Raw genomic sequence first — 144,179 nt, forward strand, 5'->3', positions numbered from 1 at the left:
ACACGCTGACAGGCGGCTCTTTTAGCCGGTTAATCCGCAGACTGATGGGAGAGACACGGCAGGCGTCTGGGACCTCCGGACTGGAGGGGTGTGAGCTGAAGTCACTCTGCTTGACCGACCCCCACTAACTCCTAATAAACACATCCATTAGCACTGCAAGGACAGGACACATGCTGGGCCACAGCTAGCTCTATACACAAACTCAGATTTGATACCGGTGTTTTTTTTAGGTTTTTTTACACACAAGTTGTCTGTGAACATAATTGATGTGTGTGATGGAAGTACAAAGTGAACTTTCACATGTTGGAGATAGTATGAGTGGTTCTTGCTGGTGTAAAGAAACATTTATACAAGATTGTCAGTCAAATCATTTAGAAAAGTAACAGCACACCTCTTCTGAACAAGACACATTAAATAATAGTTAATAGTCAGGCCATGAGAGACTTGACTAAAACAGCTGATTCCAATCAAGTCTAGTGTTAAAATATCATTAACAGCATTCAGATGTTTGGGATTGGTAAGATTTGTTAATGTTTTTTGAAAGAAGTCTATGTTAACCATTTATTTATTGATAAATACAGTAAAAACACTAATATTGTGAGATATTATTACAATTTAAAGGTGAACTAAGTAACTTTTTTACCTTAACCGAACAGCTTCGGAGTCATTGGAATAGTTATATGACTTTTTTCGGGTTGAATGGTGGTCATCTCGCACCCCCCAAGCACATGTGAGCCGAAAAACCACCCTTGCAACTTTGAGCCGGCGAGCCGCCAGCCGCAGCGTCAGGAAGTATCGCTTGATATCAGGTATTCTGTCATTATTGCTCTCCCTCACGCTGTTCGAACCCGAATGAAGAAGACGTTTTAAAGAATGTCCCATCTGCTTTGATGTCGTTGATCTACTAGCCTCTGGTATCTGAGAGTCGCCAACGAGTTTTTCGACAGTGTTGTCAAATATCTATTCCGAAGCTGTAGGGGGAGCTCTATAGAGAAACCTGCAAGCAAAAAGCGAGAATACAGCGAAGAAATTTCCGAAACTGCATAGCCCTGCTTTAAAGTAACTTTTCTATTTGAATATATTTTGAAATGCAATTTATTCCTGCAATCAAAGCTTAATTTTTTGCATCATTACTCCAGTCTTCAGTGTCACATGATCCTTCAGAAATCATTTTAATAATGATTTGATGCTCCAGAAACTTTCGATGCCGAAATCAGTTGCTTCCTATTTTTATGGAAACTAAAAAAACAATGTCCAGAATATTTTTATGAATAGAAAGTTCAAAAGAACTGCATTTATTTGAAACAGAAATATTTAGTAACATTATAAATGCCCGTCGTCCGCCATATTTGTTTACTCTAAAGTCACGTTTGAACGCAAGAGATCTTGCGAGATTTCCCTTGTTCACGGTCGGGACTCTGGTTGTTTTGTGAATGGAATCTGTTAGTGTGTGGTGTGCTGTCTTGGTCGCATTGCAACACTCCACACACTATTGGAACAAAACTATGAAATCTATGATCACAGTTAAATCTGTCTCTCAACTCTGATAAGATTTAAAATATATATATATATATATATATATATATATATATATATATATATATATATATTTTAGTGTGGGCCAGCCTGTAGATGAATCTGTGAATCTCTATCAGTAACTAAGACTCAAGTGCTTGAAAAAGCTATTGGTGATTGACGTCAATGCACATATATTTTTAACACATTTTTACTCTGTTCAGCGTGCGGTAGAGCAAGACCTCAAGACAAGATGACGAATTACTCTCTTTAAATTAGGAATGTAAAGTTCAGATTTGGAATGTAAAGTTCTGAGTATGGAATCTATGTACAGTGGGAATGGTAGCCATCAAACACACTACATGTGTGGAAAATATTGAGAGATGGAGCAATAGAGACAAATCCAGCAATGAGTAATGAGAGGTGATGTTAGAACAGACACAACCAGGGCTTGACATTAACACCTGGATTTCAGCAGTGGCATGTAACGCATTCACTCCTTCTAGCCACTTTGGCGGGTTGAATTTTATGTATAATATATGCATTTTTCTATTTTTAAAAAGGCATCTGAAATAATAAACTATGTGCAATGTAGTGTTGTCAAAAATATAGATTTCGAGATACATAGATACTGAAATATCTGAAACACTTCCAATTCTCTGCAGAATAGGTACCACGATACCAGCTGCGCTTTCTCTCTCTCTCTCAACTCTCTGACAGCGAGTGACACACAAACCCGCCTCCACTCACTCACTCACTCGTTTCATTTGCTCCGGATGAATATTGTTGGTGTTACAGGGCTTGAATTTCGGCATGGGATTGCACATATTGTGCATAATTTTACTCATTCCCTCAGATTTTATGCTCACACCCAAAGTGCGGCACATAAAGCCATCTCTCAGTACTAAATTGAGTTATTTTTCGCTGATTATTGCGCTTAAACAGTCAAATACACACAAAATAATGTCAAAATTATGTATTTAAAAAAGTATTCACTTAAACACAATCAGTTATGTTTTAAGTGAACATAAACAATTGAGGAAGAAAACGCATGTGTAACAGTATAATGGATCCGCGCGTCAGGTCTTAAAGTGTCAGCAGACTAATATACCTGCTGCCAAATTATGAGATAATATTAAAAATATCTATATGGCAGTTTTTCCTCATGGTATGGATGTCAAAATTGTGGCCAGTGAAAATGCTGAATGGCTAGTAACTTTGGAAAACCACCAGCCACAGTGGCTGGTGAGCAAGCCCTGGACACAACACTAACTGTAAATCTATATCCTCATTGGTTCTACCAGAAAGACTCAGGAGGCAAGAGAAAGTATTAATACGATTTATTTAACTGTTTGTATGCAAATGAAACGTTAAAGTTCTTTGGCGTAGACCCCGTCCGTAATCCAAATCTGTAGGGTAGAAGACACTTGCAGAAGATGAAGGCAGGGGTGGAGCCTACCCCGATGGATGGACAGAGACCGACCTGGTGGTGGTGGGGAGGATGGGGGTGAATGCCGGCGTCATTTTCTGCGAACGTAGTAATGGGTGTTAACCAGGTTTAAATACTCAATATGTCGAGTAGTGATTGGCTAGAACTGTGGTTAATGAATGACATGATATAAGAGTATTCCCGGTAGGACTTGCGCTAGAGCCCTCATTTCTTTGCAACTCTTCAGTTTCATCATAGAAGCCTTTTTTTATCAAGAAGCTGCTGTACACATACTGTCTGTATAAATGTGACTGACAGTGACCAAAGAAATATCAAAGATGGCGACGTCTATAAAACTGAAAAGCCTCCAATGAGAAGAGAAGAGTCCAATCAAGCAGCAATTTCATCTGTCAAATCTTCATTAACCGACAGCAGCTTTTATATCTGGGTGGAGAGAGGAGTATTTGAGTCATGTGTAGAACACAAAACCTCTAAAACCTTCAGAATCAGATGACACACAGCTAATATTTCTGTCGCTGTAAATTACCAAAAGTGAAATCACAAATGAAAACCCGCAACAACACGGTAGACACGCATTTGTGCAGCGCAGAGCGGCTCTCGCACTGTATGATGTGACAGACAACAAGTTATCCAGTCCAGTTGCGTTCACACAGCGCAGGTTTTCCCAGAATGCGGTTGTGAGGCCTGAAAATTTGTGAGTTTGGTTATAGAACGCGTTTGTCACTCCCGTAAATAACTGTGAGTTAACATTACAGTATTAAGAACTCAAACACAGCACTGACAACTGTATTCTGTTGCTGTGTGAATATAGCCATAGAACTAGAGAATAAAAAGTTGTTTTTGGAACATCATTTTTTTTTTCTCCAATGACATCAGACAGCAAAGGCTCCTTCTAATTGGAGTCTGTCTGTACTGAGGGAAGAATGCATGTTTCAAACGCACTCTAATTCCAAATTGTGTGGAAACTGAGACACTGCAGTCCCCGAGGGGCACCTGCAAAGAATTTTCAGGCGAGAAACATTCCATTCATGCACGGTGACCTCACAGTTCACACAAGAGCATTCCAGGGGCGCTGAGGTGGAGAATCAGCCCGGAGAACAAGAACACATTCCACGAACACATGTGAAGCTTCTGATATCATACTGTTGCAAGGCAATCTCAGAAAGTTCAAACGTACTGTACTGTGTAAAAGTGTATGTATCTATTTATGGTTGACGGAGTGTATGTGTTGTGAAAATATTGGCCCAAGATAATGCTACATCTCAAGATCTCGACATCTGGATCTCAATTTACACATGGAATGCTAGAATCAGTGGGCTTGAAAATACTGTGCACCTACATAAAAAAAATTTAATAAAAAAAATTCAAAACTTGCATCATAGCACAATTTTGCATTGTCAAACAAAACTCAAACCCGCGAGTTTACTTGCATTTTTTTTTAATCACACACATGATGACGGCACCAACAGAACGATCCTCTCATTACACATCTTGTTTTGTTCTGGAGTAACAGATAGCATGCATCACTCATGTCTGGTGTTTGTGTATACTTCTTTGAGGAATCTGGGACATATGAAGGATCAGAGAGGATATTTGGGTGGGGAGCGTAATGTGATATTTATAGATTGAGATGTGTTGGCTGACCGCAGGGGGTCTCAATGCCCTGACAGGAAGAGCCACTCTGGAGAGCCGCCACCTGGAAGTACTTCTCAGAGGTCAGAGGTCAGATCTATTGAACATGAGTGACAACATCTACACATAAACATACCGACATGAGTCCGTGGATTAGAGAGACACTGGGATTTAGCCTCGAGGCTTTTGTTTAGATAGTGCCGCTGCCAAAACCAACTCAAAGTTGCTCATTAAAGGGATAAAATAAAAGTCATTCTTTACTTACCTTCATGTCGTTCCAAACCCGGATGACTTCATTTCTTCTGTGGGACACAAAGTCCACATTGCACTTTTCCGTATTACAAAAGTAATGTAGAAAATGACAAAAAGCACTTTAATAGTATCCTAAAATACTCCATATTACATCGTCCATAGAAAAAAGGGTGGGTAAATGAAATGACTGCATGATTAATATCACACATATGTGATGTGAAATTTATGTGATGTGATATTTATGCCATATGCGCTGCATGTTTCAGAGTAAAGTGTAGCTCAGTGTTCATTTACACATGTGCAGATAATGATCCAGTGTTTTCCGCAGCTCGGTTCACACTAAGGGGCCAACACTGTTTTCAATGTCTTTTTGGCAGTTCATTTGCAAGACAATGGCGTTTTGGGGGCCTGAAAATGCAAACTTTTGAAAACGGGATTTAAAGTGCACGTTTTTGAAAATTATACATTTATCGTCTTTATTTGTGAAAATGTTGACATCATTCACATGCATATTACATGTTCAGTCTATAGGCGATTAGTGTTTCTTTTCAAAGTGACATCGCCAACTACTGGCCTGGCATGAATAATACAGTGTTTTCAGCCGTTTTCGTGGATCCCTGTGAACGGGGATTGTTTTGACAACATTGTCATCTGTAAGCAAAAAAAAACTCTCGGTTTTTAGTACATCGTTGTCGTGTAAACGCATCCTTAATGCAAAAGTACTTTGGACCACTTAAACATGCACTTGGAAACACAACAACTGCCAATCACCTTCATAAATTTGCATAGAGAAGTGCTTGTAAACTGGCTGTCAACAAAAGAAAAGCTTTAATGGCTCCTTGATAAATAAAAGTAATTAAGATAGTCATAAATATTATTATTGTAATTTTGCTCATACTGTAAAATAAAATTATTATTATTATTATTATTATATAGTCATACTGATATATAATCACAAATTGTGCAGCCTAACAAACAAGCACAGTAAACCTCGATACATAAAATAAAAATAAATTAATTAAATAAAAATCTAAATCCCAATCACTTTTTTTTCCCTTTTTTTTTTATTCTCCAAAATGGTTTAATTGTCACAAAACATGCAACACATGCTGAAGAAAATTGAGTTGATCAAGATCTCCCCAATCATTTGTTAATGACAAACTCAAATGAGCCACATTTCCTTCTGGTGTCCTTGAAACTCCTGCAGTTGCTTCAACAAATGGAGTTGCTCACACAATGATAGGAAACATTAAAATGCGTTAATATCGTGCCGTGCATCTCCTGCAACAATGAGACTTGATAAGGAGCCAAAAATAAGAAAGGGCCAGTTAAATGTCAGTGCCTGAGGTTTAATTATAGGGGCTGTATTCACATGAACGGCCAGACGAGATTTGTTATGAAATTGAAGGTTTAAATTTAGGGCCTGTCAACTGGTTCTGTTAAATTTGTTATTGCACAAAAGTGAACTAAAATGTATTAATATAACATAATATAATATAATATAATATAATATAATATAATATAATATAATATAATATAATATAATATATAGTCAATAATCCACCAAGAATCAGCATTCAAAACATGGGGGCAGGGAACTACAAATGTTGCTAAAATCAATTATAGAAATCTATTAAAAATTATTATAAATAATAAAATAAATATACAAATCCTGCCAGTTAAAAATTATTTCTAAAGATGCGGGCTGGGAAGACCAAACTCAGAAAAGGGAGCGATAAAATTTGTCATACCAAGTAAAGAAAAACATTTCACAAGTTTCAACAAATGTGAGCGTATCACTAGTTTGTGCGTGTCGCAGACGATAAGAAGCATCCTTGTCTGAAGAATGCACTCCGTTTTTAAGTCAACAAGCAAACGTCCTGATCCATAACCACGCTGATAACCATTTGTTCAGATTAACTTAATCAGAAATGTGGGAAAGAAACCGACTTTACCGCGTTGACCTGAAACCCGACCCAGTAATGTGGGTGACATTAGCAAAGGCTGCAGGCTCGACCGAGGGACCCTTATTTAGTCTGTTCAGCCCTGTGACAGAAACAACACCACCGGGATAGTGTTCATCATGTCTCGACCGATGAAGGAATGCCAATACTGTGCTCTGCGAGCGCAGCCTGACCTGAGCGTAGTCACACCATAACATGGATTCACAGAAGAAAAATACTGAACACTTGTGACCCCTTAAGTAAAACAAGGGGGGCAACTTCCGGTTTTGCTCCTCTGCCTTCTTACCATTAACCCTTGCTTTGATCCACTGAATCATACAAAGGATGGAGAGTCAAAAAAGATCTTTAAAACAATGTAAATTATGTTTTAACTTCCTTTCAACCAGTATTTGGTCGTTTTTCCTTGTTAAGTCATTCACCAGCACTTGTGTAATTGACTTCACAAAGCTTAGTTACAAGATGCAGAACGAATAAATATTATCTGGAGCAAATGTAATTATAAATGGATGCATCACACAAAAATATGTCCAGGTCACACACCAAAATTAATCATGACAACTCTCGGAATAGTTTCAGCATGTTATTGAATATGACAATGTTAATGTATTATTTATGCATTGTTTTTTTTTATACATTTGATTACTTTATAGTAGTACCTCTCATGTCTAATGCTTGAAGGTTTTCAGGTAGGTCTATTTTTTGTGTCTTTGTTTATTGAAGTTTGCTTTCTTTGCTCTTTCTTTATCACTGTTTACTTGTCTTCAGTAAGCTTGAGAGTTTTGTAGGCTAGTATTAGTTTTTTTTTATTATATTGAAAATGGTGATACGAATTATGAAATTTGAATGGCATAAAAAAATAAATAATAAAAACCTTAAGGCAAAAAAAAAAACTATCATTTGTAGACTATATCGATCTCGTGAAATAGAATTAGTCATATCGTGACATAATATTTTGGTCATATCAGCCACCCCTAGCTGTGAGCATGTAAGATATGCTGCTGCTGCATAATAAGACATACATAAATCCCCGTAGCAAATCTAGGCAGGTGGAGCTGGGGGAGGTGGAGGGTTTCAGAGGAACTCTGATAGCGTGCTGCAGGACTAGATTACAGCAAACAATGAACCAGACTATTTAAATGTTGAGCAAGCAACCTCATTAGCTCATTGGATCAGCAGAGGCCAATCAGCTTGTACTATGTGGTAATGATGTGATTGCTTGCAGATTGCATGTGAAGGACCTATCAGCCCTGCGATCTCTAGAGTTTCATGACTATTTTTGCAAAATGAAAAATACAGCCCATTTAATTGTCCATAAAAAAAAAAAAAAAAGTTTGCATTGTGAAATTGCAATTCAAATTTTCATGTCAATTGAGTACATTTTCCCTCCACATTCTCATTACCATATAAATCTCAATGCTTCATGGGATTGTAGTTCTTTCCTAGCCTGGGTTTCCCCATGGTGCCTTGAGCGCAGCGCAATTTTATTCACGCTGCTAGGCAGCCTGGACACCATGGACCAGATTTTCCCCTCAAAAAGGGAACCAATCACAGAACGGGGAGGGAGCAGCAAGACGATGACGACGTCTATGCGACACACCGAAGCAGTTTGTTTATATCTATGGATCCAACATGGCATCAGACGCAAAGTTACCTTTCGATGCAGCCTTAGATAGTGTTCTAAGTAGTTTAGAACGCAAGTTTATTTTGTCTTCTTCCTCGTCGAATTTCTGTCACTCTACATACGTCATCTGGTATAATTGAAACGATTGGCTATGAGGTACGTACAGGCGCATTTGATAGACATTCGTAGCGTCCAATAAACGGCTCTGGGCATTCGTAAACCACGCCTCAAATACGAGAAAATGAACATGTGGTTCCCAGACCACGTCTCAATGAGACGAGGTCTGACGTTAGCCAGGCTAGTTCTTTCCCTCACTAAAGCCATTAAATAAGTACACAGTCTATTTCTTTGCCTTTTTGTCCTATTTTCAAATTATTATTAGCTTCAAATCAAAGTTTGTAATGTTGTGATTCACCTCGTAGCTGGTTGGCTTGGTTCATGGCTTATAACACTTTAACGAAGACTTTGTTCAAATCTCTATGGGAAAAATGAATGAAAGTCATACGACTGGAACTGCATAACTATCATCTTAATGGTTCCAAATTGTATTATTTTTCATAACACAATTTGAATTATATTTCTTTTGGAATAAAATATAACTGGGACATGTTTCGGTAATTTCACACAATTCTTTCCACAAAATGTCATGTGCTTTGTTTAGAAATGTTAATGATAAAAACAAAATCCCTCGAACACAACGGGCATGGCATCGGAAACAACCCATTTAAAAACAGTTAACATGCTTTGTCACATATTCTTCTAAAACATACAGATTAGTTTCTAATTGAACCCTCGACTATTAATATGAACAGCATATGGGCCTGCTTCTCAACACAATATAAACTCTCCAGCAACAGGAAAAACACACTGGACCCTGTTCAAGTTTTCCAGCAATCCGGGAAGACCAGCGCAGTGCGGAGTGGACAGGGTCTCCTTTTATTGCAAATGCGATTGTTCTTGAAAGTCAAAACAACGCGCGCTAGGCCTACCATGGGCTGGCATTGTAATAACAAACAATCTAAATTCCTTGCCGCGGTGCTTTGTACACAATCTGAATTGTTTGACGGTGAAAAAGCTGGTGGATCGTTGCACAGCCAGGCTGGGTGCACGGATCGGCCCCCGTGACATGAAACCGCAATAACAGGAACCACTAACCGGCCTCTGCAGCGGTGCAGATAAGAGCCGCGCTGAATGAAGCCCAGAACACACCGTTACTGTAATAATAACAACAGAATGGTGACTGGAATGCCAAAGATGCAGGTAATAAAACAAACATGGTCCGACTTCAAATAAAAGGTGGAGAACTGATGGAAAGTGATACAAACAAGCCGATAACAGCCCTCAGGCATCCCAGCACACGTTAAACTGACACTGGAATGCCATTAACTATAAGGATGTGTCACATGAAATGTGTTTCTTTTGACAAGCTGAGCAACCGCACAAAAGCCTGGGCGAGTGCTGGTAGTTTCCAGTGTAATGGAAAACTCATTTGAGAAACACTCCATAGTTTACTCAGACTGTTATGTCTGTTCAACCATGTGAGAACTTATAATTCCTATAAAAACAACTCGAGATGTATCAGATAGCATGAACATTGTCAATACAGCCTGGAATGCTGATTTATAGTCCGGCTCGTTACACTAATTGATGGAATTTAAGTGGTTTTTAAAACAGTGTGAAGTCGTTACTTGATTATGTTATCGTGCAACACAAACCACGTCAGTTATATAGAGAGCAACAGTCATGTTCCGGAAGTAAACACTCATTCATTTTCTCCATTGGGAAATTGATTTTTAACAATAACTTATAAACCTTTGAAATACAGACCTAATGTGAGCTCTGAGGTTAATCAATGATATATACTTTTGTTGAACCTCCTGCTTGCATTAATTCAACTTATTTTTAAAATAATTGTTTAACAGAATTTGTGCCAAAAAAAAAACTACATTACCCATGATGCTGTAAATTCCACCAATCAGAGAGTCACGAAAACACCAAAAAGGTTCTGCAGGGAACTCAATCGAGTCGATTTCCCTATGTTCTCAACATGCTTAAATATTTGTGTGTGTGTGTATATATATATATATAAATAATCTACAACTTGAAGTAGTTTTATAATGTATTTCTTCCTCATTTTTAATTCGACTATGCTTTTCTCAATGCTTCATGGGATTGTAGTTATTTTCCTCACTAAAGCCGTTAAGTACACAGTCTTTTAAGTACACTAATTTTCAAATAATTTTTAGCTTCAAATCAAAGTTTGTAATGTTGTGATTCACCTTGTAGCTGGTTGACTTGGTTCCTGCTTATAACACTTTAACGAAGACTTTGTTAAAATCCCTATGGGAAAAATGAATGGAAAACATACGACTGGAACCAATGCCATTGAAAAAGTGGATGGGCAATAATGCACTCTATTACAATCTTGAGCAACAGAGAGTAGGCTACCATTAAAGGGATAGTACACCCAAAAATGAACAATTTAAGCAGGTCTGCTGCTTCAAGGCCCTTTACACAATAATAAACAGCATTTTCCCGAATTAATGCAAAATCCAATATTTTTTCTTGTTTTCCTAGAAGCACGCACTGATTTGATTTTGATTTGGCCAAGATGAAATGTTATGGAAATTATAGCAAATATTTGGAAAGCCAAAATAATAGTTATCAGTTATGATGATCTGAATGGGAAAAGAGAGCAAAGGGTCATGCCTTCCGGTCATGCCTTACATAATCCTCTCATCGTGACCAGGCTGAACTATACGGCCACACTCTGTCTCACAAAAACGCAAAGATGTTGAGAGTGAAAACTGATTTCAGCGAAGCTAATGGAGCATCTGTAATGCGCCTGGTATAAACAAAACCGAAATATCGCCCAGACCTGCCTTCCAGAGTGCACGGCCTTGCCTTCATCACAAATATAGATTAATCATTACAAATACAGACACACAAGTAATCATCCTGTCTTTAGGCGTTGGACGCGTGCCAGTAGAGAAGCCAGGTATTAAGGTCAATGCCTGTATAGGGGCGTGGCGGGGCTTGTTTGTGTGAGTTTGGACAGTTCTGGCCCACCTCTTTATCTGCGTTCCCTGTACGCCCTCCTTTTTCACACGTTAGGCATGTTAGCAAACACATTCTAAAAGAACAACATTAAGGAGTGGTTAAAATGACAGTTGTGCTGGAACAAGATTTTAGACTGGGTGGACTGCACAATAAAATGCACAAAACAACTATAAATGATGATTGATCTAATCTATCTATCAATCATATAAACTATAAAATATTTACAATATGATGTCTGTCTGTCTGTCTGTCTGTCTATCAATTTTATAAACTATACAATGTTTACAATATGATGTCTATCTGTCCAAAAAACAACTATAAATATTATCTATCTCTATCTCTCTATCTCTATCTCTATCTCTATCTCTATCTCTATCTCAGCAGAGATGAAGCAGGATCTAAGTGCAGCTGTCTTTACTTTAATTATAACAAACTCAAATCTTTACAAAACAGAATCTCAGGAACAAGGATGACAAACAGAACAACCAACGTAACATAACTGACAATGAACTGAAAGACACACAGGAGCTGTTTCTCAATTCCAAGAATGTAAATAACAGACTTGCGTTCTCGTTGAGACCAGTCTTGCCAGGCGACCTTGAAAGAACAAACTCGGGAGGACGCGAGGACACAGAACGCATCTTTGTGAGAATTGAGATGTGCTGCGATCTTGCTGCTTAACTGACCATCTCAGCAAACAACGATTAATGACCAAAGCACAATAAATGCAACATAACATCACAAACAAATGTCACAACCTATTAAACATTTCTTTCATATTATTATAGACATTGTGGTCATATAAGTTTATATCTTTTTTATTTTACCATGTGTAGGCTATTTATGAGTAGCCTATGTGTTACCTATGCTTTGTCAATGTTAAGATTCTTTCTAAAATGCCAATAAAAATCCTGCTGCTTTCTTAAAGTCTTCATCACTTTATTAAAATTAAGCAAAAGAGACGGACACATGTTTACTTTCACAAGCTGTCATGTATTTCAAGCTTGCAGCGGGAATCTCTTAAGTGAGAACGAGAAGTTTACGTCAACCGCCCAAAGCGTCTTCTGGGACTTTTAATGGTTCGGTTCTCTCAAGTCTAAATTCAATGCATCCTTGATATCAGGAACACATCCGTGCACTTTCATGCGTCCTCTATACTTGTGTTCTTGAGTATTGGCATTGAACTTAGACAGTTGATGATGACAAGGACACAAGATCACTGAAGAATAGTGAGAAACAGCCATGGTTTAAATACATACTGTAGCATGCAGAGGAACTAATGAGACTAATTAACTAGACACACCTGAACTCAAACTTTAATCAATATATAACTATGGTGACAAACAGGCAGGGGAAACTGAGGATGACAGAACCAAATAACACACTGACAGAAGACTAGACTTACAGACGTGAATCAAAACACACACAACACGTGACATCTATCATATAAACTATACAATTTTAAAATATATATTTATTGAACTAATTTCCAATCTATCTATAAACAAATCTGTGTCAACACAATAAATCTGTGCTACCTTTTATGTAAGTGTCACAGCCATGAAACCGCTTCCAAAACTGCTGGAGCACAGCATGAGAAATAACAGGAAATCACCCTTCAAATCAGTGGCCTTTCAGAATTTATGCCTACTGTAAATGCGGGAAAACCAAAGGGTCTGACCAGACCAACACTGTGTTCTCCTCTGACAGAATAACAATACCCCTGCCTGACGCCCATGTTTGCCGCTCTGTTCTTAGCTGTGTGTGTGATCCATATTTGCCCAGGAAAGAAACTCACTCCATCTTTGATGCTTGTGACAGCTCATGCCGGCTTCATCTGGTGTGTATTTTTGGGATGTTATGTTGTTGAAAATAGTTTTTCCTGAAATAAGAGAAAGAGCAGACTGTGATTGTGATGTTCTATATGCATGTTAAGTATATTTCCAAAAAAGCTGATACAAGTTTAAAAGGATCAGCTGTCTACTCGACTGATCCCAGACAAACCACAGCTCATTTCTGACAGCTAGAGCTTGATCCATGTCTGACATCTGCATATATATTGTGACCTAATGTAGATTCTTGAGATTTCTGCCATTTTTGTTTGAATTGTTTAAAAACAAATTAGGACATCATCATCCTCATTATAGAGATTTGGCCAATTAAAACAAGCATATCAATACTTAAAGTCTTCAAGATCTTCAAGAATGCCAAATTAAAGAAATTAATTTTCTTTAAATGCATTTTGCTGTGAGCACGTTGTGCATTAGTGTGCCATTGTTGCCAGATTGTTAAATAAGTTAAAAATCCTTTCACCATATGTGCTACAGCAATCAAAACACCACCTTAAATGAAAGTCTTTATTAAGATGCCATGTCCAGTTAAACTTTAATAAACATCATAGTCTGTATGTGATGCACATGCCCCTAAATTTGTCTAATTATACAGAGCATCTTTAAGATGGACTATTCGTTTTTACCAACTAGTCAATTACTAAAATGTGTAAATATTCAATGTAGATAATGTCAGAGAGATCTTGCATAATGTTTCTCCTAGACTGATTCTGTTGAAGGCATGTGGAGGCAATGGTGTCTATGAAAACAAGACTGGTATGCCGAACACGTGCCAGTCAGAAGATCGACAGCTAGACAGAACAGAGCCAAGTACTAAAAACTCATCATGTAAATCTGAATGATCTATAACAGCACATCCATGTGAATAACGTGCCCGACGCAAACGACTTTGACTGGAAGTGGGTGGCGATGTGGTTTTGAAAACGAGCCCAGATTCCTAGAAACATCATCAGACCTTACACCCTCTTGTGACACCGTAGACGAACACGTCACTTTGCGTTTTTGGCAGAAACTGAGGCAAAGGTTACATTTTGCATCTCAGACCCTGGGGTGTGTAAATATTTGCTGAGCCCATGTCTGGTTGCATAGGGGATTAGGGAAGCCAATCTCTTTGCACGCTTCATTCCTGGACTCACGCCATTAAGACGGGATGGTGAGCTGCAATGTTCACAGTTATTGCACAGAGCAATACAGACGGTATGCGGGACGACTCTTACAAAGTGTGAAGTCACGAACACCCACATGGGATTACCGTACGAGAGCTGCCAATCAATTCACACCGGACTGGGCAAATGGGTCAATCAGGGTCTGCATGTGCTCATCAAAAATACCAGCATGCAATGCAGCTCATATTCACTAATCTGCTTACAGGGTTCACACAGGATGGAGCAAAGAAATGCAAAAGAAGTTTGAATGTTGCTATTTTGACAATTTAAACAAATATAATATAGTGAACATGATTTCACCAAGTAAAACTTGTTCCTATATCAACATCATTGTTGATCCTGGAACAACATTCCAATCAACCAATCAGATTTGAGGGACAAGTTTACAGTATGTCAAGTTAATGCCTGTTATACAGACGGTTTCAGCAATCCTACAAGATCATTACAGATCCCACTGTACAACATAGAACTAATCAACTTGGTTACGACATGTACATGACTGTACAATGATGACACCTATTGAATCGGAGGATACGACACAAGTTAGTATAGAAGAATAAAACATCATCAGCATGCGCTAGTGGTAAACAAATACAGCAAGATAAATCACACTTTGGCTATTGTGGTTTTTATGTGCGCTGAAAAAAAGAGGAAGCGAATTAGGAGAATATGGACGCGGTCATAGGTAGGGAAAAGTAGCCAGCTTGGCTTTGGAGCTTAAGGGAAGTAGTTTAAGCGCCATGTCGCGTTGATCAATACGCCATTTCATGTTGCATTTTTATTGGCTAGTCAGTAGGCGTAGGTCGTAGCAGCAAACACACTCTGAGATGATCATGCAAAATTTCTACAGCCCAAAATCGTACAATGTGTACCGGGCATTAGGCTTACGACCAGGGTTAGGTGCTTCTATCGGTGTTATTCACCTATCATTTCCCTCTGGTTTTAGGGATAAGTTAGGTTTAGAGGTAGGCTTAGGACAACATTTTCAGACATGTTGTTCCAGGATCAACAAAATATGTTGACCGAACATGTCTTGGAAAAATCACAGTGACCCATAGAATATACAACTCAGGCATAATAGTTATAAATATTATAAATTATACTTTAGCATCCACAAAAGGGTCTTTAGCGTTTTATTGCGCAAGTCTCTGAGTTTTTGCAGAACTATGCCCCCTCTGGCGGCAAGCGAAACTGCAGCCAGAAGTGTGCACGCTCACGGACAAAAGTTTTCTTTTTTTTATCTTACGTGGAGTTTGCGTTGGTGTTTGAAATGAACTACAAGCCGGTCTCTTAGAATCCATCTTCTACAGAGAATGGCGGCGAATACACAAACCTGCCAGACAGCCAGGTGAGCGTGCCGTGAACGCGCATGACGTCACGCCCAGTCTAAAATTCCGGCCCGAATCCCTCTTATTTATTTTACTGTACAGGATTATAGAGACAATCTCAGTGATCAGAGAAGGGCTCATTCAGCCCATCAGGCAATTGTTTAAGCATGTATGGGTTAGAAAACGGGTATTTTTAACATGAAAAGTTGCTTAATGCACCTTTAAACTCTAAGCTTTAAGCTCTTCACACTAAATAAAAAGTGTATTTTAACAACTGAAAGAAAGAAAGAAAGAAAGAAAGAAAGAAAGAAAGAAAGATTATTTGATTGTGCAAAACAGAAGTTGTTGAGCGTCAAGGCATAAACCAAGTGTGAATAGATAAACAAACAGGTGTAATCTTTATATGGCAGGTCAGATTTCTACCAGTTTGTTTACTGCATGGCTGTCCCTCATGGCTCACCATACACTGTGTTAGCTAATACAAGGAGAGGATGTTTTCCAAACCATTATCATCTGCTGAAACCAAGCTCCACCACGGCTGTCTGGGGACTTTTTCATCTCTTATTTTCATGAGGGCTTGAAACATTTCACCTCTGCTTACTAAATGTCAGCGGCGCTCTCAGAACTTGCTGTCCTGCATCCACATTGACATCAGTTTACAGATTTTTCACATACCATCACTGTTAATATGTTCATCAGACCAGCTAAGACCAATAAATAATCTCGGGATGGTTAAAGCCGGTTGGTTAAGGCTCTTTGCCCACATCACCCTGCCACTTCAGAAATAAATTTTGCACCAACAAGTGCCACTAACATGGATTACCCGTAGCAGATCTAGACAGGTGGAGCTGGGGAAGTATTTGAAGGTTGAGCAGCAAGCTTATTGGCTACTGATGCAGCAGCAACCAATCAGCTGTGCTCTATGAGAATGCTAGAGTTTCATGACAGAACTTTGTATTGTGCTGCTTAAGATTTTTGGCTGATTCAAATGTGTTTTCAGGACATTGACGATTGTCTTTAATTGTATAGTTTGCTTTCCCAAAAAACCCCAAAAAACTAAAAAAAAACCTGTGATGTGATACAGAAAGCACCTCAAATGAGAACCGCCAAGATGTTTTTCTCCATGTGGCACAGTGTTATCTTGTGGGCCATCAGCATGGTTTGGAGTGATGGCTTTAGTCCAGCGGAAGGAGGGTCTCCAAAATCCTGGCATGAGTTCAGCTCCAACATTGCATAATATCTGTAGGAATGTGCAAGAAGATAAGCAAGATCTGTAGAAACGATTCATAGTTACATGAAATATTATCTTGTGTTTGGAGGCTTGAATGGATTCTATACTCTAATGAAGTAGTGTTGAGGAACCAGAGAGATGAGCAGTTCAGTTCCAAAATGCAAATCACTGAACATGTTTTAGCACAGTTTGACGTACATATGCTGTAAGACCTTTGGCTGGAACGCAAAATCAGCTAGTGTGCATGTTCATACTGTGTGCAATCCACACACACACACACACACACACACACACACACACACACACACACACACACACACACACACACACACACACACACACACACACACACACACACACACACACACACACACACACACACACCAAATGCATATACGTGTGGCTTTTGGAAGCACATATAAATGCACATCAAACAAACACATTTACATAATCATTCCTGTGAATTTCTCTGGCGTACAGGATCTACAGAGAGTGAAGCCCAAGGCAAACTTCACAGTGATTTGTCAACAGTCTGATGTGCGCCAGTGCTATCAATCACTGTGTGTGTGTGTGTGTGTGTGTGTGTGTGAGAGAGAGAGAGAGAGAGAGAGAGAGAGAGAGAGAGAGAGAGTGTGTGTGTGTGTGTGTGTGTGTGTGTGTGTGTGTGTGTGTGTGTGTGTGTGTGTGTGTGTGTGTGTGTGTGTGTGTGTGTGTGTGTGTGTGTTTAAACCTTAGCCTGCAGGGAGGATTTAAAATGATCCTGAATCTTGAAGTTTCTTTTTATCAAATAATCATGAAAAAAATGTATCACAGTTTCCACATATAAAGCAGCACAACAGATTTAACATTGATAATAATATTAATCAGGAAATGTTTCTTGAGCAGCAAATCATCATATTAGAAGGATTTCTGAAGGATCATGTGTCACTGAAGACTGGAGTAATGATGCTGAAAATTCTACATAGTTAAATAACATTTAAAAATATCTTTAAAATAGAAAATTGCAATAATTGTTACTGTTTTTAAATGCAGGCTTGGTGAGCAGAACATTTTACTCACTACAAACTTCTGAACAGTAGTGTAAATCTGGAGTATGTCACCCTTATTGAAATCAAAATACAATGTAAATTAGTTAGTATTATAGAAGATGACGGTTTGTATACTAAATGAAGTCTTAATTCTCTTTATTCTGGAATGTCTTCTTCAAGAAAACATCCACTAACAGTGGCATCCTGATATATCATCCTGTTTAATGTAATCTGGGGCAACATGTCATGCACTGGATGTTTGCTTCAAGCCCGAACCCTGAAGCCACTGGAGATGTTTGCTCTTTACCATAGTAACAGAACCTGATCGAGCAGGAAGTGCTTCAGCAGGACAACAGGAAGTGCCCTGGCTCCGTCGGCCAGGCTTCGAAGAATTCCAGGAAGTTATTGTACTCTGTGGAATGAGCAGTGGAATGCAGCATGTCTGCGGAGCTGCGAAGTCCCGGGCCGTGTTGTGAGTCACCAGGCGACGGCTTTTGAAGATAACGGCTCTTTTTTCATGCATATGTGGCATAACGCTGGCAGAGGCCCGGGGCCTGTCTGGGTCCTCGCTCGCCCCGACTGCATTTCTCCTTCACACGATACAGGACAGGCTGAGACAGGGTCATTAGCATTGACTAAAACATATTTGTTTTAATAGGTTTTGTGTGTGTGTCCTGGTAAACTCTACATTATGTGGACAAAATATCCCCACAAAGATAGTAATAGCAGTCAATTTTGGCCTTGCAGAGACATTTTTTGGGAAAACATCTTATAAATCATCCTAAGGCCTTGTGTCCACCAAAGCGCCAGTGCTCTTCTGAAAACGCCTTGAGAGAGCTTCGGCGAATCAGCATAATTTTCCGTTGAGATGCTATATTTGCTGACACGGAAAATCCACGGGACTGTCACGAGTATCTGATATAAAAATGTTGTCACAATGTGACATACTTGCTCTGGCACTAGTTTTGAATGATGAGATGTGCTTGTTGTCTGAAATTGCTTGGCTTTATTATTCTAGAGGAATCATACGTTTCTTAGGAAATTCTTCTTGATTTTTATATAAAAAAGAAGTGAGAGTATAAATGCATCATCAGATCCGGTGTAAAAAACAGTATGGACTTGAATGGATCTGCAATTTTTCCTCTAACATCAGCATTAATAGGAACGGAAGGGCGTTTCAGTGTCTTTCCACTGATCTGCACCACTTATTTACTATATGCACACTTAGGCTAATTGGCGAATAAAATCCCTAAAAAGTACTAAGTTGAATTTACTTAGAAAACCTGTTGAAACTGATTGCCTCAAATGTATTATGCAAATTAGCTAATCATTTTTGAGTTGATAAAACTTACTACAACTTTGTATAGGTAACTTGTGTATTTGTAAAGGTTATGCTAGAAAACGTATGTGTTGGTAACTAAGTTCAGCTAACTTAAGAGTAAGTTTAGTTAAGTTTAGTTTAGTGCTCAGAACTCAAACAAAACAGTTCTCTTAACAAGTCTGCTTGCCTTGTTCACATTACTAGAAAAATGTGTGGAAACAGATTGCCTTAAATTTCTCAAGTACGTTCTACTCAAAACTTTAAGTTGTTAATACAGAGACAGACAACTGATTGTTGGCACAACAATAGGATGTTTATTTGTTCCATAAAACAATGTTACTTCAAGTCATTATTTTAAGGCATGATATCAAATCAACATTTTAACACAGTAAGACAAATTGCACATACTGCACTCAGTAAATAAAAAAATATTTTTTTTTTTTAAAAGTCTGTTTTTTGATAAATAAAGAAACCTGTGAGGAATTGCAATTTTCAGTGTTGAAATACAGAAACAGAGAATTCACAAAACTCTATAAACAAGTTTCTAAGTAGAGACCAGGTTTCCTAGTTCTCTTAAAAATGACAGTTCTCTTTAAAAAAAAACCTTCGAAGGATGCAGCCCTTGAATTGGGACACAGCTATTGACTTCGGTACGATGGAACCGGACGAGCTAAAATGCTAACTCGCTTCCGCATTTTGGCTTACAAAGTGATGTCATAACCTGCACCACTCTAGTCAAGTCAATTCAAGTCACCTTTATTATAGCGCTTTTTACAATACAGATTGTTTCAAAGCAGCTTTACAGTGATAACAGGAAAATAATGCAACAAAGTTTGTTTCTAGAAGAAATTAGCATCACAGTCCAGCTTAAGTAAGTTCAGTGATGGTTCATTTTTGTTGTGACAAATATACTATACAGCCGCTCTGGAGAAATCCATGATGTCATCGTCCAGCTCAGTTCAGTTCTCGGTTCAGTTCTTCTCTATAGAAGACTTTAATAATGGGATAGGGGAAATAAAAAAAATAAAAAAATTAAAAAAACAGTCGTATCCAAAAACTTGTATATGTTCACATTGCGCATACGCAGAAGAAAACCGCATGAAGAAAAATAACATTCAGAACTGTAAAAAAATAAAATGTAATTATTAACAACCTTTTAAAATTCGCTCTAAAATTGTATTCACAGTTTTTTGTGATGATTCTTTGCACCAGATAATTGCAACAGTGTGAGAGGGCTTTTAGTCCAACACACTGGATGCTCTTAAGTTCTACTGAAGTTATTTAGTTGAACTATTACATCCAGCTGAAAGTTCACAAAACACAGTCTAATTAAGTGAAATCAACAAATTTGTCATAATCAGTTAAGTTTGCATGCTTTTCTTCATGCATTTTTTACAATGAACCTTTGATGTGCAACTCAACCCGAGTCATAGAGACTAGAATACCATACAAACTGTATAGCAATGTAATAAAACCCACTCAGAACACATCATCAACCTTAACCCACAACACCTTAACCTAGTGATGGTGAGTTATGTTTGTGCTTCACTATAAATCTAGTTAGGGTCTTCTCTTTTCCTTCAGGCTAATCCGATTTCATTCCATCCCTCAGTTTTCCCTTCATTTGATCCTCCTCTAGTTCCACCGGCTCAACTGGCAACACTTCTAGCCAATCCGAGCGAGGATCTGGAGTGTTCCGGAAGGTTCCGCCTGACAGTCGATCTTCCTAACGCGTGGATGGAGGTGCGCAGGCTGGAGGGCAGGGGTGAAAGGTCAAAGGTCAGCCCTGGTGGATAAGCTTTAGCAAAAAACACGGCTTTGACAGTCTGAGCGACACACTTTCTTCTCGCTGACATGGAAAGCCTCAAAGCTCATCAAAACAAGCCGTTCCTCTGCTGGCTTTTACTGGATTAACATAAGAGTTCTGGAAGATAATAGTAAATTAATTAAACACATCCTTTCCAGATAACTTTCTAAATTATATCGTCTTCTATGCAAAATAAATGCTATTGTGAAATGACTTCAATTTTTAACTAAAGCACCTCAACAGAAGACTGTCATTATTCAGCTCAATTCAGTTCGATTTTGATTCAATTTAGTGTAATAAGTGTTAATTTTGCATAGTTCATCAATTAAGACGGCATGTCTAAGAGAACATTTTTGGATAAAAAAAATTTTTTCGCCCGAGAAAAAAGCAAATAACGAGAAATCCAAATGTAAACCAACAGCACATCATATTTCACACCCTTTTCTGATAAAATAGACAGAAGTGAAACACTTCATTGGGCAATATCAGACTCAAACTATAATGTGAATGTAATGCTGTGATGTAACATTTTTAGCACGTGACAAAGGGTTTTAGAAGCAGAACGACAGCAGATGAAATAAACTAATATGTTTGTCTAAAATGTTACAGAGAAAACTTCTGAAAGATGATTAAATTCAGACTAACAAACAGTGCAGATATAATATCTAGAGAGAATGGAGAAGCAGCAGGGGTGTGTGTGTGTGTGTGTGTGTGTGTGTGTGTGTGTGTGTGTGTGTGTGTGTGTGTGTGTGTGTGTGTGTGTGTGTGTGTGTGTGTGTGGTGTTGACAGAGTGTTTTGGTACGTGATCCTCTGGTGTCTTTGGTGTAGGGAATGCCGTGTTGGCTCACACTCCTGGTGTGTGTTTCAGCAGTCAGGTTAATGACTTTGACCTCTGTGATGAATCCCTCCTGTTTAGTGAAACTCAGGAGATAAAGATCAGGATCTGTGTACCTGTGTCCAAAATGACACACACTTTGATGCTAAACATGAGGACAGCAAAAACAAGTGACAAATTAAGTTGAACATGGTGAAAGTGATGTAATCTCACCGACGGTCAACGGCACCTTTGATAGACTATTTCAAAATGTGTATGTGGCAAGCACAATAAGGTTAGACTTTACAATGAAGAGCTGATTTGTTAACATTAGTTAATGCATTAGCTATAGCAATTTGTAAAAAATTTTAAAAAAAAATAAAAAAAAATAAAAAAAAATTCATTGTTGGTTATTTAATAAAAATGCAATTGTTCATTGTTTGTTTATGTTAGTTCACAGTGCACTGTATAATGTTAAAGTCACCATGAAACGACAATTGTTGTTTTTCATGCATATTGCAGTACTTATTATGATTTATCTGTACACATCATTATTTTTTTATTTCATGTGCCATCTTAATCTTTAATCAAAATCGGGGCGGGGCAACCTGTCACTCACATAAGATCCACCAATAGCAAACCACAACCATCCAATCATTTCCCCACGAACAAAATCAAGCCCTGTTCTACATTTTTTCTTGTTTTCGAGAAACTGTTTCACTCAGATATACGTCACAATAGGACAAAAAGACTATCGCAACTTCCGTTTCATGCCGACACTTCATTTTTAAAATGCATTGGTAAATGTTAAAATTTACATTACCAATGAATGTAAAAGAAGTTCTGTTCATTTTAAATTCAAATGTTAACAGTTGAAACCTTTTTTGTAAGTGCTACCCAAAATCATTACAGTGGCGTATGAAAGAAAAGGAATTTATATTTAAGATGTTGAAAACATACACTAATCCAATACAGATCCTAATCAAAACATCTCAAAGTCTGGACAAAAATAAACACACATTCTAATGTAAATATGTGTTGAACAATGTATCTTTGCCTATTTATATTTATTCACTCATCAGGATGCTTTTATTCAAAGTGTTTTACAAATATGAACCATTTAGTCTACTTTATTTTTAGCTCATCCTTTCAAAATGAGCACAATACACTATCTATTGTCTTTCGAAGTTTATTTATTACCTTGGACACATTTCTCTGGTTTTACACTCACAATTGCAAGTGTTTGGCGCCCTCGAGTGTTTATTCATGGAACAGCATTACCAGGTTAAGGTGTTGGTGTTTCTAAAGTGTATCCTGCTTTTGAAAGGATGTCAACGAAGAAATATACATTTAGCCTTTTACCAGCAGAAGCTAACTGACCTCATGCTAACCAAACACTTTTGATGTTGTATTAATTTATTCCTGTGATCAAAGCTGAATTTTCAGCATCATTACTCCAGTCTTCAGTGTCACATGATCCTTCAGAAGTCATTCTATGCTATTTAATATTACTATTATATTAATATTACTAATCTAATATTACCCTCTTTGTAATAACAGTTTGTATTAACAGTTTTTACTGCTTAATATTTATATGGAATCTGTGATATAGTTTGTTTGTTTTTTATAAACAACAGTAGTTGGTATAGAAATCGTTTGTAACATTATAAATGTCTTTACCGTTTTGATCAATTTAATACATCCTTGCTGGATAAAATTACTCTTTTTTTTTTAAATGCTTTTGAATAGTGTTTTTCACAAATAAAAAACAACACTGATAGTATCAGAAATGTTTCTTGAGCAGCAAATCATCATATTAGAATGATTTCTGAAGGATCATGTGACTCTGAAGACTGGAGTAATGATGCTGAAAATTCAGCTTTGATCACAGGAATAAATTACATTTTGAAATATATGAACATATAAAACAGTTGTTTTAAAGTGTACTATTTCAAAATATTACTATTTTCACTGAATGTTTTATCAAATAAATGCAGCCTTTGTGAGCAGAAGAGACTTCTTTCAAAATCACAAAAACAGCTTAAAGGGTTAGTTCACCCAAAAATGAAAATGATGTCATTAATGACTCACCCTCATGTCGTTCCAAGCCCGTAAGACCTCCGTTCATCTTCGGAACACAGTTTAAGATATTTTAGATTTAGTCCGAGAGCTTTCTGTCCCTCCATTGAAAATGTATGTACGGTATACTGTCCATGTCCAGAAAGGTAATAAAGACATCATCAAAGTAGTCCATGTGACATCAGTGGGTTAGTCAGAACTTTTTGAAGCATCGACAATACATTTTGGTCCAAAAATAACAAAAACTACGACTTTATTCAGCATTGTATTCTCTTCCGGGTCTGTTGTCAATCTGCGTTCACAACTCCGCAGTGACGCTGCTGACGTGTTATCTGGTGCGCCCGAGCTTCGTTTACAGTCTGAGGGATACGCACGCTGTATTCAAGCTATTCTACATTGTTTGTATTTTGGTATTGCTATATTTTTTTAAATGGTGCGTAAGTGTGCATGTCAGCAGCGTCTTACGTCAGCAGCGTCACTGCGGAGTCGTGAACGCAGATTGACAACAGACCGGAAGAGAATACAATGCTGAATAAAGTCGTAGTTTTTGTTATTTTTGGACCAAAATGTATTTTCGATGCTTCAAAAAGTTCTGACTAACCCACTGATGTCACATGGACTACTTTGATGATGTCTTTATTACCTTTCTGGACATGGACAGTATACCGTACATACATTTTCAATGGAGGGACAGAAAGCTCTCGGACTAAATCTAAAATATTTTAAACTGTGTTCCGAAGATGAACGGAGGTCTTACGGGCTTGCACGACATGAGGGTGAGTCATTAATGACATCATTTTCATTTTTGGGTGAACTAACCCTTTAATTATTTCAAAATGTTGATTGGTAGTGTATGTATTGTATAATTTACATATTAATAAAATATTTATTACAATTGTAAAATCTATTATTATATTTATTAATAATATTAGACTATTTTAACCTCTTTTGTGTGACTGTAATGTCTCGAGCAGCACCACGGACAGCTCCACACACCACAGACTGTCCAAAATGACCCGAAGGAAACCAGCCAGAACTCATCTGTAGGCTACTGACATATTTCTACAATATTTAATATACAGGGAAGATAGCTACCATTACGTCAGGCCCCAGGTCATAAGACATGTGGAAATTTCCATGTAGTTCTGACTTTACACATGAATCTGTAGGCCTAGATGTTTATAGTTTATATTCCTAATCATCCCCATATACAGTATATATATATATATATATATATATATATATATATATATATATATATATATATATATATATATATATATATATACTGATTGGCTTCATCACTGTCTCCTCTCCACCAGTAAGCTGGTGTGTGGTGGGCGTTCTGGCGCAATATGGCTGCCATCGCATCATCCAGGTGGGATGCTGCACACTGGTGGTGATTGAGGAGATTCCCCCTTCTATGTAAAGCGCTTTGAATACTGAGAAAAGCGCTATATAAATGTAATGAATTATTATTATTATTATTATAGGGTAATAACTGTAATGCCTAGAGTAGCCTGATAAGTTGGCATCATTGTTGGCATGTGTGCATAAGTCTACACACATTTCAAACCTCCTTTCCCAACATTCTATAGCATACTTTACTGTGGTTACTAAGTTTAAGCTAAATGATATTACAATATGTTTCTGTATATATAACGCCCAATGTAGGCTATAAAACAGCTTAAAATACCATTTAGTTTTCTAATCCCTACATGAACAAACTGCTTACTGTATGATAACCAAACAAGATTTGATTCAGTCATATTTTATTTGCAGAATGAACAAGACAAAAGGAACAGATAGCTTTCAAATTTGGCTATTATAATGGTGTTGTATGCAAACAGAAAATTTTGTTAGTGTGAAGTTTATTTGTTTAGCCTTTACCTCAGATTACATACAAATTATCATCTGAAAGTGTATGTTCTGCTCTTTCAATGGGTTGTCTCAGTTCATTTTTAGCACTAACGATCGCGGAGATATTCAAGCAGTTAGCTTCTAGTTCTAGTTTGTGCTCACCTTTTCTTAAAGAAGTCAGTTACCAATTGTTTCCCCTCATTTTGTTTTCTTTCCTTCTCCTGTCTGTCCTTTCTTTTTTTGGTGGCCTGATTTGGCTTTCTTTAAGAAAGGTATTTCTACAGCAGAAGTCCACCAAACAAAATGCGTGCAGATGGACTAAACCATTTGGCACATTAGCAAGGGGTGGGACCGATACCTTAGATAGTCTTTACTTTTTTGTATACAAAATGTATCAGTCAATCAACCAAGTTATTCAGCCAATATACTTACTTTATATTTCATCTGACATTCATTATGAAATTTAATTATGAAATTAAAATATCCAGGTAAAGTAAAACATATTCCAGACTTTTCAAGGGCCCTGGTAATCAGTACTAGTTTTACCCCCAGTCCGACGCCCCTAGATGTGTGAACATGAGTATGATGACAGATCATCATCTTTGCGACTAAACTATTTAAGTGTGCGAGAACAGAGACTGTTTGACTTGCGAGACTTGCTGTGGAGCTAGTCTAGTTAGTTATATAATCAGTTCGCCTTTAATTTTGGGTTTGTGATTAGTTCTGCATGAATATGCGTCTGTTTATCGTGAGCGTCCTCGCTGTGCTGCTGGCGTTGAGCATCCCATTCGCCATTTCTGAAGTTTTAGAAACTTTTACTAAATGTAAAGAGTTTTTCTTTAAAGAACAGCCTCCGGTGATTTCTGGCATCCTGGATTCACGCTCTAAAAATAATCATTACAAAATAATCTGTCAAAAATATCGTAATATGTACACATTTGCAACATTCTACAACGCAGAAAATAGGATTCCTGTTTTCTCAGCTTACAAATATACCGGGAAAATAAGTAAAAGACCACGGACTTCATGGATGGTTGAGCCTCAGGTGAGGAGTTTCAAAGCATTTTTTTTCTGTGATTCAGAGAACATAATTATGTTTCAGATGTATTTCCAGAGATTTATATTATATTTTTTTCTGCTAACTTGCTGATTATACTAAAAGTAATTTATTGTTGACTTAGTTTACATTTTTATGTACTGTATGTGTATTTTGACTGTCCTTTACCTGCTTGTTTAATCATTTGTTTTGTAGCAACAAAGTAGGCTAGATGTTTTTAGTTTCATGTCAGAATTTTCAGAATTTGCTATTCAGCACTGATTTCTATTCATTTAGGCTAATGTCTTAAATGAACAGTTCACCAAATTCTTTTTTAATTCTGTCATTATTTACTCACACTCAAACCTGCAATAAAAAATATTTATGGAAATTTCAGCTAATTTAATTTTAATTGCATCTTTTATTAATTGTATCTTGTTTCTCTTTCTTTTAAACATTTGTTCTTCAGCTTGATCCTGCTGTTGATGACATGACTGTGCCATATGCAAATCAGGCTATCAGTGAAGACTACTGGAATAACTCATATAAAATGAGTCGGGGTCACTTGTTTCCCAGCGGTCATGCATCTGATAATGTCACTGCCGAATCTACATTCACACTGACCAACGTAGTGCCACAGAAGTTAACCTTTAATAACGGCAGTTGGAATCGCATGGAAAGAGAAATTTCAGACATCATGAATAAGTCTTGCTATGACAATAATAAAGTTTTAGCCCATGTGCTGACCGGAGCAATACCTGGCAAAGATAAACTGAATGGGAAAGTGAACATTCCCTCTTACATGTGGACGGCCTTTTGCTGCTACAACAGTGCAGGGAATTCATTTGTCTCCCAAGCTTACTGGGCTCCAAATGTAGATGAACACATCAATAAAGGAAAAACTATCATTAAAAATAACCTGCAGAAATTACAGGAATTTCTGAGTCAACAACTGAGGACAAAAGTACAGCTGTTTAATAACAACTGTACAAAAAAAGTGTAAAGCCAACTAAAACTAGCAGAAGGATACATAATCACTGAACTATCATTTATTCTGTTTGATTAGAAGTGTCAAAATGCTTTTATTTACATGTAGCTCTTCCAAAGTCCTAATTTAGCATTCTATAATCCTGCTTTTAACTCTTTATCATGTCAGTTTTAGTGTCTACATTTTTTTTTTTAAATACAGTTATTGTAAGAAAAATATGTCTGTGTAAATTGTTCTCATAAAGCTTGTGCAAATATTGCCATTTCAGAGTCATTTCACTGTCTAAAGGGAAGTAGATTATAAGAGAATATAATCATCCAAACACTTGCAAAAAGTCATCAATTACTCTCATATAACTTTATATAATGAACAGATTTAATCCAGGCTTTTATTCACATATAAACATTGATCAGCGAACATTATTGGATGGTTTGGGTTTGTGAGTGAGAGGTTACATCATCAGAGAAAAGAGAAGAGAAGAGAAGAGAAGAGAAGAGAAGAGAAGAGAAGAGAAGAGAAGAGAAGAGAAGAGAAGAGAAGAGATGTCACTGCAAGGGGTGTGAAAGAAAACTTAACACTCAAAATGATGTGTGACACAGTTTCTCAAAGTATGCGCTACTTGAGTTCACAGAATTAGATGAGAACTCAAGTATTGTAGCAAATTATTCTTAGTAAATAAGTAAAACTTGCAGTTGTAAATGTTGGAGTATCAGAAATATCTCATGTGTAAAAATAGCTACATATTTAAAAAATATTTAAAATAAAATGGTGACCAATTATAGAACCTATACAATTTCCCTTAAACACAGGTGTGAAAGAAAACTTAACACTCAAGTTATGTGTGACTCAGCTTCTCAGAATTTGTGTGAAACTTGAGTTCACAGAATTAGGAGTGTGTGTGTGTGTGTGTGTGTGTGTGTGTGTATGTAGATTCAGAGTAAAACAACTTACGTGTCTTAGAGAAAGGGCATTTAAGTACAGATTGTGTTGCGGGACCTGAGTGCATTCTCCTTTCTACAACCACCTCAGCTTTACTTTCACAATTCAGTTCTGTTTAACACGGGTGAAGATGCGTCTGTTCATCGTGAGCGTCTCTGTACTGCTGGTGCTGTTTTTGTCATGCACCACGCCTAAAGTTGTTGACACATTCAGTAAATGCGATTACTTTTTTAAAAGAACGTCTCCGGTTATCCCCGGCATTCTAAAGAATTCAGTTGCACAGGATGGTTATAAAATAATCTGTCAACAATATAACAATCGTAACAGGTTTGCAACACTGTATGATGTAAAAAAGATGATCCCTGTTTTCTCGGCTTACAAATACACCAGAAGACAAGAATTCGAGAGACTAAGAAAGACTCCATGGATGATCGAATCGCAGGTAATGTACTTATAGCGGCTTGTTTTTATAGCTACAAAATAATTGTTTTACTTCCCTGTTACTTTAGTTCTTGTTTATTGTTTATTGTCCAGTTCTTTAAAAAAAATTAAATAATAATCTTTCAATTATTTATATTCGATAGCTTGAACCTTCAAGTTATGAAACCAATGTGCCATTCACCAAGCAGGCTTGCAAGGGAGACTATCATGATAACACACAAAATGTGCGTCCCGGTCAGCTATTTCCAGCCATTCATGCAGCTGATGGAGAAACTGCTAAATCTACATTCACACTCACCAACAGCGTCCCACAGAGGAACAACTTGAGGAATGGCAGCTGGACTCGCATGGAACAACAGACTCAAGAAATAATGGACAAATACTGTCGTGACCAAAACAACAAGACAATCTCAGCCTATGTGCTAACAGGAGCTTTACCTGGAAATAATATTTTGAATGAAAGAGTCAACATTCCCTCTCATATGTGGATGGCATTTTGCTGCTATAACAGTACGGGGGGATCATGGGTCTCCAAAACTTATTGGGCAGAAAATATAAATACAGATAATGGGGAAAATATTAGACTCAAGAGCCTGAATGAATTAGAAAAATTCCTGAATGAAATATGGAAGAAAGAAGTAAAGTTGTTTTACAAAGACTGTAATAATTAACATAAAACATATGAGAATGCAGAATCATAGTATCACATTATGCAGCATTAGAGTTTCCTGAAAAAGTGATTTTCATTAACTCTCATTTATCTTGATATCTAACAAGCTGTTCGTAAGTAAAGGTTGTGCTTCTTAGTGTGTAAATGCTTTTTCTTCTTTAATAAAGCTTGCAGTTGTAAATGTTGGAGTACCTGTGCATAATTGCATGTGTGAGTTATATAAAAAAAGTAGAACATATAGGCTACAAAAGGCAAACATGTGATTAAAAATGCCAGCAAATCAGATGGGAACTAATTGGTTTCCGCAACCACATATAAATTGTAAACTAAAATCTTGATTCTGAATTAAAATAGTTCATGCATGTTAAAAATGACAACTACATTTACTCCCACACAGTGTGAATGATGATTACGCCCCAGGAGGGGTTTTATTATTATTATTTTTATTATTATTATTATTATTTTTATTATTATCAAGCAAAAATAAATAAAATACAAAATAAAATGTCTATAACATGGTGACTGGGAAGGGACATGCTAGTTTTCCTTTGTTTTGTCATGGCCACGACATATTAACTCATGGGGTAACTCTTTAGAATACTGTATCTGTCATTAATGAATAACTACACAGGAACAAATGAGTAATGCAATATTATCACTCTAGTAACTACTATTAGCTAACAACAAACTCTGATTAAGGAATAAGTAAGTAATAGCGCTCAGGTGAATGTGGTAGTTCATTATTAGCTAATCAATAACTATTATCTTTTTCATATCTCACAGAGATCTAGAAGAATATACAGTTTCTTAATTAATGTCAAGTAATGCATAATGAATATTTAATTCTAAAGTGAAGGTAAAGGTAACCCACTAGTAATGACTCAAGTATTATACTGTACATCCTTTAGAAGGAACTACTAATTATTTGGATCTATTCTAAAGTGAAAAACATGATAACTCTCTAGTAATGACTGAAGTCATTGTAAACGTGAGGTTTCTGTAATTTTTAAAAAAAGGTTTTGGATAGTAATGACTTATGTATTACTACATCCTTTTGAAGGAACTATTAATTATTTGGATCTATTCTAAAGTGAAAAACACGATAACTCTAGTAATTACTGAAATCATTGTAAACTTGTGAGTTTTTTTGTAAGGGTTTGGATAGTAATTCCTTCGGATGGATTTAGTAACACAAATGCAGTATTCATGTTAATTATGAACCTGAAGCAGTTCTTACTAGTTTGGGAGGTAGGAAAAAAATAGTAATTAGTGATTAGCTAATTATGAACTACCACAGCGACATTCGACTAAGCGTTATTAGGCTACTTCCTAATTCATTAATCAGAGTTTCTTGTTAGTTAATAGTTAATGGAATGTCAATAGTGCATTACTCATTTGTTCCTGTGTAGTTATTCATTAATGATGGAACAGTATTCTACAGTGTTATCACTCATGGGAACGTGATATGCCATGGGAAAAACAAGATTATCCTGATTCCAGCAGAAGAATGGATTTCAAGAAAACAACTTGAATTATTTCAACGTTTGATGCGCATATAGAACAAAAACAGTTATAGATGTGGAAAAGAAAAATCTGTATTATATTAATTTTAATGACTACTTAATTAGAACATTTAGGATAGATGGTTTTGTGTCTTATGTCCAGGTATTCTTTCTGTTATCCACAAGAAAAAAAACATTTTGTGAAGTTTACATCTATACACCCCATTCAATTATTTTGGAAATGGTCCTCATGTCAGGAATGAAACTCAAGGTCCAATTGCGAGTGTAACAAGACAGTTTATTTATGCACAGGGAAATAAAGCAAGGCAAATGGACAGATTATGTCATGCAGATGAATAGCAGGCCCTAGTAGCACGGAGACTGCGACAGGCTGAAGTACATCCACACATGGGGTGCGTTTCCCGTACAATGAAGTAACTCGCTGCTACTACCATAGTACGATGCATCGTTGAAGAAATCAAGCAGCTAGTAACTGTTTCCCGAAACCGTATTGTCACAAATTGGTCGTTTAATCACGTTGGTTAATGATGTCACGTACATAGTGGAGTAATAACTTCTTTTAATGAATCTGTTTGAGATCGAATTAATGCTAGATGTTTGCTATAAATTACGGACATGGCATCTGAGGACTATTTCTCATTTTTTCTCAGTAATTTTGCTTTATTTAATCTAGGCTTGTTCTTATGTACTAGAGCATGCATGAACATGCGCACTCTTCAAAAACGGGCACTCTTTAAATCTTTCGGAAATCTAAAAGACGTAAATGACATTTGTATGTATTCTAAATAAAAGATACAGATTGTACTGAATGTCAGCTTGCTTATTTGTCTCAAAATAAGGATTTATTGAATTCACATGTCATGCAAACAAGAAACGTCTCGGTTACATATGGTAACCCTCGTTCCCTGAGGGAGGGAACGGAGACGTACGTCGTGGTGAACGACGAATAGGAATCTCGCTAGAGAGGCCAATCTACTTCGAGTGAAACTAAAACAAGCCAATACACATTGGCGTGCAATCATTTGCATCAGCTGCGCAGCCTCGCAGCGCGGGTATTTAACGAGCAGCTGGTGTGATTGCACTTCAGTTTTTTGCTGAGGAGCCAAGCCTGAAAAAGCTGGTCGCCCCGGCGGGTAGCCGCAGATGTGGCGACGGGACGTACGTCTCCGTTCCCTCCCTCAGGGAACGAGGGTTACCATATGTAACTGAGACGTTCCCTATCGTCCGGTCACTACGACGTACGTCGTGGTGAACGACGAATAGGAATCCCTAGCAAAGCGCCACAGCTGCTGCACCCCATCCAGCGCCCCGTGTAAGCCTCCTCACCTTCTTGCCTGGAAGGACGATAGGAGAGGGCTTACACCGAGAGTATCCGTCACTGTTGTTCCGTTATAACCCATACAGTGAGATTATTGGATAACACTGGGAAAGCGTGCCCGATCTGAGGGAGGGGAACGCTGCGGGAGCCACATTCTTAAGGAGAGTTATGTGGGAATAGACATATGGACTAACCCGAGGGTTGTACTGCATATGAGTAATGGGTGACTTAGCCCAAGGGAAAGACACGGGCTTCCATTAGGAGCAGCCGTGGAGAATATACACATATGGGATCCCCGTAGGGTCACACATATGGGACCCAGCCTAGACCCGGTTCTCAAGGATTCAGCGGACAAGGCCTGGCACCGGACACTCCGCCATGTCCGGGCCGAGGGTGTTTGGAGGACTCAACAGGTTTTGACTCTGGAGTAATAAGGTGCACAGTAGGATGCAGCAAGCCGACAGAGCCGGTACTCACAGTGCTTCTACCCGTTTAGGGTGAGAACACGGGAGGACACGGGCTCTACACGTAGGCTATAGAATCTAGCGAACGTGTTAGGTGTTGCCCAGCCCGCAGCTCTACAGATATCTGTTAGTGAGGAGCCACGTGCCAACGCCCAGGAGGATGCAACGCCTCTCGTGGAGTGTGCATGCAACCTGAGCGGGCAGGGCACGCCTTGAGCTTGGTAAGCCAAGGCGATGGCATCCACTATCCAGTGGGCCATCCTCTGCTTGGAGACAGCCTTTCCCTTCTGCTGGCCTCCGTAACAGACAAATAGCTGGTCTGAGGTCCTGATGCTTTGAGTTCTGTCCACGTACATACGCAGAGCGCGAACGGGACAGAGCAAAGCCAGGGCTGGGTCTGCCTCCTCCAGGGGCAGCGCTTGCAGGTTCACTACCTGATCTCTAAAGGGAGTGGTAGGAACCTTGGGCACATAGCCAGGCCGGGGTCTCAGTACAACATGGTTGTCACCCGGCCCGAACTCTAGGCACGATTCGTCGACCGAAAATGCTTGCAGGTCCCCTACCCTCTTGATCGAAGCCAGTGCAATCAGCAGCAAAGTCTTCAAGGAGAGAAGCTTTAAGTCTGCTGACTGCAAAGGCTCAAAGGGAGCATCCTGAAGTGCTCGGAGCACCAGGGAAAGGCCCCAAGAGGGTATGGAGGGGGGACGAGGAGGATTTAATCGCCCCTAAGGAACCTGACGACCAGGTCGTGCTTCCCAACTGTTTTGCCATCTATGTGGTCATGATATGCTGAAATAGCAGCAGCATGTACTTTAAGGGTGGAGGGAGACAGCCTTCGCTCCAACCCTTGCTGCAAGAAGGAAAGCACTGACCCTATCGAACATCTTCGGGGGTCCTCTCTACGGGAGGAACACCAATCGACGAACAGGTTCCACTTCAAGGCGTACACACGTCTCGTAGACTGCGCTCGCGCAGAAGTGATGGTGTTAAGTACCTCTGGGGGTAAGTCACCTAGAACCTCCGCGTCCCGTCCAGGGACCAGACATGGAGTTTCCAGAGGTCCGGACGCGGGTGCCATAGGGTGCCCCGTCTCTGAGTCAGAAGATCCTTCCTCAGAGGAATGGGCCAGGGAGGGACTGTCACGAGGAGCATGAGTTCTGGGAACCAAGTCCGGGTGGGCCAATAGGGAGCCACCAGAAGGACCTGCTCCTCATCCTCCCTGACTTTGCACAGGGTCTGTGCAAGTAGGCTCACTGGGGGAAATGCATATTTGCGGAGGCCCCGGGGCCAGCTGTGTGCCAGTGCATCCGTGCCGAGTGTTCCCTCGGTCAGGGAGTAAAACAACTGGCAGTGGGAGGTCTCTGAGGAGGCAAACAGGTCTACCTGAGCCTCTCCGAACTCTCTCCAGATCAGCTGAACCGCCTGGGGGTGGAGTCGCCATTCTCCCGGGAGCACAGCTCGTGATAGCTCGTCGGCCACACGGTTGAGCACACCGGGGACATACATGGCTCGAAGCGACCTCAGATGCTTCTGACTCCAAAGGAGGAGATGGCGGGCGAGTTGCGACATGCGACGGGAGCGTAGACCACCTTGTCGGTTGATGTACGCAACGGTCGCAGTGTTGTCCGTACGGACCAGCACGTCTCTGCCCTGTAGCGGCCTTTTTAGGCGGCTCAGAGCGAGACGAACTGCTAGCAACTCGAGGCAGTTGATGTGCCAGTGCAGTTGGGGGCCCGTCCACACCCCTGATACTGCATGCCCGTTGTACGTGGCACCCCAGCCGGTGGCAGAGGCATCTGTGAACACCACAGCATGCCTGGACACCTGTTCCAAGGGGACTCCTGCCCGAAGGAACGAGGGATCTGACCACGGACTGAAGGTCTGGCGGCACTCCGGTGTGATTGCCACTCGGTGAGTGCCGTGATGCCATGCCCATCTCGGGACTCGGCCGTGAAGCCAGTGCTGAAGCGGTCTCATATGAAGCAGCCCGAGCGGAGTTACCGCTGCTGCCGCTGCCATATGCCCCAGGAGCCTCTGAAAGAATTTCAGTGGGACCGCCGTCCTGCCTTTGAACGTGTTCAAGCAGTTCAGCACCGACTGAGCGCGTTGCTCTGTGAGACGCGCTGTCTGAGCGACCGAATCCAACTCCATACCGAGATAAGAGATCCTCTGCACGGGGGCGAGTTTGCTCTTCTCCCAGTTGACCTGAAGGCTCAGCTGGCTGAGGTGCCTGAGCACGAGGTCCCTGTGTTCGCATAACTGATCTCGAGAGTGTGCCAGTATGAGCCAGTCGTCGAGATAGTTGAGAATGCGAACGCCCTGTTCTCTCATGGGAACAAGGGCCCCCTCTGTGACTTTCGTGAAGACACGGGGAGACAGGGCCAGCCCGAAGGGCAGGACCTTGTACTGATATGCTCGACCCTCGAACGCAAAGCGCAGAAACGGCCTGTGTCGAGGAAGAATCGAGACATGAAAGTACGCGTCCTTCAGGTCGATCGCTGCAAACCAATCTTGGGGACGGATGCATTCGAAAATGCGTTTCTGCGTAAGCATTTTGAACGGTAGCTTGTGAAGGCTCCGATTCAAAACTCGCAGGTCCAAGATCGGTCGTAACCCACCACCTTTCTTGGGTACAATGAAGTAGGGACTGTAGTGCCCTGACCTCATATCGGCTGGAGGGACCGGCTCTATCGCGTCCTTCGCCAGTAGGACTGCGATCTCCGCGCGCAAGACATGGGCATCGGCTGCTCTCACTGTAGTGGAGTGGATGGCCCGAAACTTGGGGGGACGCCGGGCGAACTGAATCGCATAGCCGAGCCTGATGGTCCGAATGAGCCAGCGAGACGGACTGGGGAGCGCTAGCCAGGCTCGCAGAGACCGTACAAGCGGGACCAAAGGGACCGTAGGCGTACCCGGAGTGGGGCAGCGAGGTGGAACACAGGGGCTCGGCTCGGGAGGCTCTCTCTGGGAGGCGGCCCGTAGCGGAGTCTGAGTGTGCTGTGCAACACTTACCTGGTTCCACGAGGCCGGAGGTGCAGGAGGCGGCTTGGTTGCGTTCTCGAACTGCACACTGCTGCCTGCTGGCGATAGAAGAGGCGGATGAGAGTGGTGAGGATTCTCTCCCCCCACTGCTCTCCGGGCCCTCTTCGGACCCAGAGACGGAAGAAACTGCTCTTTTATTGAAAATTTGGGTACCGCTGGTTTTGAGGCCAGCGTCGGAACAAAAACAAAAGGAAACAAAGGATTTTCCAGGCGGTGGGGTGGGAGCAGCAGCTTGCCGCCGCGGCAGGATGTGTCTGATGGCCTCAGTCTGCTTTTGTACAGCCGAGAACTGCTGGGCGAAGTTCTTGACCGCGTCGCCGAAGAGGCCGGTCTGGGACACGGGGGAGTTAAGGAACCGGAGCTTGTCGGTCTCCCTCATGTCGGCCAGACACAGCCAGAGATGGCGTTCCTGGACCACCAAGGTGGACATCGCACGACCCACCGACCGCGCGGTCACCTTCGTCGCACGAAGCGCGAGGTCCGTCGCGATACGAAGTTCCTGAAGAACTTGGGGATCGTGACCACCCTCGTGCAGGTCCTTCAGTGCCTTGGCCTGATGGACCTGCAGCAACGCCATAGCGTGCATGGCAGAGGCGGCTTCCCCACAGGCCTTGTAAGCCTTGCCGGTTAAATCCGACGATTGCATCGCAACGGCCCGTTCCACTGGCGGGATACGCGTGTATCCCTTAGCCGCCCCGCCATCAAGGGTGGTGAGGGAGGAGGAACCACTGGGACGGTTTCTGGCAGTGAAAGGTGCCGTCCATGTCCCCGTAAGCTCCTCATGCACTTCCGGGAAGAAAGGCACTGGGGTGGGTTGCTGACAACCAGCACGCGCCACCCCGAGATACATATCGTCCAACCTCGAGGGTTCGGGACACGGTGGAGGATTCCACACGAGCCCGACCCCTTTGGCGGCCCGGGAAAGCATGGCCATCATCTCCGGGTCCGTCTCAGGCACCGCTGGCACACCCGAAGGAGGCAGCGGTGCCGAGTCGTCGTCCGCAGAGAGGTCTGACCCACCCTCCGATGCAGCGATTGACATCTGGTCTTCAGGGGGAGCCCCAAAGGAGACAACCGGTACACACCGCAAGGATGGTCCAGCTTTCTCCAATGGGGGCTCCCCAGGCTGCGGAGCGTGAGGGGGTTGGTTCCCCGAAGGAGACGCGCTCACCGTAATCCTCAGGTCACCCGTGTCACTGCCCGAAGCAACCCTCTGAGGAGGATTGGATCGAGGCAGAGGCACGGGGACTCCGCCCCTTTGCAGGAACGTGAGTCTCGACCGCAGCTCCGTGATGGTCATCTTCCCACAATGGGTACATGACTCATCCACCAACGCTGCCTCAGCGTGTTTAATGCCCAGACACACGAGGCAGCGTTGGTGACCATCCCGTGAACCCAGGTAACGACCGCATCCAGAAACACACAGATAGAAAGTCATTTTTTCTCTTTTTGAAAAAAACGCTCTCTATCTGTGCAAGCTCTTTTAGGGACTGCTCTCACTGGTGCTGAAATACACAGGGGGAACAGACACTGCGAACACAGACGGGAATGTGCACCCGTCTGTGCGCTCTCTCTCTTCTCGCTGTCTTACCAGCTGTGACAACAGCCTTTGAGCGCTCAACGGCGCACCTTACCAGCTGTAAGAACAGCTTTTTGTTTGCTCAGTTTTTTGGACAAAACACAGAAAAACAAACACAAAGAGAAGACTGTCCCCGCTGCCGTGTTCTAACACCCGCACCGAAAGAGAGATCCAACGGCTCGTCTGATTCCACTCTCAGAAGACGCATCGAAGTGCTTGGCTCCGAAGCAAAAAGCTGAAGTGCAATCACACCAGCTGCTCGTTAAATACCCGCGCTGCGAGGCTGCGCAGCTGATGCAAATGATTGCACGCCAATGTGTATTGGCTTGTTTTAGTTTCACTCGAAGTAGATTGGCCTCTCTAGCGAGATTCCTATTCGTCGTTCACCACGACGTACGTCGTAGTGACCGGACTATAGGGAACTATGCTTCTAACAACAGGTCGAGAGCTGTTGTTCCAACTACACAACGTTGCAATGCTCTTTGCGAATATGGTTAGAACTATGGTTTCGGGTAACAACGACTTGTTGAACTGTGATGATAACGATGGAACTTGTGATGGAGTACTGCAAGGCTTAGTACTAGGACCGTTGCTTTTCACCCTGCACATATCATTAGAAAGCATGGCATTAGTTTTCACTGTTACGCTGATGATACTCAGCTCTGTATTTCTTTGCGCCCTGACAAAAAAATACAAATTCACAAAATTAACTGAATGCAGAGTTGATATAAAATATTGGAGGACTAGTAATTTCCTACTACTTAATTCTGAAAAAAACAGAAATTTTAATAATTGGAGCAAAAACCTCCACTTGTAGTAACCTACTGTCTAACACTTGATGGCTGCTCTGTCAAGTCTTTGTTGTCAGTTAGGGTGTGCTCTTTGATACCAATCTTTCATTTAAATACACACTTTTCTAGCATCTGTAAAACTGTAAAACATTAAAACATTTTACATCTTAAATATATATATATAAATTACAATAAATCCTATCAATGAAAAATGCAGAAAAGTTAGTTCATACGTTCATTACCTCAAGGCTAGATTATTGTAATGCTCTTATGGGTGGTTGCCCTGCACGCTTAATAAACAAACTCCAAATGGTCCAAAACGCAGCAGCTCGAGTTCTTACTAGAACCAGGAAGTATGACCATATCAGCCCGGTTCTGTCAACACTGCATTGGCTCCCTATTAAACAAATCACAAACATTTTAAAATCTAGCTAATTATTTACAAAGCACTAAATGGTTTAGCTCAGTACTTGAGCGAGCTCTTGACGCATTATAGTCCTTTACGTCTATTGCAATTTCAAAATTCTGGCCAGTTAATACCTAGAATATCAAAATCAACTGCAGGCTGCACTTTATCCTTTGGTTGCACTTTATTTTACAGTATGTGCACTTTCAATGTACTTCAAGTGTACTTTATTACCCACAAAAGTACTCAGTAATAAAAGGTAAGTACATGGGTTAAGTTAAGGTTTGGGTGTAGGTTCAGGGTTAGTACCTACAGCAGGGGCGCAGATGGCACTAGGGACGGGGGGGACATGACCCCCCCAGATTCATAGTGACCCGATCCGTCCCCCGCCCTCACTATCCCTACGAAAGGCGACAAAAATCGGTAAAACAGAGGATTAACCAGTGTTTTCGATATGTACATTAGCCAAAGTAGTGTCCCGGCCCGCGCTGCTTCAGAATTGGGTCGGGGCAGACGCAGGCTGACACACAATAATAATCTACACCGGTCACCATTACTTTGTACCCACGTTCTCACTACACGCTGTTCTGTTGTCAATAAACACACGATGCCACCGACGTTTACACTCTCTCTCTGTGTGTGTGCTACGACTCCTGAGTGACGCCGGGGTCCTATGAGGAGCTGGTAGCTGCCTCAATCGTGCCTGTAGGAGCGGTAACCATAGTGATCATATACCATCTATGACTGAGCTGAGTGTGTGATTTTCTAAACTGAAAAAAAAATCGACTGTATAAATGCCACATAAAGGCAATGAAGAGACAAAAAACAATCACCTCGTTTTTTCAAAAACCAAACAATGTAAGTATCCTATGCCTGTTGACTTTCCCAGATGTGGCAGATTAGATTTGTTAAGGGGAATAGCTAGTCTGACAATAATGGCAAGAAGGCTTTTGCACTTAGCAAACACAGCAAAATATGGAGACCATAACTATGCATTTAGGTGAGTGGACAGAGGCAAATAATGAATGAACACAAAAAGAATGGTTGGATAAATCAAACAATTTATCGTCGTCAGGAAATAATGTTTTATCTTATCATTTAACCCATTGTACTGTATAAATTGACTGAGGTATGTTCACTGTCGTGTAAGCAACTATAAAAGTAATTAGAATAAGTAAATTTGTGTGGTGCAAGGTATATGCAAACAACAAATAAAGGCCTACATAAACTTTTGACATCATCTTATAGCAGGAGCAACAGAGGATATAGATTCTTAAATTATGGGCTATGAAAAACATTTCTTAATATGTCATACATCATTTGAAAGATATTTCTAATCTATAAATTGCAAAAAAACTTGTAATTAACACTTACATTTTAAATTTTGAGTTTTTCTTAGACATTTGAAATAGTAGTTTTAGCCATTAATTCTCAGGAATATGTTGTATTTCACATTGTTGTGAAATTCTATAGAGGTATAGAGGGTTAACTGAAATAAGATTTAAAATGTTGTCCTCCTGGCCTGCAGGCAATTTCTGATGACAGTAAGGCAGGCCTTAGTCAGTCAAGTGAGGATCTGCAGGAAGGCAGCCACAGTAGAAAAAGACAGCATGAGGAAGGGGAGACAGTAGAATTCCTAATGATAGACTTTGTATGCTGAGATAAGCAAATGTTTAAATAAAACATACTTTGCTGAAGACATGAAATTTTGGTGGGTGATTGGCATACTAGTCAAATAACAGTCTGATCATGCATTGCTAGTGGTGATCAGGTAGGCCTTTGTTTACCTTTGTTCATTGTTGTTTATCCATGATTTCAAATAAGAATCCCCCAATGGCTTTTTAGTGCAAATCATTAGCCCAAATTACGCAAAGTAACTACTTGAGCACTAGTTAAAGCCCAAATTACGCAAAATAACGAATTGAGTTTAAATCATTTTCTGACAGCTTGGTCCCCCCCAGTTAAAAAATCCTATCTGCGCCACTGACCTACAGTATATATTACCCAGTTAGTGTCATTACTACAATCAGTACATAGTATGTTCATGTGAAACAGGGCTGTAAAATAAAGTGCTACCAATCATTTTCCCATTTAGCACCGAACTATAGAAAAGTCTTCCAAGGGGAAGTGTCATGTTTTTTTTTTTTGGTTTGTTTGTTCACGTTTTTATCTGTTCTGTTCATGTCTGTGTTTCAAGGTTGGTTTTCAGGTTGTTTATTATTATATAAACTTTTTTATTTCTTGTCTAACACTTGGCATATTACTCCATTATTATAAATCCAGCAATGTAATGACACATCAGAAACTAATTTTAACAGAAACTAATTTCAAAAATTACAATTAGTTTGGTTTTTAGCTTTTAATGTCATTAATTTGTTTACAATAACCTAGGTTGATGCCAATTACCTTATGTGCAGTTAACACAGGGCTGTGAGTTTTCTCTCAGTTTCGATCAAAGAAAACAGTTAACCAGTTTATTGTAATCACAAAATAAAAATGTGCTCATGCTCCTTATACACTGACATAAAGTTGCCATTTGTTGCCAATTAAAAATACAAATTGTTTTAAAAATAAACTTCCAAACACTGTAAATTACAAATGTTAGTTTAGTGTTGATCGTTTGACAGGAGCTGGAAAACCTGATGTTTAACAGTATGTCATGTCAATAAACATCTCTGGGGAAAAAAGGCTCCAGAATAATACTGTCACATAAGGCTGCAAGGAAGTGCATGACGATATGAGAAACAGTCTTTAATAATTACACAGTCTTTAATAATTAATCAAATAACAAACCAAAGTGAATCGAATCGAACCAGGTCAAACACAAACATTGCCAGACCATGAAACAAAGCAAGGGCGTAGGTTTGATTTTGAGATTGGTGGGGACATCCCCGGAAGCTGAGGATTCATGAAATTAATAGGATAATGTATTAATGTTTTTAATCTCTATTGACCGTAACAATATGTTAATGAATACATTTTGTAATGTTACAGGTAACTAATAATGACAATGAGGCAGTTTAACAGAGACTTAACTTTACTTCATTCATAGTGCAATACAATAGTCAATGTGTCTTGTTCTTGTTATTTGAAAAAGCCAAACATGTCTATGTCTATCATTAACAGAATTGAATTGTTGGCATATTTGTATCACATCACTATTATCGAGTTCGTCCTGGTGGACATGGCACACCGCAAAACTGTTAAGTCTCACTTGTGCCATTGTTGTTCTGATCCATGTTTTCAGTCTCCTAAGAGCACTGAAACTTCTTTCAGCCTCAGCTGATGAGACAACTTGATCGAACAGGCCTCTCACTTCAACAAGAGCAAGCCTTATATTTATATGCCTTTTTAACTAGTGAGCACACATAAAATAGCCTGTTGTCATGATCTTACACTATAAGTGCACCTCACAAAGAAGTGCGCGCACACACACACGGCTTTGGAGGAGCTTTGCTATTTTTAAATAAAATAAGTAATACTTAGAATAGAATTGGGAAAACAGAATCAAAACACGATGAAACTAAACCAAAACAGAACATATAGTACTTCCTATCAGCCATTTTGTCAAGGGGAGGATATCATATAAAGTCAATTATTACTTTGCATGGGACCAGGAGGATTCAATCAGCACAGATTAGCAGCATGTTGTTTAAGTTCTGCTATATTGATTGATTTTATCATTTAATTGTGCAATTAAACACTCTTTCCCCACATTGGCAAGATTTTCCATCATTTAATAGTGACACTACGCTTCCCAGCCATTGACGTAAATTTTCGGCAATCCATGTTTTCACTGTTATATAGTAGGGGGCGCTATTATGCTTCTTTTGAAAGAGTATAGAATCTCTGGTTCAAAACACCGCCAAAGAAGCAGCAGACACAAGCAATAAAGGCCCTGTCCCAAATGGACCCCATAAGCACTCGTGGTCTTCCTACAAGTCTTCACTTTCGTGACGTAACGCCGCTTTGACTGTTGGGTAGAACTCTGCTGCGGAGATCGCACCAGTGCAGGCTCGGCAAAAGTGCGCATCGAGTGCGCATATTGACCGAAAAGAGGGCACTCGCAAGCATCCTTCTGAAACCTAAAATGACAAATGGGACACCCTATAGTCTCATGAACTTAAAGTCCACAAGAGCGAAAGTGCATATGAAGTGTGCTATATGGGACAGGGTCTTCATGTTCACTTGCAGTCTTGTGGACTTACAATGTCCATTAAGTCCACAAGACCAGAGTGTCATTTGTCATTTTAGGTTTCAGAGGGGTGTTTGTGAGTTCCCCCAATTTGCGCCCTCAATGCACACTTTTTCAGAACCTGCAAACCTGCGAGCTCAGCAGCAGACTTCTACCCAACAGTCAAAACGGCATTACACCATGAAAGTGTGGTCTCTGAGGAGTATCGCGAGGGCTTAGGCTTCCATCTGGGACAGGGCCATAAGCATTGCTTACGCACATGTAAAATAACGCGATCATCAGACATATGAATATGATATGCCAGGATATGAATCATGAATTGATTCATAGAATGAATTGTTGTTGATTTTTTGTTTGTTTGATTTTTTAAAGCAGAGGCTCTGTTCTTTTTTTATACTTTGCATGTTCAGATATTCATACAACAGCATTTTCTGAGGGCCATGAAAATTTAGTGAAAATTATATATATATATTATTTTATTTTATTTTTTATAGCTGCCACTGACTGGCAAGTTATGAATCATAATATTTTCTTAATATTTGGCATAAAAAAGTTTTTTCTTTACGTTTTTGTATAGTTCTGTCACTGTGAAGTTGTGAAGATTGTTAATTTTGGTGCACCAATTTATGTTTGAATTCTTTATTTTTATTTTGCCAGCAGCTGCCAGTGTGTGGTATCTATGTCTATTTCTTATTAACTCAGTGGGAGTTAAGTTCATAGTAATGAGTGTATGTAGGCGTTGTCTCTGTTGCTGCACTATTTAAATGTGAACAGGGAATTTAAGTCCATTCAGACCTTTCTGTGGAACTGCATCAGCATTTGTACAATCAAATCAGCTTTATTTTTTTGGTTTGTGATTCAGTATTCCGTTTCACTTGGAAATACGTCACAACACTGGAGAAAAGTCGTTTGCAACTTCCGGTTCACGCAGACTTTAATGTTCTGCTTCAGAAATCACAGCTTTGTCTCATAAACCCTGTGAGGGCGGTTGGAGAGCATGGAAAGTGCTACTTCTTCTCTTCTTAAAGGTCCCATGACATGCTACTTTTTGTAGGCTTTAATATAGGCCTTAGTGGTCCCTAGTACTGTATCTGAAATCTCTTTCCAAAAATTCAGCCTTGGTGCAGAATTATAGCCACTACAAGCCAGTCCCAGAATGAGCTTCCTTCAGACAGGCTGTTTCGGTGTCTGTAGCTTTAAATGCTAATGAGGGGGAAAAAGGCGGCGCAAGGTGGAGGGTGGGTGTGGCCTTGACCATCTTGCACAACGGTACCATGCATGTTTACGTTGGATATTGCAATGGCACGAAGACACGCAGTCTTTCAAGCATTTCAGTTTGACCCAGAATCTGATCCAGATAGAGAAGCAACGGATGAAGAAGTTGCAACTCAGCGGCTCCAGCAGGACGTTTCCGAATGGTTAGTTTAAAATATTATGTCTGGATACGGTACTTTATTCGGATGGTTTACAGTTATTATCATGTAGCTAACGCTAACCTACTGTTGCCTTTTCATGAGAGATCTGTAACGTCTGTAATTTATCTTATTACAATTACATCAAGCTCTGCGATCTTGAAATGCGGATATCGCGCGCGCCATATAACCAACAGGAAAACGGTTATCCAAATAACAAAGAAGTGTACAACACTCGCGTTACAGTGTGTGTATTCACACACATACTTGATGCTGTCTACCTTTACATTAGCGCGAGTAACTGCATAGCTAATGTGACAGCCACATTCTACGTGTAAGAAGCTAGGTAACCATAAACAGTAAAGCAACACACTTATATATAATAGTTGACTTACTTGTCCGAGGTGTGTAGCTGAGCCAAAGAGAGTTGTTACTGATCCAGACTTCAGTTTCAGACGTTCAGCAAGCCCAGCTCTGTATTGACCCTTCGGTGTTCATTTGTACATCCAGTTATTGAGCAATTATTATGCTTCGCACAAGCCATGATATCTCTCTCGTGGACAAACTAAAATCGCGCGCGCGCGTTCCTACATCCTCGTTACAAATTTTCTCATGGGCGGAAAATATTCTCTGGGCGGGCAAAGCAGAGAAAGGGGAGGTAACATTTCTCCTTATGACGTCATAAGGAGGAGATTCAAGATCAGCGCGTATGAGCCTCCATTTTCTCAAAGGCAGAGAAAGATAGCAAAAGCTCTATTTACACCGATTAAAATTTCTAGAAACTTGGGGACCATATACAGAGTAGGGGAACTCATATTAATGTTAAAAAACCTCAGAAATTGAACATTTCATGTCATGGGACCTTTAAATACAGGCATGCAGTTATGATTAGCATCAGAAGCTCATCTGGTCATAATAAACAGCAGACAAGATCAGGTGAGTCTGATATCAATAGAAGTGTTTTTATGAATATCTTTACATAAAGAAATATTCAGACTTAAGATGCAAGACTTTTTGGGTATATAAAAAAAACAACGTGGTCTATAATTGTCACCCATGAATGCATTTTTCATTTTTAACTTTTGTTTTAAGACTTATGACAGAGTCTTGATTTTCTAGTCTCTAAAATTAAAGGGGTGGTTGATTATGATTTCACTTTTCTAACTTTAGTTAGCGAGTAATGTTGCTGTTTGAGCATAAACAACATCTGCAAAGTTACATCGCTCAAAGTTATTTATGCGTCTCTCACGGCATAGCCTACTCACTCTGCTGGGGTCTGTATTTTAAAATACGCGTGCGCTCCGATGACGTCACCTCTCGAGGCTATAATTTCCAGGTCAATTTCACTTACATGTTGCACACATATTCACTGCTGGGCACGTTAAAGACGTTCTCAATGCGCTGACCAGCACAGCATCGATTGTAGCTTTTGAAAGGGAACTTATTAATTAGGCTACATGTCTTATTAAAGCGGAACAACAAACCAATGTTTGGTTGCATTTGTTGCAACTAGCTTGTTGCATTAGCTTGTGCAATTTTGGACCTTTTTGGTGGAGAATTTTTGGGAATTTTGGTGGAGAATTTTATGTTACATTAGCTTGTGTTTCAATGTGATTCGTTTAACTTATACTTAATATCTGTGAAAAAAATAAATAGTGAATATTTTTAGAGAACTGCATCTGTACATCTGATTGAAAATCTGCTACTGCTGTTTCCTGCTTCTGAAGGTTCTGGTTCAAAAAGAAATCTGGGGAATATGAACCTGATAACTGGAGTGGAGATGATGCTTCTGGAGAAGACGGTGCTTGTCTGGGATATGTGTTTTATTATTTAAATTCTTGGTTTGATGCTTCTTGTGAATACAAGAAAAAGTATATCTGTGAAAATATCTGAGGCCGATCATTACAGCTTTTCTCAATAGCTCAGACACATTTCTCAAAACTATTAACACAATCTCAGTGGCCTAGAGACTAAGACACAAACTCTTATGACAAAATCAAGCTCTCTAGTCCAATTTATTAAATCCTCAAAGCCACAAAGAACACGGATGTGCTGAAAACGGACCGTTTTCACTGCTTTCCTCTCTCGCCTCCACCTTTTTGTACTTCTCTTCCTCTGATTTGAGCACTTTCTGTTTGGATCCAAATCCAAAAAAACCTACAGTGTTTTTTATTGTTAAAATGTCTGGGCTCAGGTTTGTAGTGGTTTGCAGGAATAGTGTTTATAGTTTTGTGAAACTCTTTGTTTTGAAAAATTGTATCATGGTTTATGATGTTTGGCAAATAAAACATATTTTAGTGTCCAAGAAATTGCGGAAAAATATTGCTACAATAATAATAACTAATGCTATTTCCATAGTATAACAGCACCAGACTATAGAGTCTATTAAATGTTTAGACTCATTGTATTCAATGTTATATTCCAATAAATTACTTATTAACTAACAAGAACATTTAAGATCATGATACATAAACTCATTAGGTCCGTTGTCACATGGTAATTCTTCCTGTTTTCCACAAGAGGGCACTATTACAACACCAATACAACTTACAAACTGCAGGAAACTTTTGTGAATTCAGAATACCAGAAATTTGATTTATGTATGTCAGAGTAATTATATACAGTTATTGTAATGACCACGAGTTTAATGCATTAACAAGCCTGTCTGACCTTAGCAGCCAGAAATGGATATTAATAAATATATAATTTATTTTGAATTGGAATTCGTGTGGAATTAAGAAATTATTATATTAACCTATATTATACTATTATATTAGGCCTATGTAATACTGAAGTTTATACCTATATAATACATCAACTTCATGATGCATCATTTGAATGAAGTTCATATGAAGAATATGAACATAAAATAATATAGGCTTACAAGAAAAAGTTTTTATCCTCTTATCCCACATTTTTTAAACCCATCCATGATCATCTCTTTTTATTTAATATATATATATATATATATATATATATATATATATATATATATATATTGTTTAACTTAAAGGCCCGTTCACACCAAGAACAATAACTATAAAGATAACTAAATTAGGGTCCACACCATTAGGCGATTTATTAATTAGGGCGATATCTGATATCGTTCTGTTTATTCTATTAAAACTGGTCTTGCAGGAACCGTTAACTCGGCTTATTCACCATGGTAAAATGAATAATTTTGATGAATGTAATGCATGTATGAATATATCCACACAAAACACATGACCCTCAATACAGTACATCTAAAATAAAAACAGTGTATTTTATAGAGCTAATCAACATAAATATTTATTAATTATACAATAATTATTTCTGCCATAATTATTCATTAATAAAAGCCATTTTACAGAAATAGTTTTTACAGAATAACATTACAGTGTTAAAATATTGGTCATTCTTGTTTTGCGCTCATAGTTTTGATTAGAATACATCACATCCGGTCGGCCAGTCTAGATGCAGAAATTCAAATATTTAAACGCATCCAAAGCTCAAATCGGATTCGAAATTTCTCCACTACTCTTCTCCATTGGAAAAGAATGACTTCCGGTACAACGGCTGTCGTTTGTCGTGTGCAGTGGAAAGGCGACAGAAATGTAATCTAGCGGATCATCTGGCTGGAATGAGAGGTAGACTTATGTGTCATCAGTATAGCAGTGATAGGAAAAAATGTCCATAGATCCTAGTGATGACATGTACAGAAGATGGAGAGGAGAAGTGGTCCAAGCACAGAGCCCTGAGGTACCCCAGTAGGTAAATGTTGTGACTTAGACATCTCACCCCTCCACGACACCCTGAAGGACCTATAGAGTCAAGACTTGAACCACTGGATTGAGGTTCCTGAGATGCTGTTCGTCTTGAGGGTTGACAGGAGGATCTGGAGATTAACTGCAGCAGACAGATCCAGCTAGATGAGTAGGCCTACTGATGATTTGTAAGCTGCTCTTGTCAGTCTCAGAGCTGTCAGCAGGGTAGTCTCACTTGAGTGATATATTCATAACGGCAATCATTTTACAATAAGATCTCATGTGCAGTCCACAAAGTGTGTTCATTTCCATAAAGCTAACAGAACACTGACCAGTCATTTATATTTCCATAAACTAATCTGAGGGCGTGAATTTGTATTGGACTGGTCATGTGCACACACTGACATCAATGACTGAAGTTAAATGAACGATTTACATGTTCATGGAAATTAAACACGTTCCACTTGAACATAATGGATTCCTCTGTGACCTCAGGTCAGCCTCGGGACACTGATACTAAAGACAATGAGCAAGAATCATGGCCGTCCTTAATCAAATTGTTTCCAGCATAATTTTGGACCTGGTTATGCAGCTAAATGTTCCTTAAAGTCATGAACAATTGAGCTTTTCTAAATGTGAAGGTGGTATGATAGAATAAACATATGATCTCTGCCCTTGTTATTTCGTTGACCACTATGTAACATAAAAAAAAAAAAAAAAAAAATGCTTTTAAATCATGCAAAATTATGCTAGCCTTGGTAGCCTTATTTGACTGTTGTACATGACACATTATCAACCCTCTGGGGGCTCGAGCCCATGACCTTTTTCAAAATTAATCAAAAGTGCCCCTCTCAAACAAATATCAATGATAATATTGTGGTCAATAAATCAAATGCATTTTTTTATAATTAACATGACAATGTGTACATAACTAAAGTATCCTAAATTCATGTTTATTTTGTTTATTTATGTATCTGTCATTCTGAGGTGTCGTTGCCAAAGCGTTGCTATGGGATAGCTAGCTCACTTGCTGGTGTCTTGTTTTGGATTTGACTGAAGGGGTCAGTTTCCATTTTCGAGGGTCTAAAACTCCGGAGTAGTGTGTGGACGACAGGCGTAACCGTTGCAAAAGTTATGCGTTTTATAACGAAAATGTACATGTGTAAACGTGGGTATTCCAGTCTGTTCGGGAACCGATGCTCTCGAGCCAAATATGGTTCTTTCAGTGATATGGCTCGACAGCAGGAAAAAAAGAAAACTCCTTTTTTTTTTCTTTTTCTTTTTTTTTTTAAGTTGTGATATTGTGACATGTGATATTTTTTTTCAGGATTCATTGATGAATAAAAAGTAAAAGTAAGTCTTTACTATCACATTTTATCAATTTAACACATCCTTGCTGAATAAAAGTATTAATTTAAAAAAGAAGAAAAAATAAAATTACTGACCCCAAACTTTTGAACAGTTTTGTATATTTGTACAAAAAAAAAGTCTATTTTAAATAAATGCTGTTTTTTTGTTGTTGTATTTTTATTTTATTTTTTACTTTTTAAACTCAGAATCCTGAAAAAGTATCAAAGGTTATAAGTAGTATTTTAACATAGAAAATCATTATTTTAAATTGTAGTAATATTAATATTTATTATTATAAAAATAAAAATGAATCAGCAAATTTGATCAACAAAATAAATGCATGAACAAAATTTTAACTACTGCCCATGTTTTTGCTGTATAGTGTTCCAACCCATCCCACCTGAGGCATTTTGTACACTTAATGTCAATAAGTAGATTTCAATACAACTTGAATTTGTACTGTAGCAGTTAAATGTGGGGAAATTGCATTACAATTTGATACATACACACATACAACACCCCACCACCAGACTTAAGAGTCTCTTAAATTTAACGCATTGTGTTGAGTGTTTGATTCAATTAAAATGCTAATTAATTAATCAGGACAATTAAGCTTATGATGCTTTAGATGCTGGAGTAACTTTGCATTTAGTCTTCCAGAACACCCCAAGAGTTGTGCATTTATTTAAGTGAAATACTCATTACATAGTTCATTTTACAATAAGATATCAACCCCCTGTGTAGCACCCTGTATACGGCACAACATCCAAAACCTTAAATAAACACCCAAAACCTTAAATAAACATCCAGAACTCTGCTGCTCGTCTGCTCACCCTCACCCGCACCCGTGACCACATCACCCCTGTCCTCAGGAACCTCCACTGGCTCCCACAACGAATTCAATTCAAAATCCTTCTCCTCACACACAGAGCCCTCCATAACCAGGCCCCTTCCTACCTCAGTGACCTGTTCCACCGCCACAACCCATCTCGTAGCCTCCGCTCATCTGATACCAACCTCCTGACTCTACCTCCCAGGACCAAGCACCGAACCTGGGGTGACAGAGCCTTCTCTGTTCTGCTGCCCCCTCCCTCTGGAACTCTCTCCCCAAACAAATCCGTGACTGCACTGACCTTCCAACATTCAAATCACTGACAAAAACTCACCTTTTTAAAATTGCTTTTAATGTTTAGCTTAGTCCAGTGTTTTTTTTTTTTTTTTTTTTTTGCATTTATTTTATATATATAAAAAAAAAGATCTATTTTATGTTGTTCATGCTGCTTTTGTGATTTTTTTCTATGTAAAGTGTCTTTGAGTACTCAGAAAAGCGCTTTCAAATAAAATGTATTATTATTATTATTATAATTATTATTATATACAGTACAGTTAATGGCCCCACTTGGCAAAACATGTGCAATACACAACACTTTATACATAAATTTAACACACCATACTTCTTATTTACATTTCCTTGCATTTGTACATACAGATGTCTATTGTCTATTTTTGTATATTGAGAATTTTATAAATATTTGTATGTACTATTTACTTATTCTATTTTTATTCTTTTTGTGTCTTGTCGCTGTCATTCTGGTTGTGCTGAGCTTTTGTCTCCAAAACGAATTCCTCGTATGTGTAAACACACCTGGCAGTAAAGCTCTTTCTGATGAAGTATTATGTCCATAAGGCTTACAGGACACAAGTAAAAGTTTAAAGGAACACTCCACCGTTTTTTGAAATAGGGTTTATTCACCTTTCCTACATTTAGATAGGTGGGCAAATGCATTTTTGTCTCAGTGCATGCATTGTTTTAGTTTGACAGGGTCGGCACTAGCTTAGCTTAACACAATGAATGGAATCCTTTGTTGCCAGCTAGCATGTCCTGAGTAAAAGTGATAAAAAATAAATAAATAAATAAACCCACCTAATTACTTCTTGTGGCCTGCGTATTCACAACGAGTACAAATAGCGATGCAGATTAACACTAGGTGATTTCCTATGTAGATATTGACTTGGGACTATATTAGGGGGAAGCACAGGCGAAGCACTGCTACTTGGGCGCAGAGATATCACGCAACACAGGAAATCCCACGACTTCCGTCGGATAGTAGTTAATAATAGTTTCTTAATGTGTAAAGTGGATTGTACCATGTATACACAGGTAGGCTATACATTCCATTTTTAAACATAAGCAATATGTTTTTCTACCTTACAAGGAAGTTGCAAGTCTCTCTGTGATGTACCACCTCAGAGAAACATAAAGGCATGAGGGTGTGAGAGGAAGGAGGAAACATAGAGATGATGGGGTAAGGAAGGAGAAACCCAGAGAAACCATTTACAGCTAGCATGATGGTTTGAGAAGATAGAGAAATAGTGAACAGAGAAATCTAGAATGAAGACCACCTCTCATGTAGCCTTATTCTTACATATGCCTGTTTCTCTCTGTCTGACACATGTATAAATAATAAATCTCTTGGCAAAAGTAACTGGTGTAGCTTCCGTGATTCAACAATAATGGGGGAAGCAGGATTTTCAAATCTACACTTATACACTGCCCATCATTTTAATCCCATATCAAACACAGTATGTTATGTCTATTTTAATTTATTTATTTTATTTCACGTTTTTAAGTACAATATTATGTTAGTCCACAGCCCCCCACCAGGGGGTGCTGATGCTATGACGAGGGGGGCTGCAGCCCCCGCAACACCCCCCTTCCCTCGCAACTGGATAGCATGTCTATAAAACAGAGGGTTTCTTTCTAGAAGTTGCACATCCTGAATAACCTTCGTGTTCTTCACATCCTGAATAACCTTCGTGTTCTTCACATCCTGAGTTACCTTCGTGTTCTTCACATCCTGAATAACCTTCGTGTTCTTCACATCCTGAATAACCTTCGTGTTCTTCACATCCTGAATAACCTTCGTGTTCTTCACATCCTGAATAACCTTCGTGTTCTTCACATCCTGAATAACCTTCGTGTTCTTCACATCCTGAATAACCTTTGTGTTCTTCACATCCTGAATAACCTTCACAGCTGAAGATGCGTCTGTTTCTCGTCTCGATGCTGCTGGTGTTTGGCTTTCCGTTCATCATGACTGATGTTGTAGAGTCATTCAAAACATGCAGTCAGTTTTTTTTTAAAGATAAGCCTCCAATGATTCCTGGCATACTGGAGAATTCAGTCTCAATGGATCAGAATCGGTACAGAATAATCTGTCAAAAATATATCAGAGATGACAAAGATTTGCAGATTTACAGATTTGCAACTCTCTACGACACAACAAATAAGATCCCGATATTCTCAGCTTACAAATATACTGGGCATGCAGGGAAACGACCTAAATGTCCTAAATGGAGGACAGAGCCACAGGTAAAGTTGCAATTTCCTATTTTTTTTTTCTTTTCTTTTTTTCAGTTATGTTTTAGAAAAAATCCATTATTGTCTCTTTTTTTCTTTGTCAATTATCTGTTCTGTAGCTTGACGATTCAGAACAGGCCGTGGACAGAGACTATCTGAACAACGAAATGAATGTGAATCGTGGACACTTGTTTCCCTGCTGTCATGCAGCTGATCAAGACACTGTCGAAGCTACATTCACACTGACCAATGTTGTGCCGCAGTACAAAAACTTTAACAGTGGGAGCTGGAGAGACATGGAGCTAACAGTTAGAAAGATCATGAATTGCCGTGATGAAAATATTCCTGGGGATATCTTGGCCTATGTGTTGACAGGAGCTGTGCCGAACACTAAAACACCACCACATATATTGAACAACAGAGTCAACATTCCCTCACACATGTGGACAGTGTTCTGCTGCTATAACAGTAAGAGCAAAGAATGGTTGTCTCAAGCTCACTGGGCTGAAAACATAGATGAGAGCAAAGAGGAAGACAAAAAGATCAGTGTAAAGACCCTGAAGGAATTACAGGACTTTCTGAAGAGCAAATATAATAAAGAAATCTCACTGTTTAACGGTGACTGTTTGGATCTTTTAAAAGCAGATGCAAGTCCACCTCCAGAAGCAGAGGCTTGTGATGATGAGCCAGACGTTGAGGAATAATCATAGTGGTCCATCATAAAAAATTTACCAGCAGCATTTTGGGCCTGGTTGCTATTATTGAGCTTTTCTAAATGTAGAGTTGTCATGAAATAATTGTAACAAATTTCTGTTATTACTGCAATTCTGACACTACTTTCTTTGACTACAACAAAGCCATTCAAATAAATGCTTTCAAATCATGCAAAATAAAACTTGTCTCTATGGGTTATTTATGTGTTGAACATGTCACATCAACCGTCTCAGTGATTTTGGCATAACTCAAGAAGTGAACCAAAGATACTAGAATGCTATATGAATACTGCCAATATTAGTTGTAAAACACACAGACCAGGTCACAAAAGACAAGTCAAATGGAATCTAAGAAGTGACTCCAAATGCAGTGTAAATATGACACTGTTGCAGGGCTTGTAGTGGAGCATAATGTGTGAAAGACTCACACTCACACTCCAGTCTGTGGATTCACAGGTTTAGATATGTGAACTTGAGTATTAAAGATCATCATTTTTGCTGCTCAACTATTTAAGTGTGCAAGAAGAGGCTGACTGAACTGCAAGACTGTTTGTGGAACTAAAGTTTGCTTTAAAAAAACATTAACCTTTCTAACCACTTTTACTTTCTACAACAATTTTACTTTCTACAACATTTATTTTTGTTTGTTATTTAGCTCTGCTTGAATATGCGTTTATCGTGAGCGTCCTCGCTGTGCTGCTGGTGTTCAGCTGTTCATTCGTCATGTCTGAAGTTCTAGATGAATTTGCACACATTACAGTAATCTATCATTTACTTTTCTTCTGTAAGTACACCTCTTTTCCTTTAACCATTGATTCTGTAGTTTTAGTATACATCTGCTATTAAGTGCGGAATACATTTTACATCTAGTCTCAATTTATTGTCTTAAAAGGATAGTTCACACAAAATGAAAAATCTGTCGAATTTCAATGAATAACTCACATAAAAGTAGTTAGTCGTATATGCTGATTTCACGCAGCCGCCATTTTGAAATCGAAAGTGAGGCTCCGGTGGGAAGAACCCCGGAAGTAAAGATAAACAACAATGCCTTGGACTACCAACCTGAAGCTGCTGCCGCGATTTACACTATTGGATGTTAATATCCAATATAGGATATGTATATAGTTCATTCCTGCTTCTTTTTTTACATTCTGAATTATATATATAAAAAAATATTTTATTTATAAATGAATTTCACTGTATATAGTCTAAAGTATGAAATAAATGTTTGTACATTTTTAGAATTGACACAACATCATTAAACACGACAATACGCCATCGCATTCACGACTCTCCTGTGATTAAAGGCGTTTTCTTCCCACCGGAGCCTCGCTTTCGATTTCAAAATAACGGCTGCGTGAAATCAGCGTATAGTAGTCGAATCAGACAAAATCCTATAAGAGCTTGACAGATGAATGGTTGTTCCATGGAACAAAAAACTAAATTTAGATTCTTCTAAATTCCAATTTTGTGTTTTACATGAAAATTAGGAGATGTAAATGAAAATGGCAAAAAATAAAATAAAATAAAATAATAATAATAATAATTTTGAGTCGATTTTGAACTCACTGCCGAATCTACATTCACACTGACCAACGTAGTGCCACAGAAGATCAGCTTTAATGCCGGCAGTTGGAATCGCATGGAAAGAGAAATTTCAGACATCATGAATAACTCTTGCTATGACAATAATAATAAAGTTTTAGCCCATGTGCTGACCGGAGCTATACCTGGAAACAATAAACTAAATGAGAAAGTGAAAATTCCCTCTTACATGTGGATGGCATTCTGCTGTTACAACAGTGCAGATAGATCATGGGTCTCTCAAACTTATTGGGCCCTAAACAAAGAAGAAAGAAAAGATGAAGAGAAAACGATCAGTAAAAAGAGTCTGAAGGAATTACAGGAATTTCTGAGTCAAAAATGGGTGAACAATGTACAGTTGTTTGAGAGCAAATGTGCAAAAAAAAAATAAAAAAAAAATACAACAAACACACCAAAAGCAACATAATGATTCAAAATCATTGAATTATCAGTTATTACGTTTGTAGGATTAGAAGCCTGTCAAAGGCCATTTTTAGCATTTACATTTTTGATACATATGTCTGAAGTCCAGAGCCTGTTATAAATGGGACTGTGTGTAAACTGTTCTTTCTCTAATAAAGCTTGTGCAAAAGTTGGCATATCAGAGTTATTTTACTTTCTACAGGGAAATGAGGACTAGTTCACGAGTTCACACTTAATTAGAGGGAGTAAAGTTTAATGCGTATTTGGCGTGCTGTCGGGGGGGAGGGCTCCGACCTCGGAGTTCGGCCCGAACCCAGAGTACTCTACACCCTGGGTGAAGAAGGGGTGGTGGAGGGATGCTGCTAAACTGTCAACGAATTGAGGTGAGACTGCTGAATATATATACACCTCTTATCGCTGATTGCTGAGTGCTCTCCACTTGTGTTAATTATCTGAACGTGCATCTATTGGTGGGGTGTAGAGTGGAAAATACAGGTCCAGTAAAATCTCTCATCATAATCTCAAGAGTTGACACAAACAAACACCATCCATTTTGTGTAGTCTGGAACAGTTCAAAGATTCTGATTTGTTGACTATCACCAAGGGATAGATGAACTATACATGATACTGTATGTATGCCATAACAATTATGACAACAATTAAATGAACAGAGCTTTCCATAGCATTCACATTCATCATCGACACATGTTGCTCAGATCTTAAGTCGTTTACTAGTGACTATATGTCAAGACAGCAAAAATTAGAGAATGTCCATTTCATGCTTTTAAGAGCCAGAAACATCTATAATCTACTACAACATTTGCAAATTATGTTTTTTGCAACAACAAAAAAAGTAAAGTATTAAGTCATAATACATGGCTACATTTGAATGAATAATTTATTAGATGCACACTGGTCTGTTATCATAGGGACATTGACTTTACATATTTCATGCCCCTAAACATGACGTGGAACAAAACGAACTGTGATTGGTTGCGTTACATGTCAGTCAGACGGCCTCTTGGGTGGTTTTTGGCCAATGAAAGCTGTGATATAGTCCAGACTGTGTGGACTCTATCACAACTTACAGTAGTAAGGTAAATAAATTGTATACTGTATATGCACTGCTATATTATTGTACTGAATATTGTATAGTAGGCCTGTTGAACGTATATTCACCACTTGCATACAGTGAAAATACAGTGACACAACTGCAAAAGCCAAAAAGGTTAAACAACTCTAAATGAAAAGCATGTTACAGTACACAGAAGAGTTGTGCAACTGAAAATCAAGGTCAGTGAGAGATTCATTCTGCTTCAGCATCATGTCTTCATGTTGGGTCCGGCCTGAGGACTTTGTCACATCACAAGCAATGTCATCTCTGCAGGCAAAGAGAAAAACCCTAAAGCAGATCTAGCCTTGACAACATTCTCCACACCTGCTCTTCCTCGTCCTCTTCCTCCTTGTTCACTCTTATACACATACTCTTCCTCCTCTCCTTCTTATATTGTTTCCATCCATTGTTGGTATCAACATTCAGTGCAACAGAGTTCATGAGATTTGTAAATTGTGTCTTAACTACCTGAACTTGTTTAATGTTTTACTGAAAGAGTGATTTATTCGACAAATTGGTTCAGAAAATGGAGTTGTTTTAACAATTCAGAAAACAATTAAAACTGCATGGCAAGAAGATTCCAGCATGCTGTAAAGAGGCCTCGAGTGCTGAGAAGAGCACCCTAGTGCAAGATACGAAAACACAAGAGCAATTGTGGATATTTATTGTCGTTTCGCATGTCAGAGGGTGTGAAAGAAACTTAACGCTGATATTACCTGTGATACCATGACTCTGTTTCTCAGAAACTGTATGAGACTTGAGTTCACAGAATTAGATGTGTGTGTGTGTGTGTGTGTGTGGTATCATTGCTACTGCTTTTGATCTTCAAGTCAAGTCAAGTGCATTTTTGTGCATGTCTTTAATCAGATATCAGTGTTTCAGTGAAACTGTCTGCCCAACAAACGATTGGTACAAGTGAGTAAAATATATTTAATAATGCACCAGTAAAGCAACATTAACTGTGCACAAAGATTCATGAATATGAGAGTGACTTTGTCTGTTTTCTATTCTCCACCATTATCTTCATAACTGTTTCTGTACCAGCCATGGCGAGAGAGCTTGAGGAACTTACAGCCAACTACACCAGTAGGTTAAGTAACGTTCAGATTCATACATATCAACATGTATCACAGTTCTTTTTGTTCAGTGAATATAAGTCAGGCCTTTCAAACACATTTCAACCATTAGTTTTCTTCCTTTTTCATAACTGTTTCTGTACCAGTCATGGCTCACAGACAACTACGCCAGACTGCGTTTCTCTTTCACACCCATGACACAGGCTTAAACAAAGTGTTTGACAAAATTTCTGCACATTAAACCGAGATCACTGTGTGAGTCGAGGAGGACATCTAGTGATCATAAACAGCCAAGCAGAGCAGGTGTGTTCTGCACTTCAACACTTCATTTACAGTATATTAATCCCTTTCACTTCTGTAACATGATGTATTTCTGAGTAAAAAAATAAATAAAAATAGGCATTGATGATCATGGTTTAATGACGTCTCTGATGGTCTGAAGAAACATCCAGCCACGGCTTGTTCACTGATCAAACATGCCAAAAGCCTTACATTTGATGCATGATATCTAAAAAAGGGGAGCATCTTATTACATTTGAATCCAGGGACGTGCACAGACATTTTGAGGGGCAGGGGCTCAAGTGAAATAAAGGGCACTTCTCATAATTACGTTTTTTTTTTTTATAAACAAAAAAGTATATATATTAACGCAACTCTGACTTCCTTTTTAAAAAATTTATTTAAAAAGTTAATTAATTTGATCTTCCTCAAACTCACGCAATTGTTTCATTTTCAAAAGATGTCTACAAAATAATCAGTTCACACAGAAACCATGGTCTCCTTAGTATTCACTAGGTTTATAGAGCAGCAAAGGAAACCATTCCACAATGTGCATGTTTTGAAAACATTTTCTATGCTACTAGTTTCAAGTATATATGAAGAGTTCAGATGAAAAAGCCTCTAAGTGCCATCTGAAATGTTCTTCTAAAATGAGCATTTTTTTTTCAAGCTCGTATATTTAAGTTCAGTAATTTAACTTAAATGACAATTAATAGGTACTTTTCATTAATGTGAAATAAGTGAACATAAACATACAAGCTTGATAAAAATTATCATAGAAGGAAATTTCAGATGGCACTTAGAGGCTTTTTCATCTGTACTCTTCATATTTAGAATAACCTAAATAACTGCATCAAGCAGAGGGGCGTGTTTTACTAATAATTTGTTTATTTTTGCACAAGGCACTACATCGTTTTAATTATTTTGGTGTTATCAGAATACATAACACTTTAAAATTAAACTTACCAAAATAATTGAGTAACAATTAAATAAAAGCCAATGTCATGAATGTATTTGTGGTTGTATGGAATACTATTTTATAAAGGTTTAGAGGAAATAAAAAAAGTAAAATTACTCATAAATAAAAAGTTAATTTATAAATATTGTTATTTTTAATGTTTAATGTTAACTTATTTCTACTCAGTTTTATTTATTAATGTAGGCTACCAGATGCAGTTACTCAGATTTACTACATTTTTTAGAGTGTATCCTCCATCTGTTTGCATCTGTAGATTTCTTCTAAATTCACCAATTTAGATTTCTAAATTTCAGGGGGAAAGACTCTTGATAGAAGTCATTAACTGAGGACGTTTTGTATGCAAATTAGGCGTCAACTAGTTAAAATGCACACATTTGCATCTAATTGACAGGGCAATGCAGGTAAATAGGATAAACAAAATAACTAAAGCATATCACCTGGTGGTGATATATGCTTATTTTATTAACTTATTTTATTACATGGCTTGGTTGAATTCCAATGTAGAATGCGGTGTGTTATTTCTTGATAACCAGGGATGTAGTGGAGGCTAAACGCACGTAAACGCCGTTTACGCACCTCCCAAAATTTGGAAATAGCGTTTGCCCACCTCCAAAGTGCGTTTATCCACCTCTAAATTTCTCGTTATTTGAGCGGACTTTGCTTTTCCAGTGCGTGATCGCCGATCGGCACATGATTCGAGCATTTGGGCCGTTAACTACAGAGCAGAACGCGCAGCGCGCAAACACGGAGCAGAGAGCGCAGCGCGCCGAGTTGAGTAAAGTTGGCAGTAAATTCACAGATTCGAACTTCCCGGGTCAATAACTCGTGAGCTAAACGTTGTTACTACACAAATAACACCTCTTTTTAATCGTAGTAATGTAGACAAGCAGCTACAACCTATTTTTTCTCAAAACGAGCTTTCCCTCACAGTGGACAAAATTGATCTCTATGCGCAGGCGGCAGAGAGACAGATCCGAAGGGACCGTCTGCAAAGTGCAAAACCCGAAAACAGTCAATAACTTCACTGTCACACACTATAGTGTCATCAAAATAAGTTCACACATCACTGCTGTCCTGATGGTTATACTACAACACTTATTTTGTATAAATATCTTTTTGCATAATTTTTATGATTATTATTTATGAAAAATATTCAATAACTGCACTGTAATTCACTGTATTGTTGCCAAATTCAGTTCGCACATCACTGCTGTCCTGATGGTTATACTACAACACTTATTTTGGAAAAAAATATATTTTAAATTTTATATACAATTGTAAATGTATCATGTTGATGATTTTATTATGAAAAATATTCAATAACTTCACTGAAATTCACTCTATTGTTGCCAAATTCAGTTTACACATCATTGATGTCCTGATGGTTATACTACAACACTTATTTTGGAAAAAAATATGTTTTTAATTTGATATACAATTGTAAATGTATCATGTTGATGATTTTTATTATGAAAAATACTCAATAACTTCACTGTAATTCACTGTATTGTTGCCAAATTCAGTTTACACATCACCGATGTCCTGATGGTTATACTAGGCTACAACACCTTGGTAGTACCATCAAATGATAGCCTATAGCGATGTCATCAGGATACACATACACCGGTAGGCAGTGGCCCACCTTACCGGGTGACCACGTCGTGGTCCACTAGAATTTATAGTTTACCCACCTCTTTTTTTACCACTACACCACTGTTGATAACAGACCGCTGTGCGGAGTATAACAGACCGTTGCCATGAAAAACAGAGCGTTGCTATGGACTCACAGGATTCTAACCGTAGAGACGGAGCGTACTATTTTCTTTAGCGGAAGCAATACAATCGGGTTTAACAATCGGGGGAGAGGGAGAGGGAGCGCTTCAGAACTCCTGACCTGATATTTAGATATACCATTCTTCAATAAATATATTTGTTTGACAGGGAAGCTGTGCGCAAACAGAAATATATATTATTTAAAAAAAAAAAAAAAAAAAAAAGCACCCCAGAAAAAAGGGCACTTTCTCTCCAGGAATAAAAAGGGCAGGTGCTCAAGCCCCCTTTTATGTCTATGGGTGCTTCTCAATATCCCTCCTCGTCTCCTCTCTCCTCCGTCCTCCATCCTATGACCCGGAAACCGATCGAGCTCAGCCATCTTGAAGGACATCTCAATTCTCTAATTGCACCGCGAGGAGTCGAGGATCGAGGAGTGAGGAGGCTTCCTGAGGAGTCATGAGCGAGGATACACAGGTGTATCCTATGCGGAAGAGTTTTATCGACTTAAACGTGACGCACGTCTAATTTCTCCTCCCCCTTCACATCGGTCACAATCATTTTAATTTATACTTTACCTTTGCAGTTTAAATAAACCACACATCTCACATATTTCAACAGGGTATCTTGCTTTATTATTATTATGACCGCCGCTAGCGTAGCTAGCCGGTCATATAGGGATTGTCAAAGTTTTTTTTTTTTTTTTTTTTTGTCACCTTACTGAATTTTTCGTCAACGATACCAGGGACACCGAAGCACCGGGGAACATGAAATTTGGTGGGCATGTAGCCCCACTAGACTTCTAAGGAAAAATTTCGTTTGGTCCCCGGGGGCCACTCCCCCCCCGCGCTGGGCCCCCCCAAACCCCCAAAAATGCAGTTTTTCCTAAATAACTACCTGAACCGTGGCACCGAGGATGAAGAAATTTTTATGGTATGTTGGTCTACTAGACTTTTACGGAAAAATTTCGTTTGGTCCCTGGGGGCCACTTCCCCCCCCGCGCTGGGGCCCCCTTAAATTTTTCGTCAACGATACCAGGGACACCGAAACACCGGAGAACATGAAATTTGGTGGGCATGTAGCCCCACTAGACTTCTAAGGAAAAATTTCGTTTGGTCCCCGGGGGCCACTCCCCCCCCGCGCTGGGCCCCCCCAAACCCAAAAAAATTCAGTTTTTCCTAAATAACTACCTGAACCGTGGCACCGAGGATGAAGAAATTTTTATCGTATGTTGGTCTACTAGACTTTTACGGAAAAATTTCGTTTGGTCCCCGGGGGCCACTTCCCCCCCCGCGCTGGGGCCCCCTTAAATTTTTCGTCAACGATACCAGGGACACCGAAACACCGGGGAACATGAAATTTGGTGGGCATGTAGCCCCACTAGACTTCTAAGGAAAAATTTCGTTTGGTCCCCGGGGGCCACTCCCCCCCCGCGCTGGGCCCCCCCAAACCCCAAAAAATGCAGTTTTTCCTAAATAACTACCTGAACCGTGGCACCGAGGATGAAGAAATTTTTATGGTATGTTGGTCTACTAGACTTTTACGGAAAAATTTCATTTGGTCCGCGGGGGCCACTTCCCCCCCCGCGCTGGGGCCCCCGTAAATTTTTCGTCAACGATACCAGGGACACCGAAACACCGGGGAACATGAAATTTGGTGGGCATGTAGCCCCACTAGACTTCTAAGGAAAAATTTCGTTTGGTCCCCGGGGGCCACTCCACCCCCGCGCTGGGCCCCCCCAAACCCAAAAAAATGCAGTTTTTCCTAAATAACTACCTGAACCGTGGCACCGAGGATGAAGAAATTTTTGTGGTATGTTGGTCTTCTAGACTTTTACGGAAAAATTTCATTTGGTCCCCGGGGGCCACTTCCCCCCCCCCGCGCTGGGGCCCCCGTAAATTTTTCGTCAACCATACCAGGGACACCGAAACACCGGGGAACATGAAATTTGGTGGGCATGTAGCCCCACTAGACTTCTAAGGAAAAATTTTGTTTGGTCCCCGGGGGCCACTCCCCCCCCGCGCTGGGCCCCCCCAAACCCCCAAAAATGCCGTTTTTCCTAAATAACTACCTGAACCGTGGCACCGAGGATGAAGAAATTTTTATGGTATGTTGGTCTACTAGACTTTTACGGAAAAATTTCGTTTGGTCCGCGGGGGCCACTTCCCCCCCCGCGCTGGAGCCCCCGTAAATTTTTCGTCAACGATACCAGGGACACCGAAACACGGGGGAACATGAAATTTGGTGGGCATGTAGCCCCACTAGACTTCTAAGGAAAAATTTCGTTTGGTCCTCGGGGGCCACTCCCCCCCCCGCGCTGGGCCCCCCCAAACCCCAAAAAATGCAGTTTTTCCTAAATAACTACCTGAACCGTGGCACCGAGGATGAAGAAATTTTTGTGGTATGTTGGTCTACTAGACTTTTACGGAAAAATTTCATTTGGTCCCCGGGGGCCACTTCCCCCCCCCGCGCTGGGGCCCCCGTAAATTTTTCGTCAACCATACCAGGGACACCGAAACACCGGGGAACATGAAATTTGGTGGGCATGTAGCCCCACTAGACTTCTAAGGAAAAATTTCGTTTGGTCCCCGGGGGCCACTCCCCCCCCGCGCTGGGGCCCCCGTAAATTTTTCGTCAACGATACCAGGGACACCGAAACACCGGGGAACATGAAATTTGGTGGGCATGTAGCCCCACTAGACTTCTACGGAAAAATTTCGTTTGGTCCCCGGGGGCCACTCCCCCCCCCCCCCCCCGCGCTGGGCCCCCCCCAAACCCAAAAAAATTTTTGTGGTATGTTGGTCTACTAGACTTTTACGGAAAAATTTCATTTGGTCCCCGGGGACCACTTCCCCCCCCCCGCGCTGGGGCCCCCCGTAAATTACATTTTTATGGTATGTTGGTCTACTAGACTTTTACGGAAAAATTTCGTTTGGTCCCCGGGGGCCACTTCCCCCCCCTGCGCTGGGGCCCCCGTAAATTTTTCGTCAACGACACCAGGGACACCGAAACACCGGGGAACATGAAATTTGGTGGGCATGTAGCCCCACTAGACTTCTACGGAAAAATTTCGTTTGGTCCCCGGGGGCCACACTCCCCCCCCCCCCCCCCCCCCCCCCCCCCGCGCTGGGCCCCCCCAAACCCCAAAAAATGCAGTTTTTCCTAAATAACTACCTGAACCGTGGCACCGAGGATGAAGAAATTTTTATGGCACATCAACCTAGCCCATAATCACTCATTTGTGATTTGCGCCCCTCCCATAAAAAATGAAAATGCAATATTATTCTGCTTTAATCGCCCCTATCTTCAGTGGAGATGTTCAGAATTGCACCATATTTCATGTGTATGATTAACTTGACAACCTCTGGGGGTATCCTCTGCTAAGTTTTGTAGAATTTCATCCATGGGGGGGTATAAAATAAATTCATTTATGTGCACATTAAGTGACTGTACACTCATCGGCCTGTAGATGGTGCTGTTGAGCGAAGGGTTGCTGGTTTAGGATGATACTGTCACACACACACATGCAGGAATACAAACAAACGCAAGCATGCACACACACTGACATCCACACGCACAGACACACACCCATACACACACATACAAATCCACATGCACAGACACACACACACACAAACACACACGCGCACACATGTACGCACACATACATACACGCACAGACACACACACACACACACACACACAGACACACACATACACAAATACACACACATACACACACACACACACACACACACACACACACACACACACACACACACACACACACAGACAGACATGCACATACTATTACTTTTTTTAGGTATATACATAAACACGCAATATAGCCAAATTACTCCACGTCATTTATTTTTGTGGAAAGCCAGTGCAGGCCTGAGCGGCGGTCATATTTTGTACCGCGATGCGGTACATCTAGTTTATTATGAATTTCTTAAATAAACAAACTTGAACAACATAAGGGCAGATCCTCTGAGCGCAGCTGATGACGCTGTGAAGTGACGCTTGAGTGATCAAGTATTCCAATGTATAAAAAAAAGTTACATTCGATCCCTCCGTCCTCGCGTCTTTTCCTTGCAGCCTTCCCTCGCATCCTACAGGGGGCGGAGCTGAGACGCGAGGAAAGGAAGCGAGGAAAGGAAACGAGGATGCACAAATAAGAAATGAGAAGCACCCTCTGTGTGCACGTGCCTGTTTGAATCAATATGTTACCTAAAGATTAATATTCATTTAGAATAACATGCTCCGATTAATCACTCAATAAATCCAATGAATAGTCAATTTTGATTTCCCACTGACATTAAATATTAGGCTACACATTTCTCTGCTCCAAACCTTATGTGCATTATAATATATAAAACAAAACCATGTTTTTGTCCATCAGGATTTTCTGACCTCTAAAGTTAAAGTGACGCACTGGATTGGTCTTAATGATTTGGACACTGAGGGACACTGGGTCTGGGTGAACAACCAGCGACTAAATGATTCAGCAGAGTAAGAGCTTCATTAATCTTGACAATCTTGACAACCTTGTCAAGGCAGCTACCTTGACATTTATTTATTTATTTATTTATTTCATCCTGTAGATTCTGGATAAAGCGAGAGAATGAAGTCAGAGAGCCTGATAACTGGACTAAAGGCCATCCTGCTGGTGAAGACTGTGCTAGTCTGGGACATCCAGGGGGAGAGACAGATTTCTGGACGGATGGTTTCTGTTGCCAAAGCCCCTTTCACACAGCACGTTGAACCCAGAAAATGTACGTAAAATTTCTAGAGTGCCTTCTGTGTGAACGCAAACACGTCCCGGGATTGATGCCGGGATCGGTGCTGGGATGGGGACCTAATAACATTGCCGGGATCAGTCCCGGAACGCGCCCTGTGTGAACAAAAGCCAGGACCAATGCCATAAGGAGTATTTTGTTGTTGTTAGAAGAAAGTTTGTGTTCGTCATCAACAAAGAACGAAAAAATGTCGGCAAAATAGAATGAAGCAGAGCAGTGTAAGACTTGAGAAATTAGAAAATGCCGGACAGTCTGGCTAAGGAGCGAACAGATCCTGAGAAGGGTTTGACATCCGGGTTTACCATTTGACATCCGAGTCATCCTAATCTACATTTCATTCGCTCATCCCTCACCCCCTCTCTCTCATACTCAGATCACCTGAGTTCACCCAAGAAAATATATAGTTTAATGTGAATAATTATTAGAGTATTATACATATTAGTATAATTTGAAATGTCTCAGTGTGACTGGTACAAATGCTTAATTTCCAAATAAGTAAAACAAAAGGTAATAAGGTTTTAATGGTTTAGAGAGAACTGGCACACAAAGGAAGGTGGTCTCCAGGCAAATGGTCTTATACCCCCAAAAGGAGTAACCTCTGAATGCAAATTTCCATTGTTAGCACATGTTTCCATGTGAAAGAGGTTCTGTCTATATAATGGAATGTAGCAAAGGGTTTGGGGCCTTTCTGTATTTCAGATTAGCCCATGAGGCGGAGAGTAAGACTCTCTGCTTCATGTATAATGTTGGGTTCGCATCTCTTCTCTTTATTCCAGAGCATTTTATGTTTTGTATCAATCATCTTTGAATTGATTATGAAATTGGCATGATACTTTTACCTGACATAATAAATTGTTACATTTGATTATTCTAACTGACTTTGACATTATTTTCATTAAAGAGTTAAAAAGAATAGTCAAACATTCGCTCACATTTAATGATGCACAGATATAATTACAACCTTTTCATTTATGGAGTCAGATGAAATAACGAGAGAATACATATTCAAATGTATTGCATTTAATCAAAAAATACTTTGCCTCGAGAAAAGACCTTCTGCGCTGGTCGGATGCTGGTTCGATCGAGCGTGAGCCTACACCAGGGAGCTCCTTACTATCCACGCTGAATCTGAGATCGTTCGCCAGCTTTGTGAAACGGTACGCAATGTGTTAGTGTACTACCGAATACGGAAAAAAATGCTTGAGCGTGGTTTCTCGAGATCGAAAGCGCAGATCATTAGTAAAAAATCCACCAAGTGCACGACTACATGGCACCCCTGCCTGGATGCAAAGTGCACACACTGCATTTCAATATTCTGTAACATCATTTCTAAATCATGTGTGTCAGTAATCATATATGTGTAACGGGACATTGAGAGGAAAAGCAACCTCTAAAGATGTAGCTGACTACGCCACCCTGTTAACCAGGGAAATTAATTTAACCACCTAACAAAAGACACACAGGAGCGTGGTTTTCGAAAGGAGGGCCTGAGGCGTGGATACCAAAGATACAAAAGCTTTATTTCAATCAAGCAATAATCTTAAAAAACATTAAAAGACTATGGGACCAGGTTAACATTATGTCGTGGAAATTTTAAACTGTATATTAAACTAACCATGTTTCTAACATCTAATCTTACTTCCCTTTCAGGCCTAACAAAACTAACACTCTGAAACACAGTGTCTGAATGTATGCTATGTGTGTCTTTTGGAGGAAAACTCGTGACTCTGTGTGCGTGTGTGTGTATAAATAACAAATAGGGGAAATGAAACTAGACTGGCTTTGCTGTTTATTGTCTGTCACTCCATCACAGAATTCCCACCACCTAGGAGTATGAAAAAAAAAACTAGGAGTATGACCGGTTAAAGATGGCGGCCGCATTTTTTTCGCCCAGGGGCCAATAGGGCTTCTAGCTCTCTTTTATGTCTATGGTGTTAAATGCAGAGGACAAATTCTGAGTATGGGTTGCCATGCTTGGCCTTTAGGTGTAATTTTTTTTTTTTATACATTCATTATTTCCTGTCTGTCTGTCTGTATAAGAGTGACATTTTATGTGATGTCCTTATTCTCAACAAACTCAAGCAGCACAAAAGACACAGTCAGGCTCATGAAATGGATTCAATCTATGAAAATTCTAGTTTCATACTTTCACCAGTTGCTTCAGGTGAAACCTGCTCTCAATACAAAGGTAAGGCAGATGATGTGTTATGTATTAAAATGTATATTTCTAGCACTGCAGTAACTTATGTTTTTCTTGTGTTTTCTTACTTTTTTGTGTGTTCTTTCAACAATTACACAGCCATTTGACAGCCGCTTTTAACCAATGTGACATAGGCTGCATTGCATTCAGACATTCATGCCCATTCAACCCAAGGGGGGCACGTGCACCTTCAGATTTTTGAGCCAAACGCAGCTTCCAAAAGACAAAAGATTATATATTTTACATTTGATAATTAACCATTTAAAGTGTGCAATCACACAGGTGTGATTAGAACTCTCAGTGCGTCACGTTATCAACTACTGAATTCAAATCTACGTTGCCGTTCTGGCGCTGAGCCACAGTATTGAACTGTTCAGTGCTTTCAACTAATGTTTATTTTATGCTTCTGACATTTAAATACTGATAAGAACTAGCAAAACATGTATAGTTAAATATACAGTAGCCTACTATGGAAGCAGCAATAATCAATTCAAATATAATATGACGACGTGTTTTAGTGATATCCGATAGTCTACATATTGTGTAACTATAAAGTTTACTCCAATCTTAGAATATTGTAGGTAGCCTACAAAATGAATTGTGCACCAAAGTTGTCGTCTTTTGGTGAATTTATTAGTTTTTATTCTAAAATGTCACACATCTGTCTAGGCGGCTTGAGCAGAGCCATAGATTTTTCGTGTGTGGACTGCGGGTGGTTGGGGAATCAAGTCACATTTAGTTATGAACTACATGAATCAAAAGTATGATCGCATATTTTAAATTCAAAACGGTGAAATATCATAGGTTGAGTAGCTTGTATCTCTGGATATTACTGTTGTTAAGGTTAAAATCAAATATCCAGTTGCTCTTGTTTTCTCTAGCAGCGGTTTTGTATGTTTTATTTTAAACATCCAGTTTGAAACTCTTAAGATCTTAAGATGTGAATTCTATTCTTCAAACTAAACTTTCAGTACATACAGTGAGGAAAATAAGTATTTGAACACCCTGCTATTTTGCAAGTTCTCCCACTTAGAAATCATGGAGGGGTCTGAAATTGTCATCGTAGGTGCATGTCCACTGTGAGAGACATAATCAAAAAAAAAAATCCAGAAATCACAATGTATGATTTTTTAACTATTTATTTGTATGATACAGCTGCAAATAAGTATTTGAACACCTGAGAAAATCAATGTTAATATTTGGTACAGTAGCCTTTGTTTGCAATTACAGAGGTCAAACGTTTCTTGTAGTTTTTCACCAGGTTTGCACACACTGCAGGAGGGATTTTGGCCCACTCCTCCACACAGATCTTCTCTAGATCAGTCAGGTTTCTGGGCTGTCGCTGAGAAACACGGAGTTTGAGCTCCCTTCAAAGATTCTCTATTGGGTTTAGGTCTGGAGACTGGCTAGGCCACGCCAGAACCTTGATATGCTTCTTACAGAGCCACTCCTTGGTTATCCTGGCTGTGTGCTTCGGGTCATTGTCATGTTGGAAGACCCAGCCTCGACCCATCTTCAATGCTCTAACTGAGGGAAGGAGGTTGTTCCCCAAAATCTCGCAATACATGGCCCCGGTCATCCTCTCCTTAATACAGTGCAGTCGCCCTGTCCCATGTGCAGAAAAACACCCCCAAAGCATGATGCTACCACCCCCATGCTTCACAGTAGGGATGGTGTTCTTGGGATGGTACTCATCATTCTTCTTCCTCCAAACACGGTTAGTGGAATTATGACCAAAAAGTTCTATTTTGGTCTCATCTGACCACATGACTTTCTCCCATGACTCCTCTGGATCATCCAAATGGTCATTGGCAAACTTACGACGGGCCTTGACATGTGCTGGTTTAAGCAGGGGAACCTTCCGTGCCATGCATGATTTCAAACCATGACGTCTTAGTGTATTACCTTGGAAACGGTGGTCCCAGCTCTTTTCAGGTCATTGACCAGCTTCTCCCGTGTAGTTCTGGGCTGATTTCTCACCTTTCTTAGGATCATTGAGACCCCACGAGGTGAGATCTTGCATGGAGCCCCAGTCCGAGGGAGATTGACAGTCATGTTTAGCTTCTTCCATTTTCTAATGATTGCTCCAACAGTGGACCTTTTTTCACCAAGCTGCTTGGCAATTTCCCCGTAGCCCTTTCCAGCCTTGTGGAGGTGTACAATTTTGTCTCTAGTGTCTTTGGACAGCTCTTTGGTCTTGGCCATGTTAGTAGTTGGATTCTTACTGATTGTATGGGGTGGACATGTGTCTTTATGCAGCTAACGACCTCAAACAGGTGCATCTAATTTAGGATAATAAATGGAGTGGAGGTGGACATTTTAAAGGCAGACTAACAGGTCTTTGAAGGTCAGAATTCTAGCTGATAGACAGGTGTTCAAATACTTATTTGCAGCTGTATCATACAAATAAATAGTTAAAAAATCATACATTGTGATTTCTGGATTTTTCTTTTTAGATTATGTCTCTCACAGTGGACATGCACCTACGATGACAATTTCAGACCCCTCCATGATTTCTAAGTGGGAGAACTTGCAAAATAGCAGGGTGTTCAAATACTTATTTTCCTCACTGTATATTTTGTATATTTGAGTAACAATGATGACAATTAAAATACACTGGCAGTTGGCTCTTGTCTGAATGTTTGCCAGACTGGCAAACAGTCAGACAAGAGCCAACTGCAACTTTACCACCGAGTTCCCTTTCGTTCAGTCACTCCGCGTTACGTCAGTGACTGACGAATGGAGGTTTCACTGAGAAGCTTATCACCTTTGAGTTCTTACAAAACTAGCCAATGGCAAAACAATGCCATGGGTCTGCGGAATTTGCATAGCGCAACTCCGCCCCACCGCGTGGGCATAAAAGGAGAAGTGTGGCAATCTCGCATTATGTTTCTGCTTCGGAGCAGAGTGTTTCTTCACTTCTCTCCACTGCAAGTTGTCTACAATTCTAGATACGAGATGAGCGACTCTTCAGTGGTGTTTGTGTTTGTGAAGACGTGTTCCAGCGAGATCTCATTCCTACTGCTGGTCTGTGCAGTGATCTGCCAATAGTGTGTGTTTTCTCCCTGGGCGCTTCAGCACTGCTGTTGAGCTTTATCCTTTCTAAAAGAGCTGCATCTTTTTAAAGATGTCTCGCCCATGTATTTCTGTGTGCGGTAGACAAATTAATTCTGTTGATGGCACGAACGCTGCCTTGCGTGTTTGGGATTAAATCACGCTCAGGCAGCATTCGTGGATGTGTCATGTTCTCATTGCGGGAACATGACCATCACAATGTTGCGATCGAGACTCAATGACCTCACTAGAGGTAGAGTCCCCTCTGCCACACCCCAATCTATTCTCTCCACGTGAGGGGATACTTTGGCTGGTGACCAGGGTGATCTGAGGCTGAAAGTGTGGAACAACCTGACGAATTCTTCTCTGGCCACACCCCCCTCTTCCACATTGCAACCCAGAAGGTTTCCGGATGAGGTCGCTGGCTAGTCTTGTGGCGGGCCTAGCGTTTCATTCGGCGCCCCGGCAGATGACGTCATGTCCATCGCCGCATCACAAGGTGGGCTTGAGTCATCTGGGGATGAAGACTCGGCTGTACTGCCTCCTTCGGGGGTGCCAGCATTGCCCGAGTCTGATCCAGAGCTGACTGCCATGCTTTCCCGGGCAGCCTCGAGCATCAGGCTTGTGTGGAACCCTCCGCCATTTCCCAAGCGCTCAAGGCTTGATGATTGGTTTTTGGATGAATTCCTTTCTTCCTGGAAGTGCATGAAGAGGTCATGAGATCGTGGAAGTCTCCCTTGACTTCTTGCGACTGCTCAGCGGCCTCTTCCGCCTTCTCTGCCCTCGATGAGGCTGCGGCCCAAGCGTACACTGGGGTCCCCCCGGTGGAGCGTTCTGAGGCGATGCAACTGCGTCCCCAGAGGACCTCCACCTGGTGTAGCGACCCCAAGCACCCTTCCAAAGCCTGTAGGTTTTCGTCTACTTTGGTGGCGAAGACCTATAGAGCTGCAGGGCAGGCTGCCTCCTCACTGCATGCTATAGCCATCCTCCAGGTCTACCAGGCCAGCGTGCTCAGAGACATGCACGAGGGTAGGGCTGATCCAGGGCTCATGGAAGAGCTGCATGCCGCCACGACCTCGCTCTACGGGCGACGAAGGTGACGCACGCTCCCTGGGTCAGGTGATGTCCAGATGCGTGGTCCAGGAAAGACCCCTCTGGCTTAACCTGGCTGATATGCGGGAGGGTGAGCGAATCCCTTTCCTGAACTCCCCCATATCCCAGGCTGGCCTCTTTGGTGGCATGGTCGAGGACTTTGCCCAACAGTTTTCAGCTGCCCAGGAGCAGACTGAGGCTATTAAACATATTCTGCCCCGGCGGCCAGCTGCTGCCTCCACCCAGCCGCCGGCTCAGACGCCTCAGTCCTCTCGCCGCCGAGGGGGCCCTCCTGCGGCTTCCGCCCAGCCCCAGCAGCAGCCTTCACCTGGGCTGTGCCGTGGATGAAACTGCAGGAAGGCGCCTCAGCCCGTACCAGCCCCGCAGCCTGCCTAACGCCAGGAAAAGCGGCGCTCCTGATACGGGCAGCTCAGAGATGGGTTGCAGTTCTTCACAGGAGGTGGTTGCAGGGCCACTCCTTCCCCCGGTGGAGGGTCGGGGAGAATCTTTTGTTCTCCCTTAAATGAAGAACTGACATTCCCATCTCTGAGCCCTCAGAGGCCACGGATGGCAGTGTGCGATGCTCCACCTCGCCAATCTCGTCCCCCTCTGTCACCAGACCCCTATCAGAGGAGGTCGCCACAGAACATTCGTCCTTCCCTGGCCTCCTCTGTCAGGACTCGCCATATGACCGTGCCCCCACATTCCGCCTCGCTGCCCCATCGTGGGTACGTCTGTGGTTCACATGACCCCGCTGGTTCAGTTTTTGGGAGCCTGGTTAGAGCTTCCCAATCCGTCCCGCTGGCTTGCGAGAACCTTCAGGCTCGGCTATGAGATTCAGTACGCACGGTCCCTTCCCCGCTTTCGGGAGTCCGCTATACCATGCTGGGTGGCAATACCCCTGTCATGTGTGCAGAGGTCGCCACCCTACTGGCGAAGGGTGTGATCGAGACCTTCCCTCCAGCCGAAATGATTTGCCCATGAGGGGAAATTATGTTATGATTCACAACATAATGCGTTTCCCCCAGTGAGCCTTCTTGCACAGGTCCTGTGCTAGATCAGAGAGGACGAGGAGCAGGTCCTTCTGGTTGCGCCTCATTGGCCCACCCGGACTTGGTTCTCCAAACGGGTGCTCCTCGCGACAGCCCCTTCCTGGCCAATTCCTCTGAGGAAGGACCTCTGCCATTCCACTCCACAGACTGGATACGTGCCCTATTTCACTCAGATGAGTTCTTCTTAGACCTCTTAGAGTTCCTCCTGCACTGTCAGTGCCGTCACCAGAGTGCTTGCCCGGTTGGTCAGCCCTCGTGATTGGCTAGGTGCTTCCATGTGCATGGTTCCCTGCTTGGGCAACCCCCACATGTGTATTTCCATGGTAAGTCTCCACCGAGCAGGTGACTTTCTTTCGGGAGTTCAGTCTCGGCTCCTCAGCATAACATAATGCGAGATTGCCGCGCGGCTCCTTTTATACCCACGCGGTGGGGCGGAGTTGCGCTATGCAAATTCCGCAGACACACGGCATTGTTTTGCCATTGGCTCGTTTTGTCGAAGAACTCGAAGGTGATAAGCTTCTAAGCGAAACCCCCATTCATCAGTCACTGACGTAACGTCTCCGTTCCCTCCTCAGGGAACGAGGGTTACATACGTAACCGAGACGTTCTCAGGAAAACAGGACAAAGTTCATAAAATGTCTGGTTGGGGCAACTTGTCACACATGTTGAAAATGCATTTTGCATAATATATATTGCAGAAATGTTACAAATGTAAATTCAGGAATAGTTACTGGCAGAAATTGTGTGCTGATTCAAGGGTTCAGATTTGAGAAATAACATCTCATCAAACTTCTGACCCCAGGTAACTCCACTGAAGAGCAAGAACAAGAGAGGGAAGTTCATCTTCCTAAGTGGACTAAAGTTCTTCTGATTGTCTTTATTGTTTTTGCTCTTGGGAGTCTCTGTATTCTAGGGATTCTGTGTGAGTAGTGCCATTTCATTAATAACACATTTTCCTGTAATTAATCGTGATTAATTAACATTAAAGTTTATAATATATTTTTATATTATAGTATTTTCACATTGAATCTCCAAAATAATGTAGAAAAAACATAAAGATGGTATATTTTATATAACATCACACCATTTATTTCCATCAAGAGATGAATCCAGAGTCCAGCACTCTGTAAAGTCTCCTCCAGCACATCCCAAAGACATTCAATGAATTTAAGGTCTAGACTCAGAGGAGCCGATTAATGTGTGAAAATGCTCTTCAAAACCATTCTTTCACAATTTGAGCCTAACGAATCTTGACATTGTCATGCTGGGAAATGGCCATGATGTGTCTTCCTACATGGTTGTTTAAGAAATGAAAAGCTACACACTCCATCAATTAGGGTTAGAAGAACTTTTGCCAAACATTAGCCTAGAAACGCTCTGACTACGTCACCTTCTTCGTTGCTCTGGTTGGTTGTAGCACTATCCTATTGCATGCAGAGGGAATTTGAAAGAAAACTGTTTATCCCGCCCCTCGGATTGAGCCCTGCCAATGGTGTCTTGATGTGGGTCTGGCTTGTCAGACTAGCCAAACATATAAAATTCTAGAAACATACCCGTATTGTTTCCGAATATAAGAGTGTTTTTTTTCTTGGAAATAAGCTACATCTGAAAAAATGGGGTCATATATTCAGGGTCTAGATTTTTACGTCAATAATACACCTGCAACAATAAGGAGCACCAAAAACATGTAAAACGAGTGTTTCCCCCAGGACTGAAGCTACCCGCCCTGGACTGCATGTTAAAATTTAAATCTAAACAGTGTGTGTGTGTGTGTGTGTGTGTGTGTGTGTGTGTGTGTGTGTGTGTGTGTGTGTGTGTGTGTGTGTGTGTGTGTGTGTGTGTGTGTGTGTGTGGTATCACTGCTACTGCTTTTAACCTTCAAGTCAAGTCAAGTGCATTTTTGTGCATGTCTTTAATCAGATATCAGTGTTTCAATGAAACTGTCTGCCCAACAAACGAATGGTACAAGTAAGTAAAATATATTTAATGCACCAGTACAGCAACATTAACTTTGCACAAAGATTCATGAATATGAGAGTGACTTTGTCTGTTTTCTTTTCTCCACCATTCTCTTCTAACGGTTTCTGTACCAGCCATGGCGAGAGAGCTTGAGGAACTTACAGCCAACTACACCAGTAAGTTAAGTAACGTTCAGATTCATACATATAACAATGTATCACAGTTCTTTTTGTTCTGTAAATACAAGTCAGTCATTTGAACACATTTCTCCAACCATTTGTTTTCTTCCTTTTTCATAACTGTTTCTGTACCAGTCATGACTCACAGACAACTACGCCAGACTGCATTTCTCTTTCACACCCATGACACAGGCTTAGACAAAGTGTTCTGCACATTGAACCAAACTTTGATTAACTTCAAGAGTATTGTGTTCTGAAGAATGGATCATTTTCATCCTGACTGTGTTTGTTTTTGGCCTTGTCATGCAGATTACAGAGAACAGTTTGATGCGCTCCACAACCAGCATGAGGAAACACTTAGAAAGCTGAACAGATTAAATCGTATGTCTTCAGATTTGAGCCTTGTGCAAAGTTAAAAGACATTCATTACACACATACTGTACTATAAATAAGCACAATTACTAAAAATAATGAATTAATAACTGAATTGTCTCTCTTTCTCAAAAGCCAGCACAGGTTGTGCACTTTGTGCCGTAAACTGGATTTATTCTGGGTGAAAGTGCTACTACTTCTCTACGGTCGAGATGAACTGGACACAGAGTCGAGATCACTGTGTGAGTCGAGGAGGACATCTAGTGATCATAAACAGCCAAGCAGAGCAGGTGTGTTCTGCACTTCAACACTTCATTTACAGTATATTAATCCCTTTCACTTCTGTAACATGATGTTTTTCTGAGTTAAATAAAAAAGGTAGGCAATTTTTCCAGTTACTTGGAAATTAGAAACATCACATAACAATTTGTCAGTGTGACTACATTTGCTGTACACAATGCCAAGTACAGTATAATATAGATTTGGCTACTACAGAAAAGTAGAGAAACAAATAACAATATTTTTTTCCTTAAGCTGATGATCATGGTTAAATTTTGTCTCTGATGGTCTAAGAAGATTGGGTGAAAGTTAGCATCTTGTTCTTGGCTTGTTCACCGAGCAAACATTTCAAAAGCCTTAAATTTGATGCATGATATCTAAAAAAAGAAAGTAGTTTCAGTAGTGGAGCATGTTATTCATGTTATTTAAAAAAAAAAAAAAAAACTATTGATTTAGAATAACATGCCCGATTAATCATTCTCAATAAATCCAATGAATATTCAATTTTGATTTCCCACTGACATTAAATATTAGGCTACACATTTCTCTGCTCCAGACATTGTGCATTATAATATATCACAAGACAAAAACATGTTTTTCTCCATCAGGATTTTCTGACCTCTAAAGTTAAAGTGACGCACTGGATTGGTCTTAATGATTTGGACACTGAAGGACACTGGGTTTGGGTGAACAACCAGCCACTAAATGATTCAGCAGAGTAAGAGCTTCATTAATCTTCAATACAACATCTGCATTAAAACTAACAATACATCAATAATTAGCAGGTTGCTGCCAAACAGAAGCAGTTAGTTTTTTTTCGTCCTGTAGATTCTGGATGAAACGAGAGGATGGAGTCAGTGAGCCTGATAACTGGACTGAAGCCCATCCTGCCGGTGAAGACTGTGCTAGTCTGGGACATAAAATGGGAGAGACGGATTTCTGGACGGACGCTTTCTGTTTCCAAGAGAAAAGATTTGTGTGTGAAGCTGCTGCCGCGGTTTAATTCATTCCTCCTGAATAGTTCACCCAAAAGTTATTATTCTGTCATTTAATCAAACAACTGTTGTGAAACAAAAGACATTACACACATGCGGGGTTCTGGGTCAAACATCTACTATAATATGATAAATTTTTGCTATTAATATAACATATGCAAAATAAAATAAAAAGTCAGAATGCACAACTATAAATGCTGTCAAATGAGAATATTGTTCTGATAATAGTGCAGTTCCAGCATCTACCAGTAGGGGATCACTGGACAAATAAACCCTATACACTTCATATACAATAAGTGCAATATTGTCCTGTCCATATGTGACATATGGTGATTTATTTTTTATTTTTTAAGGTGGAAAATCTACTGCAGCAAAATCTAAATGCCAACAATATGAGATTGTATGCTAAATGTTGTGGATGTACATGTAAAGCAATAGTAGACAGCCTCATTCTTCTCTCTTGGAGAATAAAAACATATAATTTTACATCTTTTTATAGAGGCTATGACATATTTAAACATTCAAACATGGGGCAGTCGTGGCCTAATGGTTCGAGTATTAGACTGGTAACCCGAAGGTTGCAGGTTTGAGTCTCAATGCCGGCAGGAGATGACCTTGAACAAGGCACCTAACACCCAATCGCTCCCTGAGTGCCACAGCAATGTGTGTGTGCTACTCACTTCTTCTTATGTGTGTGTACTACTCACTTCTCCTTAGATGGTGTTAAATGCTTAGATGGTGTTTTTTTTACCTATAAATTCATTATTTCCTGCCTGTCTGTCTGTATAAGAGTGATATTTTATGTGACTTCCTTATTCTCAACAAACTCAAGCAGCAGAAAAGACACAGTGGACAGGTCTTCTGTCAGGCTCATGAAATGGATTCAATCTATGAAAATACTAGTTTCATACTTTCACCAGTTGCTTCAGGTGAAACCTGCTCTCAATACAAAGGTAAGGCAGAGGATGTGTTATCAGTATGCATTAAAATTTATATTTCTAGCACTGCAGTAACTTATGTTTTTCTTATGTTTTCTTACTTTTTTTGTGAGTTCTTTCAACAATTACACAGCCATTTGACAGCCTCTTTTGTCCAGCGTGACATAGGCTACATTGCATTCAGACGTGTCATGCCTATTCAACCCAATAAGGAGGCATGTGCGCCCTCAGATTTTTTAGCCAAATGCAGCTTCCAAAAGACAAAAGATTATATATTTTACATTTGATAATTAACAATTTAAAGCGTACAAATCACACAGGTGTGATTAGAACTCTCAGTGCGTCACGTTATCAACTACTACGATAGTCTACATAATTATGGCAAGCCGTTTTAGCTTAAATTGTACCCAGCGTTACTCGTCATAATTGCATTCTTACTAGTAACAATTCCAATTAGAGAGTTCTACAAATGAATTTTTACTAGTCATATGTCTCCATTGACTTCCATTCATTTTTAATTACGGAGCTCTACAATTGAATTGTTACTAGTAAGAATGCAATTGCAGAGCCTACAAAATGAATAGTGCACTAATAGTGAATAGTCTTTTGGTGAATTTATTAGTTTTTATGCTAAAATGTCACACATCTGTCTAGGCGGCTCGAGCAGAGCCATAGATTTTTTGTGTGTGGACTGCGGGTGGTTGGGGAATCTAGTCACATTTAGTTATGGATTACATGAATCAAATGTATGATAGCATATTTTAAATTCAAAATGGTGAAATATCGAGTAGCTTGTATCTCTGGATATTACTGTTGGTCATTCAACATTCCTCTCATAAAACAGTAGTCAAATATTAAATGTTTAGCTTCTTGTTAAATATATATGTTTTATGTGTGTGTGTGTATATATATATGTGGTATTTTCACACTTAAAACAGAACACACTCCATGCGGTGTACAACTCACATACCAAACTTTATTCTTCTTCATCGCACTACTCTCCCAGTTTAAAACTAGATTAAAGTCGCATCTCTTCAGCCAGGCATTCATATAATCCTACAGTTCAAACTACAATCCGGCCTCTATCCAATGCCAGAGGAGAACTGGCCCCCGACTGAGCCTGGGTTCTCCCAAGGTTTTTTTTTTCTCCATTAAGGCACCTGATGGAGTTTTAGGACACCATTAGGTCACTTGATGGAGTTTTTCGGTTCCTTGCCACTGTTGCCTTTGGCTTGCTCAGTTGGGGATATTTTGGGGATATTTAATTTAATTTTATCAATCAATAAATTCCTCTTGAAACAAACTTTGTTGTATTATTTTAATTTAATACTGTGAAGCTGCTTTGATGCAATCTGTATTGTGAAAAGCGCTATACAAATAAACTTGACTTGACTTGACTACTCAACACAATCCCTCACTAGAGCTCCTAGTGGTGCAGTTCCACATTACTGTGTTAAAGTAAGCAATTACTATGAATTGAACATCAAATATTGTATGCTTCGCAACACAACAATATATATGTGTATATATATATATAAATGTGTGTGTGTGTGTGTGTGTGTGTATGTGTATATATATATCCCTCTACTGCACGGTGTTGCCATATGGCAACATACCCTTTCTTTGGACATTTCTTGAAATTTGAAAATAAACATGAGCTCTGATTGGTCTTAAATTCATGGTAGAACCTGGTGGTAAAAAATGATATGCTTTGATGACATCACATGACACTACACACCCTTGCACTGTCATTCTTTTCACACACTTTTGATGACTCCAGTTGCTGAAGAAGTGCTCGTGAATATGTGAAGATTTTCCTCAATTTTTCATATTTCTTCAGAATTTTAAATTACATCAAGCATCTGGGATAAGTTCTAATCTTTTTTCAATCATTGTCACATTGTTTTGATACTACTATTACCTTTTTATTCAATAAAATAGGTATGTTGCCATATGGATCAGTGACGAGGAGTATGAGAGGCAGGCAGAATTAGGCCTAGTAGACTCAGAGGATGAAGAGACAGGTATCTATTCCGGTATGTTCAACATTCAGGTTACATGTCGTCCTTTGCCAGGGGCGTAGCCATCATTTCAAAAGTGAGGGGGACAGAATGTCAAGTGTAATACCAGTTTTTTTCAGACTTTTGTTGACAGGTTTTTGCTTAATTGGCTTAATATGCTATTTATTTTTAAAGCAATAAAACAGAAAGAAAGAAAGATGTTCATTACTTTATATTGCACATGCAGGGTTTTTCCTGGCTCAAAACTAGGCGGAAGTGGTAAAATCCTGATCATGCATTTTAATAATAAGATAATTAAATTTGTATTTTTCATAGACCATCATATAGCCTACTGTGTTTGTGGGTGGAGCTCGGTACCCTTAGGGGGGTCTGGGGGCATGCCCCCCTGGAAGAAAATTTGTACATTTTAAAGATAAATTCATTAATCTGGTGCACTTTGAGTCACCCGAATCTGCTGTTAAAAATAAATAATCCACCCGCCAACCGCCCAAACCTATGATGGTATCTGATCATCACATTACAATTATTCAAACTACAATTATTACATCACTGTTGGAAAACACTCTTATCAGAATACGTTTTTTACCTTTATAAAGGGCATTTTTTCCTTCATTTTATTAAATGTAACCTATGCTCCATCTTTCATTCCAAATTGAAACTTTGTTACCGTCAGTGTAATAGGCTATCAATCGCCACTTAACATTAAATTAAATTAAATCAGAATCATCCTTGCATTATCTGTGATTCCCTATTTATTATTAATATAATACTATTTATTATTATCTATCTATCTATCTATCTATCTATCTATCTTACTAAACTAAAACTTTCCAATTGAAAACCTTCAAACTTCAAGCTTTTAAAACTACTTCAAACTTTCTGGTTAGGCTTTTTCAAGAGAACTTAAAGTTTGTCATCATGTACACATGTTACAACGCTGCCTGATTCAAGCAGGCTGTTAATTCATGAAAATACAAATTCAGCATTAGGCTAACAATCACCATGTTTATTCTAATTTGAAGGGCTTTGATAACATCTGTGAAAATAAAAGACATTACGAATAAAAAAAGATTGAAAATAAACGCACGTTTGTGCGGGTAGTGAATATTTTCAATTTACAACAAAACTTGTTAATTATTCAACAAGAGAAATAGGCAGAGTTATTCATCATTGTGCAACACAATTCGGATACCACATGACAACTTACTTACAGCGCTTGACTTTTTCGTGAAAAAGGATCGAGTGAAGACTGAAGAGTTTTTTGCCGTTTTGAACTCATTGCGACCTCTATGAAAAAAAATGGATTGGGCGCGGGTGCGAGCATGGGCGTGTCGTGATGCACGAGTGACTGATTACCATGGAAACGTGAAAGTCACGTTTGTAGATAGACTTGACTCTTTGGATTTTAAATCTCGATGTAGGCTATACACACCCGCGAAAACCTCAGCTTGTCTTGGACACACTTGCCCTATGAAAAAGTGCGGGGGACGAATTTACATTTTATAAAAAGTGGGGGGGACACGTCCCCCGCGTCCCCCGCGTAATCTACGCCCATGTCCTTTGCACAGTGTTGAGCTGATGTTGTGAAAGGTGTAAAGTAGAACAAGAATTTGAGGTTTTTGTCATTCCAAAATCTGTATGGTAAACAAAAAATAACCACATACACAAGTCGCTGTACAGTCCCCATACACATGTGCACGCACACACACACACACACACATGCACACGCAAAGGCACAAACACATGCATGTTCTATCATCTATGAATGTCATGTTATTTTGTGAGAAAACACACCAGGCTGTTCCATTGTCGCACAATGTTGCCATATGGCAAAGCACCCAAAAGTACCCCCCGAAAAAAAAAAAAAGTTAATTTGAGTCTATTTTATATATAAAAAAAACACTAACATTTTTTTCCATGATTGCATAATGCGTGCAGTAGAGGGTTAAATATATATATATATATATATATAAAACATAGAATATATGTTATATATAGGGATGTAATCACCATAGATATTGAGAGGGACAAGTCATGCATGGCCAAATTGTCCCTCATGGAAAGATGTAGGCCTACCCAGAGCCATAGAGAGAAAGAGTTGCGACACTCTTTGATGTCGCCGCTATGGCTGTCACGTGGTTCATGTAAGCCCCAATAGTTCCAAAACATACGCTGGCTGTCATGTTCTTCATGTTGCATTATTGAACGGTAAATATAAAATAAAACACACACCCAAGTACTTTTTCAGCTGTTATAGCATTATTGCATTTTGTTAATGTCAGTTTTGCATTTGGAGACAAGTTTTAGGCTATATTTTTGGAGGGAAAAGCTTAGTTTTCGTGTTCGCATGGGTAGTAGCACTGGCTTTAGCGGCTCTAACTTAACTTTTCCATATCATTCATCTGATGATGGACGTCTCATGATATTTATTTTAGCACAACTGGGCTGTATTAGGCTATTGATTCCCGTGATTTTGCTTATAAATTCCGATTCAGCCATTAGCCTACCTTCGTGATTACACAAAAGAGGTCTGCCGTTCAGAATTCGCTTAGAAGCTAGTGTGGCGATGCAGAGAGGCAAACAGTACTGAGGAGGTTATAGTCTAGGTGGAACCTGCCCCAAAAACACCGACTACGCCACCCTGGGAATTTCACCCAGAGAATGATTTTCTTTATTTCCTAATTGCAATACTATTGATTCTAGGGATGGGGCCGATCCGATCCAGTATCGGTATCGGGATCCGATACCAGCGTAATTCACGTATCGGATTTTCCCGATCCAACCTGCGGAGATATCCGATATCCATGAGTAATGTCTGCGCTTTAACGTTGTCTGCTGAAATGACTCCAAAAGTGATTCCCGCCGGCTAGTCTTCTAGCTGGCTGCAAACTGCGGAATAGATTTCCTAAACGGAGGCGCGGCTCAATGAGACAGAGTTATGAGACACGCTCCAGCTCAGGAAATCCATTCCGCAGTTTGCGGCTAGCCAACAACGTCCGCTGTGTGGAAATACTTCACACACTGGAAACACCGCAGAGCAAGACAGCAAAATGCAATGTTTGCGAAGCCGTAATTCAGAGCTCTTTGAAGCTCCCTCGCGTCGTACAACACAACGAACGCAATCAAACATTTACAAAAACACCACGTTACTGTGCGTTCACACCAAACGCTAATAGCGCGTCAAATTCGCGTCTACCGCGTCTAGTTGGACGCTTTAATATTTTGAATCCATTCGCGCGTCCAGAGAAAAATTGACGCGCATAAAAAACAAAAGTTTGAAGCGAAATTGACGCGCGTCTGAGGCAAAATCCGCTTGTCTGTTTGCAAGATGCTGATGTTGATCGAGCATTCATCGAGAGAGTTAACGTTACTGCATAGGAACGAGGATCACCCTTCAGATAGAGTGTGTGTAAGATGTTTACACTTGCACTTTTCTTATATTTCAACACTCAAGTATTTGACATTTTGGGAATGTAATAAATATTGACATGACAATAAATTTGAAGCCCTTACAGTTGCATATTTGTTTTCAGAATGGGATTATTCCTGTTTTTCTGACTTCCTTTTCTGACCTTATACTTACCTCAAGTTGCCTTTTGGGATATACATGCATACATACGTACATATCATACTTGCCTGTTGAGAGAAGTTTATTTCAGCATCATATAAAATAAACAATAATGATAATAATAATATTAAAGCAAACAGCTCTGGTATCGGAATAGTATCGTATCGGCCGATATCCAAATTCAGGTATCGGGATCGGATCGGAAGTGAAAAAATGTGGATCGGTGCATCCCTAATTGATTCACTTAAGGACACACAGGTAAGTAAACAATTCAGCCAGAGACGAAGTTCAATTTTTGAAAATGGGCAACAAATTTTATTCAATAGTTTAAAACACAATTCAAAACACATTCATACTTGCTGCTGAGGCTTACCGGTGGAGGAGAAAGGAGTCACAAAGGCACAAAGGAATCCCAAGAAAGGTCACCATGTGAACACACACAAACACAAAAACAACAGTGAACACAGCAAAGAAAACGGAGTAGACAACACAGCACGCAGGAAGGGGATACCACCACCCGGACACCAACACCACCACCTTTGGCTCTCAGCAACTGAAACGGACACAACACACACGATCAAAGGGGATTCACTCAACAGAAAGAAAAATCAATGTAATATTTAAATGAAGAAAACAAATTGAAATAATCTTAAACACAAAATAACCAAACTGCCAGAACCAGCAATGGTTCCAGAAGACAGTACACATAAAAAAAAAAAAAAAAAAAAAAAAAAAATTCTAAGACACTTCTCAATAAACAAAGAAAAACAAAACAAACATGAATTGAAGTACAATGAAACCTTGGCCAAGGAAAACAAATTCAGTAATAAGACAGAATAAAATAAACAAATGTATTAACTGGATTAGATTATCTAACGAGATAAACTAAAGTCACTGATAAAGAAACACCTAGAAATACAAATTAACTAAATTGAAAACAAAATAATAGAAAGGAAATATAAACACACCCAAATTATAACTGTAAAGAGCCAACCCCTTCAGCGGCATTCACACAGTTAAAATACTGGCCCACGTTAAACTGGAGGCTCACACATTCGACCGTATGGCCGGGATTGCACAGTGGCCGTCAGGCAGAACGGGCGGGCAGCGATCAAGTAGAGTTGGTAATACAATGTTCAAAATCTGCGTTAGGCAGACAGCTATGCAGTGATCGAGTAACGTTAGGGTTGCTGGTACGTAATGTTCAAAACACACATGAGGAAACAGCTTGTCCAGGACGGGCAGGCAGCGCGATCGAGTGAAGTTACTGATACACTGTTCAAAATGGACACGTTAGGCAAGCAACACTCCAGGACGGACGTGCAGCAATCAGATAACGTTAAAAGTTGATGGTACACTGTTCAAAATGCACATTAAACAAACAGCAATCCAGGCAAAACAGCAGCTAGTGAATAAATGCTCTGCGGTCGACGTCAATCTCCAGTTGAACCAGCCCAGTTCCTGTTAGTTATTTTAAAAAAAATGAATTAACCCCAAATCAAACAGATAAATCCTACACCATGTATCCTACATACCGATCAAGCAGCGTTTTGTATCACCCAAGAGGCAGCTCAAAGGGTACAAACAGTACAGGCAGCTTTCAGTAACATCCGCTTTTGAATGCGTTGAACGACGGAGTAAAGGACTGACCCGCCAACCGGAGATCTATGAGCGTTCAATGCATAGTAAACATGACGGCAGCAGATAACAATGGAATGAGTTCAGAGACAGCAGAGTCGCTACTTTACCTGACACGCAGAGCAACGCACGGAGTGAGTGACCCGGAAGTATGACACTTCCGTCACCAGCGAGCAAGAGGGCAGTCAAAGGGGACTACTACCTGTATTTATGGGGGGAGCCTGTGGTGGTGATTGGCCAAAAGAACGCCAGCTTGTTACAAGTTAACTCATACTGCTACACTAGCTCACTTCTTCTGATGAAAGTGGCCACCCCCAGGACCACAACGTGAAACATGATCATGTTAAGACTAAGAATATAATTTTAAGATTAAGCCATACACATATTATCAAAACTATAACAGATTAAAAACGAATTTACGCTTTTATGTTTGGGTATATAGGTAAGTGCAGAGTGAAGATTTTTCTCTATGGCTCTGGGTTAGTATACAGAGTAGGCTAAGAGTAAGGGTAGCAAGTAACTTGAGCAATTAACTAACAAAACACTTGAAGACAAATGAAGGTTTTCAAATAAAATATTTTATTAAACAATGGCAGACAACAAAAATGTGTGCTTGTGTGAGTGTGTGTGAACAAGAAAAACAAAAACCAGGGGCAGGTGATCCATGAAACAGACAGGACTGGTGATAACAATCCTAGAGGTCCAGCATTGTTCTCACAAGCCGCTTCACTCAAGACAACAAAACATAATGAAAAGTTAGTATATCCCAAAAAATGTAATTAAATAAAAGTTGCTATAAAGGTGGTAGCGATTCATTACCGAACTCTTACTGTCACAGCTGACGAAGTTGCGCTAGCTAGCAGGCAGTGCTTGAAAATTGGTTGAAACAACCAACATAAAATATAAATAATTACGCTGTGCATATACAAATGAAGACCAGTATAAGCATCGCAAAGGGCCTCTGATACAATATAGACAGTTGACAATTCAAAAGAGGTCGATATTTCAGCAACCTACCTTTGGAACAACTCAACGCGCAGCAATGTAAGTGAATGGTGTCCAATGCCCAAATGACAGTGTTTGGAACTAATCCGATCTTCAAATCCCGGAAGTAGGCGGTTAAAAGCGCCGCCATTTTTTACAACGGAGGTCTATGGGAGTGTCGCAACTCTTTCTCTCTATGGCTCTGGGCCTACCTAATGCAGAAGCCGCCTCATTTTCCAACGTCAGATTTAGATTTAGCAGAAGCAGAAGCTAAAGCTGAAAAGAGAAGAGAGTCAACTCACGTACACAGGATACTTGATTCGAGAGTCTTCTGTTGAGATTATTTAAAAAATAATTTAGCCTTAACTTACTCTATAGTAAAAAATAGTATAAGACAAATAAAATGAGAAAATATGAATTCTATTTTTGGTTTAGCAATAATTTCCTTCATCTCATCAAATTTCCAATCACAGATAACTCCACTGAAGAGCAAGACAGTGAGAGGGAAGTTTGTCCTCCTAAATGGACTAAAATTCTTCTGATTGTTTTTTCTGCTTCTCTGGTTTTTGCCCTTGGAGGTCTCTGTATTCTGGGTATTCTGTGTGAGTATAACTATATGATTTTGATAACTAATATGATACTTATGCATTGATTTAAATGTAAAATTTTGAAGTAAAGACTGAAATAATATTTTCTTTTAAAATGTACTCCAATAATCTTTGCTTTATATACAACTTTGAATAATATTTTTTACAGTGTAGATACACAGATACAAATATAATGTTCAGTGAACTCAAAAGTAACAAGTTGATTTAAAAAAATAATGTTTTGATGAACAAACTTATTAACTTAACTGAATACATTTAAAGTGATAGTTCACCATTTTAGTGCATTGCACATTATTGTGACAAAATGTCTGTTTTTCTTTTCTTTTCTTTTCTTTTCTTTTCTTTTCTTTTTAAATACAAATTATATCACTGCTACTGCTTATGTTTTGTCTTTATTCAGATTCCAGTCTGTCAATGAAACTTTCTGCCCAGGAGACCAAGAGCAAACGTGAGTAAAATGTATTTGATTCTTTAATGACTAGGTGATTTGTCTTTTTTTTTTCCTTTTTTTTTTCTTCTTTTTTTTCATTTACTTAATTTATTAACTGTTTCTGTACCAGTCATGGCAATAGAATTTAAGGAACTTACAGTTAACTACAACAGAGTTGAAGAAGGTCTCCGCGCTAAAGACAGTAAGTTGTGTTAGTTTCAGCTTGAACCAGTTTAGATTAAATCCCTCAACTCATTTCAACACACTTTGAACTCATTTTTGTTTGTAGAGGAAATACAAGTTAGTCTCAACCAATTGTTCTGTTTCTGTACCAGCCATGGAAAGAGAGCTTGAGGACCGTATGTTTAACTACACCAGAGTTAGAGAACAACTGTCCTTTTACGAAGGTGAACGGATTCTCTTTTAGAAGGCTGAGGTGTTTTATCAATTTCTGCACAATGAACCAATAATTATCTTCAAAGAGTGTTAAGATCTGATATGGATCATTTCTGCTTTTAATTTCAGCATTTGCAGCTCAGTCCTTGAACTGTAATATGAGCTTGACAGCTTGGGGTGGAAAGTTTTACTTCTTCAGCTCTGATAAACTGAACTGGAGAAGCAGTCGAGATGTCTGTGTTTCAAAAGGAGCCGATCTGGTGACCATAACCAGCCAATCAGAACAGGTAAGACTGAGAAATCTTGAAGCAACTGATGTTGGATGTGAGTCAAAGAACTTTATGATGTTAAATAATCTCATTACAATTTTTAAAGAAGATTTGATTTTGAGATGTGATTTTGCCCTCAATAAAAATTTGTAATATACAGTAAATGCTTTAATACAAAAGCATTTCTCTCTTTAAGCAATATATTATGCATTATGTGTTTGCATAATGTTTTCTCCATTAGGATTTTCTGGTCTCTAAAGTTTCTGAGACGCACTGGATTGGTCTCAATGATCTGGACACTGAAGGACACTGGGTTTGGGTGAATAACCAAACTCTCACTGACACCAGAGTACAGTAAGAACTCTGATTTTCTTGCCTGTTTATCTGTGAAATATATATCTGTTCTCGATCCATGAAATATGTTGAATATACTTCTGTTTTAATTAGACTGTCTAATTTTCTGATTCAAAGGTTCTGGCGCAGGAGACAATATGGGCCGAGAGAACCTGATAACTGGAAACAAGAAGATCCTTCTGGAGAGAACTGTGCTAGTCTGGGAAATTGGGAAGGTTCCTTGACCAAATGGTTTGATCAATCTTGCAAAGAGCAGAAAAAGTTTATCTGTGAAAAGAATTAACCAATTTACCTCACTGATGAAAACTGAAAGAGGAAATGCTGTATATACGCAGAGATTGAATATTAATGCTATATCAATAATTATCTTTCATGGCGGATCATTAACTCTAGATCAGTGCTTAAATATTAATTTGCATGTATCAAGTTTAAAAACATGTGTTTTTTTGTTTTTCTAAACGTTTTGCTCGCTTCTCAGTTTTTAAGTGTTTTAATATTTTGACATTGATCTGTACTGTGCACTGATAGCTATTTAGCATGTTTATTCTCAATTTTAAAGTGCCCCTATTATGCTTTTTTGAATATTACAAAAAATATATCAATTAAATCTTTCCAGCGTACAGTTTATTTTTATTTTTTTTAAGAATGAAGATTTTTTTTATGTACTTCTCAAAATAATAAAAGCAGTCAACTGTCAAAAGAAGTATTCAAAAGAAGTTTTCACTGACACTGGCCGCCGCATGCACATGTCTGTCCACAAGACCATAGGGTGTCCCATTTGTCATTTTAGGATTCAGAAGGGTGCCTGTGAGCGGACCAATCAAAACAATTGTTGAAAATATATACAGTGGCTTCTCTTACTTTTCTGTGATATTTAATGCCAGTTTATAAGGAAGTGACGATTTTGTTCTCTTCGACTCACTGAACCCACACAGCAACAGTGTCGGCCCAGATCCGGGCCACATCTGGGCTTCCACTATTGCTGTCTGGGAATGGAAATGCTGCTTGATTTTGCAAATGTTTTATGCGATATTCAAATTTTTCACAAGTTAAATTCGCAACTTTGGATGGAAACATAGCTAGTGAGTTGTTGACTCAAGAACAGATGCAATCGGATTGGTCCAATTCACAAATGAATCGTTTAGTGCTATTTGCAAATCGATTGAACGGGTTTGTCAGACTCATGCACAGAGAGGCTTAGACCAGTGGTTTTCAAACTGTGGGTCGCGACCCACTTGTGGGTCACACAGTGAGAAAAGGTGGGTCGCACAAAGGCACTTAGCTGCAGCTAAATTTACGTTACGATGAGTGAAACAAAACCAGTCCGATTAATGACCAAACGACTATGAGTTTTAGCGCCCGCCAAAGTGTTATTTGATCGCTGAGTAATGTAGATGAACTGCTGCGCTTGTGAGTTGTGCAGGGCCGTGCAGAGACCTCTGGAGGGGCAGGTGCTCAAAGTATAAAAGGGGGCACATGGAACAAGGCTTTAAATAGGGCTGTGCTCAAAATATCAATACAGCAATTTAACAATATGGATGATTCTGTATCGATACGGCAGCAAATGCATTGATGCAGTTTTGAAAAAGAAACAGAACAGAAAAGACAAATTTTACGTTTAAAAGTAAAAAAAAAAAAAAAAAAAAGTATGTGCACCAATTAATAACTCTGGGATTAGAAACTGAAGTATCTTAAATTGTCCGAACCTGATGGATTTTTCTTCTCTGTTATACATAATAATAAAGAACAGCTGTAATAGTAAACTGTGTAGGACAAAATCAACGTGGCCCATGTTTCGTACAGTACAGTATCGTTTTATTTAATGCCATTTCAGCATCTGTGTACGGTGTACATTTTAGGACATCCTCAGACCTCAGACATATGAAGACAAGGCATCATGCCTCAGACTAAAAGGCTTCAGTCATTGGACAAAACGGCATCGCGCCTCAGACTGAAAAGCTTCAGGTCTCAGGAAAAACAATGTCAGGTGTCAGGTCTCGTACAATTAGGCATCAGACGAAACAGCCTCAGACAAAAAGGCATCAGACATAAAGGCATCAGACAAAAAGGCATCAGACTAAAAGGCATCGGACGAAAAGGCATCAGACAAAAAGGCATCAGACGAAACGGACTCAGACTAAAAGGCATCAGACAAAACGGACTCAGACTAAAAGGCATCAGACGAAACGGACTCAGACTAAAAGGCATCAGACATAAAGGCATCAGACGAAACGGACTCAGACTAAAAGGCATCAGACATAAAGGCATCAGACATAAAGGCATCAGACATAAAGGCATCAGACATAAAGGCATCGGACGAAACGGACTCAGACCAAAAGGCATCAGACGAAACGGACTCAGAGGGAGTTTGGAGATTCGTATTGCCCCGCCCCATATGACGTCACATGTACGCGGTTCATAGCTCGAAAGAATGCTTTAACTCCATGATAGTTTGCCAACATACAAACTAGCTAGTTGAAATATGGCATCTAAGTTTTTAAATGTGCAAATAAAACTTGCGAAATGCATGTTCTCTTCTGTAAACAACTTAATTAGTGTAACATTTCAATAAAGCAGGGATTTTAAGCAGTGATTTTAACACTGTTTTAACATTTAATTAAAGCATATAATATATACATAGCATACATATATTTTTATATATATATATATATATATATATATATATATATATATACAGGCCAAAGATTTTTAAACATATACAATTTTTTTTTTTTTTGGGGGGATATATGGGATACATGCTAGGACAGAGAGAATGTTTTTGAAAGAAGTTTCTTCTGCTCATCAAGCCTGCATTTATTTGATCAAAAATACAGAAACAAAATGTAATATTGTGATATATTATTACAATTTAAAATAATTGGTTTTCAATTTATTATACTTTAAATTATCATTTATTTCTGTGATGCAAAGCTGAATTTTCAGGATCATTACTCCAGTCTGTCACATGATCCTTTAGAAATCATTCTAATATGATGATTCATTATCAAAGTTGGAAACAGTTCTGCTGCTAAATATTTTTTCATAACCTGTGATACTTTTTTAGGATACTTTGATGAATAAAACGTAAAAAAAAAAAAAAAAAAAAAAAAAAAAGAAGAAGCAAATATTTTAAAAATATAAATCTTTTGTAACAACAATATACACTGGTCAGTAATTTGGGGTCAGTAATTTTTTTTCTTTCTTTTTTTGAAATAAATCAATACTTTTATTCAGCAAGGATGTGTTAAATTGATCAAAAGTGATAGTAAAGAAGCAGGGGCGGATCACCCCAGTTGGCAGCAAGGAATTAAAAGTTATGGCCAATTTAACTGTGATTAAATTCAGTATACGTCTGCCATATGTTGCCACCCCTCAAAAATTCCTGCACCCCTCTCGCCACACCATAAATATTTTTCTAGATCCGCCCCTGTTCAGAAGATTAATATTATTAGATTTTTTTTTTTTTTTTTTATAAATGCAGTTCTTTTTAACCTTTTATTCATCAAATATATTAGGCAGCAGAACTGTTTCCAACACTCATAATAAATCAGAATATTAGAATGATTTCTAAAGGATCATGTGATGGACTGGATGTCACATGTGACACTGAAGACTGGAGTAATAATGCTGAAAATTCAGCTTTGCATCACAGAAATAAATGATAATTTAAAGTATAATAAATTTAAAACCAATTATTTAAATTGTAATAATATATCACAATATTACATTTTGATCAAATAAATGCAGGCTTGATGAGCAGAAGAAACTTCTTTCAAAAACATTAAAAATAGTAATGTTTCCAAACTTTTGGCCTGTACTGTATATATTATGTTGAAGAGAACATGCATTTCGCGAGTGCATGTTTTAACATTTAATTAAAGCATATAATATATATAGCCTATATATATATGCTTTAATTAAATGTTACACTAATTATGCTGTATGCAGAAGAGAACATGCATTTCACGAGTTTTATTTGCACGTTTAAAAAGTTAGATGACATATTTCAACTATAGCTTGTATGTTGGCAAACTATCGTAAAGCGTTTTTTTTTTCTTTTACTTTTATTGAATATGTATAAGATAACAAGCGGATATAAAGGACATATAACTTCTACAGGAATTAAATTATATCAAGTATATGTAAAGCTTCACATTATATAAAATACATAAATAAATAAAAGACATACACAGAGGAAACATTATCACATTGTCACTTTTCTTGTTTTTAATCAACCTTAGAGACTTTAGAAATGTATCAAGTAAAGCGTTCTTTCGAGCTATGAACCGCGTACATGTGATGTCACATGGGGCGGGGCAATGCGAATCTCCAAACTCCATCTGAGTCCGTTTCGTCCGAGGCCTTTATGTCTGATGCCTTTTAGTCTGAGTCCGTTTCGTCTGATGCCTTTTAGTCTGAGTCCGTTTCGTCTGATGCTTTTTAGTCTGAGTCCTTTTCGTCCGATGCCTTTTTGTCTGAGGCTGTTTCGTCTGATGCCTAATTGTACGAGACCTGACACCTGACATTGTTTTTCCTGAGACCTGAAGCTTTTCAGTCTGAGGCGCGATGCCGTTTTGTCCAATGACTGAAGCCTTTTAGTCTGAGGCATGATGCCTTGTCTTCATATGTCTGAGGTCTGAGGATGTCCTAAAATGCTACTATCATGGCATAAACTGATTTACAAAAATACAAGAGTTACATTTATACAATGAAAATAAAAACAAAGCAAACAGAAAAAAATACAGCAATTAATACTTTACAATATTTTTAACATTAATGTGATACCTGTTCTGGTAAATGCTTACTAAAGTCCTTAAAGGGATAGTTCACTTTGAAATTAAATTTTGGTATGTTTTAGCTTACCTCAAGGGCATCCAAGATGTAGGTGTCTTTTTTTCCGCAGTAGTTTCAATTTTGATATTTTTAGGTCAAACCGTTCTTGTCTGTCAGTCATATAATGCAGGTCTATGGTCATTATCTCAAAGAGCATGCACAGAGTCCAAATTAAAACAATTCCCCGTCGTCCAAATTAAACAATTCCCCATCGTAAGTACACATTGATGGCCTAAGACACGAAACGAGCGGTTTGTGTGAGAAAACGAACAGTTTTTATATCGTTTTTACCTCTTGAACTCAGCAACGTCCAAGTGATATGAGAGCGCGGGCGGGTATAGATATATACAACAGATGTCGCCTTGGCAACGGTTTCGCAGTAGCCAAGGCGACATCTAGTGTATATATCTATATAAACAAACATATAGGGGATATATTAGCTGATTAAACCATTTTTATGTGACCATGACAAGATGTAATTGCTGACAGTGTTTAGAACTGGCTCACTCGCTCACTGACCTGCTGTAAAGCTGCAGATTCTGCCCAGCCTGCTAGGGGAGATGTTCACAGAGGCTGCTGCACACAAAACATAAGATACTGGTAAGCCTTACCAGTGTTGTGATCATTTTTAAGGCACTCAACGTTTTTTAAATAAATATTGTAATAATAATAATAATAGTTTAAAGTATAAATAACATAAAAAGACCAGACCCCTCGACGCCCGTGAAACTTTTCTCCCTAAACAGCAAGCTAACGTTACTTCTACAGCCTACACACAGCAATATAAACAACATTTATGCATGCTCTCTTCACGTCGTTCTTGTAAAATAATAATAATAAGTAAACAAACATCAAAAGCACTTCGCTGAGAATGAAACACCACTTACCAGCAGCCGCAGAGTTGAAGATATCCTCTGGTAGTGCGCGTAGCCGCGCGAAATTAAAAAATGCGCGTGCAGCGTGAGGAATCGTCCCGGTTGAGTTCGTCAGGTGAAAGGTCATCATGTGGGTTATTTTATTTACGGCTAAATTATTATTTGTTAATTTTACTAATAGTTAGATTGGGCAGGCATCCACAAAAGGGCCTTTAATTACAAAAAAAGGAGAGGAAATTTTGCTTTGACAAAAGGGCACTTTGGGCACCAAGGGGCAAAAGGGCAGGTGCTCGAGTACAGTTTGCTTACTCAAGCTTTAAAATAAATAAAACCCCTTGTTTTTTTTTGAAAAGTATATGACTAAATTTTTCCACACAGTGCTATCAAGAATCGATAAGAGAATCGTTAAAGAATCGGATCGATAATCAGAATCGTCAGTGGCATTATTATTATTGATCAAATCTTATCATTTCCCATCCCTATGTGAAGACGGTAAAATTATAATCAAACATTAAAGAACATACATGTTTTTAAAAGTTTTTTTAAGAGTTAAAAGTTTAAAATATTTTGCTAACATGAAGGCTTGTCACTGTCAGTCTTTTTACATCAGTGCAAAACTAGGGAATGCAGATTAAGACCATCAGCATGCATTGATTAATCCCATGGCATGTAGCAAAAAAAAAAAAAAAAAAAAAAAAAGTGCGACCAACTGAGAAAGTTGGTAGCACCAGTGCCAGTGGGTCTTGAGATTGATTATACTTGTCTAGGTGGGTCCTAGAACGAAAAAGTTTGGGAACCCTGGCTTAGACAGTGTGTTTGAATGTTGATACACATCAAAACAACTGTTTATTAACCTTGGAAATTGCTGATTGATTCAAATCGATTAATCGCTATTATTTGCATCTAAGATTACAATTTTTGTGTGTATAATATATGTGTAAGGGAGGCAGGGAGGAGAAACTGGATAAATAATTCACTTTGTGAGCTAACTTTGAACACTAAAATTGAGTATAAAAGGCATCAATTATTGAAGGCAGTAACCCTGAATGTCAAGCACACAAACAATGCAAAGTCCAATCAATATTGAATATTACTTTCTTATAAAGTACTTAAAATAATAATAATAATAATAATACTGAAGTAATCTACTAAAATCTGTGCATTGAGCACTTCAGACTGATTGCAGAAGTTTAAAAACAATCCCTAACCATAATGTTTGAGGAAAATATCATTACATTACTGCTTTAAAAAGAGCATAATGAATAAATCACTATCAATAGATGGCAGCTATACTGAGTAGCTATTTGAATATGCAAGCATTAGCTTGAAGTAATACAAAAGGACAATGACAAGATCTGTGTTGTGTGTGACACGTAATATATTAATATATTAATAATATTATATAATATTAACATTTAGACTGCAGTGCATGAACTCATTTTTGCGTTTGTTTTTTCCTCTATTCTCCACTAGCCTAAATGTCACTGTTGCAACAATCTTTACCTTTAACAGCATTTACCATCCACTGACATCCAGCGGTGGTTTAGAGTCAGTGAATGTACTGACATACAGATTCCATGTCCCAAACACAGCGTGTGAGTGGAGTGACTGCATTGTCTCAAAGCGTTCTGCATGTGCAAAAATCCTTGTTGATGTTAGAGCCTATAAAACACTTATTTTTGTCATACTTATCTTTTCCCACAGGATACAATTTAATTTCTGAAGATATTTTAATGAACAAACTATTTTCAACTATTGTTAAAATTTATATACTTATATATAGTTTGTTGCATTACATGCTTCGCCCAATACTGGTAACTTTCCAGTATTGATATCACCAAATATGGTGAAGACCAAATGAAGACATTTCATGGGTTGTACAGGCTTTTTCCACATTGAACTCTATGAGACACCAGATAGATTGATCTGTAACTCACTCTCTTAGATGTGAGTTTGAGGTTTTGTAACTTCCTGCACGTCTCTATTTTTAAGAGCACAGATGCACACAAACACATTAGAACAGTAAAGAGTGAAAGCAGCATCACTGCATCCTCAACACCGGTATGTACGGCATATTATTTTGTGTGCAATTAATGACATGACAGTTATGCTGTTTTTAAGCCTTTGTTAAATATTTGTTTAAATGTGAAAGGACATGTGAACGTTTTCAAATGTTGATGTCCTGCCAATTAAAATTTTATACAAAATTGAGGTTATACTTTTAAATCTTGCTGGAATTCAGTCATCACATTTGATCTCTTACCACTGCTAATAAAGTTTAATTTGTTCTTTTTCCTCTATTTTCTTATACTTCTGTCTGTGCAAATGACATTAATGACAGTTGTAATACTTCTGTGGCTTCCTTGTTTCCAGCAAACACTCAACATAAACACATTTTATCAGGTTAAAGAAATGGATTCAGTTTACGGAAATGTTGATTACATGCCTTCAGCAACAGCTTCAGATGGCAACTGCTCTCTGTACAGAGGTGGAAATGGTAAATGGCTCATTTTTTGTGAAATCAACTTCAAATTTGGAACACAACTTGGTTAGACAAAGCTGATTTTCTTGTAAAAAAGTGAGTCCATATTATTTTGTAAAATATACCGTATATTTTGTATATATATATATATATATATATATATATATATATATATATATATATAAAATTTGTTCAGTACATTTGCTTTACATTAAATTTAAACTTCTATAACTTTTGGAAACTTTCAAATCATTTATGAATTACAGCCCAAAGCTCAAAAAGTGGGGTGACAGTTAACAGGTTAAATATCGTGTCAAATTTATGGTTTATTTATTATCTATGACTTATTTCTGTATATACAATTCATTTTAACACAAAACATCAAATGAAAAAAGCATTTTACAAAACTTAATTTTAATCAGAATTCTAAACTTCAAGCGTATAGCGTTAGTTCTGGCAGGTCACGTTAGTCAAGCTCGCATCAGCGGACCCTCAGCTGATCCATGTCTACCTATAGGAATATGAAGCCTATCACCGTATACATATATAAGCTCCTTCAGTATTATCAGCAGCTATCGCGTTTCTCAGGAGCTGATTACCCTCCTCCATCCCCAGCTCCTCCTCTCGCCCAGTCAGGATTTGGCATTCTGATTCCCCTTGAATTTTCGAATTATGTTGTACTTTAAAATCTTGAATTAAATATACTTGCAAACATTCATGTTGGTTCTGTTCTGTTTACCCCAAGGGGGGTTATTGCTGCTCTCCCTGCTCTTATCCATGCTAGGCTGCATGGATGCACCTTTCTTTCTTTCTTTCTTTCTTTCTTTCTTTCTTTCTTTCTTTCTTTCTTTCTTTCTTTCTTTCTTTCTTTCTTTCTTTCTTTCTTTCTTTCTTTCTTTCTTTCTTTCTTTCTGTCGTTGATCATTATCGAGAATCTTCATTTTGTTTACATTAGTTTACATCACCCACAAATGCAGTGAGCTCATCTAAGAAATTTAGTTTCACAGGCCCACGAGGAAAATTCTGGGATTCAGAATTTATTTGTTTGGAATATTTGGAATATTTATCAGAGTTTTAAATATTTTATCACTTTAATTACTATTATCACTTTAACAATATTTATCACCCCATGTATCTCTCTTCAAGACGGAGAGAGGGAGAGAGAGAGGTCACTTCTCCTAAGTGGACTAAAGTTCCTCTGATTGTTCTGGGTTTCTCTCTTGTTTTTGCTCTCGGAGGTCTCTGCGCTGTCTGGATGCTTTGTGAGTAACTGATACTAGATCTCTGCTCTGTTCAGGGTCTCATGAAAATGTTATACATGTCTCGTTATATTTTGTGTCTTTGCATCTTTACAACCATTTATAAAGTTTGTCTGGATATTACATTGAAAATTAACACTTTTAATAAACACCTAAACCTTCACATTAAATATATAAAATGGCAGTTAATTCAGCCTGAAGCATTAATGTACAACTCCATTCAAACTTTTGAAGATTATTTCAGTTTTAGGTGTGCAATCTTTTAGTTTAGTAAACTTTATACTTTAAATATCTCTCCTTTGACTTATATGGACAGATTGTTCAAAATGTAATGGACAGCAAAATATTTTTGTTATAATTGCTGCTGCCATTGTTTTCTGTTTAATTCAGATGTCAATACACTTGCCGATTTAAAATCAGCTCAAGAGATGAACAGCACAAGTGAGAAAGTGTTAATATTTCATAAACATTACAGCACAAACATATTGTTCACTGAACTGTCCATGTGAGTAACTTTATTCTTCCCATTTTCTTCAAGTTATGAGAGAACTAGAGGAACTTAAAACCAATTACACCAGAGTTAAAGAACCGCTCTCCCTTTGTATTGGTGAGTGGGCTTGTACTTGACATCATGTATAACGTTGTTTTGTTGATTCAGCATCACATTTTTTCTAAACTTGTGTATGTCAAACTGACATACAGTAAGTAACAATAACAGACTCTGTAAGTTCATCAAACTCTTTCTCCATTGTTGCTGCAGAGAACATCTCTCTCCTTTACTTTTTAAAGTGCAAGGAAAGCACAATGAACTAAAGTTTACATAGCTTCAAGACCATTATGATCTAAATAATGAAATGTTTAATTGTCTTTTTTTAATTCATTCCTCACAGCTCAGTTTTGTAATCTCTCTGTGAATGGCTGGATAGCTTGTCGTGGAAATCTGTATTTATTCAGCTCTGATAAACTGAACTGGAGAAGCAGTCGAGATGTCTGTGTTTCAAAAGGAGCCGATCTGGTGACCATAACCAGCCAATCAGAACAGGCAAGTCAGATCAATTATTATATAATTGATATTAGATGTAAGCAAAATTAACACAAAGATTACACAGCACTGCATCTTGAACCCTGAAAAACGCTTAAAGGGATAGTTCACACAAAACTGAAAATTAGCCCATGTTTCACTCACCCTGAAGCCATCCCAGGTATACAATCAGAGTTATATAAAAAAATGTCCTGGCTCTTCCAAGCTTCATAATGGCAGTGAATGGCTTTGGAAGTCCATAAAAGTGCATCTATTCATTATTAAAGTGCTCCACGCATCTACAGGGGTTAATAAAGGCCTTCTGAAGTGAAGCAATGCTTTAGTGTAAGAAAAATATCCACATTTAAAACTTTTTCGAGTAAAAAACTAGCTTCCGACAGACGGCCATACACATCGATTTGCGCCAAAATAGTAACCCTTGAACTTGAACACTTGATCAATGTAATAAGGCAATTGACACCTCTCGCTGTTCAGACTACGTTTACACGTGGCCGGCTATTTACATAAACAGACATTTCACCCCTCTCCGTTTTCAAAAATAACATTGTGCACACCTGTCAGTTTTCAGAAAAGTGTTCGTTTACACAAACCCGTGTATATGCCGTCAAGAGCATGCCAAACCTGTAAGTGGCAGTGTAATAAGAAGCTCAAGCTCACGTTAGCCAATCAGAATCCCAAAAATAGTCACATACTGTGACGTCGGCTGCCTAAAACTCAGTTTACATGCAGTTTTTCTCAGTTTACATGCAAACGTGCAAACAAAGTTTTACAAAATCTCCACTCTGGCCGGAGTTTTTAGAAAGAATCGTTTTCAGAGGCGATTCTCCGTTTGAGTGTAAATGAAGGGCACAAATGAAGGGAAATGTCTAAATTTTTTTTCTAAATAACCATGTACGTGTAAACGGGGCCTCAAACAAACAGGGCTGGCAACCGCGTTCGTCATTGCGTTGTCCGTCAAGTTCAGTTGTGCATCATTTCAGAAGGCCTTTATTAAGCCTGAAGACGCGTGGAGCACTTTAATAATGAATAGATGCGCTTTAATGGACTTCCAAACAGCCATTCACTGCCATTGTGAAGCTTGTAAGAGCCAGGACATTTTTTATATAACTATGATTGTATTCGTCTGAAGGAAGAATGTCATATACACCTAGGATGGCTTCAGGGTGAGTAAATCATGGGCTAATTTTTTTTTTTTTGGCTGAACTATCTCTTTAACATTGCCTAATTTGAAAAAAATTGCATCATGTTTAAAAAAAAAAAAAGATAAATAAAAAATAAGTACTCAAAATGTATAATTTAACTTACAATCTGCATAGAAGATAAAATGCTGAAATACTCAATTTAATGCCAATGTCAAAGAACATTACATAAACATAAGCTGTTATTTGCCACTGTTTGGATATTGTAAAACACCAGTGTATCAGAAATCATCTGTGTATTGTTTGCATTTTTCTGTCACTTTTTCCAATGGCGTTGTCAAACTTGCCAAGAAAAAGCAACAGCTCAATAAAGTTGCCTCGGTTGACAGAACTCTCCTCTTCTCTGTGACCTCTTTGTGCAATTGTCCGACAAGCAGTGAATCGCAATGATTCAATAACTGCTCGCATGTATTCCCTTATTTCCCTCTTTTTACATTTACATTTATTCATTTAGCTGACGCTTTTATCCAAAGCGACTTACAATTGCTATATATGTCAGAGGTCGCACGCCTCTGGAGCAACTAGGGGTTAAGTGTCTTGCTCAGGGACACATTGGTGTCTCACAGTGGATTCGAACCCGGGTCTCTCACACCAAAGGCATGTGTCTTATCCATTGCGCTACCACCACCATCAGTGGAACTAATTAATGAGCTCTATTTTAATTCTGCATATGCACATTAAACTAGAGATAGCTCTTTTGGATTTACTTATAGTTAAAATGCAACAAGATCTGTGTTTTGTGTCTAAAATAACAGCAACAATTGAATAACTATAAGACTTGTGTGCTATTGCTGAATGAATGCTGTAAATTTAATGTGCACTACTCTTTTGGGGCCATATTATAGGTTTGTGTGAGAAACAGAATGGAATTTAATCACTGACAATCTGATAATTTAAAATGTTTACAGCATTCAACTTTTGTCTGTTGTCACTTTGTATTTCTGTTCTTTTCTAGTCTTTTCTAATCCTCTAGTTTAGCGTCATCTACTGTTTTAGAAGAGGAAATTGCTCAACTGCATTTGTGAGAAAATCTGCCTGAACACATTTGTGAGAAAATCGAGCCGAGAGATCTCATAAAAAGCCAAGTGTCACACAATCATAACAGACAGATATGCATTTGTATGCAGTAGATTTGGTATTTGTTCAAAGGTTACATGCAATTTGTAGGATGGTTTGTATTTATTTGTGAAGTATTATCTTGGCTTATTTATATTTGTAAAACACAATACATATTTGTTACTCCACTGCATTTTTACTCAACTGATCTTTGTACTTGCACATTGCTTTCTGTTTGTTTGTGAGTCGAGTTTTCTTTTGCAAAGCAGATCGAGTTTGTTTGCGAGTCGAGTTTTCCTTTGCGAAGTAGATCAAGTTTGTTTGCAAAATGCTGGATTTGTTTGTTTAATTATGGCACATAATTCGCTCCATACTCCCATTGCTATTCGTATTGGAATTGTGTAATCACAGATTATGAACAGATGTTTTCAGAGGTGGACAAAGTACACAACTTCCTTACTTGAGTGAAAGTACAGATACTACTGGTCAAATATTACTCCGTTACAAGTAAAAGTTGTAAAGACCGATTTTTACTTAAGTAAAAGTACAGAAGTACTTGTTTTTAAAAGTAGGACACAGCAACACAGACGCGCTGCGCTAAAACACTACGTGAAAAAACTCGAAGCCCAGAGAGAAGGAAATGAATAGTGGAATAAAGTCGTTATTTTTGTTGTTTTTTTTGCGCACAAAAAGTATTCTCGTCGCTTTATAAACTTAAGATTGAGCCACTGTAGTCACATGGACTATATTAACGATGTCTTTAATGCATTTTCTGGGCCAGCAAGTTATAATGTCTTAGAAGCCTATGGAGCAGTGAGACAGCTCTCAGATTTAATCAAAAATATCTTAATTTGTGTTCCGAAGATGAACGAAGGTCTTACGGGGTTGGAACAACATGAGGGTGAGTAATTACTGACAGAATTTTCATTTTTGGGTGAACTAACCCTTTAAGTACAGTACTCAAGTAAATGTACTTTGTTACTGTCCACCTCTGGATGTTTTACACAACAAGGATATATTCCCATTGGGTTGTTGGGTTTTCATGTTTAATGGGAACATTAGACATAATGATTTTTATACTGTACAAACTGTGTTATCCCCTAACTCTAATGTAACAGTTATGGGTAGGTCATCTACGGACATCTAATGTTACGGACATATTATCATGGTACAGTTCAGCCTATTATTGATTTTTATTTCCACTTCCCTTTTATCCAAAGAGATATTTGAACTATTTGCACTGTATTTATCAATGGGAAATACATCATGCCAAAATAATCTGTCATAAACTGTGGCTCACATATGGGGTCGCTTGCAAGTAGCAGCAGCACGAATTACGTGACCAACAACATATTTCTGCTTCAAATATTGTGCGTAGATAACAGTGAGTGGTGGTTTCAGACATTATTTTATTAAAGTGCATTTGTCAGTGCCTCTTGACTCTTATTCTGCCTGATAGAAAGAAAAGCTCGTAGCTTACTGAAGGTGGAGCGTTTTGACCAATCAGATGAAAGGGGCGTTTCAGCCCCGCCCGCCCACTTGTGCAAATGAAATATCGAACCCATAAACCGATTTGTAAACCATAAGGAAAAATGAAAAATTGCGCCAAAATCTCATTTTTCGTTCATTAAACTAAACTAAAAAAACGAATAAACGAGCTGGTTTTCATCTCTCGTTATTCCATTCCAAACAGGAAATCAAATGACCAAAAGATACACTGACCGAGAATACTCCCGTTGCAGGAACACTTTAGTAGGCCAAGAAGAAGCAAATGTATTTATTAAGTATAAAGAGGTTGGGTTCCTTCAACTGTCCATCCTATTAAAAATGGCTAGAAAGATAATTTAAAAAAAGAGTATTGTATTTCGTCAGATTTTATAGTGTTGAACATATTCAAGCGCCAATGAGAACGGTTTCGAGGGGGATGCCAGGTGGGCAAAAAAAAACAAAAAAAAACGAATATTCAAATGTCAAATTTTCAAATCGAATACCAACCCATCGAACGAATATTCGGGTCCAGCCCTATTATTTTGTAAAGTTCTTATTGTTCAATGGACTGTGTCTTTTTCAATTTTTTGTCCTATAGCTTGAACCTTCAAGTGCTGAGGCACGTGTGCCATTCGTCAATCAGGCTATCAATGAACATTACTACGATAACATACAAAATGTGAGTGCCGGTCAGCTATTTCCAGTCTGTCATGCAGCTGATAGAGAAACTGCTAAATCTACATTCACACCAACAGAGGAACAAATTAAGGGATGGTAGATGGAACCGCACTGAACAAGAGACTACAACAAATATGAACAATTAATGTCGTGACCCTAAAAACCACTAGAAAGTCTCAGCCTATGTGTTGACAGGAGCTGTACCTGGCAATGATAAACTGAATAAGAGAGTGAACATTCCCTCTTACATGTGGACAGCATTTTGCTGCTATAGTATTAATGAAATATCATGGGTTTCCAAAGCTTACTGGGCCCGTAACACAATACAAGAAGAAGGGGGAAGCGGGACCCTGGAAAATGTGCAAACATTCTTGAATGAAAGATGGGGGAAACAAGTAAAGCTGTTTTACAATGACTGTCTGTAATTTTACATTACAACCAGATAACAGCCTTCTTCAGTCGGAGCAGAACCTAGCATCACATTATCATTTCATCTGTTTGTAAGATTAATTTAAAACTAAACTTTTGCAATTATTAAGCTCTACCACTTTAGCGCTCCCATTAAGAAATGTGTCTGTAATCATGTTCTATTGGACTGTGTGTAAACTGTATTTTCTCTAATAAAGCTTATGCAAATGTTCACATATCAGAGTCATCTCACTAACTGAAGGGAAAGAGGAGTATTGGAGTGTAGTGTTGGAGGTACAGGTTGCCTAATCTCAAGAGTTCACATAAACTCACATTAGCTGTTGTCTTGAACAGTTCAAAGCTTCTGGCATCAGTTAAAAGCTTGGCATTTGCTCAGTCACAATACACATGGGCTGTCGCTTAAAATCAGGTGTTTTATGTCCCCACAATGGTGTAGTTACAACATCCACCAGTAGGGGACGACTGGACCATGCTATCCAGCCAAATCCTGACCTTGTCTGTTACATGCATCTCCTCAGACATGGGCAGTATTTCAATTAAATGTATTTTAAATACGTATTTAATTACTTTAGTGTATTTTGTAATTTGTATTTTGCAGGTGTGGAAAAAATTAAATGTAGTTTGTAACAAAATATTTTGAGGGAGTGTATTTAGAGTATTTCAAATACTTAAATACTTAAGAAAAATCACCATAAATTATGCTTATCACCATAGTAAATGATTGGTCAGATTTTCGGTCTGATGTTGGCAATAGCAATGTCCAGGTTAGATGCACAAAAATCACGTGACACCCTGTAGACCGGGCTCCCTCCAAGAAGTGAATGAGTTTTGAACACAGGAGAAGAAGTGGCGCTGTCGAAGGGAACCGTCGCAACTCTGTCGTCATTATGTTAAGCCCGCCCCGCCTACTCTATACACAACGTGATTGGCCTGACCCAATTTAGGTTTTTACAGCTCCAAAAGTCAACGGAGAGTTGCTAGACTACCCTGGCTGCAAAATACATTTTGCTGCCGCTAGGGTGCGTCTAGATTTCTAGGCTATAGTCTAGCAACTCTCCGTTGACTTTCGGAGCTGTAAAAACCTAAATTGGGTCAGGCCAATCACATTGTGTATAGAGTAGGCGTGGCGGGCTTAACATAATGACGACAGAGTTGCGACGGTTCCCTGCTACTTGAAAACAAAGAATGGCGGCTGCTGTCTTTCGAATCGGCTTTGGCCGCGACTCTGGAGGACTTGGAGTTAAGCTTTTCTTTGAGAAAAGAGCAAAGAACGGCACTTAAGTCATTCTTAAAAAAGGAAGATGTGTTCGTAGTTTTGCCGGCCAGATTAAAAAATTGAATCTTTCAACTAACGTTAGCTCCGCTGTTGGGAAAACGCTCTGGTTGGTTGAAGCGCTGTCCTATTGCGTGCAGAGTGAATTTGAAAGACAGCTGTTTATCCCGCCCCTCGGACTGAGCCGTGTCTATGGTGAGTTGCCAGACCTAACATCTTGATGTAGGTCTGGTTTGCCAAAAATACATCTTGCTGCCGCTAGGGTGCGTCTAGATTTCTAGGCTAGGCAGTTAGAGTCTCGTGTGTAAAACAAACCCACACATATTATGATTAATATGATTAATCATATATATTATGATTAAAATGGAATTTTGATTTTGTGACGAAAATTCTCGGTCTGTTATTTTTTTTTCCCTGAAGTACTAGCCTATCCCCCCAGATTAGTTTCACCTGTTAAGTTGAATTCTTGAAATAAATCAACTTTTTGATGATATTCTAATTTTATGACCAGCACCTGTACATGCCATTTACGTCAGAGGGAGCTATTTCAGGCCCTGTAGAGATTTAGTGAAATGCCCATGCTTTTTTATTTTGCTATTTCGCCATTTTGAATTTACACATTTCTCATATTTGTGTTATTGCTACTATTTGTGTTATTGACCTTTCAGTAATAATTAAACAAAAAAGACTTAAGATTATTGTGGGAGTATTTTTGTATTTTCAAAATACTAATTACTTGTATTTTATTTAAATACATTTTTCACATCAGTATTTTGTATTTTATTTTGTTACATTTCATGAGCCAGTATTTGTAGTTTGTAACAAAATAGTTTTTGATGTATTTGTGCCCACCTCTGCATCTCCTGTATTGAGAAGTTTTTCTCAACTTTAAGCTCTTGTCTTGAATTTACACTTTCTGGTCCCCACATGTTTTCAATTGGCAGATTTTTTCTCGGGAAAGCAAATAAAAATAATAAAATTAACTTACTGTGTACGTGGCAATTATTGAACTGGCAAAAAAAAAAAAAAAAAAAAAGAATCAAGCATGCCATATTTTTTTTTTTTTTTTTTTTTTTTTTACATTCGCGAAGACACATTTCCTATTGGTCACTTTTTCAACTCTTCACCCAGTGCACACGGCATCAGTCTATGTAAGCTAAACTAAAGATTATTTATCATTATTTATACATCTTTCAAATTACCCTTCATATATATATATACTGTATATATATATATATAATTTTTATTTTATTTGTTTACAGTTTTTCTGAATTGCTAAAACACTAAATCTCATTCTCTGAACCAAATTCTCAAAAGCCTAAACCAATTTGTCGAATAAATCACTCTTTCTGTAAAACATTAAACAAGTTCAGGTAGTTAAGACACCATTTGCAAATCTCATCCCATTTCTTTTTTAAAGACTGCATGTTACAATTCACAAATAGTTACTGACAGAAATTCTGTGTTGATTCAAGGGTTCAGATTTCAGAAATAATGTCTCATCAAATTTCTGACCCCAGGAAGCAAGAAAGAGAGAGGGAAGTTTACAGTGCCATGTGACCTCATGATGGTGAATGACCGCCCAGAACAGAGAGGTTAAAAGTCAGGCAAGTGAACCAGCAACTGAGGAGAGGTTATGATACAAACATTAAGCTCATGTGATAAATGCAGAGGAGTCAAACAACTCTCATTAAGCAAATGAAAAATACGGCGTGTCAGAGTAAGATAAGAAGATGGCGAGCCCCAAAAATGCTAACGGTCAAAGAAAAGCTTACCGCAGTCCTAAAAGCGTCCGCTTTGAAGAAATTGACAGGCAAGTGTGTCAGTATGTAGACAGAGCAGTCATCCAGCTAAAGGCACTGGATATCACCAAAGAGCTGAACATACCAGCAGCGAGGCCCATCATTTCTTATTTCGTTTAGGTATTGACAAACTTGCCTGTCAATATCCTTGCTTAAATATGATGTGGCGTAATGGATTAGCATGGATTAGTGTTTCAGTGAAACCGTCTGCCCAACAAATGAATGGCACAAGTGAGTAAAATATATTTAATGCACCAGTACAGCAACATTAACTGTGCACAAAGATACATGAATATGAGAGTGACTATCTGTTTTCTTTTCTCCACCATTCTCTTCATAACGGTTTCTGTACCAGCCATGGCGAGAGAGCTTGAGAAACTTACAGCCAACTACACCAGTAAGTTAAGTAACGTTCAGATTCATACATATCAAAATGTATTACAGTTCTTTTTGTTCTGTGAGTACAAATCAGTCATTTGAACACATTTCTCCAACCATTTGTTTTCTTCCTTTTTCATAACTGTTAGAAAGCTGAACAGATTAAATAGTATGTCTTCAGATTTGAGCCTTGTGCAAAGTTAAAAGACATTCATTACACACATACTGTACTATAAATAAGCACAATTACTAAAAATGAGTAAAATAATGAATAACTGAATTTTCTCTCTTTCTCAAAAGCCAGCACAGGTTGTGCACTTAGTGCCGTAAACTGGATTTATTCTGGGGGAAAGTGCTACTACTTCTCTACGGTCGAGATGAACTGGACACAAAGTCGAGATCACTGTGTGAGTCGAGGAGGACATCTAGTGATCATAAACAGTGAAGGATTACAAATTTAAGAATCTATTTCAGATATGCTTCCTTACATAAACATCACGGTGAAGAATACTGATTTTAGCATGTGAGGCATATGATGATATTTCAAAGAAGATTAAGTCAAGCAACCCAGGTGTCGGACATTAACCTTTGTATCTGTATGCACCTCCGGAACAGTGTCATGGTCCCAAGTTAAGCTGATCATGTGAAGGTATGGGTGATACTGTCAGGCTGATTGGATCATTTGAATGATAGTGTTATGCTGATTCTTGATTGAATCAAATCATCCCTATGCTTTGTTTTGATTTGTCTCCACCTCCAAAAGTCCCTCCTCCTTGTAAATGTATAAAAACTATACTGTATAGAACTCAGTTAGACTTTGGTGACTGCAGCTACCGACAGCTCGTGTTCTCAATAAAGAATCCTGCTGAAGAAAGAACCAAGTCTTTTTTTCATGGTTTAATGAAATCTCTGATGGTCTCAGAAGATTGGGTGAAAGTTAGCATCTTGTTCAAAAGACTGGTGAAGAAACAACCAGGCACGGCTTGTTCACCGAGCAAACATGTCAAAAGCCTTGTCAGCCTAAAAAAAAAGCCTAAAAAAGAAGTAGTTTCAGCAGTGGAGCATGTAATTACATTTTAACTTTTTGCCTAAAGATAAAAAAAAAAAAATTCATTTAGAGTAATGTAATGGGGTAGGAGAAGGACTACAAATTGGATGGACTACAAATCCCATGAATTAAGACACTATAAAGGGAAACCAAACTGGTTAGACTTCCTCTTTGTGGTACCATGTGGCAAACAGGAAAAGCTGTTTGGTGTCTTTCAAGGCTGTGTAATAGCAGTTGAAAAACCAAGTTGATTATAGAACTGAAGTGGGAAGGTAAGGGTTGTTGTGATTTATGAGACCATAGTGAGTTTGTCTAGTTTTAATATGTTTGTATTTGTTTTTCTGTTTTAGTGTTCTTATGGGAATGGTGTTGATTGGTGCCTCAGAGAATTAAGCAGATATATTTGAGAATACAGGTACTGATATTAATTGAAATATTTAATAGGGAGATTTGGTTTTAAGTTTTATTTTTATTTTATATTTGTAAATTGTGTTTTATGTTTTAGTGGTTTTAAGGTTTTATTTAATCCTTGTAAATATTTTATAGGGCAAATATCAATGTGTATTCTTTCTTTGTTTTCTTTACAGATGATGCATGATTGCCGTTTACTTTATTGAAAGCATTGGTGGCTTAATGGGTGTCTGAAGAGATGACTTTAATGTTGAATTGGGTCTTGTGTATGGAAGTGGCAAAGGGATTGATTTAATTGTCTTTGTTTGTTTTTTTGGTTGGTTTTGTTTTATTTTGTTTTTGTTTTGTTTGTTGTGGACCTACAACTGACGGTGGGGTTCCCATTTTCTGGTATGTGATTTACTCTGTAAGGTTTTGGGAATAGATGGTAGGGTTTTGATTTACTTTACACTTGTGGAGGTTGTAGTGAAAGTGTGTTTATTGCACTTGTGAGTGTGCACATAGTTTCAGAGCAATTTCCATTGGATAGGATTGGGAACCCTGTTGTCTGTAACGGTTACAATTTTGTTTGTTTGTTTTTTTATTCTCTTTGCCATCTCTGATTACCCCATGTGCTTTTTGTGAATCTTGTAGGCCTATAATAAACTTTGTTATATTTTGCAACAAAACACACTGTGGTTGTGGCCCTTTCTGAGTTCTCCTCATCCCTTGTGAGATGGTGGGGTTACAGTAACATGCCCCGATTAATCATTCTCAATAAATCCAGTGAGTAGTCAGTTTTAATTTCACACTGACAATAAATATTAGGCTACACATTTCTCTGCTCCAAAACTTATGTGCATTATAATAGGCTATATCACAAGACAATAACATTTTTCATCAGGATTTTCTTACCTCTAAAGTTAAAGCGACGCACTGGATTGGTCTTAATGATTTGGACACTGAGGGACACTGGGTTTGGGTGAACAACCAGCCACCAGGGCTGGACTGGGACAAAAAAATCGGCCCTGGCATTTTGGCCCAGACTGGCCCACTATATGATCATAAACACCACCCATCTTTGCACGCCCTTAAATATATGCATACCAACTCCTATTCCTTAAAACCACTAATGCCATGTAATGAGTGAGTAGGAAAGAGTGAGAGTTAACAGATGAAATAAGTAAAAATTCGACATTTATTAATACAGTTGAACTATACTCCAGCCCACAGTGATGAATCCTAAAACAAGCTATAAGCTGAATCGGCATACTAGCAATACCAGTGTTTCTCACAGGATTTTTGGTAAAACCGTGGTGGGTGGACCTCGGCCCTTCCAGGGGGGTTTGGGGGCATGCCCCCCTGTAAGAAAATTTTGTGCATTTTAATGTTAAATTCATCAATCTGGTGCACTTTGAGAGTTCAAAATTAAAAGCTCCAACCCATATTCAATGTGCAAATTAAACAAAGAAAAATTCAAACCTCTTTTAGTTACAGTGTCTATTTACATTACACCTACTACATATTAATAGTTATAATATTAATCCAATGACAGTAATAGCCATATTTTGTAAAACAAATGCACTAAAAAATAAAGGAAACTTTCATAATTAGTTTTGTACCAATTTCTATACTTGAAAGAGATAAGCACATGATCTTTTATTTTGACGGAAACTGCATCAAGCTTTTATTTTGGCGGAAATCATGGTTTACAAACGCCTCTCATTAAATGTCTAGTGAATTGCGGTAATCGTCAACTATGCAGATGTGGAAATAATCTGTAACTGGGTTATGGGTTCCTACACTCATGACATAGCCTAAGTGTTTTGAAAGTAGTTCTGCTTACCGCAGGCTCTACACTTTCTCACTCTCTCCTGATCCTCCTCACTATCATCATCTGCCACAGGAGCCGATGAAGGTCAGAAAACATATATTTTGACACATTTTACAGCGTCTGCTTTAAGGGCCTGTTTCTATTTTTTCCCCCCGCTATTTCTCTGCACATTCCTTGTGTTTCTTCTCCATCTCGCTGACACTGACACTGCTGCACGCTCGCTTACTTGTTTAAAGTTGTGATTGGGCCAGCCCAGTGTCAATCAAGAAAATAACCAATGGGCTGCTGATCTACGTGTTTCATGGGCTGCTCTGTCAAAAAAAAAAAAAAAAAAAAAAAACTAACGCTGACTTTTTTTGACCAATGCATTACACCAGCACAAACCAAGCGCCGCCAATTGAGCAAAACGAAACAAAACGAATGGGCCGCCGATGTACAAATTTTATGGGCCGGTAAAAAAAGAAAAGACAAAATAATAATAATAAAAAAATGATGTATGAGATGTATCGGCCCAAAAAGCACGTCGGCCCACCGGAAAAGTGCCCGATGGCCAGTCCAGCCCTGCCAGCCACTAAATGATTCAGCAGAGTAAGCACTACATTAATCTTGACAGTACAACCTCTGCATTAAAACTAACAATAATTATTCAATAATTAGCAAGTTGCTGCCAAACAGAAGCAATTTGTTTTTTTCGTCCTGCAGATTCTGGCGAGAATGAATGAATGAATGAATGAATGAGGCATTTATATAGCGCTTTTCATATGTACTACTGGACACCCAAAGAGCTTTACAATCATGTCGGGGTCTTGTCAAGGTTCATGAATTCACTGACCCTTTCTTGCCCTTTGATGTTCTGTGTGTGCCAGTGATGCGCGGGTCAATGTATAAACAACCACCACCCGACCGACGTTTTCAACTAACCCGCCCGCAACTCGGACCGCAAAAAATAAAAATAAAATATTGTACCCGACCCACTTCCTGACCCGCATTTTTTAAAAGTAGTAAATGCTCATCGTAGCGTCATTGGGCCATAGACGTAGGAACTATGGGTGCGGGGGGGTGTGGCCGCCCCCCCTCCCATACGCCCCCATCAGCCTCCCTGGCCTATAATATCCATTAATCCAGCCTGTGGAGGAGAGAAATGTTTCAGGCCCTGACGTGGTGCGCTCAGAGGTGCAGCGGCGAGAGCAGGCAGTTCTTGAGGTGGCCCATCATTTTCCATTTCAGCTGTCTAGATGCATATTATTGATGAATGCGATGTTTATGTTTCGATCCTGCTTGAAGAATTCATCAGCAGGTCAACTGAGAGAAGGCCCACTTTTGGAAAAGTGTGAAAGCCCTTAGGAGCGCAAACTGTTCTTTTTCTGAATGCTGTATGATATAGCCTAGTGTTATGTAATAAAGGCTTGATTTATTCATTTATTTCGTTTAATTTTCTTAACAATTAAGATGCTGCATGTGTTTATCCAGTCTAATCGAAGTGTGCGTCTCTCCCCCGACTTTCCCAACAAAAATCCTGCCCCCTCTCAGAAAATACATAAAACTGACATTACTGAGCTATATGCGTTTAAAAGTAGCCTATTAAAATGGTACAATGGGCAATGAGAAATTGGGCATTTTGTCCCGCGTCAGCATTTATTCAAAAGTTAATAACGCCAGTTTTGTGGCTATCAAATGTGTAAATAGCATTGCAAGAAGTACACATGACAAAGCCAGCACTTTGGTCATCATCTTTCATTATTTTGACAAATGTCTCCCACACTTTGCTCTTTCTATTTGTGTATTTGCGGAGCTTCCACTCCCCAGTCTTCACCTTTTATCTTGCCGCCTCCATCTCTACCTGCAGACTGAGCTTGTGCGTCATCTTCGCGCCAGTTATTCAGCCAATAAAGTGTAGGCCTATGTATTTCATAGAAAATTGTGTCTAGTACTATATAAATTACAAAGGTTTAATTGGCATCTTTATTTCAAACGACCCGACCGACCGCGACCCGAATATCATAAAAAAATTTTTTTGGATGACTCGTAACCGCAGGCACCCACTCATTTTGGATCAACCCGCGCATCACTGGTGTGTGCATATGGTCGTGGTCGCTGATCACTCTGCTCACAGTTTTCGTCTTGTGTTTGTCAGATCGTTGTGGATGTTTCCCGGTGTTGTCTTGTCTCCAGCCTGTCTCCGAGTTCCCTGTGTTTGCACCCTGGATTATGTGGACCAGTTCTGGTCTTTCTGCCTTCTTTCACAGAGAATTATCTTCTAGTTCCTGAGTCAGTTTCGGAGATCATGTTGGACATTCTTCATTCTTAGCATAGCTCGGATGGATCAACAGGAGGAGAACCTGGCCGTTACTGGACGAGCAGTGCAAGCCTTGGTAGCGCAGGTGTCCAAGCTCACCCAACAGCTTCAACAACTAGCGGGTCCCACTGAGCCACCCCCACCACCTGTTCCCCCCACTCTTCCAGCATCCAGCCGTCAACCGGAGCCATGCCTACCCACTCCTGAATCTTATTCTGGTGAGCCAGGTTTTTGCAGAGCATTTTTGACCAAATGCTCAATGTTTTTTTTCTCTCCAGCCACAAACATTCAGTACTTAGCAGTCTTTGTGCTGACATTGTTGTCGGGGCGTGCGGCTCTGTGGGGAACAGCGGTGTGGGAGAACCAACATCTGTGCTGTTCCTCGTTCCAGGCACTATCTGAGGAGATGAAAATAGTTTTTGATCGGGCGGTCGCGGGACGAGAGGCGGCTCGGCAACTCGCGGATCTCCGCCAAAGTAACAGATCTGTCTCCAATTACTCAATTGAATTTCGCACTCTAGCTGCCGAGTGCCACTGGAACGAGGAAGCGCAGTGGGACATGTTCCTGCATGGGTTGGCTGACCGTATCCAGAGGGAAATATACACCCTGGATCTTCACAGAATCCTTGATGGACTGATTGAGCTGGCTCTACGGGTAGATTCTCATCTACGTCGTCTGGAGCAGCGTACTCGTACGACCTTGCTGCCCGGGATTTTCGAAGGTCCTCAAGCCAGTGGCAGTGATACGGTCAGCCCCGTCTGAGATCATAAACCCATGCAGGTGGGTAGGCTTTCCCGGGAGGAGAGAGAGAGACAGAGATCTAAGGGACTGTGCCTCTACTGCGGGGGATCTGACCACTTCCTGAACACCTGTCCCGTAAAAGACCGGGCCCGGCAGTAAGGATGGGGCTACTGTCGGGTGGGATCTCCACAGATAAGACCTCATCTTCTACTCTCCTGAGATCACAGAGTTCACAGAAATCTTGTTCCTGAGTATTGTGATGGGTATCTATATCCGGGGTAAGACTGCTATGGGCAACCCGGTCCCACCATTGCCAAGCCTTACTGGACTCGGGGGCTGAAGGTAATTTTATGGACTTAACCTTGGCCCGCAAACTACAGATACCATCACAATACTCAGGAACAAGATTTCTGTGAATGCACTAAATGGTCAAGAACTCCCCACTATAACCTTCACTACCGGCCTTTTGACACTCATCACATCAGGCAATCACACTGAGCAGCTCTCGTTTCTTCTTCTGGACTCTTCTCTGGTTCCCATAGTCCTCTGTCATCCCTGGCTCGTGCAGCACAGTCCTAGGGTTGACTGGGGCCACAATTCTGTGTCGGCTTGGAGCACTCAATGTTATGCGTCTTGTCTAGTGTCTGCTTGTTCGTCTGTGTCTGGTTCTGTTTTGCAGGAGGAGTCGGTGAATTTGTCAAATGTGCCCGCAGAGTACCTCGACCTGAAGGAAGTGTTCAGTAAGTCGCAGGATGCTTCTCTTCCTCCACATCGTCCCTATGGCTGTGCTATAGATTTATTGCCAGGTACGTCTCCGTCTAAGGGCAAATTATATTCTCTTTCTGCTCCTGAGAGGGAGGCCATGGAGAAGTATATTTCTGATTCTTTAGCAACCGGGCTCATCCGTTCTTCTTCTTCTCCAGCGGGGGCGAGGTTCTTTTTTGTGGGGAAGAAGGATGGCTCTCTGCGACCGTGTATTGACTACCGAGGGCTAAACAACATCACGGTAAAGAATACTTATCCTTTGCCGTTGACATTACCGTGACAATACCGACATTACCGTTGGCACCGTATGTCTTCAGCCTTCGAGCGGTTGCAGGGAGCATCGGTCTTCACAAAATTGGATTTACGTAACGCTTATCATTTGGTCCGTATAAGGGAGGGGGATGAGTGGAAAACCGCTTTCAATACGACAGGGGCCATTTTGAATTTTCAGGCACTCGTCAATGACGTGCTGAGAGATATGGTTGATCAGTTCATATATGTCTACCTGGATGACATATTGATATTTTCATCTTCTCTCCAGGAACACATTCAGCATGTCAGACAAGTACTTCAGAGGTTGCTAGAGAATGGGCTTTTTGTCAAGGCGGAGAAATGCGCTTTTCATGCACAGTCTGTTCCTTTCCTAGGTTACATCATCTCGTCTGAGGGAGTGCGCATGGATCCCGACAAGGTTAAGGCTGTGATAGATTGGCCAGTTCCAGATTTCCGTAAGTCCCTACAGAAGTTTCTGGGGTTTGCCAATATTTATTGGCATTTTATTCACAATTTCAGCCACCTAGCCACTCCTCTGACCGCCTTGACCTCCTCCAGAACAACGTTCAGGTGGTCTGGTGCAGCCAAAGCTGCATTTTCCAAACTCAAAAGCTCCCATGTTTTGCCTCCCATTTTGATAGCCCCTGATCCGTCACGTCAGTTTATGGTGGAGGTCGACGCGTCAGAGGTGGGGGTAGGTGCAGTTCTTTCCCAGTGCTCTTTCACGGACTACAAGATGCATCCTTGCGCGTTTTTGTCCCATCATCTATCAGCCGCCGAATGTAACTATGACATTGGTAACAGAGAGTTGTTGACGGTCAAGTTAGCGTTGGAGGAGTGGCGTCATTGGTTAGAAAGGGTCGGGGGTACCCTTTGTCGTTTGGACCGATCACAAGTATATCAGGTCCGCCAAAAGACTTAACTCCAGGCAAGCTCGTCCTGGTTCCCCCACCAAACAGCCCGACTCATAGACGTATTCGGTCAATCGTATTCTGGACTCGAGACGGAGGGGACGCGGATTTCAGTACCTGGTGGACTGGGAAGGTTACAGTCCAGAGGAGAGAAGTCGGGTTCCTGCTAGGGACATTCTGAATCATTCCCTTATTGATGATTACAATCAATGGGTAAGTTCTTCTGGGAGCTCCAGGAGGCGCTCCTAGGGGGAGGGGTACTGTCACGGTTCATGAATTCACTGACTCTTTCTCGCCCTGTGTTGTTGTGTGTGTGTGCGTATGGGCATGGTCTATTTATACTCACAGTTTTTCGTCTTGTGTTTGTCAGATTGTTGTGGATGTTTTCCGGTTTTGTCTTGTCTCCAGCCTGTCTCTGAGTTCCCCGTGTTTGCACCCTGGATTATGTGGACCAGTTCCGGTCGTTCTGCCTTCTTGCATGGAGGATTATCTTCTAGTTCCTGTGTCGGTTTCGGAGATTGTGTTGGACATTCTTCATTCTTTCTACCACACGGAGGACCGGGTTGTTCATCGGCGTCCCTACGCTGCCAAGAGCGACTGGTCCTGGGCACTTGCACCACCTGACCACTCATGACTATTCTGCCGACTTGTTTATCAATAAACATCCTTTTTACTTGCTATTGAAATCGCTGTTTTACTGAACGAGAGTCAGAGAGCCTGATAACTGGACTAAAGGCCATTCTCACATGGCCCTCGCCACACCTATATTTATATAATGATTGCAAAAAAAAAAATTGGAATTCGAAACTACCTCGGCAAGGTAGTCAAATTAGTATTTTAGGTTTCATGGTCTTCTGCAGCACAATCTGCTGAAAATTTGAGATTTTATGCTTAATATAAGGGCAAGTAAAGCAATTGAAGTTTATGATGTTTTAAGACAGAGTCTGTACAGTATATCTAGATTGTGATACTTCTGCCACCATCCTCATTCTTCTTTCTTGAGAACTCAAATACATATTATATTCCTGATTTTACCTTATTTTAGAGACTATGTCATATTCAAACATGAGATATTAGTAGCATCTGTTATTAAGAGTCATAACATCGGTATTTCCTGTCTGTATGAATGTGAATGACATTTTATCTAACTTCCTTATCCTCAACAAACTCGAGCAGCACTCAAGTCTCAGCGGACACGTCTTCTGTCAGGCTCATGAAATGTATTCAGTCATTGAAAATTCTGATTTCCCACTTTCAACAGTTTCTTCAGATGAAAACTGCTCTCAACACAAAGGTAAGGCCGGGATGTTATCAGAATGCATTCATTTCTATTTTAAAGATTTAGCACTGTAGTAATGGTGTATAAGGTTGTCATTTGTAAACTCTTAAAAATAAATGTTATTTATATTGATGTTCCATTAAGAACCTTTAACATTCATGGAATCATTCCATTCCACAAAAAGGTTCTTTATATTGGAAAAAAGTTTTTCGGATTATTAAAATGTTCATCACACTAAGAGAAAAATAATGTTCTTATACACAAAGGCATTACTGCAAAGCTTTAAGAGAAAAATAATGTTCTTTTAAAATCTGTACACAAAGGTTCTTTGGGGAACCAAAAATGGTTCTATAAGTAGACTATAAGTGTTTATCTTTTCTTAAGATGCTGTGCAGTAATAGAACAGTAATATCTTTTTTTTTCCTCTCGTCTATCATGATGGCAAGGGGTCACCGGTGTTGTTGTCACAAGATCTTAGTTAAGGTTTAAATCAAATATCCAGTTGCTCTTGTTTTCTCTAGCAGCGGTTTTGTATGTTTTATTTCAAACATCAAGTTTGAAACTCTTAAGATCTTATGATGTGAATTCTATTCTTCAAGCTAAACTTTCAGTACATATATTTTATATATTTTGAGTAACAATGATGAGACACATGTTGAAAATGCATTTTGCATAATATATATTGCAGAAATTTTATAAATGTAATGTGTTGAAATTCAGGAATAGTTACTGGCAGAAATTTTGTGCTGATTCAAGGGTTCAGATTTGAGAAATAACATCTCATCAAACTTCTGACCCCAGGTAACTCCACTGAAGAGCAAGAACAAGAGAGGGAAGTTCATCTCCCTAAGTGGACTAAAGTTCTTCTGATTGTCTTTATTGTTTTTGCTCTTGGAAGTCTCTGTATTCTAGGGATTCTGTGTGAGTAGTGCCATTTAATTAATAGCACATTTTCCTGTAATTAATCATGATTAATTAACATTAAAGTTTTTAATATATTTTTATATTATAATATTTTTACATTGAATGTCCAAAATAATGTAGAAAAAAACATAAGGATGGTATATTTTATATAATGTCACATCATTTATTTCCATCAAGAGATGAATCCAGAGTCCAGCACTCTGTAAAGTCCCCTCCAGCACATCCCAAAGACATTCAATGAATTTAAGGTCTGGACTCAGAGGAGCCGATTCATGTGTAAAAATGATTCTTCATGCTCCTCAAAACCATTCTTTCACAATTTGAGTCTGATGAATCTTGACATTGTCATGCTGGGAAATGGCCATGATTTGTCTTCCATGGTTGTTTAAGAAATGAAATGCTACACACTCCATTAATTAGGGTTAGAATAACTATTGCCAAACATATAATATGCTAGAAACATACCCATATTGTTCCGAATATAAGAGTGTTTTTGCTTGGAAAAAGGTTACATCTGAAAAAATGGGTTCTTATATTCAGGGTCTAGATTTTTACGCCAATAATACACCTGCAACAATAAGAAGAGCCAAATACGTATAAAACAAGTGTTTCCCCCAGGACTGAAGCGACCCGCTCTGGACTGTTAAAATTCAGGAATAGTTGCTGACAGAAATTCTGTGCTGATTCAAGGGTTCAGATTTCAGAAATAATGTCTCATCAAATTTCTGACCCCAGGAAACTCCACTTAAGAGCAAGAAAGAGAGAGGGAAGTTTACAGTGCCATGTGACCTCATGATGGTGAATGACCGCCCAGAACAGAGAGATTAAAAGTCAGGCAAGTGAACCAGCAACTGAGGAGAGGTTATGATACAAACATTAAGCTCATGTGATAAATGCAGAGGAGTCAAACAACTCTCATTAAGCAAATGAAAAATACGGCGTGTCAGAGTATAAGATAAGAAGATGGCGAGCCCCAAAAATGCTAACGGTCAAAGAAAAGCTTACCGCGGTCCAAATAGCGTCCGCTTTGAAGAAATTGACAGGCAAATGTGTCAGTACGAGCCAGAGCAGTCATCCAGCTAAAGGCACTGGATATCACCAAAGAGCTGAACATACCAGCAGTGAGGCCCATCATTTCTTATTTCGGCTAGGTACTGACAAACTTTCCTGTCAATATCCTTGCTTAAGTATGATGAGGCGTAATGAATTAGCATTATGCCGCAGAAAAGTCTTGCCCAGCACCTGCCCTCCGTCTTCAGGGAGAAACTGCTGTTTTTTTAGGGGAAAAAATTCATACCCCCTGGATTAGATAGGTAAAGCGGATCGCCAATTGTTTTGTCATGCCAACATCTGTCACTGTACACACACACACACAAAAAGGTGAGGAAACAGTTATTGTGAGATACTGGAAATGAGAACTACAGGTTATTTTTATGGTATGCCATAAATACCATCGTCTTATATTCGGAACAATATAGTAATAATCACTGGAATAAGGATCCAATCATAGACTTAAGAATTTGCCTATTTAAATCCAAACTGTGTGTGTGTGTGTGTGTGTGTGTGTGTGTGTGTGTGTGTGTGTGTGTGTGTGTGTGTGTGTGTGATCACTGCTACTGCTTTTGATCTTCAAGTCAAGTCATGTGCATTTTTGTGCATGTCTTCAATCAGATATCAGTGTTTCAGTGAAACCGTCTGCCCAACAAACGAATGGTACAAGTGAGTAAAATATATTTAATAATGCACCAGTACAGCAACATTAACTGTGCACAAAGATTCATGAATATGTGAGTGACTTTGTCTGTTTTCTTTTCTCCACCATTCTCTTCATAACTGTTTCTGTACCAGCCATGGCGAGAGAGCTTGAGAAACTTACAGCCAACTACACCAGTAAGTTAAGTAACGTTCAGATTCATACATATAAAAATGTATCTGTTCTTTTTGTTCTGTAAATACAAGTCAGTCATTTGAACACATTTCTCCAACCATTTGTTTTCTTCCTTTTTCATAACTGTTTCTGTACCAGCCATGGCGAGAGAGCTTGAGGAACTTACAGCCAACTACACCAGTAAGTTAAGTAATGTTCAGATTCATACATATCAAAATGTATCTGTTCTTTTTGTTCTGTAAATACAAGTCAGTCATTTGAACACATTTCTCCAACCATTTGTTTTCTTCCTTTTTCATAACTGTTTCTGTACCAGTCATGGCTCACAGACAACTACGCCAGACTGCATTTCTCTTTCACACCCATGACACAGGCTTAGACAAAGTGTTCTGCACATTGAACCAAACTTTTATTAACTTCAAGAGTATTGTGTTCTGAAGAATGTACCATTTTCATCCTGACTGTGTTTGTTTTTGGCCTTGTCATGCAGATTACAGAGAACAGTTTGATGCGCTCCACAACCAGCATGAGGAGACACTAAGAAAGCTGAACAAATTAAATTGTATGTCTTCAGATTTGAGCCTTGTGCAAAGTTAAAAGACATTCATTACACACATACTGTACTATAAATAAGCACAATTACTAAAAATGAGTGAAATAATGAACTAATACCTAAATTTTCTCTCTTTCTCAAAAGCCAGCACAGGTTGTGCACTTTGTGCCGTAAACTGGATTTATTCTGGGGGAAAGTGCTACTACTTCTCTACGGTCAAGATGAACTGGACACAGAGTCGAGATCACTGTGTGAGTCGAGGAGGACATCTAGTGATCATAAACAGCCAAGCAGAGCAGGTGTGTTCTGCACTTCAACACTTCATTTACAGTATATTAATCCCTTTCACTTCTGTAACATGATGTATTTCTGAGTTAACCCTTGTATGGTGTTCGGGTCTGTGGGACCCGTTTAAATTTTTTATCAAAAGAAAAATGATACGATTAATTATTATTTCAACCTCAGACTCATTGGCCTTGGCTCATTTTCTGTGAAGAACATATATCAGAACACATTATCAATGACCACACACTGTACACGCCCCCTACACATTTATATTACACAAAGGATGTTCGGGTCCACTGGACCCGGGGCTAATAAAAGTGTGGAAATTTTAGGTCCTGTGTACCTTTACTCTGTCCTCCTCCTGTCAGGGCTTGCTGTTATTGTGTGTGTGTGTATGTGTGTGTGTGCGTGCAATGAGTGTGTCTGGCATGTGAGAGAGAGATTGTGTGTAAGTGTGAGAGAGTGTGAGTGCAAAAGTGAGTTTTGTTTCTACCCCTGCCGTTCCCGCACAAGGTTGCAATTCTTAAATGTGATCTAACAAAGGTAAAGGGGAAATATTAACCATATATGTAGTTTATATTGCTTGTAATTGGGATGAAGTAAACATCTGTTGAGTATTTTAACACAAATTGTTTGATAATGTTGAATTAAAAACCCCAAAATGCAGCGGGTCCACCAGACCCACGAACACTGGCTGAATAACAAAAATATGAACACCACACAAGGGTTAAACAAAAAAGGTAGGCAAAAAAAATTTGAAACATCACATAACAATTTGTCAGTGTGACTACATTTGCTGTACACAATGCCAAGTACAGTATAATATAGATTTGGCTACTACAGAAAAGTAGAGAAAGAAATAACAATATTTTTTTCCTTAAGCTGATGATCATGGTTAAATTTTGTCTCTGATGGTCTAAGAAGATTGGGTGAAAGTTAGCATCTTGTTCTTGGCTTGTTCACCGAGCAAACATTTCAAAAGCCTTAAATTTGATGCATGATATCTAAAAAAGGAAAGTAGTTTCAGTAGTGGAGCATGTTATTCATGTTATTTAAAAAAAAAAAAAAAAAACTATTGATTTAGAATAACATGCCCGATTAATCATTCTCAATAAATCCAATGAATATTCAATTTTGATTTCCCACTGACATTAAATATTAGGCTACACATTTCTCTGCTCCAGACATTGTGCATTATAATATATCACAAGACAAAAACATGTTTTTCTCCATCAGGATTTTCTGACCTCTAAAGTTAAAGTGACGCACTGGATTGGTCTTAATGATTTGGACACTGAAGGACACTGGGTCTGGGTGAACAACCAGCCACTAAATGATTCAGCAGAGTAAGAGCTTCATTAATCTTCAATACAACATCTGCATTAAAACTAACAATACATCAATAATTAGCAGGTTGCTGCCAAACAGAAGCAATTTGTTTTTTTCGTCCTGTAGATTCTGGATGAAACGAGAGGATGGAGTCAGTGAGCCTGATAACTGGACTAAAGACCATCCTGCCGGTGAAGACTGTGCTAGTCTGGGACATAAAATGGGAGAGACGGATTTCTGGACGGACGCTTTCTGTTTCCAAGAGAAAAGATTTGTGTGTGAAGCTGCTGCAGCTGTTTAATTCATTCCTCCTGAATAGTTCACCCAAAAGTTAGCATTCTGTCATTTACTCAAACCAACTGTTGTGAAACAAAAGACATGTATGTAATGGCAGCCCTGCCTGGATGCAAAGTACACACACTGCGTACCCTGACATCACCAGCATTTCAATATGTATTCTGTAACATCATTTCTAAATCATGTGTGTCAGTAATCATGTATGCCAATTAAAAACAGGGGCTGACTTTTCCTTTGTCATGCATGTTTCCTGCGATTCAATGAGAATGTCATATAGTTTTGTGACAGTATGTGATTTACAGTAGTCAGCTGACAGCAGTGCTGGAAGAGGTAGATTTAGCATTTAGGTCAGCCGTTCAAACAGAACTAAAGCTGAATGAACCGTTCACAAATCGCTTTTTTTTCCTTTTAAAGTACAATAGTACTTTTAGAGTACAATATAGTGGAAGGAAAAACGTACAGGGTTTTGAGACGCATTTATACCATTTAAAAAAATAAATGCGCGTCTGAAAAACATGTCGTAACGGTCAAAGACAAGAGTCAAGCACAGGGTGTCAAACTCGAGTTTAGTTTCAACACTTCTCCAAAACACATACCTGTAGTTTTCAAATACGCTTGAAGGACTTGACTAATATAATACTACTACTACTAATAATAATAATAATAATTTGTTACATTTATATAGCGCTTTTCTGGGTACTCAAAAGCTTTACATATGGAAAGGGGAATCTCCTCAAATTGAATGTTCAGAATCCTCATTCCTCATTTTAAATAACACTGAAATTTAAATAATTTTATTTTATCTCACTGTTTGGAAAACCACAAATGCAGCATGAAACATCTGGGTCAAGTTTGCCACTGGCCATAATTCTAACCTTAAAAAAAAAAAAAAAAAAAATCCTGGTTGGGAACAAGTTGGTATAATATATAGAGTAAATGTTAGTTCACAAAACTGGCTGATGGCACCACAAGAACACAGACCGTGTTAAACCCTTTAGTCATTATTCTGAGCTGTGACTCAAGGTCGGAATACTATTTCACACTTTTAAGAGCCTCCAAAACAACTAGTTATTGGTTAGTGTACACATGGCCATTCGTTCTCTTAGCAGCAGGAAAAATATTGAGCACTCCCTTAATGACTGAAGCTGTCAATCATGATTTGCTAAAATGCTCAACGCTGCAAACTGTGTTGTTAATAGAAACCTTTGATGGTCTTCAGACTAAAGAAGATGAGCACAAATAAACACAGGACTGTTCAAAAGCAGCTGCATATATCAGTGGGTACCAAACTGAGTATAAATAGTCTTGGCTATCGGACCCGCAGTCCGCCTGTGCCTATCGATTCCCGTCCCGCACCCACACTGCAAATTACACATTTATTCCACCCGTTACATCAAATATTAGCAGTTCACCCGTCCACATGCAGGGTTCTGGGTCAAACATCTACTATAATATGATACATTTTTACTGTTAATATAACATGCAAAATAAAATAAAAAGTCAGAATGCACAACTATAAATGCTGTCAAATGAGAATATTGTTCTGATAATAGTGCAGTTCCAGCATCTACCAGTAGGGTATCACTGGACATATAAACCCTATACACTTCCTCTTCATATAAGTGCAATATTGTCCTGTCCATATGTGACATATGGTGATTTTTTATTTATTATATATATATATATTTTTTAGGTGCAGCAAAATCTAAATGCCAACAATATGAGATTTTATGCTTAATGTTGTGGATGTACTTGTAAAGCAATAGTAGACAGCCTCATTCTTCTCTCTTGGAGAATTCAAACATATCATTTTACAGCTTTTTATAGAGGCTATGACATATTTAAACATTCAAACATGGGGCAGTCGTGGCCTAATGGTTAGAGTATCAGACTGGTAACCCGAAGATTGCAGGTTTGAGTCTCAATACTGGTAGGAAATTACCTTGAACAAAGCACCTAACACCCAGTCGTGCCACAGCAAAAAGTGTGTGCGTGTGTGTGTGCGTGCGTGCGTGCGGTGGTTTTGGTACGTGATCCTCTGGTGTCTTTGGTGTAGGGAATGCCGTGTTGGCTCACACTCCTGGTGTGTGTTTCAGCAGTCAGGTTAATGACTTTGACCTCTGTGATGAATCCCTCCTGTTTAGTGAAACTCAGGAGATAAAGATCAGGATCTGTGTACCTGTGTCCAAAATGACACACACTTTGATGCTAAACATGAGGACAGCAAAAACAAGTGACAAATTATGTTGAACATGGTGAAAGTGATGTAATCTCACGACGGTCAACGGCACCTTTGATAGAATATTTCAAAATGTGTATCTGGCAAGCAAAATAAGGTAAGAATTTACAATAAAGAACTCATTTGTTAACATTAGTTAATGCATTAGCTATAGCAATATTTTTTTTTTATTGCTTTCATTATTCATTGTTGGTTAGTTAATAAAAATACAGTTGTTCATTGTTCATGTTAGTTCACAGTGCATTTTATAATGTCGCAACTTCCGTTTCATGCCGACAACATACTACTTTTTATTTCAAAAATGCAGTGGTAAATGTTAGAATTTACATTACCGAAAAATTATAGAAGTACTGTTCATTTTAAATTCACATTAATGTAGTTGTAACAAATGTTAACAAATGGAACCCAAAATCATTCCAGTGGCACATGAAAAAAAAAAAAAAAAAAAAAAGCCTTCATCTTAATATTTACAATCTTGAAACCATACACAATAGGTTATGAGCCAATACAGATCCTAATAAATCAAAACATCTCAAATAAATCAATAACAGTCTGGACATACGTATTTTGCCTATTTATTTTTATTCACTCATCAGGATGCTTTTATTCAAAGTGTTTTACAAGTATGAACCATTTATTCTGCTTTATCTTTAGGTCATCCTTTCAAAATGAGCAAAATACACTATCCTTTGTCTTTTGAAGTTTATTTATTACCTTGGACACATTTCTCTGGGTTTACACTCACAATTTGCAAGTGTTTGGCTCCCTCGAGTGTTTATTCATGGAACAGCATTACCAGGTTAAGGTGTTTCCAAAGTGTAGCCTGCTTTTGAAAGGATGTCAGTGAAGAAAGATGCATTTAGCCTTTTACCAGCAGAAGCTAACTGACCACATGCTAACCAAACACTTTTGATGTAATTTTCCACTTTCCGTTTTAAAATATAATTTATTCCTGTGATCAAAGCTGAATTTTCAGCATCATTACTTCAGTCTTCAGTGTTACATGAACCTTCAGAAATCATTCTTTGCTATTTTGCTGCTCAACTATTATAATGGTGCTCAGTTATTAATAATGATTCTTATTATTATCTTTATACTTTCAGGCTTCTTTGACGAACATAAGGTTTAATAAACGCAGTTTATTTGAAATAGAAATCTTTTGTAACATTATAAATGTCTTTACTGTCATTTTTGATCAATTTAATGTATCCTTGCTGAATGAGATTATTCATTTATTTTTCTTTCTTTTTTAAATATTTTGAATGGTAGGGTTTCAACGGTTTCCACAAAAATAAAAAGCAACACTGATAATAAAAATATATTTTTCTTGACACTGAAGCCGAGTAATGATGCTGAAAATTCAGCTTTGCATCACAGGAATAAATTAAATTTTCCAACATATTTAAACAGTTATTTTATAATTGTAATAACATTTCACAATATTATTGTTTTTACTGTATGTTTGATAAAATAAATGCACCATGGTGAGCAGAAGAGACTTCTTACGAAAACACCAAAAAATTTACTTAACTTAATTATTCCAAACGTTTGACTGGTAGTATGTATTGTATAAGTTGTATATTAATACATAAATAAAAATAATTGTCAAATTTATTATGATATTGTAGAGACCACCCATTGGCCCAAAGACGGAATCCAACGGCCTGGGCGAAGGAATAATGCGTGTATGTCTTTTCAGCGCTCCAGTGAAGTTCACTTTATTTATTGGAATTTAGTTTTAATATTACTTTAGCTCTACGCTTAATCTAACTCCAATTTCAAATGATAATCAAATTTAGATTGTGTTTCTTATTAGAAAATACTTTGATTATGATTGATTATGAATTAATTTAGATCTTTGATTATTCTGAGCATCCCATTCTTTCAATTATTAATTCATTAAGGAACCCGATGCCACACAGAGTCTCACGCCCTGGGTTTACGTGGATTTTACGTGGCCTCGCCAGTCTGATCTTGGTCAGAGGATGCAGGGTTTGCTAATGCCTCTTAAGTCGGTTGCCTACTGCTCACTCATACAAAAAAGTGTAGTTTATTTTAGCCACTTCCGTACAACTTGCCAAGTCAGTGATAGACAGAAATCAAAAGGTCTTCAGATGACGTGCCTACTGCTCCGTTCATATGCGCCTTTAATTTGACCTATCCTGGACACAGAGCTGCGGTAGCACCACCTCATAATAAAATAATGATTTCAGAAAACTTCAGAATAAATCAAGATGTAAGATTTATTTGTCAGGTCAAAATGTATCATGCCAATTACACAAGTAAATGATTAAAAGTTAATTAAGAAATAAAAAATACATGACATCAATTACTCAAAGATGACTCTAAAAGTAAGCAATGCATTCCTGACAGAGACATGCAGTGGTTTGTGAGTGTTTTCCAATGGGAAAACACTGAAACAGCACTGTATGGGGGTTGTTCCTGGTTACAGGGTCCCACCGACTGCTCTGTCACCTACCCTTAAAGAGATACTTCAGGATTTAGCATTAAGCTTAGTATCAGTAGAAAACCCGTAGTGTTTTTGAATTACCGTGCTTTCCTCCCTCATATCCCCCTGAGACGAGAGATTTATGTATTTGTTCTATGATGCAAAAATCGTCATTTTGCGTCATCTGAGGATTTTTTGGCCAGAGGCTAAAGACTACAGCCAGTAGTCCCGCATGTTTTCAACCCGCCCATAGAGGGTGGGATCTCACTCACAGAATGTACACATAGTGTCAGCCATCTTTCTTTGGAAGCTAAGCTAGCAGGCTCTTGTTCTGTGGAGAAAGCTGAGTAGTAGGAGAAAGCTAGGTATTAGGGGTTACCATCCTCTTTTTCCCGGACATGTCCGGCCGTCGAGATCGTCCAAAATGTCCGGGATTCGGCTTTTGCTTTCTGCAGTCGCCATTCATTGTTTACATGCACTCCTTTTGTTTCAATCTAACTGAATTCATTCCGATTGGTGAATCTGAATGTAGTGTTTACATGAATGCTATACAAGTGATCGGTTGATGTGCTTTTTAACATTGCTAAGAAAATTCCTGCTCCTCCGTCGCTAATCAGTAATCACGCCACCGGCGTCGCGCCGTTCTCCCGCGCCCCTCAGCCTCGTCCTGCTCGCCACAGTAAACATAATGAATGGGGAGTGTAGAACGCAAAAGCCGAATCCCGGACATTTTGGGCGATCTCAAAATCCCGGGCAGACTCGTCACCGAGACTCACTAGTAGCCTAGTCTTGTTGTTTAACTGCACGCTCTTACCGGTAGGCGTGGCTTGGGAGTGGCCTGCAGAGTGGCCTGATGAGCATTTCTGCTGGTGAAAGGCCATTCTCCAATGGTGATGCTCGGTTGAATGGCCTTTCACCGGCAGAAATGCTCATGAATAGGAAACTGCGGACAAAGCTTCCATCAGTGAAGCATCACAAGGTACAGAGTACACTGAATTCTGCGAATGAGAGGCAGGTGAGGCATTACAACAGAACAGCCAAACCGCTGAGTCCACTAGCTCAGGAAGAAGTAGTGCGGGTGAGATGTGATGGACAGTGGGGACCGCTGGCCAAAGTGGTAAAAGAGACTACACCAAGGTCATACGAAGTGTTGACAGAACATGGAAAGATAATGAGGCGGAACAGAAGACACCTGAAAGTGCCTCAGTGAGACATAAGAATCAAGGAAAGTGACTCACATGACCTGGAAATCTCAAAGCAATGTGAACAATCAAAATTGCAAGGTAAGTTATCAGAGACTGATAAAGAGAAAGACGTTGAGACTCAGACAGAACGTCCAAAAAGACTAATTAAAAGACCACAAAGACTGATAGAAGAAATGTGAAGATGTGTTCAGATAACAGATACATTTTTTTTTGTAAAACCAGGGTAAGCAGAGATTATAAGGGAAGAATTTTGTTAAAGTTTCACATTTAAGTGGAGACAACTAAGAATTGTAAATGGTGGAATATAAAGAGTTATTTGTATTATTTTGAAAGAGGATCAAATATTGTTTGTGTATGAAGTAAAAAAAAAAAAAAAAAGAAAAAAAAAAAAAGGGAAGGGAAGATGTATCGATATGTGTTCCATGCTAACTGGGCCACTAGATGGCAGTATAAAGCGGCAGTTAGCCAAGTTCAACACTGTGTTATTGAACAGAATAAAAGCATTCTGATAATAGTATTCGGTGAGTGAGCCTCGCCAATACCAGGGGGCCAATGTTTCATAAAACATTGAAGCTTCCCCGGGCGCCGCCATTGATTAGCGGACCCCCACCTGCTTTTAGCATTCCATTGACTCCCATTCATTTTGGCGTCACTTTGACAGCGAATAACTTTACATCTGAGGCGTTTAAAGACTCCATTTGTCCATTATTTATTTCTAAACAAACACGAAAATGTATAAAAGGCTCCATTACCTTGTATCTTACGTTATGGCCCCGCGGAAGCAGTTTGTGTAAAAATAGGCTAACGATTGCATCATAACCACGCGACTCTCTGTCGTACAGTAGAGAAATTACCGTATAGACAGGAGGAGAAGCTTGCGGTCAATCGGGGGGACGTGGAGGCAAAATGACAAAATAATTAATCAGAATACTTAGCAAAAGTTTCTCCTGCTCCTAGCTCATGGACAGCTCCTACTCACACTCTCCGTCTCTGCAAGATTCGGAAGGGAATGATTCAGATTTCTCTTGGCACAGCTACTAGAAGACAGACGGGTTGCTCATGTCACATCTACGTCGTCAAGCTCAGTTTGAGTCTGCGCAGTACGCTCAGCAAGGCTGGATTAGTACCCCCAGGGGCCCCTGGGCACTGAAGCTCATGGGCCCCCTCCCCTACCTGAAAACCACACTCTCCAAAGGAACACACACACAGGTGGCCCACCAGGTGTTGGATTTAACATGCCAATCACTATTGATCAAAAGCTGAATGACTAGTTCACAAGACAATGATACAAAATAAATTTTTCTGAAAAGTAGGGCTGCACGATTTGGGGAAAATGTCATATTGTGATTATTGAGGTCAATATTGCGATTGCGATATAGTAAACAAATGGTTTCATGAGTTAACTTGCTTATTTCTCAAGTAAAATGCACACACAGATTAGTGATAATGCTGAAATTTGTAGCCTATTTCTCAACTCAAACTAGGAACAACAACTAAATGCACTGTGTTTTCAAATTAAAATAATAAAAAAATTAAATATTGTTATTTGTCTCAATAATACAAGAGTTAAAAATAAATGTCATATTTACCTGTGCCTGTCTAACAGGTAGACCTAGGACATATACCGAAATTGAATAAAGTTATCAAACTGCACTGCATAAATTATAAATTAAATATAGACTAATCCTTATTATAGCAACAACAACAAAAAAAAAAACAAAAAAAAACTTTAGTCAACAGCAGTGAGTCCTTTTCTCTGTTCTTTTTGTTCTTTGATTAACTTTACTGACAGAAAGCTTTGTTAGCTGCTGTCTCTTTAAGACCAGCTGATGGAGACGCGGATCTCACACGCGACTCATTCTCTCACAACTCTACACGTTCATCATAAGACAGCTCTTATGTTATGAAGATACTCGACAAAACGGACATTTTGGCATAATTGTGTGTATTATTGTAAGTTCAAGCACGAAAGATAACTGTATTCTGGCGTGCTGTCTGTGTGCACGATACTGGCGCGTGCGCGTCTTTCTGTGTCTGTGTGTGTGTGTGTCACAGTCACACTTTTGTCTTGTCGCACATGAATTGTTTAAAAGCATTTGCATGAATAAGAGATCATATAATGTAATATACACTTTTTTAAAATTCTGATTGGATAATTATCAAGATCGAGGCCAAGCCTTGTGTATACTATTTTTATGTAGCAGCGTATACGTGGCAAAAAAAAACCAAAAAAAAAAACAAACTCTGATCATGGAGGGCCCCTCTCTGCGCAAGGGCCCCTGGGCACGTGCCCAGATTGCCCATATGGTAGATCCGGCCCTGACGCTCAGCCATCAGGAAGTGAGTGCTTCTAATTGACTTAACTTTTCTCCGTTGAATCCAATGGGGTCGCTGTGTCCATTTCTTTTACTGTCTATGGTCAATACACATGCCCGTTAAAATAAAATGCTGCGTGGAGTCAACCAATCAAAATGCAGCGTGAACTCAACCAATCAACATGTTCAGCGCACGTCACTGAAAGTTCCTGAACTTTGAAAAAGTACTACTTCGCCAGCAGGGACTTTCGGAGGGGGAATTATTTACCCGCAAATGAAGTTTTATGTAACAAAGTTCGGGAGGAGCATGTTCAGGTAATCATCCAATCAGCACAAGAAGAAGCCAGTATAAATAAAGCCTTCCCTTACCTCCTGTCTCATGACTAATTTCTCAGCATCCCGCCACCACCCCATCATCTCACTTCGGCTGGGTCTACTCATAGATACCTATGAGCTATACATTCATAGGGGGGAGTACTCTGGGGTCGGGCCGAATTCCGAGCTCGGAGCCCTCCCCCCGGACAGCAAGCCAAATACGCATTATAATATTACATCAGATTTCATTAATATGTGAACTCGTGAACTTCATTTAGACCCTGGTTCCTGCGGTGTTAACACACCGTGTACCACCCCACTTCCTGGGGAAAGTTCCTGCAGTGGAAACGTGGCTTTAGTTGTGTTCGTTTTTGCAAAAGGCGATTCTTTTGATTTGGCCCTGCAATCACAGCTGTACTGGCACATGCATTTGTATATTCCCATTCAAAAGACAGGACTTGGTCTTGTATGGCCGAAATAGCTGCCTGGAGGCATTGCAAATATGGCATCCGACTGAACAGACTTTTCTTGAAAGGGACTTTGCCATAGGTCAGCCTCTGGACACAATGAGCAAGAATCATGGTGGTTCTTAATCAAATAACTTCCAGCATCATTTTGGACCTGGTTATGCAGCTAAATGATCCTAAAGTCATTAACAGTTGAGCTTGTCTAAATGTGAAGGTAGTATGAGAGAATGACAGAAACAGATTTCTGTTATCATCTCTGCCCCTGTTATTTCTTTGACCACTGTGTAACACAAAACAAAACAAATGCTTTTAAATCCTGCAAAATGATATAGCCCTGGTAGCGTTATCTGACTGTTGAACATGACACGTTAATCACCTTCTGGTCAATGCTTTTGGCATAACATCTCAATATTACATGTCACAGACTTAATAGAACTACAGACAAATACAGAACATAAAGGCAAAATGCATAAGAACAGCATCCCAAAACACCTCTCAGGTTATTCGCCACTGAATGTCCCATAAAATATGTCAGAGAAGATTCTTATGTTTCTCTAACATACCGACTGGATAGTGCATTATTCAGGATTTATTTATCTCATAAATCAATAACTACTGTACAACTTAATCCTTGGTGCTCATTTCAGCATGTCGACACTCATTTACATGAAAATGTTTTCTTTCTTCTTTTTTTTTTAACCTTTTTTAATTAAAATGCTAAAATTACATGGGGGTGGGGTTTGAGGAGGGATGGGGGATGGTATACAAAACATAGATTTCAGTCATTTTGATCAACAAAATAAATGCACTGTCCATGTATAAAAGTGAACATGCCAACTGCACAACAGTACTGATACACAGAAACAGACAGAATGACAATGAAAGAGAAGTCAAAGTTGAATTAAAAAAAATGCAAAATTAAGTCATCAGTAAATTTAATGACACCTACTGTACATAAACTTTAACAGTGGCAGCTGGAAAAACATGGAGCAAACAGTTGGAGGGATCATGAATTCTCACTGTAGTGAAAAAAAAAAAAAAAAAAAAACTGGCCTATGTGTTGACAGGAGCTGTGCCGAACACTAAAACACCACCACATATATTGAATAACAGAGTCAACATTCCCTCACACATGTGGACAGTGTTCTGCTGCTATAACAGTAAGAGCAAAGAATGGTTGTCTCAAGCTCACTGGGCTGAAAACATAGATGAGAGCAAAGAGGAAGAGATCAGTGTAAAGACCCTGGAGGAATTACAGGACTTTCTGAAGAGCAAATATAATAAAGAAAGCTCACAGTTTAACAGTGACTGTTTGGATCTGTAAGTCCACCTCTAGAAGCAGAGGCTTGTGATGATGAGCCAGACGTCGAGGAACAATTATAGTGCATGGTTCATCATTCAAAATTTACCAGCAGCATTTTGGGCCTGGTTACGTGGCTCTTGAGCTTTTCTAAATGTAGAGCTGTCATGAAATGATTTTCTGTTATTAATTCGGACACTACGTTCTTTGACTACTACAAAGCCATTCAAATAAATGCTTTCAAATCATGCGAAATAAAACGTGTCTCTATGGGTTATTTATGTATTGAACATGTCACATCAACCGTCTCAGTGATTTTGGCATAACTCAAGAAGTGAACCAAAGATACTAGAATGCTATATGAAAACTGCCAATATTAGTTGTAAAACACACAGACCAGGTCACAAAAGACAAGTCAAATGGAAACACTAGGGCTTATAGGTCAGTTCTCAGAAGTGAATGTTGCAGGGCTTGTAGTGGAGCATAATGTGTGAGACTCACATTCACACTTCAGTCTGTGGATTCACAGGTTTAGATGTGTGAACATGAGTACACTGAAAAAAAAATGATTCGTTGAATTTAATAAAAAAAAAAATGTATGGTAAGTGGCTGCACACAATTGATTTTAGCTACATTTAAACAAATGCATTAAGTTGAACTAAAATTAAGTTCAACTTACTGCATTTGTTTAAATGTAGCTGAAATCAATTGTGTGCAGCCACTTACCATAAAATTTTTTATTAAATTCAACGAATCATTATTTTTTTCAGTGTATTAAAGTTAATAATTTTTGCTTCTAAACTATTTAAGTGTGCAAGAACAGAGGCTGACTGAACTGTGAAACTTTTTGTGGAACTAAAGTTTGCTTTAAAAATTCTCAGCTTACAAATATACTGGGAGAGGAAATTTCAGAAGACCAAGGAGTTCATGGATGGTTCATAAGCCTCAGGTGATGATTTCCATAGCTTGTTTTTTTATGTTTCAGAGAACATGTCATGTATCACATGTGTTGTGAGCGTTACTGTACAGTATGTCGTCAGAATTTACACACATAATCTATCATTTACTTTTCTTCTGTAAGTGCAACATTTCTTTTCCTTTAACCATTGATTCTGCAGTTTTAGTATACATCTGTATATTCAGAGCCGATTTTACATCTAGTCTATCAATTTATTGTCTTGAAAATGAGACTAAATACATCATGAATAAACATTGCTATGACAATAATAATAAAGTTTTAGCCCATGTGCTGACCGGAGCAATTCCTGGAAACAATAAACTAAATGAGAAAGTGAACATTCCCTCTTACATGTGGATGGCATTTACGCTTGCCCGGGACAAGTGGATTTTCTGAAGGGACAAGTGAAAGAGAATTTTACTTGCCCGACCGGACAAATAGCCTGATTAAAATGTCAATAACAAAAATTTTTACTATTCTGCATTCATTTAGTGTAAGTTGCGACTGATAGTGAATACAATAGCCTAATATAATATATAATGTAGGGCAGGCTACTGACGATAACACGGTTGTGCGCGCCTTATTTGGAAACAAATGAAACATTATAACATGATAAAGTTAGGCAACATCACGCGACCAAGAGCGCTGAATGCCATCACGATTGAAAATGCAACACTGATTTCATATTACAATTCAATAAACAAGTAATTAATATTAAGTCAGTTGAATTTTAGACACAATATTGGCATTTTTTGTTCTATTTCAGCAGCGAAAATAGTTCCAGCGTATCTCAAAGGAAAACTCAACCTTGTTTCATTACCGAATATAATTGTATATTCTAATAGTTATAGTTTTCATTAAAAAGTTGAAACGATCTATTAATAAACATTGTGAATTAACTATCCATAAATAAAAATAATAAGTATGATAATTGAGCGCAGACCATGTGATGTATGTATTACACGTACACTAGTGGTGTATGACGTAAGCGGATGACTCACGGAAGTGCGAGAGACGCTGAATACGAGATGAGAGCATAGACAGTATAAGAAGTGGACAGAGCCATCTCATTGGAACTCAATTGAGACAAGTGAAGCCCATTTTTAGCGATTTTTTAGGACTTCCGTTCCTGACGCGCAGACTCAAACCGAGCTTGACGACGTAGATGTGACGTGAGTAACCCGTCTGTCTTCTAGTGGCTGTGGCATGAGAAATCTGAATCATTCCCTTCCGAATCTTGCAGAGACGGAGAGTGTGAGTAGGAGCTGTCCATGAGCTAGGAGCAGGAGAAACTTTTGCTAGGTATTCTGATGAATTATTTTGTCATTTTGCCTCCACGTCTCCCCGATTGCCCGCGAGCTTCTCTTCCTGTCCATACGGTAATCTCTCTACTGTGCGACAGAGCAGGCCCGCCCACAGAAATGACTGGGCCCCTGAAAAGGTCCAGTGAATGGGCCCTCCCCAAATCTGCTATAGGCTACTCATATCATGCGTGTGCTTTCGCTCTCGCTCTCGCTCTCTCTCTCTCTCTCTCTCTCTCTCTCTCTCTCTCTCTCTCTCTCCTACATTAACACATACATTTAACTGAGAGAGACTCAGGGGTGGGTATGCAGCAACAATATATATAAACTGCATTGCCATAGCAATACCAGTGTTTCTTACAGGATTTTTGGTAAAGCTGTGGTGAGTGGACCTCTGTACCTCTAGGGGGGTTGGGGGGCATGCTCAGACCATTTTCAGGAAAGGGGTGTTTCATTATGACACAGGCTATATTTTACTCGAGCAACATTAAATAAAATGCATTTTTTTCTCACTTTCAACAATTAATGGTGCTATTTTGGTTCAAAATAAAATATGGTAACCTTTGCTTATATTTAGGATGAACATAATTATAGCTGGACTGCATGGCCCCCCCCCCCCCTAGCGGCTGGGCCCCAGAAAAAGTTCCCCTTTATCCCCCCTTACGGACGGCCCTGCGACAGTGAGACGCGTGGTTATGACGCAATCGTTAGCCTACTTTTACAAAAACTGCTTCTACGGGGCCATAACATAAGCTACAAGGTAATGGAGCATTTTATACATTTTCATGTTTCTTTAGAAATAAATAATGGACAAATGGAGTCTTTAAACGCCTCAGATGTGACGTTATTCGCTGTCAAAGTGACGCCAAAATGAATGGGAGTCAATGGGATGCTAACAGCAGGTGAAGTTCTGCTACAAGATGGTGGCACGCGGCCGGCTTCAACTTCCGGTCGACTTCCTTCCCGCTTGGGGATGAGAGTGATGCAGACAGGATTAAAAAGGATTAAAATTAATTTAAAATTGTTATAAGCAACTTTATAATACTTTATGGTTGATGATGAAAAATCATTTTAGAATGATCATTCCGATTGTGAAGCTCCTCTGAAACTGAAGTCAGAGTTTAACAAACTGTGAAACTCAGGATTTGGTGAGTTTATCTATGTTTTATTTTCTTGAAAGATGTATTTTATGTTACTATGCATATTATGCATGCTGTAAAGATCATTTGCACATTTTCTGAATGTTAAAATGATTTATTTTTAAATGTTAAGTAATATATTCTGCTTAGCCATGGATGAATATTAATTTTCACATTCTCAATATGTCAAGGAAACATACGTTTGTCATGAAGGTTGAGATGGATGTTTAAACACTCAATTTAAAGAGTAAAAAGTTATAAAGAAGTAATATTGAATGTTAATGATACTGTTTTGGTAAAACAGGTCAGGTTTCTTGCTTGAGTTGGAAATCTCTCTCATGGATTTCAGATGGCGAGCCACCAGAAAATTGAATGCTGATTTCTGAACCTGGGAAGAGACAGTTTCCATCAACTTGTCAATCGAATTATCTGAAGTTCGGTAAAAAAAATCATGCGAATAAGCTGGTGAAAGTGTGTTTCCATCAAACGGCTTTAAAGCGAATAAAAACCTGTGCGTAATGACGTCACATGCTGTTTTGCGATCAAATTGGTATATCGAATTGATTTGAGACATTTTAAGGTGTTTCCATTCATTTTCGCACTGAATCGCACAACATTCAAGCAAACATTTGCGAACAAAGTTTTGCTAGACAAAATGGATCGCGCCATCTACCAACAAATGATCAATATTGCACAAGTTGTAATAGTGCAGAGTCCTGCACGGGTCCATTTTTGGAGACCCGCCCCCGCCCGTACCCGCAAAGTTCAGCACCAGATCTGACCCGTGCCCGCGATAAATCGCACACAAGCTAAAATCATTCCATTTAAAGTGCTTTATTTTTTTATCTCGCACCTCTCTCAACATCACAATAGCCTCATGAATGGGCTAATGAGCGCTAAAGTGCGCTTTGTTTTGGGCCATGCAAGTAGCCTAGGCTACCACCAGTTCACGCGCGGGCGCCTCTCCGTGTCCTGATTATTGCCTGCTATATTTAGCTCTTATTTATTAAATCCAGGAAAATGGTTGATTAAACATTGATTAAAATTAAGATACAATTAATACAAAACGAAATTCACTTAAAAGAAAGTCTTTCTACAAAAACAAACTTAATAAAGTGGTCTGCCCACTCCATTTGTCTCCCGATATTCGGGATCATCTTATCTTATTCATGCTTTTTTCACTTTTCATATAATCCAACATGAAATAATAATAAAAAAAAATAATAATAAAAAATAAAATATATATATATATATATATATATATATATATATATATATATATATATATATATATATTATTTTATTTAAAAATGAATATGAAACTAAATCGTTTTTTAATGACTGGGCTACAACACATAGGCTTATTAGCCTGCCCTACAATCATTGAATATTATTTTGCTTGATTGACGGGTTTTTATTTAAAAGAAAGAGCGTAGCCTACACAATACTTAGGCCTACTAAAATATAATTAATATTATTTTATTGCATTTGTATAGGTTGTTTGAAGAGTAAAAAATAAATAAATAAATCGGTCGATCTTAACGCAAGTTTACAACCGGCCAGTCGGTCGGACTAAAAGGGGGAACAAATTAATTGGGTCGGTCCTAAATTGACAGGATCGGTCGGGTAACGGCAAACAAGAATATTTTTAAGGATGCCCAAAACACATATTTGCGAGTGTGTAATGGCAATTTAGACATACAAATATTGCACATATTTTTCATCCGCTACCCGCCCGCAAGGAGTTTTTTCATCCGCTACCCGCCCGCAAGGAGTTCATTATCCGCCCGCATCCCCGCCTGTGAAGTTTAGGAATGTCACAAACAATCCACCCGTTTTAGCCACTTTTATGCGGGTACCCAACCCATTGCAGGACTCTCTAGGTGCTTATGTGACAGCTGATAGCGACATTATTTGACTATTATGGCATTTCTTAGATTTTTGCTATAATAGCCGTTTTATTTTTCTGTAAAAAAAAATTCAAAAAGTATCTCGTCTCCTCGTTTGTCCACTTTGTTGACACCGGCCATGTGTGCAAACCAGACAGTATATAATGGGTGCAAACTGGGCGGAAAATAACTAAAACTTTTGTGGCGGGTTGTACCCATAAAATGACCTAAAACTTAATCGCAATCCATTATTTATTCGACAAATAACGTTTCCATCAGCGTTTATCGCATAAACCGTACATCGATCAAGATAAAATCCGATGAGACCGACCGTATTTCATTTTAGTCGATATTCAAGAAATTCAATCGAATTTTACTGTTTCCATAAGGCATTTTTCATTCGATATCACATAATTCGGATAAAAACGTGTTGATGGAAATGTGGTGAAACGCAAATTATTGCTGTGGTCCTTTTTGACCCCGCCCCCCCTCTGGTAACATTTGCTAGGGAGCGTGTATATAAGGCAAGCGGTACGGTAAAACGGGTATTGCGTCATACCTGGCGATCTCACTTCCGGCGTCTCGTTGCGCTGCACGAGGGGTATGTATGGGTGTTTTTTTCCGTGGTTTTCCGTGTGGTAGATGCTAAAAGTCCTTTTTACATGTTTGTTGTTTGCTAACAGTAATTTCGGTTGGGCTGGCGTTCGGTCGAGTGCCTGTTACACCCATAGATGATCAACAACCTTTGCGTTGCCGTGGCGCTCCGCTGTATGTGCGAACTGCATGTGATACCTTTGTGGGTGAATTCCGCCGTCTGCATGTGATTAAATAGAGTGGTGGCTGCCGGATAGATGATGTGTTTTGCACGACTTGGTATGTATAACCTTCTATTTCCCTTTGGCCCTCATAAAGGTAAATGGGGTTATAATTATTTTATGCGTTTTAGGAGTTGAAACCATTCTGTGAGTGGGCCTGTTTGGCTTCCAGTTTGTATCCTGCAACAACTTGATCCCAGCATGGCTTGCACCTTCAACACTGCTGTTTTGCTTTAATTCTGTTGTGTTTAATGATTTAGGTTGTATTTATTAATTGTTAATTATTTTGTTTTCTTTTTTTGTGTTCTCATTTTTCTTTTATTTATTTCTGTCTTTAATATTCGTTTTGCTTTCGTTTAATGCATGTTTTGCATCCGTTAAGGTTGCATTGCATTCAGTAACGCTTGTTTTTCCTTTATTGTTTTCTTATATTCATTTGTTTTGTAATTATGGTGTTTTGTTTTGGCTTCATTCATTTTGCTTTATATTTGGTAACGCCGACTGGGTATTTACCAATCTGTCCTGTTATTTTGTTTTGTTGCAATCAGTAACGTTATTTTTCTTTTCTTGTTTTGGTTGTTTTCTTTGATTTGTTGCAAACAGTAGGGCTTGTTTGCAATTGGTCAGTGTTGCTCTTATTGATTTGTTTTGCCAAATTGATGTTTGGTTTGCTGTAATTGATTGTTGTTTTTGTATTTTGTTGTTTGTTGACATTTCTTTTTGCTGTAACTTTTTCTTTTTTTCTTGTACTGGAGCTGGGGCCTGGAGAGGGCAGGCTGACCCTTCCCGTGTGGTTGTCTCACTGTTCACCAGAGTGGCGTGGAGTTGCCGTGAATCCTTTGGAGGGTGTGAGTGGTTTGGGGCACGTGTGTGGTTATTATCATTATTACTACGGGCATTCTTGAAGCCCGGTGTCAAGCCTGCCGCCCTAGTGGTAAGCCCCAGCTCTTTTGGTTGTGGTGTTTGTTTTTGTTTCTCTTCTCTTGTTTGTTTTGCAGCAGTTGGTGTCGCTTGCTGGGTGAAATCCTCTTGCTGTTACGTGTGATTTATTGAACGAGCCAAATTCTAATTATTTTTGTTTAATAAAGATGTACAAGTTTTATACAAGGTACCCATGCCTCTTGGTCATTTTCTGAGAACTTGAACCTGTGCCCCTTGGGCTTTTCCCAGAGTTAGTTCTGGGTGGCGTAGTCGTTACCTTTTTGGAATCAGTAATCTAGAAATTTAAGAGCTGCTGTGATCCCTCTAATTGCCACAGAAACATAGCTAGTGTGCTGTATCACGAGGACCTTTTCGTTTCGCTATAGGCATCAACCTTCTTCAATTGGGAGGACATTCTTTTTCACTTTGCACTGGTAGGATTGAACTGATTTCACACTCACCCACTGGATTTCTTAAAGGACTTTCTGGACGATATTCAAAAGACAGTTCTAACGAGGGTATTGTTTATTGAATATTATTGATTATGAGTCAGATGTAAAATTTGGATTTATTTTTGATCATTTCAGTATGATATAAGTTTCAGTTGGGTTGAATTGTGGTTATATGACACTGTACCTTGTTTAAGGGAATATTTGGTTTGTCTAAACGGTATAGGAAGTTCTAATACTAAAAACAAAATAGAATAATAACCCTAAACTCTAAACAGTGGACCTTAAGAGCTGTCCAAATTACAGCAAAAGCAAATAAAAGTCGTCTTCTAATCTATATGTAAATGGAGATAATATAGATTAATTTGTTTCAAGGATAAAATGGCAATACAATCTTAAGAAAATAAGACAAGTAAACAAAAGACAACACAGAGTACTCATATTTTTTTGTATACATTTTATTGTTTTTTTTATTATTTTATTTCCAAATCTGGTTCATGTTATTTATTTGACTGTTTAAGTACAATACATATTTTTTTTTGAGTATTTTCCTTACCTGATTGTGTGATTTATTTACTGCCAGTATTAATTGTGTTCTCCACTAACCTAGAAACTGGTCCATTGCTCCAACCTACTTTGAGGGCACTTGTTACACAATCACAATTCGTTTTGTTCCACGTCATGTTTAGGGGCGTGAAAAATGTAAAGTCAATGTCCCTACGATAACAGACCAGTGTGCATCTAATAAATTATTTATTCAAAAACGTTGTGCAAGTTTACTGCAACAATGGAGCCACGAACTTCACATACTTTTGAAAATCCAGCGTTTAGTTGATCCTGGTAAGCGCACATTGTCAAAATTGTAAACACGAAGTTTACACGATGGTTTGTTTCCTGGCAGAGAAGAACTCAATACACACGTCTCCCGGAAATCCTGTAGAATACAACCAATCAGAGGACGACTTCGAAAATCCTGAAGTGTTTCCAGTTAAGTGTGCAATATGCATCAGACGTTCAACCAACGGTCCGTGGGTGTGACGTCTGAGGCTGAGACTATTTGAAAGACTGTCATTGGAAAAACAGGTGTTTAATCCCTTTAATGGTGTAGTTACGACATCTACCAATAGGGATTGACCGCTAACCAGCCAAGCCACACACATTTGCTTCATTGAAAGATCAAAAATATTTTTGCTTGTCTTTAAGCTCTTGAAACTCTCTGGTCTCCACCAGTGTCAGGACATGTTTTCAATTGGCAGACGCTTGGTAAAGCAACTTTTCAAGAGATGATCATACTGCATAACGTAATAGATAATTATTACAGTTTATCTGAATTGCTAAAACACATTTCTTGAAACCATCACCCACTTTCTCAAAACCTTAAACAAAACAAATCTGAACATCTGAACATTCAGAACATCTGAATCTGCTGGCAAAATCAAACAATTGCCTTAAAATCATTTTATCTGTGCTCAAAATCAAACATGGCTTTCAGATCATACACACAACAAGTCAATATTATAAACACTACAGATCATTCATTAGACACTACATAAAAATAATAAAAAAATGGAGAACACAGAATCCAAAGCATGCAGTTACAAAAAAAGTATATTGTAAGGAAGTAAACTGATTTTGCAATTACGTTAAAAAGTATAGTAATCACAACTTACAGTAGTAAGGTAAATAAATTGTATACTGTATGCACTGCAAGTATAGTATTGTACTGAATATTGTATAGTAGGCCAGTTGAATGGCTGTATGTTCAGCACTTGCATACTGTGAAAATACAGTGACACAATTGCAAAAGCCAAAAAGGTTAAAAAACTCTAAATGAGAGCATGTTACAGTACACAGAAGAGTTGTGCAACTGCAAAATCAAGGTCAGTGAGAGATTCATTCTGTCACGGTTGTTGAATGCATTGTTTCCTTCTTGCCTCGTGTCGTTGTTGTTTATGTGTGAGTGGGCGTTGTCCCGCTCACGTGTCTGTCAGCGCTCCAGCTGATCATCATCATCATCAATCACTGTTCACAGCTGCTATTCATTTCCATTCCCTATATATACTCACACCATTCTCTGTTCCAGTGTCGGATTGTTTGTTGAGGTCCTGTGTTTGCCGTGTCTGTGTTTCCCGTGGAGTTGCCGTGTCTTTGTTCGCCTGCCGTGTCTTCCTGCCGTTCCTGTTCTTTGTCATTGGGCTCACCGCACTCCAGCACCGGGATCGGGATTCATCACCGTCACAGCACCAGCGCACCACAGACCATCAAGTCCCTGCACGAGCCTGAGTCGCCGCCCTCCGTTGTTCTGAATTATTTGTCTGACCCTTTTTGAGCTTAATAAACACTTTTGAGAACCTGCAACTGTTTCCAGTTTTGTCCGACCATGACAGAACAATCCGACCAACCCATGGAAGCAGCAGGTGCCGCCGCCGCAACAATGGATGACTTTGTTCGTGCAAGTATTCAAAGGATGGACGCTCAGGACCGTCATCAAGGGGAAGCGGCGCGCGCGATTCAGGCTCTCGTCACGCAGGTGTCCGAGCTGACCCAGCGTTTTCAACAGCTGCAACCTCCCGCTGCGCCAGCCGCACCGCCCGTCCCTCCCACACCACCGATGCCCGCCTCCCAGTCGGAACCTCGCCTTCCGACTCCTGAGCCATACTCTGGTGAGCCTAACTTTTGCCGGCCGTTTTTGACTCGATGCGGCATGCATTTTGCACTCCAGCCCCGGACATTTGAGAAAGAGGAGACGAAGGTGGCATTCGTACTCACGCTACTGACTGGGAGAGCGGCACTATGGGGGACGGCGGTGTGGGAGAACCAAGAACCATGCTGTTCCTCGTTCCAGGAGCTCTCCTCGGAGATGAAAAGAGTTTTCGACCGCGCGGTCGCGGGAAGAGAGGCTGCCAGGGTCTTGTCTGATCTACGCCAGGGAGAACGATCTGTTTCAGATTATGCCATTGAGTTCAAGACCCTGGCGGCCGAGTGTCGCTGGAACGAGGAAGCGCAGTGGGATAGGTTCCTGCATGGGCTGGCCGACCGCGTCCAGAGGGAGATCTACGCCCTGGACCTACCCCCCTCACTGAATGAACTCATCGATCTGGCGCTGAGGGTGGACGCCCGACTAGCCCGGGTCGGACCACGCGCTCCATTCAGTCTGCCTCGTGGGGGGGTGGAACATCAGTGGTCCAGCGGCATGGACGCGGCCGGTCCCTCCGATCCCGAGCCCATGCAGGTGGGTCGAGCTCGACTTTCCCGGGAGGAAAGGGAGAGGCGGAGATCCCTTGGCCTTTGCCTGTACTGCGGGGGAGCGGGACACTTTGCTAACAATTGCCCGGTAAAAGGTCAAGCCCGATAGTAAGCATGAGGCTACTATCGGGTGGGATCTCCGCCGAAAAGTCCTCATCTACATCCACCATCCTCCCGGGAAGACTTAGATGGTCTGTCCACGATCATCACTGCACCGCACTGGTGGACTCTGGGGCCGAAGGTAATTTCATGGATCGCACCTTTGCACTACAGTTTCAAGTCCCACTCAGAACACTTCCCCAGAGAATCACCGTACATGCACTCAATGGACAGTCACTACCAACCATCTTCCAGGCCACCGAGAACATTACACTCATCACCTCAGGAAACCATGCAGAGACAATATCATTCTACATCACGGACTCCCATCACACCCCCATTGTCTTGGGTCACCCCTGGCTCCATCAACACAACCCCCGCATTGACTGGAAACAGAGAACCATATCAGCCTGGAGCACTGAATGTCATAGTTCTTGTCTTGTGTCTGCCTGTTCTGTTGTCTCTGTTCCTGTGTTGCAGGAGGAAGCAGTGGATTTATCAAACGTGCCCGCGGAGTACCGTGACCTGAGGGAAGTGTTCAGTAAGTCAAGGGCTGCTTCTCTCCCTCCGCACCGTCCCTACGACTGTGCTATAGATTTACTGTCAGGTAAGTCTCCGCCTAAGGGCAAGATTTATTCACTCTCGGTTCCGGAGAGGGAGGCTATGGAGAAATATATTTCTGATTCTCTAGCATCCGGGTTCATCCAACCTTCCTCATCTCCAGCGGGGGCGGGGTTCTTTTTTGTGGGGAAAAAGGATGGATCGCTGCGACCTTGTATTGATTACCGGGGGCTGAACAACATCACGGTAAAGAATACTTATCCTTTGCCGCTGATGTCTTCAGCCTTCGAGAGGTTGCAGGGAGCATCCATCTTCACAAAGCTGGACTTACGTAATGCTTATCATTTGGTCCGTATCAGGAAGGGGGATGAATGGAAGACTGCCTTTAACACCCCTAGGGGGCACTTTGAATACTTGGTCATGCCCTTCGGTTTGTCCAACAGTCCCGCAGTCTTCCAGGCACTCGTCAATGACGTGCTGCGAGACATGATCGATCAGTTTATTTATGTTTACCTGGATGACATTCTGATTTTTTCCT

The 144,179-nt window shown here is 39.3% G+C and overlaps 4 protein-coding genes and 4 long non-coding RNA genes across 20 annotated transcripts; 7 read left to right on the plus strand and 1 right to left on the minus strand.

Moving 5' to 3' along the window:
- The first annotated feature begins 26,564 nt into the window (after positions 1 to 26,564).
- LOC309511297 lies at positions 26,565 to 30,255 on the plus strand. Its single transcript, XR_014210578.1, has 3 exons — positions 26,565 to 27,024; positions 27,485 to 29,384; positions 29,527 to 30,255. It is a non-coding gene; the product is annotated as an uncharacterized lncRNA (long non-coding RNA).
- A 3,835-nt stretch (positions 30,256 to 34,090) lies between these two features.
- Positions 34,091 to 37,700, minus strand: LOC309511646 (uncharacterized protein; the record flags this gene model as incomplete). The annotated part of the gene is made up of 3 exons (XM_082186871.1): positions 34,091 to 34,494; positions 34,553 to 36,631; positions 36,681 to 37,700. 3 exons carry the CDS (start codon positions 37,698 to 37,700, stop codon positions 34,471 to 34,473), a joined length of 3,123 nt encoding a protein of 1,040 aa, XP_082042997.1. The 3' UTR covers positions 34,091 to 34,470.
- Positions 37,701 to 52,780: 15,080 nt separating this feature from the next.
- LOC309511638 lies at positions 52,781 to 54,135 on the plus strand. Its single transcript, XR_014210742.1, has 2 exons — positions 52,781 to 53,252; positions 53,360 to 54,135. It is a non-coding gene; the product is annotated as an uncharacterized lncRNA (long non-coding RNA).
- A 3,612-nt stretch (positions 54,136 to 57,747) lies between these two features.
- LOC309511195 (uncharacterized protein) lies at positions 57,748 to 109,288 on the plus strand. 6 transcript variants are annotated; one of them, XM_082186325.1, is made up of 6 exons: positions 57,748 to 57,989; positions 58,119 to 58,160; positions 75,469 to 75,510; positions 107,137 to 107,178; positions 107,460 to 107,566; positions 108,558 to 109,288. In XM_082186325.1, exons 2-6 carry the CDS (start codon positions 58,121 to 58,123, stop codon positions 108,612 to 108,614), a joined length of 288 nt encoding a protein of 95 aa, XP_082042451.1. In that variant the 5' UTR covers positions 57,748 to 57,989; positions 58,119 to 58,120; the 3' UTR covers positions 108,615 to 109,288. The 6 variants fall into 6 exon arrangements, 2 of the variants coding, with proteins under 2 accessions (XP_082042451.1, XP_082042450.1); XR_014210508.1 differs by lacking the exons at positions 57,748 to 57,989; positions 58,119 to 58,160; positions 107,137 to 107,178; positions 107,460 to 107,566; positions 108,558 to 109,288 and adding exons at positions 67,486 to 68,165; positions 74,178 to 74,297; positions 75,296 to 75,343; positions 75,823 to 75,924; positions 76,021 to 76,097; XM_082186324.1 differs by lacking the exons at positions 57,748 to 57,989; positions 58,119 to 58,160; positions 107,137 to 107,178; positions 107,460 to 107,566; positions 108,558 to 109,288 and adding exons at positions 67,509 to 68,165; positions 74,178 to 74,297; positions 75,296 to 75,343; positions 75,823 to 75,894; positions 76,021 to 76,097.
- LOC309511234 lies at positions 58,314 to 65,928 on the plus strand. The gene is made up of 3 exons (XR_014210544.1): positions 58,314 to 58,453; positions 65,581 to 65,690; positions 65,783 to 65,928. It is a non-coding gene; the product is annotated as an uncharacterized lncRNA (long non-coding RNA).
- Positions 76,098 to 88,976, plus strand: LOC309510692 (uncharacterized protein; the record flags this gene model as incomplete). Its single annotated transcript, XM_082185564.1, has 9 exons — positions 76,098 to 76,175; positions 77,950 to 78,112; positions 86,782 to 86,910; positions 87,317 to 87,364; positions 87,477 to 87,548; positions 87,682 to 87,753; positions 87,872 to 88,029; positions 88,253 to 88,365; positions 88,483 to 88,976. The coding sequence occupies 9 exons, from the start codon at positions 76,098 to 76,100 to the stop codon at positions 88,646 to 88,648; spliced, it is 999 nt and encodes a 332-aa protein (XP_082041690.1). The 3' UTR covers positions 88,649 to 88,976.
- LOC309511231 lies at positions 98,016 to 99,508 on the plus strand. The gene is made up of 3 exons (XR_014210540.1): positions 98,016 to 98,255; positions 98,353 to 98,421; positions 98,705 to 99,508. It is a non-coding gene; the product is annotated as an uncharacterized lncRNA (long non-coding RNA).
- Positions 109,289 to 116,515: 7,227 nt separating the features above from the next.
- Positions 116,516 to 122,213, plus strand: LOC309511178 (C-type lectin domain family 4 member E-like). Of its 8 annotated transcripts, none has more exons than XM_082186291.1 (9): positions 116,526 to 116,712; positions 117,499 to 117,618; positions 119,293 to 119,340; positions 119,470 to 119,511; positions 119,648 to 119,689; positions 120,000 to 120,101; positions 120,207 to 120,361; positions 121,584 to 121,693; positions 121,803 to 122,213. In XM_082186291.1, exons 1-9 carry the CDS (start codon positions 116,541 to 116,543, stop codon positions 121,975 to 121,977), a joined length of 966 nt encoding a protein of 321 aa, XP_082042417.1. In that variant the 5' UTR covers positions 116,526 to 116,540; the 3' UTR covers positions 121,978 to 122,213. The 8 variants fall into 8 exon arrangements, with proteins under 8 accessions (XP_082042421.1, XP_082042417.1, XP_082042418.1 ...); XM_082186292.1 differs by having other exon boundaries at positions 120,000 to 120,071; XM_082186295.1 differs by lacking the exon at positions 117,499 to 117,618 and having other exon boundaries at positions 116,516 to 116,712.
- The last annotated feature ends 21,966 nt before the right edge of the window (positions 122,214 to 144,179 follow it).

This window comes from Leuciscus leuciscus (assembly GCF_965113295.1).
Source record: "Leuciscus leuciscus genome assembly, chromosome: 12".
Taxonomy (NCBI): domain Eukaryota; kingdom Metazoa; phylum Chordata; class Actinopteri; order Cypriniformes; family Leuciscidae; genus Leuciscus; species Leuciscus leuciscus.

Coding starts and splice junctions, on each gene's coding strand:
- LOC309511195 (XM_082186324.1), top strand. CDS start 67,916: ATGCAGAGGACAAATTCTGAGTATGGGTTGCCATGCTTGGCCTTTAGG. Junction 68,166..74,177: donor AACCTGCTCTCAATACAAAG/GTAAGGCAGATG, acceptor TTCTGACCCCAG/GTAACTCCACTGAAGAGCAA. Junction 75,895..76,020: donor AAAGCTGAACAGATTAAATC/GTATGTCTTCAG, acceptor CTTTCTCAAAAG/CCAGCACAGGTTGTGCACTT.
- LOC309511178 (XM_082186291.1), top strand. CDS start 116,541: ATGAATGTGAATGACATTTTATCTAACTTCCTTATCCTCAACAAACTC. Junction 119,512..119,647: donor ACTTACAGCCAACTACACCA/GTAAGTTAAGTA, acceptor TTTCTGTACCAG/CCATGGCGAGAGAGCTTGAG. Junction 120,362..121,583: donor TAAACAGCCAAGCAGAGCAG/GTGTGTTCTGCA, acceptor TTTCTCCATCAG/GATTTTCTGACCTCTAAAGT.